The 144,179-nt window shown below is 42.3% G+C and overlaps 2 protein-coding genes across 4 annotated transcripts; one reads left to right on the top strand and one right to left on the bottom strand.

The window, feature by feature from the left end:
- Window positions 1-40,082: 40,082 nt before the first annotated feature.
- APIP (APAF1 interacting protein) lies at window positions 40,083-58,319 on the bottom strand. 3 transcript variants are annotated; one of them, XM_084776936.1, is made up of 7 exons: window positions 58,156-58,319; window positions 48,720-48,820; window positions 44,793-44,841; window positions 43,979-44,096; window positions 43,103-43,238; window positions 40,750-40,917; window positions 40,083-40,243 (listed from the first exon to the last, which is right to left on the bottom strand). In XM_084776936.1, exons 1-7 carry the CDS (start codon window positions 58,207-58,209, stop codon window positions 40,144-40,146), a joined length of 726 nt encoding a protein of 241 aa, XP_084633062.1. In that variant the 5' UTR covers window positions 58,210-58,319; the 3' UTR covers window positions 40,083-40,143. The 3 variants fall into 3 exon arrangements, with proteins under 3 accessions (XP_084633062.1, XP_084633063.1, XP_084633064.1); XM_084776937.1 differs by lacking the exons at window positions 44,793-44,841; window positions 48,720-48,820; XM_084776938.1 differs by lacking the exons at window positions 44,793-44,841; window positions 58,156-58,319.
- A 144-nt stretch (window positions 58,320-58,463) lies between these two features.
- On the top strand, window positions 58,464-115,163 carry PDHX (pyruvate dehydrogenase complex component X). Its single transcript, XM_084775613.1, has 11 exons — window positions 58,464-58,715; window positions 76,930-77,010; window positions 89,059-89,159; window positions 94,488-94,690; window positions 95,916-96,014; window positions 101,028-101,202; window positions 102,901-103,048; window positions 105,420-105,478; window positions 106,975-107,133; window positions 110,038-110,102; window positions 112,248-115,163. The coding sequence occupies exons 1-11, from the start codon at window positions 58,556-58,558 to the stop codon at window positions 112,504-112,506; spliced, it is 1,509 nt and encodes a 502-aa protein (XP_084631739.1). The 5' UTR covers window positions 58,464-58,555; the 3' UTR covers window positions 112,507-115,163.
- Window positions 115,164-144,179: the final 29,016 nt, after the last annotated feature.

Below are 144,179 nucleotides of genomic sequence, written 5' to 3' on the forward strand. Positions count from 1 at the left end.
TAACTCTTGAGGACATTATGTTAACTGAAACAAGCCAGCCATAAAAATACCACACGAATCTTACATGAGGTACTGAGGGTTATTGACATTCACATAGACAGAGGAGGGCAGAATGGTAGTTTGCTGAGAATCAGGGGGTGGGAAGTGGGAAGTTAGGGTTTAATGAGCGTGCAGTCTCCTTTGGAGAAGGGTTTGGAAGATGGACTGCGATGACGGTCGCAGAACAACGTAAATGTGCCTAATGCCTGAGTGGTACACTTAAAGAGGGTTAAGATGGCAGTTTGAATGCTCTGTGAATTTTGTTAAAATCACAGTTCAGAATAAAATAAAATGTAAGGGACACTAGAAAATCTTAGTCACCAAGATAGATATCTGAGTGATTACACATTTACATACATATGTAACTTCCTAGAGACCAAAACCATATCATTGCAGAAGCTAGGCAAGCACTCTACCACTCAGCTGTCTCTCCAGCCTAAGCACTACAGCTTAGAAATTCAAAACTAGCCAGGCAGTGGTGGTGCACGCCTTTAGTCCCAGCACTCGGGAGGCAGAGGCAGGTGGATCACTGTGAGTTCGAGGCCAGCCTGGTCTACAAAGTGAGTCCAGGACAGCCAAGGCTACACAGAGAAACCCTGTCTCGAAAAACCAAAAAAAAAAAAAAAAGAAAGAAAGAAAGAAAGAAAGAAATTCAAAACTAATGCAAAAAAAAAAAAAGCAAAAATGTAAAATTAAGACTATCTGGGTCAATGTCTCACCAAACAGTAATATAGCCTGAGGCAAAGGAAAATGCAGGGATTTAGAACCAGCAAATCCCCCCACCCACACACACACGGAATCTGTGTGGCTGTTAGGAGCACGGACAGGGATATTTACGTTGAAGATGCTCACAAGGTGTTGTAACATCAGCCTCCCACTCCCGTTACTAAAGCAGAGCTATGTCAGCATGCACGTACCGGGTAGCAGAGGAAGCTTAGCTTTGGGAACCTCTGTTGTTATCCAATGACACAGTAGAGGGATAGCTGAGAACATCCTGGCAAGGAAGGAGCTGATTGGAAGCTGGGGGGGCCAGGGTCCCCTCCCAGGGCAGCTCTACCTCCAAGGCTCTGTAGCCCCTTCACCCATTTGGAGATGCTCATCAGCACACCAAGCCTACATCTCCGCTGCCAGGCCTTTTTTTTTTTTTTTTTTTTTTTTTTTTTTTGGTTGCTTTTAAAATGAGCTTCAGACCTAATCACCCAGCAACCTGCTTCCCTTTGCCAACTGGCTTGGGCAGTTCCAGAAGGGGAGGCAGCTGCAGGACAAGTCTCTGCAGCAACACTGGAGGGCTAGGTACTGCCATTAACAATGCAAATAGTGGGAGTGTCTGCTGATTTATGAACCGAAGCCCACAGAGGTTCAAATGTCATCCCCTCATCCATCCTGGGAACTAGGCCTGACGGATGGGCTACGTGTAACCACCCAGGTCCATGGATGCTGTCCCAGGGCTCAGGACTTATGGTAGCTTGTTTCATTTTCTAGATCCCAATGAGTCTAGCCAGGAGATCCTGCCATCGGCCTGTGGGTTCCCACCCTCAGCCTGTATGCTCTGTTTTCTTTTCCAGGAAGGAGACAGTTTACTTCCTTCCTTCTCAGTCTGTGGGGTCTGGCCCTTTCTGCTTCCGAAAGGCATGGCTAGCCTTACCCAGGCCTTCTGGAAGCTCTAGGAACAGAACTCGCTTACCCACGCCCTCTGTTAACACAGACTCTGCACACTGTCCCTTCCCGTCCTCCTCTGCTCTGCCACCTTTCCTCTTCCCCAGCTCCGTTGAGTCTCAGCTGGATTTTGCCCCACAGGGGACATTTGGCAATGTCTGTACACATTTTGGTTGTCACAACCAGAGCTCAGGTGGTGAAACTACTGACATCTAGTGGGCGGAAGGTCAAGGCGGAGTCCCCAGATGCTACAGTGTATGCGATTATTGCTCCCTGCCCTGAACGGTCTCCCAGCCACTAATAATGGCTTAATAAGTTTAAAATGTGTTCCACCTGCCCAAGCTCAAACATCTTCTGAGGCATTGGGCTCTGATGTGCTTTCCTGCTGTCCTCACCTCTACCACCCGAATTCAACACAAACAAGCCACATTCTCAGCACATCTGTTCTTTCCTTCAAGGTACTTACTTTACTCTGCCATTCTCTCTGTTCCTACTTGAGAATCTGCTCTCAAGTGTGAGTTTCACAAAGTCAGAGACAGTTTATTCTCAAATATCTGTATGTGTGATGAACTCATCGATCTTTCTCCATACATACATATATATGTATGTATATATGTATGTGTATATATATATATGTATGTATGTATGTATGTATGTATGTATGTATATGGATGGGCTACATGTAACCACTCAGGTCTGTTGACATGGTTTCAGAGATGTTTCATTTTCTGGAATACACACACACACACACACACACACACACACACACACACACATTATATGTATTAGGAAAGAAGGAAGTAAACTGTTTCCTTCTTGGAAAGAAAACAGAGCATACAGGATAAGGGTGGGAACCCACAGGCTGATGGCAGGATCTCCTGGTTAGACTCATTGGGATCCAGAAAATAAAACAAGCTTCCATAAGTCCTGAGCTCTGGGACAACATCTGTGGACCTGGGTGGTTACATGAAGCCCATCCACCAAGCCTGGTTCCCAGGATGGATGAGGGGATGACATTTGAACCTCTGTGGGCTTCATTCTGTAAATCAGCAGACACTCCCACTATTTGCACTGTTAATGACGGTACCAAGCCCTCCAGTGTTGCTGTAGAGATGCCATAACACACACACACACACACACACACACACACACACACACACACACAGAGAGAGAGAGAGAGAGAGAGAGAGAGAGAGAGAGAGAGAGAGAGAGAGATTTTTTAGATGTCACACACATCTATGCATAAAGTGAACACAGAAATTGATTTCATCAATCTTTAGCCTTTTGAAAAAAAAGCAAACAATAAAACATGTTATTATAGGTGTGATAAGGTTCCAAAAGGAAAGTAATGGGACTGTGGGTTCTGAGACTCAAAATCAGTTCTGTATGCCTGAGCAGTAAAGTACTTTACCAGCTGAATTATAACTCAGGCCTTGGTTTGAATTGTTATTTGGAGATATGTGTGACAATATACACTCTGGAAGCTGACTCTGGTATGTGATACCACAGGCAGATTTATTGAGACAGGGTTCCAGTCTCAATTGCTGTACCTGCATGATGATAAGGAAGGAAGGAAAACCAGAGGTAGATGAGGAAGGTGGCCAAGGTGCACATCGTCACCTAGGATTGCACTGTGGATTGGTCCTGAATTGAGGTCAAAGAGTCCAGCCTTCACACCCCCACTAGCTTGTCACAGACTCAGGGAAAACTGCTGGGAGACTATGGCCTCTCCTGAGAAGTCTCCAGTCAGGAGGACAGGTGTAAGGAGAGAGGGTATCTACTCTGAAGAGGGCATCTAGGCAGAGCACTCCACTGTGCCTTCACGCCTCCAGCAGAACACGTGAATCTCTCAGATGCAACATACACACTCACACATTCAGAGACTCAATGCCCCTAAATGTTATATTTAGTCTAGTGACGATCAGCCTAGAATGTGGTACCCACTTTTAGTAACAAAGATCCCTTCTTATTTGTTCACTCTAGACTTCAATTCCATCATGGATTGCGTGCATGTGCACACAGGCATGTACACAAAATGGTCCTTTAGTCTGCTATAGAAAATAACAAACTCCTTTATCTTGCAATTAGTAAAAGAAAAAATAATTCTGGATGAGAGCAGAGAAGAGCAGGAACCAGAACTCATCGGCTCTGCTCTCCTGACACCACTGTCTTTCAGGCATATGTGGCAGGGAGGGCTTGGAGCCTGGTGATGTGGGGTCAGCTAGACTTCCTCTATCTGCTCATGAGAACTTAAGCAAGCTTGTCTGCCTGCCTCATGCTTCTTTCTTCCCCAGCACTTGCTTCATGGGATTGTTGTGAGGATTACATGAACCAAGGCATGTAAGATGCCTCAGACAGACCTGAGACACAGCAAACACTTAAAAGGCATTACTCAACACCACTAGGCCCCGTGAACTTCTTTCCCAGGGAACTGAAAAACCTTAGGCTTTTGAATCTGCCCCAGAGCAGCTTGTCCCATGTTACTAGCCGTTACAGCACTGCCACAGTCTTCAAAGCCCAAGAATCCTCCTAGATTTTTGTTCTGTTATCTACCACATCAAGATCCCACCTCATGGGTCAGTACAACTGTTCCAGTCCCAGGCCGAATATCTGAATTGCAAATCACTGTATAGAACAGAAGAAGCAATCATTCTACCTTTAACATTTTATACAATATATATCCACCTTATATACTAGGATTTAGTCTATGACTAAGTTTAACTGAAAGGAACCTTGGGAAATGTAGTCACTATGCAGGGCAGCCAAATATTGAGCTAAAATATGGAGGGGTTTTATTGCTGAAGAAGGAGATGGGAAATAGTGGAGACCATGTAGTAGTCTACCAAATGTCCTGAGTTTGCTGTTGAGGTAGGGAAGGCAGGAAGGTATAGTCCACCACCTGCACTGTGTCATCAGTGACTGCCTTGCCATCAATCCGGAAGTGCTACTGGGACTATTCTTTCTCTGGTCTGCAGCTTGACTTCCAGAGCTCACCGCATGGAGTCTGGAATAGGTCCTACTCTCCCAAGTCCTTCTACGCCCTCTTCCTTGACAACCTTTTCACTCTCATTAGACTAGCTTAACCCAACCTCTCTTTAGCGCGGCTGGAGGGGGAGAGGCCTCAAAGGGGCTGTGTCTCAGGGGGCGGGGCCTAGGTGAGCTAATCACTAGCATATTCAGATGCCAATGATTCCTATCAGACAGACAGACAGACAGATGCAGAGTTCTCTCTGTAAAAGCTGCTTTCTACAACCACTCTTATTTTTACAAGGAGACTTCCGTACTTCGAAGTTTTTTTTTTTCTCTCCCAAAAATTCCTCTTGTTAACCTGGCTTGGTGTGTGTGATTGCTCCAGAAGAGGAGGTGTCTCCCTTTATCTTCAGGAAGGTTACCTCACTTCCACCTTCAGGGACCATGAGGAATCTTGCTAGGAGTTAACCCTTGGGCACTAAGAAGGTCCAAGTTACCCATGCAAATTTAGAGAACACTAGCCTGTACGCTTTTACCCAATCTAGTGGGCCCTTCCAAACCCTGCCTCTGTAATTGATTACTAAAGGAAGATAATTACTAGACAACCATTGTGTGCCGGAACCTGTACCAGGGACTTAAATTGAGTCATTAAATTCCTGCAACAGTCCTGTGAGATAGAGGATTTTAGCTCCACGTTACACATGAGGAAACTAAGGCTCAGAGATGCTGAGTGACTCCCCAAGGCTAGAGATTTAGAATGGTAAAGCAGGAGCAAAACCGAGAACTAATTCTTAGAGTGTGGCTTTTAACCCATAAGCATTGCCTCCTGTGAAGAGCATTCAGTCCTCAGTGGTATAGGTAGTGAGGAAATGGAGACACGGTGTCATGGGTGCTAAAGTAACAACAACAACAACAACAACAATAATAAATTCGGCCCCTCCAGGGACATCAGATTAGCTAGGAAGACTCAGAGACACAAACCATTTTATTTGTGACAAAGATACACAGCATGGGACATTAAGGAATCACAGTAGCATAACCCATATCTAGGTAGGAACTGAAGGGGAGTAGAGACAATCACAGGTGGTCAAGGTGTCCTTGGCTACATAGTGAGTTCAAGGTTAGCCTGGGCTATGCTAGACTCTGTCCCAACAAAACCGAGGTGCTATAGCCAACACAAACTGAATTGAGAGCTCTCATGCACTCGACATGACCATCAGCTATCTGCCCTGGTTATCCTGTAGGCTCCGCTCTCTTGTGCTCTCCTTGACTTCACAAGTGGTGAATTGACATGGAGTGTCAGGTGAGAGCATGGACACAAACAAAACCAAAATGACCATGAGATGCATTCCGGAGATCACTTTACAATAAGAAATGATGTGAATAGTCAAGTTGATGACTAAGCTACTCAGAGGCAATCCCCTGAAGTGTGGAAGGAAAAACACTCTAGTGAAAGGCTACCCCACCAGCATCTCTTCCTGTCTAGAACCTTCCTTCTTCCAGGTACTTCCAAGGGGTTTTCTTTCATTTAGGTTTGATTTATGAAAAGCATCTAAAATAAGTTCAGTGGCAGAAAAGACATTATTCTTGAATTTTTTCAAATCTCAAAAAAAAAAATGGTTCAAGGAATGTAATCCAACAATGTACCCAATGTGAATAAGGGCACACAGTGTCTGACTATAAAACAGTCAACACTCATGCTAAATGATTTTTCTATTTTTGTAATCATTAAACCAGAGGTACATGTTGTGGAAAGGTTGGCAACATGAAAGACAAGCAAGACAAGTATATAGAATTGTTTACACTAGTAATGAGTGTTTTGCTACCATATCCTTGATGCCTGCTCTTCTTGAGCTCTTCCAGGTGGTCCACATGACCAGAAATAATTTCATAACATCAGCCCTTTGTCTGCTGGCTCTTAGGTCATCGTAATTTTACAAAGAAGTCTTCCAAAAGCTACGTGACATGATGGCATCAAAACTCCAACAGACTGGGTGCCTGTGCTACCAACTCTTCTACATTTTCTAATTTTAATTGTGAGGACTATTGGTTTAGAATGCAACATATTTTTTTTATGTCCGTGTCCAATCTTAAAGCATTGCCATGCATTGCATGTATGCTTTCTGCTGCACTTTGTACCTGGACTGCATCCTGAAGGCTTACTCCTTGTCTTGGTGACACTGGAGATGGTGGAACATTTCTGAGGTGGAGTATTGCGGGAGGCTTGCTTTTGTCAGGGGTCTGTTTTTAAGTGAAACTTCTAACTCTTCTCTCTCACATCATGGCCTGAGGTGAGGGGACTTTCCTTGCTCTGTGTCATGATGTCCTGCTTTGTCACAAGCCAAGTGACCATAAACTGTCAAAACTCTTGAGCCAAAAGTGACCTCTAGTCTTATAAGTTGATTATCTCAAATATTTGTGAGAGTAAGGGAAATCTAACAAATACTTCATATTCTGTTTTTTCACTTAGTTAATATATTAGATTATAATCCTATAAATATGTGTGCTTGTCTCTATGCTATATAAAGTAGTTTATAAGCCACATGGGAAAATAGTAAAATCACTGTACAGGATTTTTATCATTTTTAAAATATGATTTTTGTTTTTGATAATAAAATCAATATTTCTCATTAAGCTTATTTGCCACATTGGATAAATCTTGTTTTGGCTGATACTGTGCACTCAGGGTACTTATTACAAAGTTATCCATAACATATGCCTCAGTGTCCTGCCTAGGATCTGGCTAACATGGATGATATCCATTCCTCAATGTTATAAATAAGGTTGCCCATGACAGTCAGTCTCTCTCTCTGATAAACAAGAGTGGTATCACCCATAGGACAGCATCCTCATACATTCTAAAAATAGCCAGTAGCCAATGACTGAGATGGAAACTCAAGAGACTGACAGCTTTCCCAAAGGATGCCTCGCCATTTGGTGTGACTTGTGCTGCAGAGCTTTCTGTAGGACTAGACTTCTGCTGTTTTTCAACCACGACTTAGCTTTACTTAGGTCCTCCCACCTTTTTTTCTATTCGGCTTCCCTCACTTTCCTACTTCTGAGAATAAAGTTAAAGTAGTCTGCTTTCAAAAGGCCAACAGCTCAGCCTCTGTTCCTGGAAAACCTCCATCTAAGATAGCATCAATATTGGTCATAGAATATGAATTGTGAATATGGGATCCTGGGGGCAGTTTCCTCATTGGTGGATGAGAATAAGGACTCCTCCTAGCATGGGTTGAAGCATTCACTGTATTTGACATGATGTAGCAGTATGAGGTCCACCTGTGGTGGACCAGACCGCCTGCATGTAGGTGATACATTGGCTAATATTGTGTCTGACATTTGAGAGGTGGAGAAATCATCCCAGGAAGATAATATGCGGAGACTGCTGTTAAGTGTCATTGATTCATGGAAGAGAGAAAATGCAAGGGTCAAACTAATCAGCAATTTAAAGCAGAGAACCTTTTTGATGTCACTTAGAGCTTGCATCTCCTGCAGTCAGGAAACAGATGGAGGCAAAAAACCTAGAACCTAGTTGTTAGTAACAAAGAATTCCAAAGCAGACAACCCACCATTTAAGCAAATGTCCTTTATCAAAGGCAGAGCCCTAATGAGAAAACAAGCAAAGCTCTCAGACTGGAGAGGCACTTAAGAACCACAAATTCCAGATTTCAAATTTCCCTGAACTCCCCTTAGTCTACATAAATGGCCCCCTATTTGTTGGAGGACAATCTTTTTTTCATTTCTCGAAAATAGTAGAGAGAGAAAAATCTTTTGATATAATGCTTGTTGTTTTTAGATCAGCCAGCCACATTCTTTCTTAGCCACCAGCCCTATAATTAGGGCCAAATATGAGCTTGCTGGGGAAGTGTCAGGCCTGTAAAGGGATAGGAGGTACTATAGGCCAAAAGAAATATAATAACTGGTCAGTACATCAGGACATTCCAGGAGGAAGACAGACAGTGAATACGAGGATGCTCGGCAATAGGTGGGGTGGGGGAGTCAGGGAACATTTGTCAAAATGGAGCTGGTTAAGGGGAGCCTATCACTAGAGGATAATCAGTTGTATTCAATGTGATAGGGACGCCAATCTACTTGGGAGCTTGTAGAGCTGTTGCAGAGGAAAGGATTAAGAGTCAGAAAAATGAATGTGCTAGAATGTGTCAGTTGCCTAAGACTGGAAAACCCATCAGGATGACTGTTCCTCCACTTAGCAAGGTGAAAAGGAATGTTCCGGGAAGGGCTGGGGTGGGTACTGGAACTACCAAGAAGCTTTGCAGAGGCTGTTGTCTTTAGACTGGGGCTGACAATAGAGGATGTGGTTCCAGAAACTAGTTCCCAGTATCAGCGGGACTAACAGGGCACTGGATGGTAGAGGCCAGGAGATAACTCAACCATCAGAATCCATGGGGATGTGATTACTGTCAGCAGCACTGGTACCCAGACAAATCTGACCCTAACAAATCAATGAAAATGCCTAATGAGACATGCCGTTTCTAAGGACAAGAAAGTCTGTGGCCAATAAAACTATTTGCCTAGGGACTGGGAGATGGCTCAGTCAGCAAAATGCTTGGCATACAAGCATGAGGATCTGAATTTTGATTCCTAGCACCCCTGTAAAAATGTAGGTATGGTGGAACATGCCAGTAACTCCTATTACAGTAGTGGAAGACATGAAGATGTCTGAGGGATTTGTTGGCTGGCTGGTCTAGCCAAATTGATCCACTGAGTCTCTGTTTCAAATATACATATTATATATATATACATATATTTATACATATAATATGTATATGATTATATATAAAATATAATGAAGTAGAGAGCAATTGAGGGAAACACTTGTACTGGCTGGTTTTATGTCAACTTGACACAAGCTAGAGTCATCAGAGAATAAGACGCCTTAATCAAGAAAATGCCTCCTTAAGATCCATCGGTAAATCATTTCTTAATTAGTGACTGATGAATGAAGAGCCAGCCTACTGTGGGTGGTGCTCTCCCTGGGATGGCGATGCCGGGTTCTATAAGAAAGCAGGCTGAGGAAGTCATGTGAAGCAAATCAGTAAGCAGCACCCATCCATGGCCTCTGTAGCAGCTCCTGCCTCCAGGTTTTTACCCAGTTTGAGTTCCTGTCCTGACTTCCTTTAGTGATGAACATCAATGTGGAAGTGTGAGCCAAATAAACCCTTTCCTCCCCAACTTCCTCTTTGGTTGTGATGTTTTGCTGTAGCAATAGAAACCCTAAGGCAACATTTAAAATGAACTTCTGGTCTTCACATTACACACACACACACACACACACACACACACACACACACACACACACTCTGTACTCACCTATACACCACACATGCATGAACACACATAATACATATACACACAGAACATTTGTTTGTTGTATAACATTAAATTAGATTGTGAATGGGTGAACAGCTACGGCAAAGAAAATTAGGATCTCTTGCTGTTTCCAGATCTGAATTAATCCCAGGGTTCAGAATTTACTGAGTACAAAAGGGGTTGGCTTATCCCATTTTATGTGTTGTGATCATGGCAAGTGTCTTGTCATGATTCACCCAGTTCTTCGCCAATGGAAGCCGTAAGTATTTGCAAAGATAACTATATCCTGAGGAAAGAGGAATCTTCATTCTTCCAAGTGCTATTGGATCCAAGATCAAAGATTACCCTGTTCTGCGAGAGTGTCACGAGGCAGGAAGTGGAGCTCTGAGAATGTCCCAGCATTGCACTGAGTCCATGGATGCACGCAAGTATAATTAAAAGGGTTGAGGAAAATCTTCTTGCACCTATTGTTCAACACAGACTAGGAAAAGACTCTGTATCCCCAGGCAATGGCAGATTGCTGTAGACATACATTATGAAGGAAATGCTGCGCTCGTAACACTCCCGTAGAGTTTATCAGAGTGGCTCATTGAAAGCCACTAAACGTTTAGTTTAGGGGATCAGTATACTGCTGTAAATTTAGCCAGCTATACCCCAGCTGTATATTCCCCAAATATATATATATATTGGTTTTTTTGAGACAGGATTTCTCTGTGTAGCCTTGGCTGTCCTGGACTCCCTTTATTTATTATATATATTATCATTTATATATCTTAGTATATCTTTGCTAAAGAACCACTATACTTGACTAGTACAGAGTCAGTCTCAGTACCATAAAAAGCAAACAAAAACAAATAAAAACCAACCAAACAACAAACAAACTAAAATGAAAACAAAACAGAAACCTCTGAAGGAGTTGGAGTTGTTGGCATGCAGACGTGATGAAGCACAGCTTAAACACCTGCAGTTTTGTCTCAGGGATGCATTTGTTTCCTCCCTTTCTGTGTAATCTTTAAATATCTAATCTACACAGCGATGGTAGTAGACCATTGCACTCATCCATGGCATGTTAATGAGGCCACATGAGAAAGTGATATATGTGTGTGTATTTAAACACACACACACAAGAGTATATAATTCTTTGACAAGTTATATGTGCTTCAAGGACTAAGAGATAATGCCTACCCCACGGTTAAGTTCTCAGGAGTCTAGTCAATCAAGCCATATGGAATCATTTTAAGAGTTCTCTGTACTTGCACATTACACAAATAAGAAAGAAGCAGAATAGGCTGTGGAGAGCTAATCCCTAAGTGGGACGTCTGCATTGACTTCCTTGCAAAGGCTCAGGGTTCATTGTAGAAGAAGAAGTGCAAAGAACGTAAGAGCTGGAGGATGGGGAGGAGTGCTGTGAAATGGCGCCTTCTGGACATGACATGGTAGTCGCGCTCATGAGCGCGCTGCAATTAGCGTTAGGTGCCCAACCTCAAGCCAACAAGATCTGTTAGCATTCTGGTGGGCAACACTGATTGGACTCAGTAGGTTACATAAAAACAAGGAAGAGACAGGAAGGTGGAAGTGGATGTGAGGAGAGGGAAGTGCCAGGGGAAGACTGGGAAGGAGGATCTGATCAAGATGCATTGGATACCGATATGAGATTGTCAAATAATAAAAGACATGCCCAAATCATCCAATGAAAGTAAACTTTAGAAAGAAAAGAGATACAACATTTGATAGACTTTTCTAGGTTTAAGAAACAGATTGACCTACGCTGGATCATTAACCTGTTTTAAGGACTGACCTAGAAGAATCCTGGGTGGAGAGGAATCTAAAATCACTCCCTTAAATCTGAGCTATCATTTTCTTCTTAGGCTTGCTTCTGAGGAAGCTGATCCCACACAGGTGCCTCAGAAGAGGTCGGGATATTCTGAGCTGGGGGACAGAACAGCTGGATCTTAGCTCTGAGTTTCTTCCACCCAAGAGATCCTAGCATGTTCTGTTACCTCCCTGGGCCCCCGTGTTCTCAAGTGTAAAACACGGGCTTGTGTTGGTTCAGTACTTCTTAACCTTCTCCCATCAGATAACAAACATGACAGATAAGATTTACACACAGGACATACTCCCAAGGGTGTGCACCTTGGCACCCATAAGAGAGGCTACAAGTTACCTACAATTCCCAGCAGGCAAGCAATGACCCCACCTCTCCCTCTCAGTCATGAAGAACTGACGTGCAGAGCAGGAAAATGGGATGATGTAGTAGGGGGGTCCCCCTAATGCTCTTCGGATTTGTTAAAATGTTTTTTTTCAAGTTCTGCCGCAGTTGAATGTGCTTTTTGAGATTTACTGCGAACAAGCCTCACAATGGGCGTGTCTCAACATGACACCTCAGAACCTGGAGTTTAAACTTCCTTTGGAAGTATGAGCTTTTGCTTCTAATGTTTGAAGTTCCTTGGAAAGAAATTCTGGAATCTTCGTATACTGTCGCTGTCTCTGTGGTACTCCATACAGGAACACTTTTCATAGCTATTTGGGTGCCAGCTAGCTGCAGAACTAACAGGAGCTATGTCTGGTCATTCACTGTCTATGTACTGAGCACCTATTCCCCCATGCTGTTTTGAAGATTCTAGAGTTTTTAGATGTGGTGAGTTGGCTCAGGTTTTTTTTTTTCTTTTGTTTTTGTTTTTTCTTCCTTTCTTGTAGCATTTTGAAAAGTTCAGGTTAACAAATGTCAAAGAAGAGAAAGGTTCTGCAGTCAAAAACATTTGGAGAGATTAAGCCTCCTTAGATTTCTGGGTTGCAGAATTTCTCAGGCTTTTAAAAATCTAACCAGTTGGTTACTAAGATTGCAAATCTCTACCTGAGAAATTAAGTCCACAATGTTTCCCCATGATTTTGAACATGGAAGCAATGTGCAAAACCAATGCTCTAGAAAAAGTAGCCTTGCATCTGGGAGGGGGCGATGGGGCGTGAGTGGATTGATACTGTCCATGCTTGCCTACCAGCAACGGGAGAATTACACTGCTGGCTGATGCAAGGCGGCATCTGCTAAAGCTCCTGCCCTCCATCCTCATTGTTTCCTTTCAGTATTTTTCCAGAAAACACAGTGAACTACACTGTAAAGAGTGTACTGCTACCCCTCTGAGGTACCAACAGGTTATTTATGGACTTCATAGACCAACAATCAAAAGAACCATCTTCAGGCCTTCCTCTAAGTCATAAGAAGCAAGAAGAATTGTGATAATAAGATACAAATAATTAAAACAAAAATCAGTTATGTTTGTGGTCTGAGATGATGCTTTAAAATGTTGCTTTGTCATGGTGGGCATCATCAGGCAAAGGTGGTTGCAGCGTAGCCTGATGAATGGGGTTTGAGCCCCAGGACCCACGTGGTGGAAGGAAAGAACCAAAGAGTTGACTCCCATCAGCTGTCTTCTGACCTCCATTTGCATGCCATGACACTTGCCCATACCCACACCCATAATAAATAAATAATAAAGTTAAATAAGTATAAATTAAAAATTCTAAAATAAAACAGAGTGTTGCTTAGAGATACATTTGAAGAACAGCACCAAGCTCCTCCCATATTTCTAAGCTCATAACCCATGAGCATCTTGAAGTTGAGAACTTGGAAAGTAATATAGATGCCTCAGTTACTAAGCTATCAGGTCTTTGCTTATAGGCCTCCTCCTCAAACATGACTTTTATAATTATCCTATTATAATTATCCCATTGCATGCGAGCTCCCTGTTACTCTCTGTGCCCTATCCCCGCTTCATGCATTTTAGAATCTGTCACCACTCAACATCAGCATCACTCCATTCTTTTCCTGGTCATTGTCTGTCTTCCCCACTGGAATTTAAGTTCCGTGTAGTCAGAGTTCTGTATCTTTTCTTTTTTTTTTTAAGTTGTATCCCTACCATCTAGGACAGTGTATACAGCATATAGGTCCTTGGTATAGTATTTTATACAGGGGTGAAATAGGTGGATGATCTCAGGGAATTCTAAACGCCCTGTGAGTGTAAGTCCTGTTATTATCTCCATTTGGCAATTGAGGAGACCAGGCCCCAAAGAGGCTAAGTCACTTGCTCAAGGACATAATGCTCAATTAGAAAGACAGTGTTAATTAGGTTCCTTTTGAGTTAGCAAATCTGCCAGTAAAGAGAGACACAGCCTTGGCCCAGATTCTGGAATTGTCTGGGAGGGCAGAGAGAATCACAGGCATAGAACAGCAGCAGGCTGCTCTGCAAAACAACAGGGTTGTTAGCAAAGGCCTATGGGGCATCATCTCAGCATTCCCAGAATGCCTTGCAGGGTAGGTGGAATTTGCCAGGCTTGAACGCCCATGTTAAAGTAAGTCTGGTGCTAGCTGCTGAGATTTGAATTGTTAATATTACAGTATTTTTAACCATTCTTTTTCTTCCCGTTGCCAGATTCCTGTTTTCTTTTGTCTCATCCGGGTCTGTGTGGTTTTGCTCCCTGGGGCCATGATGAATTACTGAGCTTTCACATCAAGGTGAACCGGAAGACAAGACCCAAGACCCGAGTGCTACATTCATCCTCTCTTAATTTCTGAGGCTCTGTGTGTGTGTGTGTGTGTGTGTGTGTGTGTGTGTGTGTGTGTGTGTGTGAGAGAGAGAGAGAGAGAGAGAGAGAGAGAGACAGACAGACAGACAGACAGACAGACAGACAGACAGACAGAGACAGAGACACAGAGAGAGACACAGAGAGAGACACAGAGAGAGAGAGACAGACAGAGAAAGAGAGAGAGAGAGAGAGAGAGAGAGAGAGAGAGAGAGAGAGAGAGAGAGAGAGTGAGTGAGTTTGGTTTTTGTTTTGGGTAAGGAGGAGGGCTAGATTCAGAATTAGCTATGAAGTCCCACTTTCTGATATCCCATCTCTCTGGGCATGTGTGACCACCAGAAAGAGAAAAGGGTTCCTTGTCTTTCTCTTGATCCAACCAAGCACTTTGTTGTGTTCCACACAGTATCTCAGGACATGGGGCGGGGGGGGGGGGGGGGAGGGGGAACACACTTTCTTGAGAGGCCCCTCTGGTCTCACCCAGCCACTCCTTTATTTACATATTGGTTAGGTGAAGTACACCCACTCTGATTGTGAAATACCATCCATTGTTTTTAGTGAGTTGCTGTTTAGGTGTGGGCAAGAAGTCTTAGCTCTGAGGGCTTTGAAAGTGTTTCACAGAATAATTAAAGAAGGGACTATGTTTCATTATACAAATAGCACGACATTTACTGTGAGCTAAACTACAGTTAGCCCTCATCCAGTCCTCACAGCTAATGGCTTAATCACTAAGAGTAGGTTCCAGGACTACAAATCAGGGCACACCTGCCCTTTACACGCCACTGAGAAAGAGACTAGGCGATTGCATTGGGAAAAGGCAGCTCCCCCCCACCCCATCTCTAGTCATTGGAAGCTTGGCTTGGTTTCAAAGCTGGAGTTCTGGTTTCCCCCCCAAATCTCCCTAGCACCGGGTTATGCAAATCTTAGGTGTAGCAAGAACTGGGCATGAACTCAATTGCAAGTTTTAGACTGTTTGTGGCTTACCTGGGACTCGGTAGAACATAGTAATGCTTTCTTTTCACCTGGGTTGTTTTCCTCACTTCTCTGGAAACAAGGAGAAGACAAGCATGGCTTCAGGTTCCCAGATACTCAGAAGTCTGAGGAACATCCTACAAATATATGTTCAATGTCTTCCCTAGAAGTGGGCAAAACATCTGCCTGATTCCCTCATCATAGGGCCATAGATACACATGCATACATACAGATATGTTCCTGCCAAAACTGACGGTAATGTCAGCTATTCCATTCAGACACTCTTTTCCCAGCACCTGGGAAATGAAGTTTCAGCCTTGGTGCCAAGGATGATAATAACAAGTGATGTCTCACCCAGTGATGACAGAGGGGAAAAGAGAAAGGCTTCTAAGTGACTTTAAGATGCTAGAACATTTATCTTGTAGAAGATTGTGAAGTAGCTTTATGAATATATATATATATGTGTGTGTGTGTGTGTGTGTGTGTATTTAATATCTTTGTGTTTATTGTTGTTATTTGAAACTGAGTCTTGCTATGTATCCCAGGCAGACCTTGAGTTAAAAATCTTTCTTCTCAGCCTCTCCATTGCTGGGATGACAGGCATTCACACCTGTACCTAGCTATTAAATAATATTTTAGACCCCAGCCTTGGTGCCTGGAGCTGAGATGAAATGAGGGCATGGTGTTCCTGGCAAGCGAGGAGAATGGGTAGTGTTGTCCCCTGCACTCCCCAGCCTAAATAGGTTTGTCTGTTCTTGTAGCAGGCTTTTACTTATGAAGACAGCTGGCTCCCTTAAGAAGTATGTGTCCAACAAATCCTCCACATAGATTCTTGGCTTCAGCAAAGACAATGACTTTGCCATATTCAGTGTAAAACTTGAATGCACTTGCCTCCAGGCCTCTGAGCAGGGCTACCTTACCTGTGAGCATGGTTCTGACTAAGTGAAGGCCCAAGAGTGTTTCAAGGCCCAGGGGGAAAGGACAAAAAGAAACGCTTGGTTTTCATTGAACGCTGTGATATATGGCTTAAAATTGTGTAGGGACATAGCTACAGTAGTAGTTACAATGTAGTTATGAACATGAGCTCTGTTAGTTATTAAATTTAATATTGACAAACATCTCATTATAGTTAAAAACAATTTGTGGGTGATTTTTTTTAACTTAAAATTTCTCATGGGTGCCTAGTGATTGCTGAAAGAAATCATTAGCCAATTATAAAATAATTAAAATAATTTCATCATTTAGAAATATAATTACATAAAAATTGTAACCAATTATGAATCAAAGGAGTTACCAACATAAGAATCACTTCAAAAGCCAAGTTAGGAAATATTTTGCCCCAGAGTTATGTTGGATGTGGGTATATTTCAGTATGTTTGGTAAGCTTATGGGTGAAGCTACCTAAGATTCAGGGATCTCCAAGGGGCCCCTGGTGGGAGTTATTTTCCCTTTCTGGAGTACTCTGTCATGAATTTCTGCCATCTATGTTCTTTCTCTACCTTCCTTCTGTAATAGAAATCCTCCCAGGGACTTCTCTTCAATTCTACTCTACGTATCTTCCTCGGTATTGCTTTAGCAATCAAACGTGGGCTTTGTATTTGTTTATGCTATTGACAACATACATTCCTTTTTAATTTTGGAGACCTTTCTTTAATCTCTTTTACATATTTATTTTATATTTCAACTAAAATGAGAGCCTTAGAAAGAGAAGTCTTATTTATTTATTTATTTATTTATTGAACAAACTGCCATGTGTTGGGTGCTGTGATTTGGCCCATCTTCCAAACCATCCAAGGGCCAGAGGCACAGCTAAGCAAGGTCTGAGTGCCTCCTGGCACTGAGCCTGGCACTGGGCTCAACATGTTTATGTTTAGTTGGAAGGACATTCTGTGTGTCTGGCTCTATTTTAGCACAGTCACTATTTAATGCTTTAATAAGTATTAGCTTATTTAATTCTCAAAGCCATCCTCCTGAATGTTCCCATTAACTCTGCCTTACAGCTGAGGACACTGAAGTCCAAGGTCAGTCACAAAGCAAATACTCTGTGTGGCTTTGGAGCCCTCGCACCTGCCTTGTACAGTATGACCTGAGCCACTGAGACTGGTAAGAAATGCTGCTGAGCTGGGAGGGCTAGGGAGGGTGACAAGCAGGGATGCCTCCCAAGGAGGGCCTACCCCAATAGCTTTGCATAAAATATAAGCTTGCCCAATAGACATGGTTCAGGTTCAAGACTGAAAAAGTCTCCAGGCAGAAAGAAGGGCCCACATTATAGTCTGTGTAGGTAAAGTGGGTTCTGTGATTTGGTGTAGGAAATGCAAAGCGCTTACACTATTGGAATTTGATTCACATAGAGAGGATTGATAGAGAAAAGCACTTGAAAGGGGACCAAGGAAAACAGAATGCTGTTGATCATCATGAGGTGTTTGGCTTTTGATCAGTTTTGACTTTGGCAGGCTGACTGTTGATTCTCTCTCTGTCCCCTCTGTCTCTGTCTGTCTGTCTGTCTGTCTGTCTGTCTGTCTGTCTGTCTGTCTCTCCCCCTCTTTGTTTCTCTCTCTGGCTCTGGCTCTCTCCCTCTGGCTCTGGCTCCCTTCCTCTCTATCTGGCTGACTGTTGATTCTGTCTGTCTGTCTCTCTCACTCTACTCCTTGAGAATTATGAAGAAACATCTTGATAAATGGAACTACATGAATAAACAAACAAATAAATAATGAATCAAAAATCTAAAAAGAAAAAAGAAAAGGAAAATGAAAATGAGTCAAAAAACCTCAGTGTACGGGGAGTGTTATATACCCATCTGGGAGAAACACGGATGAAAACAGTGAGAGATCATTGTCACCCTAGGTCTGGCAAAGCTTAAAGACTGGTCAGTGTTTGGGGAATTAGCCCCTCTCCAACCTTGCTATATTGAGAGTAAGTTACCGTAGCTCCTATAAAAGCATTTGCTATCAAAAGCATGGTTGTTTCTAACAGAGCAGTCCCACTCCCAGGTGTATTCAAACATAGATGAGTCTTTGTGCATGCAAAGATCTCCACATCACAGCACTACCGTGAAAGGTTGAACGGAGAATATAATAGTGGCTGCTGTAAGGCATTATTTTTTAATATTTATTCTATCTTTGATTATGTGTCTGTGTGTGGGCATCTTTACTTGAGTGAAGATACTCACTGAGTCCTGAGTTGTTGGATCCACGAGAAGCTAGAGTCACAGGCAGTTGTGAACTGCCTGACATGGGTACCAGGCACTGGCCTCGCATCCTCGAAAGAGAAGCGTGCATACTCTTAGCCACAGAGCCATCTCTCTGGCCCCTGAAAAGTCCCTATTGGGGGAACTGGTTTCAGGTTGCCTGCTGTGTATCTGTAACCTGAAATTCTTTTCTGTCTTATAAAAAGTAAGTCTTCCCTATGTACTTCAGACTAGCATACTCTCCAACAAATGATACAAACGAACCGTGGGCTGGGCTGGTCACTGTATGCATATATGTGTGTGCATTTAAGGAAGCATATAAGCACAGGCTAAAGCTGTTCTCAACCTGTGGGTGACAGCCCCTTTCGGGGTTGCATATTAGATATCCTCATATCGGATATTTACATTATGATTCATAAATAGTAGCAAAATTACAGTTATGAAGTAGCAATACAATAATGTTATGGTTGGGATCTCCATCACATGAGGAACTGTATTAAAGGGTCACAGCATTGGGAAGGTTGAGAACCACTGGGATAAACACTGTATTAAAGAGACTAGGGAGGCAGAAAGAATGTAAAAGGCAGAAGGGATGGAGGACACCAAGAAAACAAAGTCTGTAAAGCAACATGAGCAAAGCTCATAGGAGACCGAGGCAACGTGCACAGGGCCTGCATGGGGGCGGCACCAGGTCCTGCTTATGTTAGAGCTTATGGCTTCCAGGTTACTGCTTTTATGGGATTCCTGAGTGTGCAAACAAGCACGTCTCTGATTTTTGTGCCTTCTCTTGGGACCTTTTTCTTCTGTTGGTTTGTCTTGTCCAACTCTGATATAATAGTATTTGTTTTATCTTATTATATTTTATTTTGTTATGTTTTATTATCATTTATTAGAAGCCTGTTCTTTTCTAATGAGAGACAGAAAGGGAGCGAATCCAGATGGGAGAAGAGTTAGGGGAGGAACTGGAAGCAGTAGAGGAAGGTTATCGGGTTATGTTATGTAAGAAAATAATCTATTTTCAATAAAAGGGAAAACATAGGTAGGAAGTAGCTCAGTGGTGGTGTTCTTGCCCAGTATGTAGGAAGCACCAAAAAATAAAAATAAAAATAAATCATTAAACACATCTGGGGCTGGACAGATGGCTCAGAGGTTAAGAGCACTGACTGCTCTTCCAGAGGACCCGAGTTCAATTCCCAGCAACCACATGGTGTTTCACAACCATCTATAATGAAATCTGGTGCCCTTTTCTAGTTGTACATGCAGAAATGACATTGTATACATAAGAAATAAATCTTTAAAAAAAAAACACATCTGGAAGACCCATTAAACAAAAATCCCCAAACCAATGGTCTCAAGGGATAGAAACCCCTTCCCTGAACAGAGAAGGAAAGAGAGCGTCTACTTGAGGTTTTCTGCTTTATTTGTTTTATTTCATCATCTCACATTGTCTATCTTTAGTTCTTTCTTTCTTTTGTCATATATGCTCAAGACTGAGATCTCTAAGTTTGAAAACGTTGGCTCACCCTCATTTCGTTGCTTTTCATTTGGTAGGCAAGCTAGTCAATCTGTGTCTCACGGACCTAAGTTTCCGTGGACCGCCTAGCAAAGTTAGCTTCCCAGGAGAGAAAGAGGCCAAGGACCTTGAGTACAGTCTGTGGGAGTTACAGGCAGGTGGCTTTGGGGAACAACTGCTGTTGTCTACTGCCTGGTGCCTTCCCATGTCCCTGGCCTTCCTATGGCATAGGCAGGTGACAGGCACAGTGTGTTGCAGGCAAGGCACTCAGCAGAGGCCCTGGGAAGATGTTTGTTTACATAGCCTTTCAAACTCTGGCTGCCTTAGCACTCAGAGATGAAGGCTGTGAAACTTCTGCCTGGCGCCTCTCTTTGCATGACGTCCCTGTATGTGTGTTCCCTGATGCATTCCAGCACAGAATGTTTTTTTTTCTTTTCTTTTCTTCATTTGACCTTCATCAGTGTGAAGTTCAGGCTTGCTGAAAGGGATGAAATTTTGACAAGTACCTGTATCAGACTCCTTTGGTTTTAAGATGCATGTGCAATCTAACTCAAGGAGTGTAGGGATGAGAACAGTACAACCCAGAGCCCCTTAGAATGCACTGTGCTTGGACCTCTCAGGCACAGCGAGCATAGGAAACCAAGGACCGGATCAAAGACCATTTCAACAGACAAGACCAGGCCCTTCTCATCGGTGAAAACTGCCCAGTTGCTGCCATGCAGTGTTTTCTCTGCCAGAAGACAACTCCTTTCTGAAATGTCAAAGCGACTTCTTGCTGAGCTGGTTCTGAGATTAAGCTGTGTAATTTCATCTCTCTCAGGTGTGAGACACTTGTGTGTACAGTAATACGATTCTGTACCGTCAGGGAAACAGGGTGCCTTTGTCAGCACTGCTGACTGCGGAACCCTTGAATCATGACCTCACTTGCAGGCAAACCCTCTCCGGGCCTAAGCCCCTTGTGGTTACTGCCTGCCCTTCAGCTGGGAGGTGCAACACTTTGGCTCCCTGCACACAATCCTGTCAGTCAGCAGGGTGAAGGTGCTGTGTGTCAAAAGCCAAGCTGGACCTCATAATTTTTTGGAACCAGCTCCTAGGTGCTAAGTATCTGGTAAAAAACAAAACAAAACATTATTGTTAAGAAAGGAGGAAGATGAAAATATTCAACAATTAATTTGCATTTGTTTTAGCTGGTAGAATGTCAGTTACTTTTCTGATGCTTTGGTTTCCTACTGAACGCTTGCATCTCTAGAGCTAGATTTGGCAATCCTAACAACTACTGTTCACTGACTTCTGAACAAGAGACACGCGCTGTTCCACACACTTACATACGCACCGTATCACTACCATTATTGTTAAAGATCTTAGCTATATGAGGCAAGCGCCCTTCAACTAAGCTGTAATTCTTAACCCTTTCCTTGCACTTTATACAAGATATGCTCATGCTCGTTTTAGAGATTGGAAAATTAAATACGGGTGAAGCTAAACAACTTAGCCAAGACATCCAGTCAAACAAGCAAGCAAACAACAACAACAACAACAACAAGAACAAGAACTTCTTTTTGTTCTTTATTTTACAGCTTGAGGTCATCTGTTCTTAAGTATGGGGACTTTACTTCCTTTATCTGAAAGCCATACAGATAACTTTTGCTGCTTTTCTCATAGCCAAAATTTAACATCAATTTCTTAGCATTCTGCCAGTAGTGTGTGTTTATGTATGTGTGTGTGTGTGTTCACATGTTTGTGAGGGTGTGAGAATCTGTGCTCCTGAGTGTGTGTGGTGAGGGAACAAGCTTGTGTGTCTTGGGTGTTGTCCTTTGCTCATACGTCCCCTGGACCACTTAGTAGTGTTTATCTCAACAAACAAGGTAAACAAATGGATGAACACCTGACTCAGAACAAAGTGCAATATGCTTATGGATTCCTGGATACCTGATTCACTGAAGCTAATCTCAGAATGTTTTCCTTACATTTAAACTCAAGTAGAGATATGTAGGAGAAGCCTCTTTTTAGGGCAGCCAGCCAATAGACTATACCAGGTAGTAATGTTTCCAAGAGTGCCAAGAGTTCTGGTCATTTCTTTGTATGGCTGCAAAGCTAGTATGTAGACTAACTTTGGGGAAGCTTTAAAACCCATCAGCAGCAAAGCATTGTAAACATGCAAACACTGAGATTTCTGACTGCTGGCACAAGCACTCTGACAACTGTTAGCCTCTCTGGCCAGCACAAAAAGCAAGGAAAATCACTGTGGTAGATGTGGTCATATGTACACTCATTAATGGGGCATTTTTTAAAAAACCAATTGGTACAGGAGTTAGAGGTAGACTTCCATAAGTGACTCAGTTCATGGGACTATAAGGTATTTATGTAGGTTGGATGAGACCTGGGACCAGTTGAGCATAGTAAAGGGCATGCTGGGACAGATTGAGGATCAGAATTTTTGAGTCACACTAGAGACTGTATCTATACTGTCATTGACCAGCTTCTAATTGAGAAACAATTAGTTGACCTAAAGTTAACCCAAAGGCTAGCTCTACAATGATTAGGCAAGAAGCCTCCTTACCTGCATCCCAGGTAGGTCCTGACATCATATCTCATGTCTTTGCAGAGACTGTGACTGCTGTAATTGCATAAGCTAATGCACAGTGTTTCTTCTACACCTGGCACCAGAACAGGGTGACCCGACACTTTAACTGCTCTCTACTGCCTAACAAAGATCATAATCTGAAGGTGGAGTTTGCTGCAAAAAGGCGTCTGTCCCACTGACACTGGAGCAGAGATTGGGGTATTCTGTTTACAATATGTGAGAAAACCAGGCCCTGGGAAATAGCTGAGGTGCATTGCTTGCCTGGTAAACCAACTCATCAAACAAGACAGAGTTTAGATAAATGGTTTAAGCTAAGCTTGAGCGGGCAGTGGCATAGCCAGAAAGCCTTGGCTCCATCCTCGTGACACACTTCTTCAAGGAGTGGCCTAGCCATATCCTTCAGGGCAATGTCATTAGTCCTCTGACATCAGACCCTGGGCCGGCTGTCGCTGGTACTTTCTACAGTTGTCCCCACTGTTTCCCAAGTGGCCCACTGCTACTGTCCTCATGGCCAAGGTCCAAACAAAGGAAGAATGAAGTGAGTTTGGATCCTTTGGATGAGAAGCTAAGCACTGTTCTTCCACTACAGGGACTGTGAAAGAGTCCCACCCATTGTCAAGTTCAGAGCTGTGAGAGCGGAGGTTCCCTGTTTAAATTAAACTCTGTTTAAATGTCCATCTCTGTGGCTGTCCACATTGCTCAGCTAGGGGGTTTTAGCATCTGAGCAACAACAACAACAACAACAAAATAAGGCCCTAAATTCTTATCAAGAATCCTCCTTTCACTGCCCCTCCCCCACTTCTTATCAGAGGGTGCAGGGTGGAGGACTGTTGGGTTGAGGTTGTTCAGAAACTGGAAGATTTTGTAAGAAAGAACATGTTCATTTTAAAGTGTCTGGAATTTAAACAAGTGTTCTTTCACAATTATTGGGCTTTTTTTCTACTTCATATCTTTGATTATTTAGCAAGTTATGATGTTTGAGCTTCTACCCCTTTTGAAATTCTCCCACATTAAAGATTTATTCCTAATTTTTAATTTATGTGCCCCAATGTTAGTCTGTGTATGTGTATGCCTACTGTATGCAGTGCCCACTTAGCCCAGAAGCCAAAGTTAGGCCCTCTGGAGTTACAGGTAGTTGTGAATTGCCAGATGTGGGTTTTGGAGGCAGAACTCTGGTCTTCTGCAAGAAAGTGCTTTTAAGTAATGAGCCATCTCTTCAGTCGCAAAGATTCTCATCTCTTAAACTAAACACCATACTCTTCTGGCTTCCCATATGTCCTCTTTCTCTATTGTATAACTGATTCCTTTACTCTCTCAGGTGCTTCTCCACTAATTTATGGTTTCTCTATATCCTTGAAAAAATCATCCCCTTTCAGTAATTGTTTCATCATCCCACCAGATTCCAAATTCTAGAACAACAGACACCCAATCTCTCTTGCTTTCTGCCAAAAACTCTTGAAGAATATCTGACACCAGTAGGTGTTCAATAAATATTATTCAGTGAACAAATTCACCAATAGTCAAGTGAGTCACTGGTGTGTTGCAAATCCCTACTCTTTCCCCCAAATCCAGATCCATACTTCTAGAAGCTGTATTTCCGACTTAGCAGCCTACCATTGTAGTGAAGTGGTACTAAGTGTTTAGTAGAATATTGAAGTTTCAGTGGTTTTCTGGGATTCAACACTAGTTGGACTCTCTTGTGTGTTGGAGTACCAAGGCAAGGTGTGAACTTCTTTGCTGGAGAATAGCAGCTTGATTCTTCCAATGATATAGAGCTGAGATCTTTTATTGGGGAGGAAGGTCCCAAAGAAGCAATCTGTGTGACATTCTTGCTAAATAGACACGGGAGGAGGATAATAGCCACATCTGAAACAACTGGTCACTCTCTTGATGTGACAGTATCATCACATTCATTTGGGCAAATGTATCCTTGTATTGATTTCACGGGGTAAATAACAATTCCAGGTCAAGTTTAGACATGAGAGACTAAAGAGCTCACAGTCACGCAGTCTCCTTCTATCAGGGCTTCCAGATCTGTCTCTTGGTTGCCTCCTCTTGCTGCTTCTGCAAATTCTTTATATGCCCATAAACTTGGCTGTCAATGTCAAAGTTGAAGGCTGTCCTTGGTTCCTAGGGGTGTGGTACATTAAGGATTTTTTTCTGGTATGAAATAATTAATCAAAGGAAGGATTATCAGAGAGAGAGAAATTTGGAGACTCAATGGCATCGCCTGGCTGATTCATCTTGTTCACCTAATTGCTTAACACCTGTTCTGTAGTTTGTGCCCTGTGGTGGGTGTTACCACAATTTGAAGATCTTCATCATTTCGCTTCCATGAATATACGTGTTCTTCATGCTTCTATAGAAGGCTGATTTGATCCCAATTTGCTCAAGGCCCTCCCCAAGGGAGAAGATAGTACAGCTGCTGTCCACTTTTGGTTTGCATCCCTACATCAAATTGCCCACCCCCCCTCCATAAACAAAGGCCAGGTTTGCACTTCCTCTATCAGCCAGTGCTAAGAATTTCCTCAAGTAGTCATAAGAAGCTAAGAGAAAAGGGCATTGGTGTAACTGTAATGAATGATGTGAAAGCCTGGGCTACCTGCTTTTGCAACTTGCTTGTGACCTCTGGACTAGCTCACGGCTGATACCACATATCCACTTCTGGTTGGGTACCTGGATGAACCACCACGTGGTGGGTCTGATAAAACTCAGCTCTTAGCCATGAGCATTTTAGATACATGGTCACTTGGTATATTAAGAAACACCAAAGAAACAGATAACAATAGGTTATATAATTATCTTAATGTATACAGGTGGTCCTTATGATGGTTCTACTTACTGGCTTTAAAAAAACTTTGTCAGTATGAAAGTGATATGCATTTAGTAGCAACCATATTTCCAGCTTTGATCTTTTCCTAGATTGTCATCTGATGCCCTTTTGTGATGCAAGGCAATGGACTGAACCACAGTAACCTACACAATCATGAGGATAAATAACCAATACTAAATTCTATGATATACTAAATTTGATAAGCTGTATGAGATATTCAGTACTTGATTAAAAGAATTTTGCTAGTTGATTTTGCCCAACTAGAGGGCAATGAAAGTGTTTTCGACTCACTTAAATTAGGCTGGGCTAATCTATGATGCTTGGCAAGTTGCATTTCAAGCTGAACTATATTTGTTTGTTTATGATGGGTTCATTAGGCAAATCTCATCACAGCTGATGACTGATCACTGAACATATACACACACAAAGAAAGAGAGTAGAGGGAGGAAAAAGAAAAATAGAGGTAGAGGAAGGGAGGAAGTGGTAGAAGGAGAGAGGAGGAGAGAGAGTTTTAGCCAATTGGTCCACTCTACTGCAGAGTTTACCACACCCAGTTTGTAGGCTTCAGGACAGGCTGGAGATTGGGAAAGCTGATGCTCCAATCTGTGGTCCAAAGGGAGTGTAGAGGCAAAGGTTCTTCCTCTTCAAGGGATGCTGGTCTTTTTCTTTAATTCTCATTGTCCTGTGTCATGGAGGAGACTTTGCTTTACTTAAAGTCTTATGATTAACTATTGATCAGATTTCTACCTTTAGAGCAACATCTAGACTAATGCTTGACCAAACATGTAACCACCATAGGTCTCTTGGTGTCTCTTAGGCAGGCTCTTTCTGCCAGGGTCCAACAGTACACTAGAGTTTTCAAAAGAGAATTCTTCATTGTAGACAGTGTGGCCTTGATTAGAAGCTTAGAGTCCTGCACAGCGACTCTCACTGGGATTAGTTATAAACTATACATTATATCTTCCCCATTACAAACTCTCAAAAGTTACGGGGCATCCCAGGCATTCATCTCTTGCGTCAAGGAGCTATTACAGAAATTTTTCTTGCTCTGGGTCCTACTCAAAGCCAATCCACTCTTAAGACAGCCAATATGTGGACAAGATCAGGGTCTCCATGTGTGAAATATACTCAATTTGAGGAAAACAATGAAATCATAATATTATAGAAAATAGGTGGACCTAGAAATCATTAAGTGAAATATTTCAGACAAATGCCACATATTTCCCTCATATAAGTAATCTAGATTTAAGGGGAAGAGAGGGAGAGATCTTAAGGGGGTAAGGGGGAAGAGAAGTCATGTGATATAAAAGCAGAAGGATGGATCATTTGGGGTAGGAGAAGAGAACAAACAAGAGGTGGGATGATGTCCTGAGTGAGTTAACCCAGACCCAGAAAGACTCACATGGTATAACTCACTTATAATTGGACACTAGCCCAAAAGGGATGTCCCATGAAAGTCTTCACTTACTAGGAGATTGGGATAGATGCAGGGACTTCCTATTGGAACTCTAGGTGAGAGAAGTATGGGAGAATGGGGAAATAGAAGGATCCAGAGGGTCCTAGAAACCTACAAGAAGATCATTATAACGGGCAGATCTGGACCCATGTGGGGTCCGCTCAAATTACTGCACCAACCAAGGACAGTACATGCAGTAAACATTGAACTCCTATTCAGAACTAGCCAATGGACAAGACATTCTCCATATTTGTGTGGAGAGCGGGGACTGACTCTGACATGAACTCTGATGCCCCATATTTGACCACTTCCCCTTGGTGGGGAAGCCTGGTGGCACTCAGAGAAAGGATGATGATCAGGCTACCAGGATGAGACTTGATAGGCTGTGACCATATGGTGGGGAAGGAAGTCCCCTTCTGTCACAGACCTAGGGGAAGGGAATAGGGTGAACAAGGGACAGGGGAGGAATGGGAGGATATGAGTGAGGGAATAACAATGGAGATGTAATCTGAATAAATTAATTAAAATTTAAAAAAGAAATGGGATGATGGAGAGCAAGAGAGATGGAGGAAGAATGAGGAAGAGCAAAGTCAAACATCATATACATGAATATTCCACACAGAAACCCATCTTTTGTATATTAACTTAAAAGACTCAAAACCACAGAAATAACCACCCCTCAGAACCACAAAACACCTCAAATTAGATTAATGTAGGGAGAATTTCTAAAACATTATGTCCCTCAAAAGTAAAGTCAAGTCAATATATCACTGGAAGCGTAAACAGAAAAAAGGGGGGACACTCAAAAGGCAAAGGAGACTGGCCACTGGGAAAGAAATGCATATACAGTATTAAATAAACAGAGCGAAGTATAGTAAACACGTGACTAGATGTATAGGGAAAATGGAAAGGCTCTACCAGGTAGGGGTTGGGGAGGCTGTTTCTCTAGTTTAGAGTGCCAGGATGTGCTGGAGGCCAGAGTGCGACCTGAACTGGTGCCTCTGTCTTTTCTGTGCTGCTGAGCCAGCACTGGAAAGGTTTCTGAGGTCAGCAGGGCTGTCTTCACTGCCATGGCTTCCCCTCTTGCAAACCAGCAAGTTCTGCTAGACACATTTTGCTCTTCAGTAGGAGCTGGGCATTGCCACCATATTTCAAAGAAGGTCCAAATGGGTATATTTACCAACACGAGCTTTCTGGCACTCATTATATGTTTCTCTTAATCTTGCCTTTCGACTTCATTGTTTGTAGTTCTCTTTCCTCATGTTGACATGTCTGTTGACATGTCTGTTTTTTCTTAAATGGCTTTCAGTCCTTATGGAGATTAATGCATGTACATATTATTATGATATAAATACTTTGATGGAAATATCCGTGTAGTGAAAACAAGAGCAGGGCTAGCTCTCCTCAGTTTTCACCATTGTCAGTCACTTTCTCCACTACAGTTCCTTGAGGAAGCACTTCCTCCTTTAAGATGTAGGTGTAGGAGGGATTTTGCTTCTAAAAAGTCTCTACTTTCATCGGATTTTAAAATGAAACCAAGTCTGCAGCCTTCTTGGCATCTTCACTCCGGGCCAGATGTCTTCTATATACCAGGGGTAGTTAATAGGATTCTAAAGCTATGGAATACAGATTTTTTTCCTGAAAGTTTTTCATAATTCTTTCTTCTTAAGTGCAAAAAAAAAAATCATGTCCCAATTTCTTCCAAGCAATGTGCCAAACACACAAGTTCCACGTCACCAATTTATCCACATCGTGCTGTGTACCAGTTCTGTATGTAACGCACACAGCACACCATGCTCTACAACAGGAAGGTGAGGAAGGCTTTTATTTCATACAGTTGCGTGGCATTTGGTTTGCCACTTGACCTAGCTCCGCATTAGTTAAAGTTACATAATAGTTAATTAGGCATTGACTAATATTGTCACAGTAGTTATGAAAATGTGTGTAACCATGAAGAGTGAGGTCATCTTATGAAAGAAGCCATCTCAAAGCCAAGAAAGAAGCGAACTTGAACACCACTGCTGACTTAAAAGACAGTGAAGGCAAAAATCCCAAGGCTTTCTGAATCCAAGTACTGAAATGATGTAGTTAAAACTGTTTGCAGAGCAGAGGAGATGATTCAGTCAGTAAGATGCTTCCCATGCAAGTAGGAGGACCTGAATCCAACCCCCAGAACTCATTTAAAAAAGCCAGGCCAATGTGGTATGCATGCATTCCAGAACTGGGGAGTGGAGACAGGCAGACCCTCAGAGCTTGCTGGCCAGTCAATCCAGAATATTCAGTAAGTCCCAGGCCCAGACTCAAAATAAGGAGCTTGAGTAAACAGTAAACATAGGGGACTGTCCTGTGGCCTCCATAATACTCTTTTTAAAATGCCCTTTAAATCCTCCCTTTTTCCCCTAGCAATTACCTCAGTTAATTATATGGCAGCGCTCACTAGTGATCTTATCACACAATAGAATCAATTAGCTCATTTCAATAAGCATCAATCAGTGCCACACACCAGCATTCACGATGTCTCCTAGAAACGCTCCAAAGAGACTCTTTCCCTCTTCCTAAATTCCACCATCCAGTTTGATATTCTGCTTTGCCTCCCATTTTCCAGAAATCAGAATTAAACTCTTATTTTGAGTTGTTGGTTGCCTTGCTGCGCTTGAGCTGGTATTCAGGAGCATATCACTTTGCTTCGGGGAGGTGGAGGAAACTTGCCGTTTGGCATATGTAGTGACTCTGGCTGGTCACACAGCGAGTGTGATTTGGTATAAAGGCTTCAGCTGTTGCTGTTGAGCCTTAAAGATTCCATGCCACTCACATATCAAGAATTCTTCTGACTTAAGCAGATCACTGCCTGTAGTTCTGAGATGACTAAGCCGATTTATCTTAAAACAAACCTACAATACATCGCATCATAGTTCCTACCACTTTTCCTTGTTCCTAATTTCTTCCTCCTATTTACCCTTAGTAGGGAAATTGTGTTCATCGCCATATTGCTGGTTTTTCTTTTTTCTCTTCTTTTTTTTCCAATTCTTTATACATATACCTTTAAAATTTTCTTTTATTGTCTGTATAAACTTGTATTTCTTGGTATCTTGCTTCTCAGTAAGTGTTATCACTTTAACTATTTTAACAAGGACCTTGATCAGAATCACTTCACTTTCTTCCACTTTTCAGCTGGCATTAAGAGTCTTTTCCTGCTCATTTCAGCAAGTCTTCTATAATACCTAACACTTCTTCAGTACTTGGGGGTTTATCCATGCTAGGGGTAAGCCATTGCTAGCGGCTGACCAGTCTCCCTCTACTCTGTCCCCTATCTCTTGAGTGTCCTGCCTAAGGCCTGGCTATGGGTATAAACAATGAGACCCAGAGCTGCACATTGTAAAACAGTTTTCTCTAGCCGTGGCCATTGTTCCAGTTAGGTTTCTGACTCAGAAGTAGCCCCTTCTTCCCCCCGCCCTCAGGGATAGACAACTTGACTATGGCTAAGGAGAACTGAGCCAGCATGCAAAGAGAATCACAGAAACACGGTCCGTGATTGGAAATAGATGCCTTGTGGTGTGTGTGTGTGCATGAGAGAGAGAGAGAGAGAGAGAGAGAGAGAGAGAGAGAGAGAGAGAGAGAGAGAGAAGAAGAAGAAGAAGAAGAAGAAGAAGAAGAAGAAGAAGAAGAAGAAGAAGAAGAAAAGAAGAAGGAGGAGAAGAAGAAGAAGAAGAAGAAGAAGAAGAAGAAGAAGAAGAAGAAGAAGAAGAAGAAGAAATAGAGAGAAGAAGAAGAGGAGGAGGAGGAAGGGGAGGAGGAGGAGGAAGAGAGAGAGAGAGAGAGAGAGAGAGAGAGAGAGAGAGAGAGAGAGGTGTAGGTGGGGTACATGTGTATGCATATATACAAGAAACTGTAGAGAGAAAGCCAGGTAGGGCGGCATATACCTTTAACCTAAGCATCTGGGAGGCAAAAGCCAGCAGATCTCTGTGAGCTTGAGGCCAGCCTGATTGACATAGTGAGGTCCTGTCTCAAAATGCAAGCAAATGAAAATTGTAGAGGGAGATAGGAAAACAGTTGCTTATTTCATAGCTTCATAGAGTTCTAACATTGTGCTATTCGTCTTTATGAATATTGTTAAAATATGTATGCGCTTTTACTGAAATGTCAGGGAGAATATACCTGACCTTTACACAAGGAGTGAGAACAGGTAGGTCAACATGAGTGTGTCTCTACATGTGTGCTATCTTGAATAATTTTAAAAATCACTATCAAAGTACATGTCCATTTGCTGAGAGAGATTTATTTACTTAGGCTGAGCAAATGTTAGGGAATTTAGAAGCTTAAAACAAATCCCCAGTTCTATGGCTCCCAAGTTTAAAAACAAATTAACCCTTTCAATCCTTGTAACATGAGGGTTTTTGAAAAACAAAATCTTTTAAAATAGTCAACAGTGAATGTAGGCTCAATTTTCTTAACCAATATATTTTATTACAAACTTATTAACTGAGTGTACATCACTTATAACCCAACTAGCCAAAACAATAGGAAAAGAGGATAAAAGAATAAAATAACAAAACCATAAGGTTATCAGTTCCAAGGAATGATTCTCCTGGCATTATCACAAAGTGAGTAGACTTGGGGTTACGGAAACAGGTTGGACCCAGCCTCATATCCTGGAAGTTTGTGTTCTTTAGATGATAGTGCTAGTGCCTAAGCCACATGATTCTTAAAAAGATGACTGGAGAGTAGAAATGCTTGCTAACCTGTAAGATTTTATGCAATCGTGATTGAGTTATTAATGTATTGAGTGATTTATGGTTGCTAATGGGAAGACTCATAAAAGTTAAAGACATCTAACAAAGATAGCAGATAAGCTTTACTGGGTCAGTCAGATTTTATAACCCATTCCTCCAAATTTCTCCCTTTGACTTGTAATATTTTACTGATTTAGTTATAATCCCCCTCCCAAGTCTGTCTCAACCAAGGATTAAAGACGTTTACAGTCTATTCCATTAACCAAAATGGCCAATTATGTCTTCATACATAATGACAATATGTCATTTTGACTACATAAAAGTTAACCTGACATGCATTCCCCCCCTAAGCTCAATTCTCTCACAGTAAAATTGAGAGCAGGTGAGGTTGACATTTAATTTGATTCTTCCTTCTTTAATATTGCTGGAGGCCTAAGAGTCATCTATTCAGTATTTATTGGCATCTGATTTCAGATATGATTCTTGGGGAAGGTGATGCAGGCTTACCAAGTTCACCCAATATCATTTCCACCCTGTCTTGGGCAGGAACATTCATTGCTGAGAATGTCAACTCCCATTCTCTTGCCTGCTGTGCACTTTTCAGGGTATTTTTAGATCAGTTATATTAGACAGATGAGTTTACAGATGGTCATTAGGGCTTTGATCTGGATACTTTCATTTGACATTAATTTACATATTACATTTTCTTGGTCTAGAGTATTTTTTATTGATATTGTTTTTAGAAGATAACGCAATGATTTAAAAACACACTAAATAGGCAAATGACGCTGATGGTTTGATAAACATCTTCAAGGGAGTATACAAGACATGTGTAAATAGCTCATGTCTATAACCATGATACTTTAAAAAATAACTTTTATTTGCCTGATGCAATTGTCATCTCTGATGCTTACTGCCTCCATCTGCTAACCTAGACTTAGTCCTGGAAGCTTCCAGCCTGTATGCAATCTAATCTAGGCCCAGAATGTTTTCAGCCTCTGAGACTCACTGCTGAATAAGCTCACCCTTTCTAGCTCCTTCTGAACTCTAGCTGGTTGGTTCAACTCAGCTATTCTGGCTCAAACTCCTCTCTAAGATGACTGACTCAATCAGTCTTTTCTCTAGGCCTCTGACTGAACTGCTCTGCTTGACCTCAAAATAACTCTAGCAGTCTTGTTTTAATCTTTTGGCTCCTTCTCATCCTCTGGCTCAGTCTGTCTTTGCCTGTGTCTAGCTTGTTCTCTCTTTGAAACCTGTCTCTGTAAAACTGCCTCTGAATTCCATGAACTGAAATGCTATGAATTCAGTGTCACTGCACTGCCTCTCAACTCATGGACTCAACCAAAACTAATGAACAGCACTGACTAGAACTCAGAGATCTGCATGCCTCTGTCTTCTAAGTATTGGGATTAAAGGCATGCACCACCACACCTTAGACCTAAGCTTTTCTTTCTTTTTCCTTTTTCTTTTTGGTTTTTTGAGACAGGGTTTCTCTGTGTAGCCTTGGTTGTCCTGGACTCACTTTGTAGACCAGGCTAGCCTCAAACCACAGAGATCCAACTGCCTCTGCCTCCCAAGTGCTGGGATTAAAGGTGTGCACCACCACCACCACCTGGCTTTTCTTTCTTTACCTGAAACTTGCTGATACGCAGCTTGTACTCAGAAACCTGCTTGCCTCTGTCTCCTGGGATTAAAGGCATGTCTGTATCCCAGTAGGATCACACAGACTCAGAAGATTTTTGGATGTGATCTCTTGCCAGAGCAGCCATGTTCTGAATTAAAATTACTCTATGACTTGTGCAGCTGAAGAAGAAAAAATATGACTTGTGAGACTAGCCTAGGATACATAGCAGGATCCAAGAAAGAAAGAAAGGAAGGAAGGAAGGAAGGAAGGAAGAAGAGAAAAAAGAAAAGCCAGGGAAGAGATGGCTCAGTCATCTCAGTCATGTTAAACAAACATGAGGGCTTGGATTTGATCCTGCAAACCCAGGTAAAGCTAGAATGGAAGTATATGCTTTTAATCCCAGCACTGGGGAGAAAAACGTGGCAGATCTTGCTGGCCAACTCAGGGTATTCCAGGCCAATGAGACACTTTGTCTAAAAAAATTAAGGTGGATGGTTCCTAGGGATGTCTAAGGCTGACCTCTGGCCGTTATGCTTATATACACCTGCTCGCTCATGTGTACCCATACAAACAGCCACACATTCAGAAACATAGCAAAAAAAGAAATTAAAAAGAATAAAGAAGAGGTGGGAATAGTTGGAGAAAAAGAATTTCACTTGAAATGATAGGACCTTTATTGCAAAAATAAATATGAAGTAGGATGAATATGAATAAATATGGAAGTAGGTACTTATAAAAAGTATAATTTAAAAAAGAGAGGTAAGATAGCACTATACTTACAGTAAGCAAGTTAAAAATCAGTCATGCAGTTAAGTAAAAATGAAAACTCAATGCACTTTCAATAAGCAATTCCTGAAATAGTTAGTTTTGGGAACTGTTGGGTCCATAGGGCCAACATGTTTCTTTGTGAAAACATTCTCTTGAGTTATAAGTCCCTAATGCCTATGATTGGAAGCTATTTCAGTTAGGGTTTTATTGCTGTCAAGAGACCATGACCACAGAAACCCTTATAAAGGAAAACATCTAATTGGGGCTGTATTGTCAGTTTCAGGGGTTAAGTCCGTTGTCCTCAGGGTTGAAGCATGGCAGCATGCAGGCAGACATGGTGCTGGAGAAGGAGCTGAGAGTTCTACATTGGGATCAGCAGGCAGCAGGAGGAGAGAGTGACACTGGGCCTAGTGGCTTGAGCTTATGAACCTCACAGCCCTCTCCCCAGTGATGCACTTTGTCCCACAAGGCCACACCTCCTAATAGGGTCATTCCCTATGGGCCTATGAGGGCCATTTTCATTTAAACCACCACAGAAATCAAATAAGCTTTCAGAGCATATCTGTGTTTATAGCTTCTAATTACAAAGGATTATTTACCACAGTGGCCATCACCAACACCTGACACCTTACAGATGACAGATAGTGAAATCGTGCTAAGTCTGACTTCTGTTGCTCTGTCAAATACCCGTGAGAGAGATGGGCATGGTGGCACACACCTTTAATCCCAAGATATATTAAGGAGGCAGAGGTGACTGTCCATGAGTTCTAGGTTAGACTGGTCTACATGATGAGTTCCAGGCCAGCCAGGGCTATGTATTGAAACTCTATGTCAAACAGACAAACAAACAAACAAACACTTGAAAGAGATTGACTTGGAAGAAGGAAAAGTTTATTTCAGCTCAAGGTTTCTGCAGTTTCTCTCCTGCACTTGGTTCTTTTCATCACTGTGGGTCTGGGAAAAGGGTGAACACCAGGGACAGGAGTGAGTGGCAGAGCAAAGCTACTCACTCCTTGTTGGACAGGAAGGACCAGGACAAGATACCTTTCAAGGACATGCTCCATGTGGGCCTCCAACCAAGACTTACCTTGCATGATTTCACCATCTACCAGCAGCTCATCAGATCTTGAGTCCACCAATTTATTCCACCGATGAAGTCTGGGTCTCTTGATCCAATCACTTCCCTGAAGCTTCACATCCGAACACTAGCTGCTCCTTTTATTTAGCCATGTTAACTCCTCATATTGAACCATAACAAAGGAGAAATGCAGTTTCTTTCTCTTATTGTGTCGTTTTTAAGAACTGTGATGAGACACTAGGCAATGCCTCGAAGTGTTAGCAGCACCCTCCCAGGCCACGTTGACAAGAGCTGCTGATGAGACCTGGCAGTTTTCTTTCTTGAAAGGGAAATATTTGATTACATTGGAATAAGGCAAATCATTTCTTAAGATTTAAACAGTTCAGAAGGATTAAAGGGCTCTGAAATAATTTGAGAAGCAAATGGCAACCTATTGACTGAGATGTCTGTCTTATTTAATTGGAAGGTGAATGCCTACACTAGTTAATTTAATAAAACTCGGCTTGATGTAGGGCTCTCATCAGCTTGGTCTTTCACTCATGACCAACCTTTGTCATCTTATTTGAAGAAGCAGTAGGGAGAACAAGAGCTCAAGGGCGTGGGGAAGAACGCCTCGTTACCTCCTCAACTCACTGAATGCTGCCACACCAAGCACTGGGAATCAGTCCTCCTGGGCTGTAACTTCATTCAGTTCAAGAACAGGTCATATCAGCTAAGAGAAAGGAAAAAATGAGGAACATCCACCTGTTCTCCAGTCCCTAAACCAGCTTTACTGGAGGTGTGCTGTTGCAGCGTTGTTTCCATGATTCATCTGTCTGTCAATGGCCTTGAGGAGAGCTAGACCAGGGCTTCCCGGGAAGGAAGCTAATATTTGAAGAACACACCAAATATCTGCTAGGTATTGTCCTAAGAGCGTTACATATATTCCTTGGTTTAAATTCTTTGTATTTATTTATTGAGCTTCAATTTCATCTTTAAACAGAGCAGAGAAAATACCTATCTTGAAAGATTATGATAATCCCAAAGTCTTAATAAACTAGTCTAAAGAAATACTTTTCTTGTATGAGTGGGATTTACAGAAAGGAAGGTAACTAATATTAATTGAACACCTACCATGAATTAAGCACTATGGTTTTTTTTTTCATGGACATTATATCGCCCTTTGTCCCATTTTAAAAATAAAACCAGTGAAAATAAGCAGAAGTGACCCAAACTATGTTTCCCCAGTGGAGAATTCAGTAACTATTCACTGAGTACTCATAATATGGCAGGCAGTTTTCTTGTTATAGTGACTAGAATAAAATAGATGCCACCTCAAAAAATAACTCGGGCATGCATCTCTCTCACTTCTGGAGATGAAGCGAGGCAATGGGGTATAGAGAAGGAAAGTCAGTGTCACTGTAGCGTCATAGTGGGTGGAGTTAAGATGGTAGCATCAGCTAGCCAAAGGCTGCTGGCGAGTAGGTGTGAGAGGACAATGGTCTGGGGTGTAAAGGAGGGGATGAAGCTGGTGATAAAACATCTTCAACACAGAGGCACTATTCAAAGCTCTTCACTGAAGGAGGTTGTCTAGGAGAAAAGGTTGGGGGGGGGCATGATTAAGAACAGAAGTCTGGCAGGGGAGAAATACCCAAGAAGTCACCCAAGAGGCCCAAGAGGTGGGCGGGGTATGGCAGGCATCTGGAGTTATGTTAAGCTAGAGAAATATCTCCAGGAAGAAGCCCCCACTAGGAATTCTGTGGGGAAGCAAAAGACACAACACCAACCTCAAGTTTTGGTGGAAAGATTGTTTCATTCAACGAATATTTATTATCAGCCACTTACTAATTATTGCATGAGAGAGTAGGGGTACTCTGAGGGACAAAAGTGAAGATTCCTACCTCTGTGGGATTTACAGTATAGAGGAAGGAAAAATGCCAAAGACTTCAGCTATAGCATATTAGCTGGGTATACGCACTTTATAAAGAACCAAAGCAGAGAAGGATAGCCAGGTGAAGCTCACATGTATCATGCCAGCACTGGGGAGGTTGAGGTAGGACTGAGAGTTTGAGGTTGGCCTGGGATAGCACATTCTAGACCAGCACAGACTACAGAGTGTGATGGTATCATAAAAATTAAAAACAAACCAAACAAAAGCACAAATAAAACAGGAAGTAGAGCTCTATGTGAGGAGGGAGATGACACAGTTCTAAATATGAGGGCCAGGTGGCATTTAAAGACATGAATGCAGAGGGGTCAGATGCTTGTGTGGAAGAAAAGTACAAAAAGGAGGGAAGAAAAAACATATAAGTGCCTTGAAAATGCAAAGGCTCAAGGTTTTCAGTGGTTAGAACAGAATATACGAGGAGGACCAAATCATCGTGTAGGGCAGTGGTTCTAACCCTGTGGGTTGTCACTACCCTTTTGTAAGGGTTGCACATGAAAATGTTCTTCTGCATATCCAATATTTACATTTAGATTCATAAAAGTAGCAAAGATAGTTATAAAGCAGCAATGCAATGATTTTATAGTTGGAAGTCACCAAAACATGAAGAACAGCATCAAAGCATCACAGCATTAGGATGGTTGAGAACCAGTGCTCTAGAGGAATGGGCAGAGTGTGTGGAACTGTTGTCTGAAGACACGGTAAGGAGCAGAGAGTCTGGCTGACTGACCTCCATGATAATGGAGTGCTGGGAGCTAGTGTTGATTAGTGATAGACTTTTGGGGTGAGTGGTGGAGGCAAAGGCTGATGCACAGGAATCTGTTAAAACATATCTATGGTATATAACCTAAAACCAAACAACAAACAACAAACAAACTAGCGCGTGCTGACCCCGGAAGGAACAGTAAAAGGGTTGGCCTGCGAATATTTCCTAAGTGTGAAGCTGGCGAGATGGGCTAATTGATTAACTATTGTTACAGTGACCATTCCACCAAGGGTGTCAACGTGAGCAACTGGAAGGAATGTCAGAGAATTGCTTTGAATATATGAAGATGCAGACAGATACCCCATGGCAACCTCAGACGCCAGGTAAGAGTTTGGAGTTCAGGAAAACTATATGGCTTAAGATACACATGTGTGATCCGCTGGGTGCAACTGGTGTTTAAATCCATGAAAATAGATGAGATGGGTGAGTTTTGAGAAAAGTTGTCCGAGGGATGATGTAATGATGTAGCTGAAGAGGGAGTAGCAATGTGTGGAGCCCAGCAACCTGAGGCGCTGAGAAGGCCAATGCTGACGGGGGAAGCTGGCAGGGGACCTATCTCTCTGAGTTTAGTCGTGTAGCCACCATGGGAGCTTATAATGGCACTTCCAGCTGAGTGATATGGACAAAAGCCCAGTCGAACTCTCAAGCCGGGGAAAGAAAGGGAACTGGGCCACGAGAGCACAACTTTTGTTTTTTAAAATTATGAAGCAAAAAGCAGAGGAAAGGGCAGTATATCACGAGCTCATCGTGAGACATTAAGAGTTCCAACAGCTGTCTTCTCATGTACTGAAGGCGAAGACTTAGTAGGGAAGAGCAAAACTGATGATGCAGGAGATGGGGGAATTGTTCAACGATGTCCTTGAACATGCCTGTAAGAGACTCGGTCTCAGTGTGCAGCAGGGCCAGCTTACCTTTACCGTGTGGAGCAAGCAGAGGCGGGAAGCCCATGGGAGAGCTCTTGTGATGGTGTCTATCCTTTTCAGTGAACCATCAGTCAAGGTCCTTAGCACAGTGAACATGAAGGGAAATGGTTGGAGTTTGAGTGGAAACAGCTGTCTGGAAGGGGTGGGTGGTGAATGAATGAGGATAACAGAATCCCCGGCCACACCCCAGGCCTGTATGGCAGTGACACAGCAGTGTTTCTTTTGCCTTGCTAGGATATGTACACACAGAGGATGGCTGGAACTCTTAGTCAAAGTTTGCTGGAGCAAGAAAAAGAAACAGATTTGATGTTCAAGGAACTCATTCATGTTATGCAGGTATTTAAAGAATCCTGGCAAAAGCAAAGGCCTTGGGAAGGTCAGAGGACATCAGGTCCAAGGCACAGTAGGAAGACAGACTTAGATGTCCCAGTTGAAGGAAGTGATAAAGATGGCTCCAGCCACGGAGGCTGGCTGGCCTGTAGTGGGTCCATTGAGTAGTTCTCTCCGGGATGAATCTATTTGCTCTTTCCAGGAGTGAGGGGAGAGTTGGTAAGGTGGGCTGGTGGAAATTCCACACAGTGCTTTTAATGCACCTTATGACCTGCCACATCAAGTGAGATGTGGGTTCTGCCTGTGAGTCCATGTCTGCACTGGGTTTTAGCTTCTGGTGGTTTAGTTTTACTTAGCCTGTATAGGGAAGTACTACAGCACATATGCAAAATCTATACGATTACTTTTACATCAAGTGAGGGTGCACTGGTCCTAATAGTTTATATACATTTATGCATTAAATTAGAATAAGAAAGCATCTACGCCATAATTAAGTGGAAAATTCTCAGTGAATTCTACTGTTACCAATGTTTTCAAGATGAAGAGGAATTCTCTGAGAATGCATAAAAAAGGAATTAACTTAAAGGTAAATGGTTTTCTGTTACACTCTTTAAAATAAGCAAATACCAAGTAAAAAAGGTTTTATTCCATCTCCCTGTCACCTAAAAGTGTAAGAATATAAGCAAATGTTTAATGTCAGAAGAGATTATCCGTAGACTTCAGTTTGTGTAGAATTCAGTAGAATTTAGTAGTATCAGTAGAATTCAGTGACAAGTTAGGAATCTCAAGAAAATTTCCAACTCATTTAAAAGTAGTCAAGTTTTATTTAAGGCATAACTAAGTCTGCTTTATTGTTGGAGATCCTTGGCCATCCACTTGGCTTATACAATTCCATTTTCTCCAACTGGGAACTGCGTTGGATCCAGTCCCATTCTCTTCATGGAGACAGCGATGTCAAACAGGTAGTCATAGCATTCGCACCTGCAGAAGAAAAGGCGAAAGAGCTGCAAGTGTGTCAGGGCCGACTTCGGTCCTGACCACCACATCTCCCCATGTCAGCTTGGCTTTGTCCCTACATTTTCTACTTAGGTTATAACAACCATTTCCAACCATGCAAAGGAATCACACTGAGCTGGGCAACTACACCACGTGCTTCTCAGGAAACAGCCCACTTAGAAATATATAAATATAAATATATATATATATTTTAAATTATGTGCTGTATTTTTTAAATAAAATTCCTATCATTTAGGGTCTGTGTCTCCTTTTCCTTTCCTAAACCAGAGCTGACCTAATCAATATATCTAACGATTCAGCAGAGTGAAGGTCAGGTCTCTACAAATAACAATGATAGATTACTGACGTTGCAATCAGTTGACCAACAGGCACACGAAAGACTCGTATTCCATTTTAAATCCTAAATGTGTTGGGTTCATTTTCACATTCTGAGTGAGATTTGTATTAGATATTCTTGGATTCGGCCTTACATGGTTTTTGCTTTCTCCCACGTTTCTCCCCACACGTACACCCCATGACGCCTGACGAGAACCGCACAGGAGTCTGGGTACTCATTCATGGCACGAGCCATCCGCTCTTTGAGGTCCTTCTCTTCAGGAGTGTTCTCAATAATGGGTACCACTAACACATCATCATATCTATAAGACAAAACAAGACATTTCCCGCCACGAAAACATCAATATTCTATTTGTAATTTCTCCTGTTAGTAACCAGTCAGATACTCTTTATCTCTCTGAACAGCACTCCAACTTCAAAACAGGATGTTGCAAGTTATTCTGCATATCCTGTATAAACATCTATACCAAAAGATACCACTGGAATCTGGCAGGCAGCCCGATGCTTAAATGGCAGACACGTATACAATATACCAGAACCTAACAAAGAAATCAGGACCATTCAAGTATTTCCTCGAAGCAAAGATAATAGGGAACATTTTAAACATGATATAGGAGATGATACACTTCACAGAGAGAAGTGTAGAAAAGATGAGATACTGAACTACATAACTATTTAACAATATAAAAAAATTTAACGATATAAAAAAATCATTAAATTTCAAACCGGCAAAATACGAGAATGTCTTAACAGGCAAACCAGTCAATGCAGGTGTGGTTTGTGGCACCAGGGTAGAAAGAACCATCTAGCAACAATCCCCAAGGTTATGCTAACCCTTTTAGAATAATCTCAAATCTGCTGCAAGAGAACTTTTGTTTCTATGTTTTTCTCAGTAAACACATGAAAATAAAGTTAGAACACAATAATGTTCAAGGAAGCAACTTCACTACAAGTAAAACTAAGTCCACTCTTGAGGTCACTTGTAAGCACTGACCACTCAGCCAAGTGCTCATTTACACATGGGTGACTCTCCTGCTGCCTTTTCACCAATGCAGGGAGTGAACCTAACAACAGCAACACTCTACGTATCATTAGAGTTGGCCACACAGAGCTGGCAGGCACAGGCTAAGCAGCTGTCACGTGATTAAGAGTTTGGGCGACCTTTATTGTGGTAGTGTATACTTGCCCATGATTCTACTGTAGTTGAGACAGACGTAATTATACAATAGCCCGTGTGGAAGGAGCAAATTGCTGGTCTCATCTCTTTCCTGAAACCAGCCAGAAAGGCGGCAGACTTATACTTTCCCATAGCATACCCCACACAGTCAGAATTATTTCTAGGTGCAAGATAATTTCAAAGCACAGTGAGACTGGAACACAAATTCAAGCCAATCCCTCATTTCACCAACAGGATACTGAGCCTCACAACTTACGTACAGAACTGAGCTGTGCAAGTCCTTTGACTGACTGTCGGAACCCTTTTGCATTCTGGCAGAGGCATGTTGCTTCCAAAAGAGCTGGAGGCTACAGTGATGTGTGCTCACCTCACCTCACCTGGAGGAGGTGCTCACTGCTGACTTTGTTGTGCTTGGCTGTGCTGCTGAGGCCTAAACCCAAGGCCTGGGGAGTGCCACGCACACGCTCCAATGCTTTAACTTTTATCTTTTCTACATGATTTTCGGCGCAGAGGAAGGCTTTAGGCACAATAAATAGTCAAGGACATCAAATCAAATGGGTTTCACAGCATACTGGTTTAAACACGTCCAACCTGGTCCCTGGCGTCACAGAGCCACACTGCTCTGGTGTCTGTAGTAACAGGAGCACTCTCCCCTCATGAGGAAGGAGAGCCTGTAGGAAATTAAGGTTCAGAAGAATGCTACCAACTAAAAGCAGGGCTCAGACATGGGGACCTGTGTCTTCAAGTGGATTTATTAATTAGAGAGTTATTGTTTTACAATTTTATGTCCTTCATATCACAAGTTCTGAAATAGTCTATCTAATTAAAATGAATAGAAAGGTTTTTTTGTTTTCTGCTGTTTTTTGTTTGTTTGTTTTTGTTTCTTTCTTTCTTTCTTTCTTTCTTTTTTATAAACAGGAATATATCCTAGAAAGATATGAAGTCAGCATGAACTCTAACGGGGGTCCCAATTCAAGCTTCCTGACAACAAAGCGGAAATGAAGTGATCTTGCTTTCTCCATGCTGAAAACAGGGGCTGACTCCCATTTGACAGACATTCCAGCCACAACCTCCAGTCACTTAATGGAGCAAAAACATTCTGTGGTCTGGGTGGCTAATGACTATCTGGGGAAGGGAGGAGGAGGAGGAGTCTGTGCCACTGAGAAGGCTTCTGAAAGTATGATGTGAAGTGGGGTACCTCCAAACACAGAGCCACTGCATCCCACAAGCACAGAAAGATCATGGTCTGACTTACCAAAGAGAAGGAAAAATGCACGCCAAATGATTTAATAGAAAAAAAAAAGGTATACCTGTAATACCCTCCCGAGGTACATTTCCTTATTCCTTTGATCATCTCTTGATGTGTAATTTTAAACTCCTGTCCTGGAAACAGAAGAGTGGCCATCACAGCAGCTTTAGAGTGGGTATGGATCACTGCGCCTGCTCCTGCAGGATGAAGGGTTGGATGCTCAGAGAAGAGGACTTAGGTCTTTAAGACAGAATCAAGACATCGACACATATCCCCATGTAATGTGATGTACATACGTGTTTGGTTATGGACTTAAGTTTTCCTCTCATGGGAAAAACTCCCGGTGGGTAGGAGGGCGTCCTAGTCAGCTTCTGTTGCTGAGATAAAATGCTGACCAAGGCGGCCAATGTAGGACGGGAAAGGGTTTATGTGGCTTATATGTCCCGGGTCACTGAGGGAAATCAGAGCAGGAACTCAAGGCAGGAACCTGGAGGTTAGAACGGAAGCAAAGGCCCTAGAGGAGTGCTGCTGACGCCTGGCTCTCTCTCATGGCTGGCTAAGCCTGCTTCCTTATACAATCCAGGAGTGCCTACCCAGGATGGCACCACCCACAATGGGCTGGGCCCTCCCACATCAGTCCCTGATCAAGAAAATGCCCCCGTGACCTGCCTACAGGCAGGTGGATAGAGGCAATTCCTTATGCAAGTTTCCTCTTTCCAGATGATTCTAGCTTGTGTCAAGTTGACAAGACTAACTAGCAGGGAAGTGGAATAACAACGGGCCCTCTCCACAGGCGGATGAGAGGCTGGAGTGAGTCGAAACATTTAAGGTTCCTGTACATATCAGGTACTTGAGCGGTGATATCTAAAGTCATGATTACTATAATTTAGGGAGGCTGCCTCTGCAAACGTTCCTGCATCAGCGACTTTCTGCGTACCTCTCATGGTATAAGCATTCATGAAAAGAGGAGTACACTGGCTCTTTTTCAGCTTCTTAGACGCTGGAGGCCCACTTATGTCCTGTTCATTGATGTCACAAACAAACATGTCTTCTGGCTATTTATAGAGAGAGAAAAAGAAAAGAAGGTTTTTAAAAACCAACAATTACATTGTCTCTACTGTGGATATGTATATGCAAATGTTTAACATTCAAATTCCTGTTTCTTTCCCCAAATTTTTGTAGGGAGAAAAAAAAAATTCAAAGTTTTATACTGTGGCTGGAGTGGTGGCTCAGTGGTTAAGAACACTGACAGCTCTTGCAGAGGACCTGGATTTGGTCCCTAGGACCCACAAGGTGCCTCTCAACCATCTAACTTCAGTCCCAGGAGACATGGTGCCCTCTTCTGGCCTCCATGGGAATTGCATGCACATGGTGCACAGATAAACAATTATGTAATTAATAATGTTGCTGTCAGTCCGTAGATTTGGGCCTGCTGCTCCACAACTATTTTTCAGAAAAACCATACGAAGAAATCAGCTTTCCCAGATGGGTGTTATAATTTCCTTATCCCTTGAGAAACTCAGTAGTAACGCTATTCTTCAGTTATTTAAGAGTATGTCGTCCCAGTATGATGTTGCATATTTCTGATCTGCAACTTCCAAAATCCAGGGAAAGTGTTTCTTGATTAGCTATTTATATTGTCATAACAGAACCACCCTTCAAAACTAACACAACCTTCTAGAAGCAATTCCACTGGGTCGAACAGCAGTTAAGGAGGGGGCAGGGGGCTTACAAAGAATCCTTTAGCATACCTGAATGCGTTCCTTTTGCACGCCTGAGGGAGCAATGTAGATTTCATTGCTGGTAACAAAAATATAGAAATTGCATTTTGTTTAGCTACGTTTTGGGTTTTGCACAAATAAAGTGTATCCCTGCAGCCCAAGCACCAGTGTTCTTTATACATCAAGCCACAAACAGCTGCTTGGTTGAGGGAAGTAAGAGTTAGGGTGTAATGAGTGAGTTCAAAGCTACTTTGCGGCACTGGTGGCTTAGGCTTTTGTCTTTCCTGCTTTTGTGTCATGAGGAAGAAAAGAATCGATAGTAACTAGACTATTATCTGGAGAAAAGATCAATCCGTATATGTATTTAGCATTTTTTTGGCATGAATGAAAAGACTTTGGTATCGTATGTAAAATATAGTAACTCTAAAATCCAATCAAGCAAAATGTATTGAGAACATTTCACATGGCAGAAGAGTGAAGTTCGAACTTATTACATGAAGTCATGAAGTGCAGAGCCCTCTGCTGGACAGTTTGCTAAATTACAGCGCTAGCCCTGAGTAACTTTGTAGCCGTTTCCTCTATGACAAGCACACCAATCTTGGAAATTATTTGTCAATAAAGCGATCACAAATGTGGTTGCGTATGCTTATAATCACAGCACTTAGGAGGCTGAGCAGGGAAGATCATGGATTCAAAAGCAGCCTGGGATATGCAGTGAGCAAACCTAAAAGAAACAAAAAGCACACATGTGTACACACAACCCAGAGAGAGAGAGAGAGAGAGAGAGAGAGAGAGAGAGAGAGAGAGAGAGAGAGAGAGGACAGAGACAGAGAGATAGAGACAGAGACAGAGAGAGAGACAGAGAGAGACAGAGAGAGGAAGGTAGAGAGGGAGAGAGAGAGAGAAGTAAAAATGCCTTTTGTTCTGGGCGTTTGATCAATAACCTGTACCATTTTGCACAAGGTCCTCTACAGTACTGCCAAATTTGACTTGCAATGTAATCTCCAGCTTTTCCATTCTCTCCACTCACGGAACAGTTTTTTGGTTCACTTGTCAGCTTCAGGTACCAGAGCATATAAATGAGGTGCCACAAAGGTGGAAACCAAGGGAACACAAAAGCACCCGGGACTCCAGCTTCCGCATGGAGGCAGAAACATGCAATGGACAAACATCACAGGTTTCATAGTGAAAACGAGGATGGCCTACATGGAGCTGTTTAAGTGGTCACTACAAAATATGCAGACCTGGACCTGACAGGCGCATCAGTGAACTGAGTTTCTTCGTGAATTAAGGTCTAGACAATAAAAGTCTGATAGGTGAGCAGAACCAGGGATGCATTGAGGGATGCGTGTGTGTCAGGTTTCCTGGAGCAGGTGCAGCCTCCCTCTTTAGCCCGCAGTGGCGGTGGACCACGGTCCCAGAGGACTACTCTCCAGCCTTATGAACACAAAGAAATTCTAGCTGTGCTGTTTGTTTGTACTGTTGTCTTTGTAAATGGGAATTAACTTAGACTCTGATCAACTTTGAGTAACTCAAAGACAAGCTAAGTAAATTTTTGACACAGTAATACCAATACAAAAGGAGAAATATGGAAAAAAATACAAAATTATTTTGCTTTAGAAGACAGTATACAAAAGACTGAGGGAAAATATTTGCTTGGTTTTTTAAGCCACAAATAAAAAGAAAATTGAAGTTCCAGAGAATGAATTCTGGAGTTTATTTCTCTATACTCCCTGCTCTTTCATTCTATGGTAAACAAAAGGAAAACAACAAACAGAAAACAAACAAAACCAAGATCCATCTTACACTTACTTACACATACATGCTGTGTTCAGGTGTGTCTATTTTTATTTACCCCCTGGCCTTCTGGTCATTAAAGATCACTGAAATATTGTATCTCAATAGCTCACCTACAGTATATGTTGATCAAATGTGATTCTAACAGCACTCAGCAGGCTTAGCGTGGCTGGCACATATCAACAAAAATAGCAAATGCTAACTCTAAACACTACAGACCAAGCCTACAGGCAATGGCTGCTGAGTGTCGTGGAATTACTTGATGGTTCCTATGTGTGTCCTTACTTTCAATTCCTATGTGCATCTTTGCTGTCTCTCTCTCTCTCTCTCTCTCTCTCTCTCTCTCTCTCTCTCTCACACACACACACACACACACACACACACACACACACACACACGTACGTCCTGGTACCATACACTAATCATAGAAGCTGGAGTGTGGTATAAGCCAAACCTTGAAATCTGTCAGTATTTCTATATTCTCCAAGACTTTATTGTCTGTGTGATTCTAGGACATTACCTACTGTATTTACATGTGTTGTCACACTTATTTGCACCAACAGTCAGCCACAGAAGACAAATCTATCACCAGAAACATGAAGATGAGTGACAGGGCAAATGAAGTCATTTAAATATTAGGAATAACATTTAGCACTTTATTAAGAATACCCATTTTAGTCTGTAAAGCACAAGCTTTAAGCCAATGGCTTAAAACTGGCTTTTCCCACTTGCGGCCTGTAGAGGGAGCACCTTGCCCAGTAAAAAATAAGGAGAAACCAACTATGATGCAACTTTCCTATAAATTGATTGCAGTGCTGTAAAAGCCATTACCTATTAAGACACGTGCCAATAAACGGTTTATGTTGGCCACACACAATCAGAGTGGCGAACAGTAAAGTTCTAGAAAGAGAAGTCCTTCACACTTCCCTGCTTTAAAACACTCTCTGGAGTTTGCATACTACTTTTTATTTTTAATTTTGCTGTATGCTTTTTTTTTTTTTAAAGTCAGAAATGACTATTTCAGCTCAGTTTGGTAGGAGCTTTTTTTATATACAAACCCATTTTCTGCATATTCAAATAAACAGTACTTAACTAAAGGCAAAGCTTAGAACATGACTTATTGTAAATCGTACATCAGGGAAATTAAATTACAGCCACTTGACTTCTCAATAGATGAGTGAAACAGGAAGAAATTATTAAGTTTCAGGTATATTGTGAACAAGAAAACTTGAAAGTTTAGGCAAAACAGTCTGAACATTTGCACAAAGCTGCACTGACACTTCAGCACCGAGGGTGACTGATGGAGACAGACGGACATGAATGGACACACAGGCCATCAGGGGACACACCTTATCTGTACAGACAATCCTTACATCCACAGCTGCACGAGCTGCTGACTAAGGCATCTTTTGCTACTTCCTACTATTAAATCAGTATTTCAGGAACGATGCTGTAATTTGAAGTGGATGAAACTACAAAGTCATCATCTTGTGGGGGTGAAATATGATTCCTTTTGTTTAAGTTGGTCTGATTTTATTTTACAATCTGTTTCCTATCATGAAATGCAGACTCCTTGGGGAATACATACATATGTATACATACACACATATATATCATGTACATAGATGCTCAACATATAAATGTTTCAATATAACCCAATTTCACTAAAGAAAAAAAGCAAATTAGAATACAGAATAAAATTCAGCCTCAGTAACAATATTCCTACATTTCAGGAGGAAAACATGAATTCTGTTTCAGAAAGCCTTGGGAAGAGTCACTGCCCCTGCTGCCCTGACTCCTCATCCGCTTGAAGACAAGCCAGTCACTGAATCCAGTGAGCAGTAGATGATGATTCCCACTTTCTGTTTAAAATCCAGTGCCTCAAAGAAGAAGACACCAGCAAGGGCTGGGCCTATTGAACATCATAACTCTGCTTAGAATAAATAGCACATGGTAGTTTCTGAACTCAGAAAACACGGGTTTTTTGAGGTTTTAGCGATTAATAATCAATCGTGTAGAACGTCTACCGCGTCGGTGTCACATTGCTCTGCCTGCCAGCTGGGTTTGGACAGCCCACCTGTGGCCTGCTGCAAGCTGAAGTCAGCCAGAGGCTTAGCCCACCTGTGGCCTGCTGCAAGCTGAAGTCAGCCAGAGGCTTACCCGTGCTTCAGGCTAATGCCTCCGCCAGTGCCGGTGACCCAGCCTAGATGGTAAAACTGCTTGCAAAGCTCTGGGATCAGGAATCTGGGGTGTTCCTTGTCCTAAAACAGAAGACAGTGGCTTTTTAATTTGTGTATCCAGCTGGCATTTCTAACAAGAAATCAGCTTAAGAAAGCAAATACATTCTGTCCCTCATATTTAGAGAATAGGTTTACTTAATTATTTGGCAACCTGGGATTGGACAGTCTAGGGGTCACACTCTATGGAACAGATTGTAAGAACGAGACAGGAAACTGCCAGAGGTCCATGCATACAGAGAGCAGAACACACTTTGGGCCACACAGGTAAGGTCTTCACATATAATACCCCACTAGAGCACCACACACAAGACAGCATGACCGTTACAAGGTCAATGCAGGCTCTGTTGGTTCGGTTTCATTTTTATCTTAAAATTGTCTTGTTTTCTAAAGTGATATTAATATCTCCTCTTATTGAAATGATACTATGAAAACTAAAATCAAGCAAGTAACAATAAACAAATCACACACACACACACACACACACACACACACACACACACGGTTGTAGGCAAATATTATGAGTGACAGTTGATAAATTAGCCTTCAAAATATAGAATGCAGAGCATGGAAGGGAACCAGACGTCTTGTAAAGTTCAGATCAACACAGGCTTAGGAGTTGGGAGACTTAAAAGTCCAAACTACATTGTATCTAACTCTCTGTTCACATGATGCTAAGTGTGCTGGCTACTTTTTCCCTCAAAACTTGACCCAGGCTAGAGTCATCTTGGAGGATGAACCTTGCTTGAGAAACTGTCCCCACCAGATTGGCCTGTGGTGCACTTTCCTGATGATTGATGTGGGCTCAGCTGCCTTTGGGCGGAGCTGGCCCCGAGCTGGTGGGTCTGGGTTGTAGAAGCCACGAGGAACAAACCAATGAGCAGCACCACTGCACAGGCTCGCTGTTTCAGCTCCCGCCTCCAGGCTCCTGCCTTGTAGTCCTGCCCTGATTTCTCTGGATGATGGACTGCAAGTTGTAAGCTTTGCTCGTCCTGGTGCTTTTGCTCAGCGCTTTATCACAGCAATAGAATCCTTAAACTAAGAGAAACCGAGCCTCACCTATTCAACCATTGAATGAGAACACTTTGAGGAATAACATGAGAAAAAAATAAAGATAGAACACATACCACAAAGCTGAAAAGGTGGCTCAGTAGGTAAGAGCTCTTGGAGAGGAATAGAGTTCTGTTTCCAGCACTCACATCAAGCAGTTCAATGCTGCCTACTGAAGCCTCTGGCCTTCTTAGGCACCTGCTTGTACACCCACCCACCCACCTACCTACCTACCTACACACACACACACACACACAAACACTATAAAATATCAAAGCTTGGGGCTGGAGGGATGGTTCTTGCACAGGTCTGGAGTTCAGTTCCTAGCACCCATGTGAGGCAGCTAACAATCACTTGTTCCTCCAGTTCCAGAGGACCCGATGCCCTCTGCTGGTGTCCTTGGGCACCTGCACTCATGTACACTTAACACATAGAGCTGCACACATATACACATATTTAAAAATGAAACTTAAAAGTCTCTATAGTACAAACCGCACAAAACCATGTGGCACAGTACTAACTTCCTTCCACTTTAAAGAGTTAAAGCTCTTGAACACAAATTAATTATGTAAAGTTAATAATAAAATGGATTTAACTTTTCTCAAGGAATCTAGCCAAAAATTTCTATGCTCCATATAATTTGCTATTTCCTCTTTTGGGGGAACATAAATGATATTTTAATTACATATTAAATACAGCTAATGGAAAGACTCCTGCAGCGTTCCAATCATTAAGACCAAATTTGCGCAACAAATTGCAAACATTACAGAAAATGGTCTATTATTATAGGTCCCCCCCCTTCCCTTTTGTCTTTTCCCAGTTTTGAGGTATTAGAGCAATTAGCCAGCTTCCTGCTACAATGTAACAATGGCAGGGCAGTGCTGTTACATACGGTTCCCTCAGTCAGTCAGATCAGCAAGACGCAATTACAGGGAAGTAGTGGAGCCCTGGCAAAGACCCACTTGCTGAAGGTTCAGCCACTTAATCCGTGCAGCCCCACAGTGTGAACGTGGAAATGTTAGCTTCAGAACTGGCCAGGTGGGAAGGCTCAGCTTGGGCCACTGTTGTTACAGATGGCTTTAGTGAGCATGACAACGCTATGACATGAGGCCGAAGACTCATCACAGTGAAGAGAAGGGAAACTACAGTGTGGCAGAAATAGACTCAGTGACACTTGGAATATATTTCAGACATTACAATCTAAAACTCTTTCATTCCACTTTGAAGAAATTTCAGTTTCGACTGCCTGAGAAAGGCCTACTTACGCCTGACAGAGGCTCCACTTATTTCCCTTCCTTTCTTTTCTTCTACCTTAAAACATCAGCAAGTACTTGGACCCAGGCTTTCCTCTGGGAGGACTCAGACACAAACATAAAATAAACTTTCAGGAGAGGGGTGACGTTCAATGGTAAAGCATATATTCATTTGCATAAGCAAAGGTCCAAATCTGGTCCTCAACACCACCCCCAAAGGAGAAAGTGTCAAAGGTATTTAACTTAGCAGTTGATAAGGAAAGCAATAAGATGTGCTAAAATTGGTTCAAAACAGAATTCAACACACTTGGGTATAAATAATTAGGAACTCTGAATTTTCAAATAAAGCCAAATTGGTCCAAATCCAGAGGCTAAGATGAAATAGCAATGCACACAACTTCACTGTCGTGGACAGGAAGCTCCAGGGCTGTGACTACTCCACAATTTCTGTAACAGTGAACAGGCCTATAGACAACCCTAAGACAGCCCATCGAGGTTTTTGCTTGCTTCAGTCTTTGACAAGATCCTGAGACTGGGTCCAGGAAGGGAGAAGGTGGAGCCGAGTTTCCAGGACAACACGTGCGGCATCGCTTCTTCCTGCTCTTCCATCCTATTCTGTGCATTCCTGTTTTTCTGTAACAGCGCCTTCACTCAAAAGCCCCTTCCACGCTTTCCCCACACCGGGAAACTTCTCCCCTTCACACAAACACTGACAGGAGTTCAAAACAGAGCTTTGCCCAAACTGACAGGTCAGGGAGACTTTCTGGATGTCGAGTTCCCTATATGGATCAGTGATTCTTAGACTTGTGAATTTCAACACCAGTTTTCTTCCTTTTATTTATTACTGGGGGTGAGGGCACAAACATAGCAGTTAAAAAAAAAAACCACTTTGTGGAGTCAGTTCTCTCCTTATACCTCTATGTGGGCTCCAGAAAACGAGCTCAGGGCAACTAGCTTATGTTGCAATTGCTTGCCCACTGACTCAGCTCACAGGCCCATGGGTAGCTTTATCGATTTTAGGGAATACCATGTGTTTGCCAATTAATGACATTAATTCTATTTTAACTATCCACTATCACTGTCTTCAGAAAAGAGTAGATTTCAGACATAAAAACGGTGAAGAGAAAAATGTTCATATAAAATGCACTTTAACGTCAATGCAACGAATTTGGGGAAATTCATATTTTCATTGTTCTCACTTTGTAATCCCACTACGCACTCTCCGCAGGACTGACTTTTGGAGGTAGAAGGCACGTGTTTCCTGTATGATCTCATTGCTTGCATTTCCTTCTCCTCCAGTTCACCCTCCCTTCTCGCATGAGTACTAAACTAACACAGTACTTAGATCGCTGAGCTTGGTCCCTTGAATCAACAAATGCTCAACTATTCCTTCTTGATCTCTTATGTCCCTTTATGGCCTAATTTACTTTCCAAGTATCTTTTTCACTATTGGTTTACATGTGCCCCTCAGTTCTAGGTAAACTCCGTTTAGAGCCAATTGTGGCTCCTGGGGATCCCTGCATCCTGATGTACTTCTCAGATGAGGCCAGAAGATGCACAGTTCCAATATTGGATCTCAGGATTCTCCCTGAGATCTCTTGTTGTTTGCTGATCCAACCCACGCAGAAGGCCACTGTGGTCTGAGAAGTCACGTGGGTGAACAGATCCTCCTTGCGCAGTCAGCCCATGCTTGATGTGTCTACTGCTCTGGCAATAGCCTGAATGCTGCCTCATGAGACCCTGAAGGAGAGCTCAGGTCAGCTGCTCCTACACTCCTAATCCTGAGCATCTATGGGACACAATCGGTGCTGTTGTCAGCTGCTAAACTCTGGGGTGGTTTCCCCCCTGGCAGGAATACGGTTTGGTTACAGTGTTGCTGCTCTTGCTGGGTCTGCAGTTGTTGCAATCCTCTCAAACCCTGCTGGTCAGCTTTGACTCAGCAAGATGTAGCCACCCTCCCTCCAATCATGTGTGACAGCATTTGCTCTTGGCCTTTGTCTCCCGGCATTTATCATATACTTCACTCATTCACTTCGACAAACCCTGAGTGCTACATGCACGCTAGGCCCTGAAGCGAGAAGTCTCCACTCTGAGGAGCTTGACCCTAGTGACGAACTTCACAGTCACGGGCTGATAGTGTATGACAGAAAATGGTTGGGGTAGGAGGGAAAGGAGCTGGGGCGCCTGCTGGAGTTCACGATAGGTGGTGAAAATGTGTTGCTCAGGTGGATAGGGAACTCAGGAAAGGGAACTTGTTACAAATTACGTTCTCAGGACAAAAGACACTTTTCTTTTTTCTTTTTTGCCCCAGAGGGACAGAGGGCAGGGGATAAGAGCAAAAGCAGGAGACAGGGGTGAGGGAGAAGGGGAAGGGAACAAAGATTGCCTCTGGACAGAGAGGAGACAGACATGGCCCATAGGCAAATGGCAGTTTATAAAGGTAAAAGGGGATGAGGTATTTAATTTTAATTGGGCATGCCAATTAGGTAAGCCAAAGGGGGCTTTTGATTGCTGAACTTCTATACTTTAATAGCTGGACCTCCGGCAGTCAGCCTTGGGAAGAGGAAATGACCAAATAAGGAAACAGACCTTGGTGACAGCTTTAGGGGTGTAGTCTAAAGGGTTTTTTTTTTTTTTTTTTAGCCATGCAGAGGGCGGGGATGGGGGAGAAGGGCAAACAGCCATGGCCACCATGCTTGCGCTGGCCAGAGTCCCTTCAGTTCTCTAGCTTTTGCGAGTCTCAGAGACCGAACTCAGGTGATAAAGCTTGGAGGCTACTGAGCCATTGTGTAATCCATGCATTTTTTTGTCTTCAGAAACAGCGTGGTGTGGTGGTGCACGTCTTTAATCTCAGCGCTCGGGAGGCAGAGGCAGGCAGAGCACTGTGAGTTCTCAGCCAGCCTGGTCTACAAAGCGAGTCTAGGACAGCCAGAGCTACACAGAGAAACCCTGTCTTGAAAAAACTAAAACCAACCAACCAAACAAAGAAACAAATTAGGTTCTGTGGATGACAGTGGGGAAGCAGGATATATTTTTAACTTTGAAAATTTTCTTCTGTATATAGGTACTTTGCCTGCATGTATGTGTGTACTCTGCTTGCATGCCTGGTGCCCACAGAGGCCAGAAGATTGGATCCCTTGAAGCTACAGTTACAGATGGTTGTAAGCCACCATATGAGTGCTAGGAATGGAACCGAGGTCCTCTGGACGAGTAGCCAGTGCTTTTAACCCCTGAGTCATCTCCCCAACTATTTTTGAGATACTATCTCTTTCAGCCAGACCATGGCCAGCAGGTCCCCAGGGATCCTCTTGTCTTCCTCCCTTCCGGGGCTGGGGTAACGGGAATGTGCCACTGCATCCAACTTCCACATGGATGCCGAGGATCCAAATTAGGTCAGCATCCTTCACAGTGTCCACTGAGCCCTCACACTCAGACATCTGACTATGGCAGTGGAGAAAAGACACTGAAAGGCAGTGACCAAGAAAGCAAAGACTAGTCCGGTAAAAAAGGCCAGTCAAGTATTTTGGAAGTGAAACTGTAAAGCGACACTGTAAATGGATCTGGAAGATTTAAAAACTTAAGAGAAAGCTAAAGGGCATGTACAGTAGAAAAATGATATCATCTAATTTATCAATCATATGAATCATCCTCATTAGGCCCCTCAGTAACTGCTCGCCCCTTGAACTCCAGAAAAGGAAGTCTCAAATAATAACCGAGGCCCTCAAGCATCTTCATGCATGTGAACATCACATGTATTCTGACCTTTTCTGTTGCCTTAACATTTCTTCACTGCTTTTGGAAACCAGTGTGGATTTTTTTTTTTTTTTTGCAATTCATTGAATAAAAAGTCAAGAACCTGGAAATATCTGATACTGATCTCAAGTACCAGGAACAGGATGAAGTGCACAGAAAAGTAAGATGTACTCACTGTGGGGAGTGGACACTAGAGCCTGGGGACTACTAGGGAAAACAGCAGTGCAGTTGGCAGCGGTAAGGTCCCTTCTGAGGGCAGAACAACCAGGATGAGATGGGCTAACGAGCACAGCAGTAGAATAGTCCCTAACAACATTCAATTCTTTGGCAGAAGCACTAGCAAGGCAGACTGCAGGGTTCTGACTGAGGGTCGCATTAGGTCAAGGGTGTCTGTAAATTAAGCCAGGCTTAATTACCTTAAAGAACATTATTAAGATTGTTATTTATTTTTAGGGGTGTGTGTGTGTGTGTGTGTGTGTGTGTGTGTATGTGTATGTGTGTGTGTGTATGTGTGTGTGTATGGGCATGACACTTGTGTGGTCAGAGGATAACTTGCAGGAGTTGGTTCGGTCTTCCCATGTGGGTCTTGGGGACAGAACTCAGGTTGGCAGGCTCGGCAACAAGCACTTTTCCTCACTGAGCCACCTCATTGGCCCCTCAGTATCAAATGCTTTGAGGAAGCCAGACCAAAGTGGGTTTCACTTGCTTCATTTAGAAGTAAACGAAATTTGCAGGCATGAAATTCTAAAGATTCCTTCAATAATGTCGCTATGGCAGGGGATCCTAGATAAGGAAATAGAGAGAAAAATCAGCCAATAAAAACAATTTCCTATTATATGTAGTAGGAGGAGGAGGAGTCATTTTTCAGACACTGTAACAAATACCTGAGATAACAACATGAGAAAAGGTTTATTTCGGCTCACAGTTTTGTGGGTTCCAGTCCATGATCAGCTGGGTCTATTATTTTTAGGCCTTTGGTGGGGTGGTGCAGGACGTCAATACCAAAGGGTACATGGTGGCACCAATGGCTCACCTAATGGCCAGGAAAACAAAAGAGAATGAAGGTACACAGGGCGTTTCATGACTTTTGGGGTCACATTGGCATAAGGCTCTCTCGATAGTCCCTGTCTTGTACGGGTGCTTCTACTTCCAAATGGTGAAAACCTGGAGGATTAGCCTTCATCATTCAGGCCTGAGGGGACAGTCAACGTCGAAATGACAGCATTCACTAGGAGGAAGAGCTAGAGGACAGGAAGAGACTGAAGGCATGGGAGGGCTATAGGCTAATAAACAGGTTCTCTTTTGCTAGGAAAGAGAAACTGAGATTGGGAGAAAAGGGAGGTAACTGCCTTACACAAGAGGAAGAACAAAGATGTAAGTGTGTGATCCGCTCAACAATAGGAATTGCCAACACTCATTGGGTGCTTGTTCTGGGTCAGGCTCTACTGTCAGAGCTGTATGGACCACTTTCTCCTTACACCAACCCCAAGAGATTAACTTGTCGAAGACTCCCTGATAACTAACAGCAGGGCCAGGACCTGAATCCAGGCAACATGGCTGGGCATCCCTACTCCTTTAAGTTTTAAATGATACCGGAGACGGAAAGAGGAAGAAATCGAAGTTGAAACGTTTATATCTAACAGTTCTCCCAGTCATTGCATTTCAGAGGCCACAGGCCTGAGGCACAAGGTGAAGAGAGCCTAAAGGTTCTAGAAGAGCCTCTTAAAAACGACATAAAAGGACAGCACACAGAGCAGGACACTGAAATGTGTATAGCGTCACCGATTCATACAGCTGACTCTTGGGAGTTCTCAGCGGCTTGGGGGAGAGAAAGGCAAGAAAAGGCACTAGCTGCCACATAGCGCAGAGGATACCAATAGACGGAGGTGCATAGCGGCAACAATAGGTATGAGAAGGAAAAGTGCATGTGATGAGCAGATATGGATTGGTCAGGGCAGATATGGCTGGGGGGATGGGGTCTCAAACGGTTCAAACTGGTATCTGGTGGACGATGCTAGCCTGTTGTATGCATTACTGGTGAAGCCTTGTGAGCAGGTAACACATAGCTAAGTCATAAAGGATACAGGTGAGTTAACCAAGAGAAAAAGTAGTAAGGTGTCTGTGCTGGCTAGTTTTTAGGTCAACTTGACACAAGCTACGGTTATCTGCGAGGAGTGGACTTTGACTGAGAAGATGCCTCCATAAGACTGGGCTGTAGCTTCGTGATTGATGGGGGGAGGGCTCCGCCTACTGTGAGTGATGCTGCCTCCCCTAGGCTGGTGATCCTGGGTTCTATAAGAAAGCAGGAACGCAGCACTCCTCCATGGCACCTGTGGCAGCTCCTGCCTCCAGGTTCCTGCCCTGCTTGAGTTCCTGTCCTGCCTTCCTTCTGTGAGGAGCAGTGGTGTGGACACCTAAGCCAAACAAACACTTTCCTCTCCAGGTTGCTTTGGTCACGCTTGTTCCCTCACGGCAGCAGTGACTCTCTAGGACACAGTCTGAAGCCGACCCACAGCAGGCTGTCTATTTGATCTGTACGATACTTAGAACTCAAGCTAGTATTTTAAAATGCAGGCATTTCACACAGAACATGACTTTCTAAGTTTCCCTTAAAAGCAGAGAAACAAAGAAAACAGGATTTGACAATGAACCTATACAGCTAAGGTACATGGTAGAGTTTTCTGTGGGGTTTCCTCAACATCTGGGCCAATCCGAAATGTTAAGCATTCATAATGTCTTTCACAAATCAGTATCTGAAACTACTTTCCTCTTCTGCATTTGAAAATACCTTCAGCTTCTTGTACGTGTGTGTGTGTGTGTGTGTGTGTGTGTGTGTGTGTGTGTGTGCGCCTATTTCCTGTCTTGGTAAATTAAACCACAACTCTTGGACCACAGCTTATCCTGCTGACCTGGCACGATACTTACTATGGAAAAAAAATCTGTATTTCTATGATGACCGTCACATAATATTGGAACTGTTTACAGTCTTCTCGTTCTTCTCTTCATCAGTTTCTTAGCACATAGAAGGTATTCCCTAAGACTGCAATCTGTTTGACTGAAAGAAAACTCCATGCATCCCATGCGCCCATTTTCCTTAAAGAATGATTTCCATGTTCTCCCACCTCGTAATGTCACATAAGGCAGTCAAAGGGGTGTTGTCTTCACCATGCAGGGACAGTTCCGGTTGAGCAGCCCTACTACGGTATGGAGGGCCATGGGATTGGCGCAGACTGGGCTAGGGATCCGGAGCCTAGAGCGCCTGGCCGAAGCCCCACCCTGCGTGCCCTAGACCGCTGTCCTTACCTGCGCGCCACATGGTCTCGAGCAACAGTCTCCTTGAGCTTGACAGCCAGACATAGTTCTAACTCCGCTCGGTTATCCGCCAGCACTCTTTCCAAGCCTAAACTGCCGGAGGGAAAGCTATTAGGTTAGAGAGCAGGCAACCTAGGGGCGGAGCAAAAGCAAAAGGCGGGGTCTGAGAGGGCCACGCTCATTGGGAGAACCTGCGGCGGCGCAGACCGGCCGGTGGGCGTGTCAATCAGGTTGGAGGCGGTGCTACCAAGGGCAAATCCGGGAGTCCCTAGGTGCGGTGCGGAGCGCGCATTGTGGGCGGGGCCAGCCCATGTGAGGCGGGGCCCGGGCGGGCCTTGAGGCCGCCGGCGCTCTAGGCCCGCTGCGATCTTTCCCGGGGAAGGCTGGGAAGATGGCGGCCTCCTGGAGGCTTCGCTGTGACCTGCGGCTGCTACGTTACCTCCTGGGCTTCGGCAGCCGTCGAAGCCCGGGGCTGGCTCAGGGTGCTGCTGCGTGGCCTGTCGGCCGTGGAGCGAGCTGGAGGTGGTTTCACGGCACTCAGCTGCTGCAGGGTGAGTGCCTTGCGCTCGCTCAACTTCTCTCTTTAGCTGAGCAATGGGCCTGGGTTAGGGGAGCTTTTGACTGGCGACCCGCATTTGTGAGTGCAGATGCCGAGTCTCCCTGTTCACTTCAGCCTCCACCTAGCCTATGGTTTGTGGCGAAGGACGGTCTTCAGATTTGGGACAGCTTAAGTCCGTCCCTGGCCTCCAGTGCTTTATGGCTTCCTTTGTGACCTTGCTTTGGAATTTGAGTTATTTCGATGTCACCTAGAGAGCATCTATTTTAAATCCTCCGCTTTAAGACCCTTATCAATCGCATGTCGAATTCCTTTAATGTTACCATTCATCTCTAATGTAATAAAGCTGCCCAGACATTCAAAGCCACTGTTACCGGTACTTATTCATTCAAAGGGCCTGTCCTTATTGGGAAACCTTGAATCTTACTCCACTTAATGGTTCCTATGCAATATGCAAGACTAAAATCTATAAATACAGACTAACAGATATGGCCAGAATGTCTCAAGTAAAACGTGTAGCATGAGATTCATACAGCCTATTACATAAAATTGCTCTTAAGTCATGATATTGGCCTCAGAGATCTACCCACTGTCCTTCCATTATTTAATATACAGTATATAAAATGGCAGGCCTGGCATTGTTCTTCCTTACATGTGTGACTATGGGCTGGGGTTTGGATGGGGACAGAGAAGACATTGTTAGAAATCATTAGACATTTAATTAATTGTTCTTACCTCCCTCTGGTGCGATTAACATTGTCCACACTTTCTGTGCTCTCCGAGGCCCAGAAAACAAAGCAAAACAGAACAAAAAAACAGGCTTAGACAGTAAAATGGGTATGTTGAGGTTCCTAAAGAGCCAGTAATAAGCACAGTTTATCTAAGTTATTTTTGGTGTAAAGTTTAATAAATACCCCCTGAATATTGTCATTAACAATATAGTGTATGATATTTTCTCTGCTCTGTTCTCACCCGCATTTGTTAAACTTGCTAAACCTTCCTACGCTTGGCAGAAACTCTGGCTCAGGCGGCACTAAGGAATATGCATCTGACATTCTTGTGAGTGTAATGGACCACACTTTGAGACTCCCTGCCTCAAAACACCATGCAATGCTAAAAGTTAGGATTGGGAAAAATACCTGTGACGGGGCTATCATTGCTTGTGCAATCTTTTTGAGAGTGAATGCCCTAAACTCAGTATAAAGAGAAAAGGGTGTATGTGCTTACAAACAAAAATGGGTATTTTCCTAGATTTCCTTAGCATTGATTGCTTCTGCCTTTAGAAATCCACATAGGCAGTTTTCATCTGTTAAACCTTGGCATTTTGTCTATTACTCTGCCTCTGCCTTCAGACGTATACCTGGAATGCCTTGTCTAAACATCATCTGGATTCAGATGTATTGGGATTCAGATGGTCCTTAATCCCCAGGCAAAATGAATGAGTGGTTTATCATCGATACCTCTATCCACTTAAAGCACAGATTCATTGTCTTATAGTTCTTGGGGTCTAAAATGGATCTCACTAGGCCAGAGTCAATGTGCTTATGAGGCCTGCAATCTTGGAAGCTTCTAGTAGACAATCTGTTTCCGTGTTTTTGTTGTTGTTGTTGTTATTTGTTTGTGCTTGTTTTGTTTTCATTTTTGTTTTTTTCAGCTAAAGGCTTCTCAGATTCATAGGCTCCTAGTTCCTGTCTGCCGCCCAGCTCAGTAATGTTAGTCTCGTATCAGTCACTTTTGTATCTCTCTTATCACGTCCTTTTGCCTTCCTTTCATCCATCAGGAAGATGAATTCTTGTGGCCATGTTGGGCCCACCTGGATAATGGGTTTCTCCCTATCTCAGGTTCCGTTGATAACCTTAATCCACACTCATCTTAATTCTTTCTTGTTCCATAATGTAACATATTTGTAGGTTTTGAACCTTATGACACAGACCTCTGGTAGGGATATTATGCTACATATGGAGCCCAAATGTATCTGCCAGCTGCCACCAGTAGGCTTTCGCTAAGCTACTTGAATACACATGAGCTATTTTAGAAAACATGAATTTACCGGGTTGGTGCTTCATCTTCATATATAAGGAATTTCTCCATGTGGTGTAGAAATTATACTTTAATAAAACTAGGCTGCTTTTTGGATAATCAGAGACTGTGAATGAGGTACATTTAGTGAGCTCACATCTCTTTCACCTACTTACATAGAATTTTTAAATCTATACTTTGTAAGTGCTCTTGTTTTCCCTAAAAGATATTTGTTGACTGCCTTTGTGAGTTATGGCATGGGCTGTGTGCTTAGCACTTCTTTACTGTATTATTTATTTATTTATTGGTTTTTCAAAACAGGATTTCTCTGTGTAGCCTTGGCTGTCCTAGACTCACTTTGTAGATCAGGCTGGCCTTGAACTCACAGTGATCTGCCTGCCTCTGCCTCCCAAGTGCTGGGATTAGAGGCATGCGCCACCACGCCCGACGGTGTGCTTAGCACTTAGAATTTTTATTAACTTCTAATGATCTAAAACTTTGGCATTATTTCTGTTTATTTTGGTAAGTCTACAAAAGCTCAGAAAACTGAAGCCAAGCAGCTGTATTGTAAGTGAGCTAATCAGTGCGCTGTGTATTTTTGTTTAACAAACCCCTCTTTCATTCTTTCAGCTGAAGTGCATATTGAGAAAGCAGAGTTGCTTGTCACTTGCTTGATTGCATAAGGGGACAAATGCCTATCAGGTTGTGGGCACGTGGCAGCCTACTTACACAGATGATGTCCTGAGTTGGACACATTCTCGAAATTCTGCCACATGGCCCATTCAGTCTTATTCAGTTCTGGTCATGCAATCCTGAATTTATTTTACATTCTTATTTTCACAGTACTTACAGACTACTTGGGAGAGATAAACAACAAAGACAGTGGTATATGTAGTGAGCCCTTGGAAGAAAGTTTATGATGATGAAGCAAGGTGTTCCTGGAGGAAGAAGTGGCAGTCCTTGCAGGCTGAAGGCACAGCAGAAACCCCTAGAAAACACACGCTGTGGTTACAGAATGATACAGCACTTGGAATTTCTCTGTTGCTATGCTTTTAGAAAAGATAGGATTTGGTTTACATTTTAAAAAATTATATTTATTCATTTATTTGGGTAGGGATAGGATGTATTTGGAGGTCAGAGGACAGTTTGTGGGAAGGAGTCTCTTCTCTCTCCTTCCATCATGTGGATTCCAGGGACTGGACTCAGGTCATCGTCCTTGGCTGAAAGCTCCTTTACCTGTTGAGCCATCTTGTCAGCCGGAGACTTGGATTTTCTAAGGTATTAAGCATTAGCCCAGACAACAAGGCGGAACATTGCTTGTGTTTTGTAACCACCTCTACTCATTCCTTTCATGTGGTAGAATTTGGATGTGTCCTCCAAAAACTGATATTTTAGAAATTAAACACCCAAATCCACTTGCTAATGATATTTCAGGGTAGAGTCTCTGGGAGGGTTAGAATTAGGTGACACCAGAAGAGTAGTGCCTCCATGATGGCACTAATGTCTTCTTAAAAAGAGGAAGTCACAGGTGTGGTGGCACACGCCTGTCATCCCAGCACTCAGGCAGAGGCAGGCAGATCTCTGTGAGTTCGAGGTCAGCCTGGTCTGTTAAAAGCAAGTCCAGGCCAGGCAAAGCCAGGGCAACACGGGAAACCCTGTCTCGAAAAAATGAAAAACAAAAAAGAAAAAGAAAAAAGTGGAAGTGAACCTCAAACCTGCCGCTCCCCAAGACCAGCTCCGGGAGCAGCGAAGAGCAGCGAAGAGCTGGATCCGCGGTAGGGAGACTTGAGCAGGCGGTGATGGCTGGTTAAGGGAAAACAAGCATTGGGTGAACAACTAGCTAGAGGAACTAGGTGTTGAGGGGAGGTTGAGGAACGGAGGAAAAGGAAATACTCGGAGACTCAGGCATATGCGGTACAAGCTGAAGGTCTCAAAGCCCCGAGAAGATTTCTGTCTGTCTCTGTCTTGCTGTCTGTCTATTCCACTATCTCCTTGCTTGCTCTTGCCCATCTTTCTAATTTTCTTCTTGCTGTTCCCCATCTCACTGTAGCTTACTCTCTCATGTCTCTTACTTGCTTGCCCCTTTTCCTCCTTGGGCCAAGCCCAGTATTTTATTGAAATGAAGTTCAATTTTTTTTCATTACAGATGACATCATGATTTTTTTTCATCGTTACAATCACTAGGGCAATGAAAAATCAACAGAGTAACAAGGAAATACACAAAGTTCTGTAACCTACAACAAAGCATACAATAAAAATCAATTAATTTTCAAGCAATAGTCAGCATGACCTGATCGTAATTTTTTAAGCAATACACAGGAACGTTTAATCATAAATTTTCCCAGGCTAAAGCCAGTTTCTTTACAAGATGGTCATAGCAACATAGCTTGAGCTAAATATTTTCTAAAGAAAAAACTGATTTACTTCCAGTCCCAAACCAACAGGTATGCTATCCAAGCCTAGCCTAACTGCCAAGGGGTCCTCTATTGTAAAATATCTGTAAAGCATGATGTTCCAAGCCCACCTTCTATTGTTCTCAAAGGAGATTCTAAGGAAACGTTTCTACAGGTAGCAGCATCTAGCCAGGCACTGTTCTGTCAAGGTCTTAACTTACATACATGCAGTTTCTGCTTGGGTGCTCACAGTCATAGCAAAAAAATTGTATCATTGTCTCAAGCCTTTGGCCAGATGCCCTCTTTCAACATTCTCTGTGGGAAAAAGTTTCAATTATAAATACATGGGTAGGTAAAGTGTGTGTGTGTGTGTGTGTGTGTGTGTGTGTGTGTGTGTGTGTGTGTGTGAGAGAGAGAGACCATAGTAAAGCCAGTGAGTCTAAGTCTTGACTCAGGTGAAGATATGGGTTAAGGTCGCTCATGCATTTAAGATCATGAGACCACCTGTCCCAACACATAAACACTGCCTCTGCTTTCCTTTGTTTAGACTCCTGAAGTGAAAGTACTTCCCTTGTCATTTAAATACCTCTCTCCCAAGTCTTTCCATATAATTGAGAGAATCCAAATGGGAAATAGTGCATCCTACAAGGTAATTGGAGGAGGATTTAATAGGTGACTTTTTTGTATGTGTAAATTTAGGGTACTGCTCCTGCTGCCTAGAGCAATGGTTCTGAACCTCGAGGGCCTTTTGGGGTTGAAGGACCCTTTCACGGGCGGTCACCAAAGATCATCGGGAAACACAGATGTTTACATTATGATTCATAACAGTAGTAGCAAGATTACCGTTATGAAGTAGCAACGAAAATAATGTTATGGTTGGAGTCAGCGCAGCATGAGGAACTGTGTTAAAGCATTGCAGCATTAGGAAGGTTGAGGACCACTGGCCTAAGGGAGCCAGCTGCGAACACCTCTGAGATGCTGTGTCCTACAGTAAAGAATGCAGCCACCCCCTGGTAACCCCACAGGAAGCAGGGAGCTGGAGAAGGGCTACCCAGATTTCACTTTTCTCTCCTTTCAGTTTCCTGACTATACTGCTTATTGGCTGAACTCAGCTAGAGGCCAAGTGCAAGGAAGCTAGCTGATGTAACCCACTCAGTATAGTGTGGAGAAGGACAAATAAAGGACAGCCCCCACATCACTGAGTTCTTCCCCTCAGCATTACACTTTGTTTCTTCTATCATTTTAATATTTAAACAGTAACCACTGTATATATATATATATATATATATATATATATATATATATATATATATATATATATATAAGTTCCCATGCTAAAGTGTGGAGTAATCCACATACAAGGTCTATACTTGGAGAAGTCAAGTGTAGCGCCTATGGGTTGTACCTGTAGAGCAGTAACCACAGGGCTTCACTCTGCAGCCCGGGCTGGCCTTGAACTGAAGATGTCTGTCAGATACATAGAGACTTACTCTTTACGTAGAAATAAACAAGCATGCTCATCTTCTATAAAAGTTGCCTTAGTCTTTACTAAATGATATTACACTTATTTAAACTAGATATCTTTATAATTGTGTGTATTGTGAGCACATGTACATGTGGAGGTCAGAGGATAACCTCAGACTCATTCCCCAGAACCCTTCTATCTTTATGTTTGAGACAGGGTCTCCCTGGCCCAGAGCTTCTCTGGGAAGGCTAGACCAGCTGGGGTGGCCTTTCAGGGATCTGGCTCCGTCTCCCAACCCTCTGTTGCTGGGGTCACAAGCATGTGCCATGGCACCTGACTCTTGCTTTTGTTTTAAATTATTATTTATTTTATTTTTAATAAACTATTATTTATTTTATTTTTAGATCATGATACAATTACATCATTTCCCCCTTCTGTTTCCTCCCTTCAAATCATCCCATATGCCCCTCCTTTCTATCTTTCAAATTCATGGACTCTGTTCTGTTTTCATTAATGGTTGTTCTCTCTTGTCTCTGTCTCTCTGTCTCTGTCTCTGTCTCTGTCTGTCTGTCTCTCTCTCTCTCTCTCTCTCTCTCTCTCTCTCTCTCTCTCTCTCTCTCTCTCTCTCAGCAGTTGGTGTGCCCTGTCCTGGGGGAAGTCTGTTCCCCTGTGTCAGCATTCCGTAGTTGTCTATAGTTGTTGGTGTGTGGTTGAGGCCTCATGGTTTCCCACATCCACTTTGGCATGACTGTTGTCCCTGTTCAGTTCTGTTCAGGCAGTCATATTGGTGAGACCTTATGGGCGTAAGTTCTGTCATTACTAGGAGATGTAATTTCCCAGGAAAACTCCTGACTCTTACGGTCTTTCTGCCCCTCTTCTGAAATGTTCTCTGAGCCTTAGGTAGGGGAGTTGTTTTGTAGATGTTTCCACTGGATCTGGGCTCCAAATCTCTGCATTTTGATTGGTTGTGCATTTGTGTAATGGTTTCCATCCGTAGCAAAGAGGAGTTTCCTCCTTGAAGGGTAAGAACTATACTTACCTGACAAATACATTTAGTAACGTGGCAGTTGTAGGTTCTCTTCCAAGATCTAAGTCACCAGCCCTGGGTTTCCAGTACCAGACATGACTTTCCTCTTGTTGAGTAGATCTTAAGTCTAGTTAGAGAGCTGTTGGTTACCCTAGTATACATGCCATGAGGTGTGCATGCACTGCTGCACCCTCCGGCTTATTGTGCTGTGCTAGTCCTTCCTGTGGTTTATAGGTGTCATAGCTGGGTAGGACTAGTGGTCGCTTCCCTCCTTTGGAAGCTTGCATGGCACCTTTTTGGTGTTGTGAAAGCTAGTTCTCATGGAGGAGGCTTTCAGGGGCTATGTCTGAAGTCCATGGTGTCTTCAGCGATAGGGACTTACCTTCCACCTCAGGGAAAGGAGGTTTGCAGGGGATGGGGGTGGGGTTCCAAAGACAGTAACAATAGTCTGTAATGTTTTGGCAGTCTCCTGGACAGCCCTGACCAAAAACTCAAGACGGCTTCTCATAACTGGTGTTAGGTTTTGTTAGGTTGTCTTTGGCTCTTGGAGGGAGTTTTGTCAGCTCAGATGAGGAAACTTTATTCAAGCTAGATATGTATTTTTACACAGACGACAGACTTCTGTATTATAGGGTGGTTTTAGTCTTTTGGTTTTGGGCAGGGTAGGTTAGTTAATAGCATGATTTTTTCCCACCATGTTATTAGCATGATTTTTTTCCCACCATGATGGTCTTGTACTGACCCTCTGAGTTGTAATCAAGCCTTTAACTAAATGCTTTCTATTATGAGTTGCTTTGGCCATAGCATCTCTCCTAGCTATAGGAAAGGAACTAAGACACCTAGCTATTGTTACTAGAGCAGCAGTGACAGGGGTGAGCAATATCTGTGGGGTAGGATGCTATATGACAAATTTATTTTAGCTTTTTGAGACATTTCCACACTGATTTCCGTAGTGGCTGTACCATTTTGCAGTCCCACCAACAGTGAGTGAGGGCTCCCTTCTCACCCTCTCCAGCATTGGTTATTGGTTGTTTTGTTGATCTTTGCCATTTGACTGGTAAGATGAAATCTCAAAGTTGTTTTAATTTTCATTTCCTAATTGCTAGGGGCAATGAGCATTTTTTGAGATATTTCTTAGCTTTTTTCTTTTCCTTTTGACAGCACTCAATTCAGATCCCAGGGCCATTTTTTAATTTAATTCTTTGTTTATTTTTAGTTCATTATTTATTCTGGATTTAATCCTCTGTTAGGTGTATAGCTGGCAAAGACTCTCTCCCATTCTCTAGGCTTCCTCTTTACTTGGTGATTGTGTCTTCAGCTTTTTAGTTTTATGGAAAGCCATTTGTCAGTTGTTGGCCTTAATTCTCGGGCAAATGGAATTTGGGAAGTCCTTTCCTACACTTGTATCACATAGGGTACTGGCTATATTTTCTTCTAGCAGTTTTAGGTTTCACAGTTAGGTCTTTGATCTGTTTGGAGTTAGTTTTGTCCCAGGTGTTAGATGTGGGTCTAATTTCATTCTTCTGCTAATGGGCATCTGGTTTTCACAGCACCAATGTTTGAACATGCTCTCTTTTCTTCAGTTTATGTTTTTAGCATCTTTGTCAGACATTTAGTGGTTGGAGTTACATGTCCTTGTGTGGAGGTCTACAACTTTGGTCTACATGTCTACATGTCTGTTTGTGCTGGTATATTGTTTTAATTACTGTGGCTCTCTCCAGCATTGTTCTTTTTGTTCAGAGTATTTTTGGGGGGGGCATCTATCCAAGGTCTTTTGTGGTTCCATATAAACTCAAGATAGGTTTTTTTTTCTGTGAAAAATGAGATGGAGATTTTGATTGGGATTATACTGAACCCCAAGTAAATAGCTTGTAAAATGGTCATTTTCACAATATTAACCCATGAGTGTGAGGTGTCTTTCAGTTTTTAGTGTCTTTTCTCCATCTCTTTCTCTAGAGGCTTAAAGTTTTCATGTAGAGGTGCTTCATTTCCTTGGTTAGGCTTATTCCTATTTTATTTTCTTTGATACTGTTGTGAGTGAGAGTGTGTCCATGATCTTTTCTCTCTTTGTTTGTGGTTGGTGTGTAAAAATGCCGTTAATTTGTGCAAGCTGATTCTGTATCGTGCCACATTGCTGAATTTATTGTTTGTAGAAGTTTTCTGGTAGGCACTTTAGGATCTCTAGTGTAAGTGTTATCTAGTGTAAGGATAGTTTGGCTTTTCCTTCCCTATTTCTATTCCTTTCATTTTCTTTTCTTGCCTTATTGCTCCAGCGACTAGTTCCAGCATAATACTGAGGTGGAGTTGGGAGAGTGACATCCCTGTCCAGTCCTCACGCAGGTGGAATTGCTTCGAGCTTTCTTCCAATTAGGATGATGTTGGCTATGGTTTCTCATATATAGCTTTTATTATGTTGGGATATATTAGATTCCCTTTAGTCCTAAGTTCTATTAATAATTTTATCATGAAGGCATACTGGATTTTGTTAAAGGCTTTTTCTGTGTCCGTTGAGATGATCAAGTGATTTTTGTCTCTAAGTCCATTTATGTGGTTTATTACATTCATTGACTTGTATATATTGAGTCATCCAGCATTTCACTTGGCTATGATAAGTGGCCATTTTTGTGTATGTCTGTATTCTGTTCATAAGTATTTCATCAAGCATGTTGTAAGCTCTTTCTATCAGGGAGATTGGCCTATAGTTTTCTTTTTGTTGTTGTGTCTTTACCTGGTCAGAGTCATTAGACTCTGATTTTAGAGGAATTTGAGAGTACTCCTTCTGTTGCTATATTTTGAATAGTTTAAGGACTGACTGTAGATTTTTTTTTCCTTTAAACTGGAGGGATTTTATTACTATTTGAATCTCCCCATTTGAACTTGTTATGTGTCTGTTTAGGTTGTTGACTTCTTTGGTAGTTTGGCCATTCCAGAAATTTATCCATTTCTTTAAGGTTTCCCAGCTTATTGGGAGTGCAGGTTTTTAAAGTATTCCCTTGCAATATTCTGAAAAATGTTTTGGTGTCTGTTGCAATGTTTTCCTGCTCATTTCTGATTCGGTTAATTTAAGTCTTTTATTTCTTTCTTTTGCTTAGTTGGGCCAAGGGTCTGTCAGTGTTGATTATCTTCTCAAAGGATCAACTCTTAGATTCATTGATTCCTTGTATTGTTTTCTTGGTTCTCTGTCACTGATTTCTGCAAAGCATGTGATGACCTGGCTGGCCCTGGGTTCTGGAGGTCTGAGCTCAGGTCCGCATGCTTTAGTGCTCCCCCAACCACACCGCCTCCTCTGCCCTTCTTTTTGATTTATTATCAATAAATGTTTGACTTACATACTTCTTTTTGAGATATAGCCTCTTGACCCCCAACTCTCAGTGCACCCTGGAGCCATGGATAATCTTGAACTCCTGGGACATAGGCATGCACCACCATGCCCAGTGCTAATACACTTATTTTATCAACCTTGTAAAATGTACCTGGGGCTTCATAAAAATTTCTCAGATGCAAGGGGGCTGTGAATGGGGAAAAATTAAGAAGCCCTGCCGAGGAAGTCTATAAGGCCACCCTAAGGTACTGTTGTAGCTTAAAGGCCCCGCTCATGTTGTATTACTCTGCAGTCCAGTCCTTAGCTAAACTAGCGGTGCCTGCCATGTTCCTTTGCATAAGGGTTTCCTTTATCTGGGCCTCTGCTCTTCCCCTTGCCGGGCTTTGTCTGCCTAACACAGATTTATTTATTTATTTTTATTTTTATTTTTTATTTTTTTTTTCACAGTTTTTTTTTTTGTTTGTTTGTCATGCCACAAGAAAGCATGTAACAAAATTTATCATTTTAACTACTGAAGTCCTGTTTTGGTGCATTGACATTGTCATGTCATTACCGCCTGTCCCTAGAACATGTTTGTCATCGCATTCTGAAGTTGCCCATTAAACAGTAGTTCCCTACCCCTGCTTTCTCCAACTCCGGTAATGGCTCAGCTACTTTCTCTGAAACACTCTGTCAGTGCCGTTTACCCTTTCTTGTCTGACCTCTCACATTATGTAATGTTTTCAGGCCTCGTCTCTGTTGTTACAGGTATTTGAGTCACCATGTTAAGACAGTCGTTTGAGACATTTTGGTCTGTTCTTTTGCTGGTTTTTCCTGAGGGCTGCCTTGAGTTAGGAGTGTGGGTGGACACGTATCTGCTCACATCCCTGCATTCAGTCTTAGACTATTTGCTGACAAGTGGAGTCACTGCATCCTATGGTAATTCTTTGAGTACTTTTGTAAGTGATCACTTAGTTTTTCTCCATACTGATAGCACTATTTTACATTTTCTCAGCACACCACAGAGTGCTGATTTTTCCACATTGTCTTTTGCTTCTTATTTTTTTACAGTTCCCATCTTGATGGATATTAAATGGTAATGATTTTGTAGTTGTTTTGCTTTTTGACGAGTCCCAGCTGTCACAGAGCTATGGTTTCATAGCATGTTTTACTATAACCAACTACTGGGATTTTTATATTTCCATCTGAAATATATAAAATCCGTTTGAAGTCCAAATTCTGGTTTTGCCTCAGTCTAGGTTGGCAAAACAAACCACTCCATGGACATTTGTCAAACTCCTAATTTGGCCTCTAGCTCTGGTAGCCAGTAGTACGATCGTATTGAAGGTGAAACACTTGCCAGTGGTTTTAATGAGAGATACAGCTGGCACAGAGATGAAATGGAGCAGGCGCGGGGGTTAATGTAGCTTAGCTGAGAGAATATGACTGGATGAGGGGAGAGTTTAGGCTGGGAAGGTGAAAGGCACACGTGACTCCACCTCTCATGACTCCAGGGAAGAATTGTGAAGTTCTTGAATACTGCAGGGTATTTCAGTGAACCAGCCAACTGCCTGGACACCTCAGAATGCATCTTCCAAGTGCCTGTCAAATGGCTGCCTGTCAATCCTAAGTAGTTGTGACTTAGTCCTCTCCAGAGCAGTGCCATATTTTGATGAAAGTCTGCATTGTGGTTGTAGAGAAGAAGAAATGGGAGTACAGAGTAATAAAGCAGCATACAGCTGATGGGACTGTAATTGGGTGGGTCCTACTCGCTAGTCTTGCTGCTTTTAAACATTAAATATTTTATTAATGTGTATATACTTTTAAAAAAGAAAACAGTTCATTTAGCACAGCAATGCATACATATAATTTATGCCAAATACCCATAATGGCTTTAACCCCATAGTAGACCCTTTTGAGGTCCATAACCCCATAGTAGATCTCTGCCCTGTGCCTAGCGCTTCTCCAGTCATCTTCCTTACAAGCCAAGGTTACTACTCGGTGTAGCTGTTTTGTATTTTCAAGTTTATTTCATAAACACTGCTTGTACTAAGCACACACTGTGTGCCCCAGTGGATCCATATGGATCCTCATATATGATCCATCCCATATTTTGAAGCTTGTCACCTTTGTTTTATATTTCCTGCATGAATTGCTGTCCTGAAGTATTTTTTGATTCCACAAACGTCACACCAGCAAATGTTTCAGAATCCCTTCCAGAGAAGAGAGTCCCTGGCATGCTGTTCAATGGGATGGGGTTGTTTCCTAGCACTGGGCTGAGATTTCTAGTCACTCAGTGTCCTCCTGGTTCACGCAGCTCATCCCTGACTTAGGTTGCAGCTTTGTAGGGTCTTTTTAGTCAGTTCTTAGGCAACTCTTTACTTTTCTACTTCCAAAATTGTATGCTTTGTTCTCCACTTTCTTAATGGTTTCCATTTTCAAAATGACAAAAACGAGGACATTTCCCCCTCTGTTAGATGGTTTGGGCAAGGGAATGAGCTTCCATAAATTTAATACAAAACTTACTTTTGAAGGAATAATTAAAAATACCTGTAATAACACTACTGACTAGAACTGAATAGTTTCATTTGGGGTGCATTGTTTTAGTCTTTGCTTAAGTGCAAACAGTAGGTCATAACTGGAAGCTAGCATGCCAGGCAAGACCTATAGCAGCTGTTTTCATAATACTTTTGTATATTTGCTTCCGTCACAGCCTGTAGATGTCTCAGTCTATTCTACCAGCACCACAGAAAATGTGTGGTACAAGAAAAGCCAGCAAGCAGTCATTTACTTTAAAATCATATTGAAATTTCCTTTATTCACTGCTGCCCTTCCTTCTGCTATACTCCATTCAGCCTGCAGGTGGCAGGATTGCCTTATTTGTACAGCAGTTTTAAAGATGCCTTTGACCGTGGCTTCCTGCATCGGAGCTAAGAAAGTGCTGGGCAATTTACTTTTGTCTTCGCCTATTCATTTTTTTGTGTTTGTGCTTAGGTTACAGTTTAGTAAGTGGGCTGGAGCGTGCCACTTGGCTGTACCATATGCAAACCGCTCAGTGTTCTTAATTACGTTCATTATTGTAATGGAGCTTAGGTCGGCTTCACCTTAATACCATGAAGCAATTTGCTCTGCATTTGTATTTTAAGAGTTTCTTTATATTAATTCTCTGTTAATCCAGTGGCCTTTTAGAATGCCAGTATATTATGAATTTAAAATCTTCACTATAATTGATTTTGTTGAAATATGAGTCTCATTGCTAAGGTAAAAATATACATTAGAAAGAATAAATTAGAGTCAGATTATTGTGCCACATTTAAAAGTCAGACTTTTGATGCAGGAAAATTAACAGAACAGATTTGAAGAACTAAGGAATGTACTTCGGTTTGGTGATAGGTTGTTCATGCGGCTCACTGTACATCAGGCAACAGCATTTCAAGCAGCTGCCATTTCTTGTGTTGTTCTTATAAGACAGAAAGACAGTAAAATAGTTTAATAGTTTGTGAGACGTTTATATTAGAAGTTAGTGTTTCAGCCGGGTGTGGTCGCTCGCCTTTAATCTCAGCACTCTGGAGGAAGAGGCAGGCGGATCTCTGTGAGTTGAAGGCCAGCCTGGTCTACAAAGCAAGTCCAGGATAGCCAGGACTACAAGAGAAACCCTGTCTGGGGGGAAGAGGGGACAAAAAAACAAGAAGTTAGTGTTTCAAAATAAGATACAAGAAACATACAACACCATAGTCATCTTAAATTTGTTTTAAGTATTATTTTAAATAAACTCGTACAACCAGTTGAGCAAAATCCTGGCTTGCTTTATTCTCGTATTTCCTCTATTCTCACTGGTAGGCAAGTCGGAATTAGAAGGAAATAGTTGGCGCACACTTCACAGCCTCCCCAGTGTCGCAGGAGCGGTGTGATGGACTGCACACTGGAATGAAGAGGGAGGGCCGTAAGTCATGCCTCATGCAAATTAGATAGTATAGGTGCAGCTTAACCCCATTCCGGGGAACTAAGAAGACACGGACCGTTCTCATAGTGTTGATAGCAGCCACAAGGCAAACAGTTATGTGTAGGCCTGGTACCTAAAGCCTAGTTTATGATTGTGGAGTTACTTTCCTCAGTAGGAAAAAAAATTACACACACACACACACACACACACACACAAATTACACACACGTACACGCATGTGTGTTTGGGAAATAAGTATATAATGTTCTAATTAAAAAGGACCTATTAGGATGAAGCATATGCTCTTGTTAATTGATTAATACTCATGGTTTGAAATGGTATTTCTAGCAGGCAAGTCTGTGGAGTAATCAGAATATATGACGACACGTTTTACTCCCTGTAATAAGCCAGCACAATCCGTCAGGAGACAGCACTGAATAATGGCAACATCCAGAATATCTTTGTGTGGTTTTTGTCACCTTCACGGAGAGTGAGGAGAGTGATCTACTGCAGGATTTTTACATTTCATTGTCATTATTCAGGGACGTACCTCCAGTTCACCCATAAAGGGTGACTGTGTGAAGAATGGTTATGAATTTTTATTTTTACATTTAAAATAAAAATCTTGGAGGTCTTCGTGTTTGTACCTTGAGAAATAATGCTTAATAAATGCAAACATTTCATAATATAGTCTTTATTGTCAGGAGTCATGGAAATGTGAAGGTCTCTTGGGTGAGAGATTATCATAGGAGATAAATAAGATAGCATCTGAACCAAGTGTAAAAACACTGAAGAGTCTCTGTTTTGAGAGAAGTGATTTAATATTTGTCATAAATTAGGATATGATTGCGGAATACTATGTTCTTTTATTTCACCTCTCTGAAGTGGAATTCTGTTTGGCAGATTAATATATGTATGATCACGACATATTCTTTCCCATAATGCCAGGCTTGAGCTTTTCAAAAAGAGCAATGTAGTAGGACTCTTTTTAAAGCTATGCCTTTTTTTAGAGCGAGGCTCGCTTCTTACATTATGCTATTTGGAAGTAAGGGTGCTTTTTTTTCTTTTTCTTTTTGAAAGCATATATGCCCCTATGAGTTTAAAAAATTAATGTTGAAAGTTGAGCTTAATAAACATTCTTTCATTTGTTTAGTATGCTGTGAAAAAAGGTAATTAGCATCTAGCATAATCAGATTTTAGAACTCATTTTACATGCTGGAGAGATGGCTCAGAAGTTAAGAGCATTATTGTCTGTTCTTCCAACAGTCCTGAGTTCAGTTCCCAGAAACCACATGAGATCTGGCGCCCTCTTCTGGAGTGCAGGTGTACACACAGGCAGAATACTGTAAAAACAGTAAATAAGTAAATCTTTTAAAAAAAATCATTTTACTTCAAAACGTGTTTCATGTATTAAGTTTTGAACACTTTCTAAAATGTTTCATAACTACAAGTGTACAATCATTACCATTTGGAATTATACTTGTATTACTTCAATAGGTTTTCATTCACACACGTGTGTCCTTTCTTAAAAGACTGAGGTACATTGTGTGTGTGTGTGTGTGTGTGTGTGTGTGTGTGTGTGTGTGTGTGTTCTCTATAAGTAGACTCCTATTTTCAGGTGACTTAAGACTTTGATGGTCTCCAAATTGATAACAGTATATTGAGATGGAACATAAACCTTTGTATTATTTCTGCCTATCTGGAATCCTAATGTGCTGCTTTTAGTGCATAAAGATTTGTTTTATTAAGAAAAAACCTTTTAAGAGCTGTTTTGTAGTTGTGATTTGTATCTCAGCTAGAGTTTGCTTTGGAATTAAATGAAATTATTGGTGATAGTCAATAAAAGCTAGGGTGGAAAAGAACTGGACGGCATGTATTCTGAATTATTTTTTCAAATAACTGTTCTTTAATAATAAATTAGGAGACCCATTCGATCTATTTTTCCCTTCATTTTCTTAAATTTTATTTTGCATATGGGAATTCTAACTGCCTGTATGTCTGTGTACCATATGTATGCCTGGAGCCACCAAGGCCAGAGGAGATCATCAATACCCTGAAACTATAGTTATTACATATGAGTATAAGATTTCGTGTAGCTTCTGGGACTCAAACCAAGGTCCTCTGGAAGAATGACAGTGCTCTTACCCACTGAGCCAGCGCTCCAGCCATATCTATACCCATTCTCTGTTTCTAACACACTGAAATTAGCTGCTTTCTCCTGCATTTGAGACACTCATCCTCACTTGTAAAAGTGCTTTTCTTCGTACTACAGTTCTGTATGCCCAAGGTAAAGGTATGTTAGGTATTTTGTTAGACTTATGAAGAATGCTGGAGTTGATACGTCTGGTTTGCTGTAGTTGATTACTTGGTCCTTGAGCATTTAAGGGGCATTAAGGGACACAGAGACATATACCATAACACAGTAGGCACACTAGCCTTGAGTTAGGCAGGAAGACTGAAGTCTCTTACTATGATCTGTAAATTGAAAATGGGAACAGCTCTAAAAATGCCTTTAATGCCAGCATTTGGCAGGCAGAGGTAGGTGGATCTCTGTGAGTTTGAGGCCAGCTGGTCTACCAGCAAGTCCAGGACAGCCAGGGCTACACAGAGAAACCCTGTCTTTAAAACAAAAATAAATAAGTAAAGGAAGGTAAGAAAAGAAGAAAAGAAGGAAAGAGAAGAAGGAGGAGGAGAAAGGAGAGGAAGAAGAAGAAGAAGAAGAAGAAGAAGGAGAAGAAGGGGATGTTGATAGAAGTGTGGTTTAGACTCATCATTGGGCTATTAGGAGTGGTCATTCTACTTTTCCAGCTTTTTAAAACTGATACCAGTTGAAAGTAAGGTGAATTGTGGAGATCAGATGAGTAGGTAGAGTCAGAACGCTAATGACTTGTTTGGAGTAGGGAAAGGCTTAAGATCTGAGGTTATCTGTGGCTGGACTTGGTTGGACTTCTTAGTTCAGCCCTGTATTTATTATTAGACTTTGGGCTTTTTGGTTGTAGGCAGGAAGTTGTGTGAATTGCTGCCTCAAGCCTACACAGCTCCAATGATTGGAACAGAAAGATATGACTGTGGACCTGCCTCTGAAGGGGGATTGAGTAACATCCAGCCCATGGAAGGCCTGAGAGGAAAACACAATTCCATAGACAGAAATTTATTTAAAAAAAAAAAAAAAAAGGACATAGCTCCTTATGCTTTCCCCAGTCTTTGAGCAGACAGAGGATTTCTTGACATTTGTTCATTTGTAAGGATTTAAAATGCTTTACAATGAAGCCATAGATATTCTCCATTTCAAACTATATAGAAGCAGTTTGGTTTCCAAAAGGAAATATTTAACCCCCTTAAACCTTTGTGTAAAATCCTCTTGCTTTCACCCATTAACAGAGAAAAGGAAACTAGTCTGTTCTCTTCACATTAGGAATGTGTGGCCTGCGCTGCAGTCTGTTGAGCGTTCATCGGGAGAGAAGACACTCTGTGGAAGACTTCTGGGACAGGCATTTGTTGCTCTGGTATTCTGCCAGAATAACTTTAAAGTCACATGCTCTTCCAATGAGGTTCTAAACAGTGAAGGCTCTTGGGAAGGTGCTGCATGGCTGTGTAGTGTCTCCTTTAGTCAAGGGTTGTCTCTTAACTGTGCTTCGCCGAGAGGTCGCGTGGGTCAAGGGGGTCGTAGGTTTCCCCTCTCAGTCACTCTTGGTGAGGCCAATGCTCCTGCTCACCCCTACTGGCCAGAACAGTTACAGATTGAATAGCATAGGATTAGGAGAAATTGTCTGATCTTGATTATCTTGCTGTAGGTCATTTGAACTCTGTCTTGATTTTGTTTCATGTATTTTGGTCATAAAAAAGGAGCTAAAAAATTCTGAATATTTAAGTATTAAACAAAGTTTTGTTTTTCATAGTCACTTCTTTTCCAATTTGGAATGCACTTTGGTGTATCCTTTCTCAACAGACTGAGGTACATTTTGTGTGTGTGTGTGTGTGTGTGTGTGTGTGTGTGTGTGTGTGTGTGTGTGTTTAGTATTTTTATGTGTGTTTGATTAATCTCTTCTGTTTCAATTGCAGCGGATCCTATTAAGATCCTAATGCCATCGCTGTCCCCTACAATGGAACAAGGGAATATTGTGAAATGGCTGAAAAAGGAAGGTGAGCAATTGTTCCTGATCTCTTCCTGGCTTACTTATTTGATTGTTTTGTTTCCAATGCATCTTGTATTTTATATAATTCATAATATAAAGGAAGCAGATGTCTTGCTTTGCTGGTTGGTGTAAATTTGTATAAATAAAAACTCCTCATATTGGTCTATTAGAGTTTTCTGGGTTTAACCATGTCTTTTTACTATCACATAATGGATAACTTTTTAAGGCTTTCCGTTCCAAGATTTAGTTCTTTTAGTGGCTTTTGGTTCCAAAATCGTTGTCCTGCTGCTTAACTTAGAACTTTGTTGGCCTTGTGTGTGTCTGCTTGTTTTCCTGGAACTAGCACGGCTGGGAAGTGCTTTCATTAGAAAGGACAAATAAGGATATAGGGACAACTCTTAAAAAGAAGCAACAGCCGCAGTGGAGGCCTGTTCACTACTTACCTGCCCGTAAGCCTCTGCAATCAAAACTGCGACAGGTGCTTCAAACTGGACTGCTGGCACTGAGTAGAAGGTAAACGTGGAGGTTTTGAGTTTGAAAAACACACAATGTTGTATTATGCCCAGACTAAATTATAAATAGGTCAGATAACATATAAAAATAAGAATATTTGTCACAAGTACTAGGAAAATGCTTGAGAGAATCCTCTGCAGCTGACAATGTGGCAAATCCCCAGCCTCTCAGAATCTATAGGCAAAAAGAGAACAAGTGTTAAATTGCATGAAAAAAACAATAATTTTGTAGGGCTTGAGAAAATGCTTGGTAGTTATGAGCACTGGCTGTTCTTCAGGGCACCCAGGTTTGAGTTCCAGCACCCACATGGTCCCTTACCACTGGCTGTCACTCCAGTTCCAGGGGATCAAACACTTTCTTCTGGCTTCCGTGGGCACCAGGCACACAAGTGGCACACATGCATATGTGCAGGCAAAACACTCATACATGTAAAGCAAAGAAATAATAACAATGTTGATAATAATAATAGAAATATTAACAATAATAATGTGTTTGTATAACAGAAAACATGGCAAACCAAATAAAAAGAGTGTAGTGACAAATTGAAAAAAGAATACTTATAGCTTATATCACAACATATGAGTATTTATTAAAAAATTAAATATATGAACAGGTGGGTTACCAAAAAAGGGCTCCAAATGACTCTTAAATACCGGGAGGGAAAAGATGCGTAGTCTGTGTACTGCTTTAAAAAAAATAAGCAAACAATTGCTTCTGAAATACCACGTTTCACTATACTTTAGAGAAATGTAGAAGTTTGACAAGCTGATCAACAGATGGGATGATGGAAGTGGGTGCTCTCAGATACACAGAGTGCAAAATATCTAAAGGCCAGGATCTCAGACTCTAGAAAAATTACATTTATATTTACTCTTTGGCCCAGCAGCTCTTTTTCCAGGGACATGTGTGTGTGTTATACTGGTAAAATAAGACAACGTGAGGCTATTTATTACAGCACTTTTAACAGAGGCAAAAAATGGAGGCAGTCCAGATGATGGCCAGGGTGAGATCTGTTTTGATTAACTTTTGCAACATCTTTAGCTATAAAGAAGTGAGCAGCATTCTTCTCAATGTTGTGCAGTGATGGTCAGTGAAAAACTGCAGGGTAGAGACAAGGATAGTGTTATTTATCAGAAAGAGTACACCCAGGCTTTGACAGCCAAGGACTGTGGGTACAGTTGGCAGTAGAGCACTTGCCTAGCAGGTGGGACGCCCTGGAATCAGCACCCAGAAAGGATAAGAGAGAAAAGCTTAAATATGAGTGCTGTAATGGAGAGGAGAGGGTAGGGGAGACAGAAAGGCCAAAAAGGTAGATGTCTCTGAATATAGGCTTGTTTTTCATAATATTTAATATGCCTTGGAAAAATACAGCAGGAAGGATGCCTGGGGCCCTAGAGTACCCTGTCAGCTCAGGAAGTGAGCACATGATCAAAACCTTAAGAGGACATCTTACAGACTTCAGGAGCCAAAGATGGCTTGTTTAAGGATCAATAAGGATGATTTGAAGCCTGAGTTTGCAGTAATATGAAAACTAATAGTAATTGGAAAACTTCAGAAGGTTCTGGGAAATCAACTCATTTTGAAACTAGTAATAAATGGAAAGACTCCAACAATTTTCCTCCATCTTCCCTCCAAACTGCAGCTGAGGATAACCAAATAATCAATGAGGGAAAAAAAAGTCTCCTTATTGGCGTACCTCACTGCTAAGGGAGGAAGAGTCACTCTCCTGCCACTGTATCACCGTTCCACAGTCTGTTATGAAATAGTGGTCATTGGTGGCTGCCAGCATCACGATAAGAGGGGCAGCCAGGAGGTCTGTGGATGCTAGTGTTAATTTACCTCACCTGTCATGAGGTGGTCCTGCCAGAACGTGAGCTGAGTGCTTGACTTAAGCCAGTGAGAAGTGGAACGTGTTTGCTGACACCATGAGTGGTTGTCGACCAGCCACAGACTGGGGAATGCTACAGGCCAGTTTCTTGAGCATATAACTTCAAGAGTGGTGCGCAGTTCATAAAAGACTTAAGAGACTAAGGCTGGTGTCTAGACCTTACTTTGATTATGATCCAAGCAAACAGAAGAGGCGTTTTAAACCCAGCTGGACTTTTCATGCTATGAAAGAACTGTTCTCTTCAGAAGTTTAGTGATGCCATAGTTGTCTCCAGGAGTAGTCGTACTTGAAACAGCTGTGTGTAAAGTGGTGCTGTGCCTGTGATTAGCTCTGAAATAACGCTGGTGGGAGCCTGAGGTTAGGGACAGGGATGGATGAAGCAAGGCTGGATGGATCTGGGTCTCTTGATGATGTGATTTCATTAACTTTCTTTACCACTTCCGTGTATGTCTGAAACTTAGTAGTAATATATTTAGAAGTTGTACTTAGAACCCTTGGAATATACTGTAAAGTGAGAAACCATTCCTGGCTCTTCAAACCACCAGATGAATTTGATTGCTGGTGTTCTTAAGTTACTAAGAATACTTGATACAAAACTGTCTTTAAACTTGTGCTTGTCTACTGTGTATAGCGGCCATTTCACCAGAACTCAAGTGTCTAGTATAAAGCTAGAAAAAAAAAGACTCATTATCCAGGTGAAAGAGGTGAGTGTGCTGTGGTTCTTATGACAGAGAAGGAAAAGAAGAAGCATTGCTGTGAAGGAAGTTGGGGAAGACCCTTTGTCTTCTGGGCTCTCTGCCTTTCCTTTTCCTTGGTAGTGAGACTGGCCCCTCCAGATGTTGTCCACAGGCCAGTGTCTCCTCACACACTTCCACCTTCACTTCCCTCCTCTTAATTCATGCTCCAACATGTTTAACTTTGAAGGAAAGAGAACAGATCTTGAGTCTATGTTCAGAATCACTAGATATACTGAGAAATTGTAGGCGACCAGGTGCATGCCCCCTGATGTTTGTGTTGGGGAATGGTCAAGCAAGTGTTTAAAAGGGACAGAGGAGGGAAGAGCAAGTGACTTAGCTCTGGCCAGGACTCTGAGGGTGCCCCCATGTGATCCAGTGAGCACAGATGTCTTCAAAGCAAACACTGCTGTTAACTGGTCCGATCTAGTGTTCATCAAATAGCATATGCAGCGTTTATGGCATGCACAAGGATTCCAAGTCTCACAGGGTTATGGTCTGACTCAGGAGGTCTAGCTGTTTGTGGTGTTACTTCTGCCAGTGATGACAAAGGGAGAGACCAGAAGAGAACTGGCAGGTCTTTAGTTGAGAACCCTGGCCAAATGAGCCTGGTGGGTTAGGAAAGGCAAGAAGATGCATGAAGAATGGGCCTCACAGCAGAAGTGTGGGCATTTGCATTGGGCTAGTATGAAGGTAAGGGGAACGGGACATTATGCCTCATGTGTCTCTGGGGAATGTGTTGGTGTGCTAGTGTGTTTTCTTCCCTGGTTATGAGCAGTTTGGACAGCCGCTGTGAGCAGTTCTAGCATTTGGGGAGAGCCAGAAATGTGAAATACGACAGAGATCCTGGAAGGCTTCACAGATGAGCTAGTCCCTACAGAATAAATGTACTGAAAAAAGGTGAGAACCCCTGAGAATCCACCCAGCGCAGGAAGTGGAAAGTGAGGCCATGTGCCCTACTGGGCTTGAGCTATAGATACGGAACTGCTGAGAAAGCGACAGAGATTTGAGCTGGTGAAGAGGCAGGGAAAAGGAAATCAATGGCTAAATTCCGGTTTGGATATGGTTGATTTTGAGATCCTCCTTAGACACTGAAGGTTTAATGTTCAGCTTGTTACAGGAATTGAAGTTTGAGCACAAGGTGTGGGCTGGCGATAGAAGTGCTAGCCATCAGGATGGGCAGTCACTGTCGTCTGGCTAACTGTGGAATAGGAGTGCCCATTCCCTTGCAACTTTGGACTTTGTGAGAACTTCCTGGCTGAGGCAAAGGGTCCTCAACTTTTAATGCCTTTGAAGCTATCCTGAGGGGACACAGCCTGTAATCCACGCACGATTCCAAAGTCAAGTCCCATTTGCTGAGAACTCAATCCCAAACTTAATAATGTGCTCCAGAAGCCATCATCTAGGAGTGAAACCCAGTAAGCATAGCCAAGGCTAGACCTCCAGGACCTGCCACGGTTAGAACTACTAAACTCAAAGAAAATATGTGAATTTGAACTTATTAAACCTACAAGAGAAGGAATTTAAAATGACAACACCAATGCTATACAAAAACACCAGGTGGAGAAAAGACCAAATGGAAGTTCTAGTCATGTCAAGTTGCCCATGAAAGTAGATAGCGCTGAAGGGTGGGTGAGCATGTGGTAAGACATACCTCAACAGAAGACTTATGAACTGCAGTACGAGGATACACAAGCAGGTGCAGCAGTGGGAGATTGGGAAGACAGAGTGGGACTGAGAAGGATAAGATAGACACATCCAATAGGGCTAAGGGGGAGGGTGGAAAACAAAACATCTTCACAGAAGCAGCTGGCATTGCTTTCTAGAGTCATCTAAACCGAAGCACATTAAGACTGTGGCTGCTGACGTCTTCTAAGATAATTACCAGTGGCTGAGAACGGTCCACGCTTATGAGTAATGTGATCCATGGGAGTCTGTTTTAGCTTTTTTCTCCTCATGACTTAGCGCCTTGGCTGTTTCCATAGTCATTACAGCAGGGTGCTGGCACCCCTAAATAATGATTCGAAAAGATTGCGTCCCTTCACACTTTGAAATTTTACAGGATGGTAGGTGTGAGTGCTGCAGCACCCAGGCCGTGTGGTGAGCTGCTCCCGGTGGCTCTGGGCAGTGTGATCAGGAAGCACACGTCTCAGCCATCTGCTCTGCTTTTCCAACACTACACTCGTTTCATCCATGACAGGCAACAATACATCTTAATCATCTGGAGCTTATTTCCCTGCAGTTTGCTCTTTAAGTTTTGTATTAAGCCAGCTTGGGGTACGGGGGTTTCTTGGTAATTCCTGAACCCTTTAAAGATTGTTGCCATTATGATCTAATATGCTGAGTGCAATACATCTGTAATAGCTTGGTTAACTCATCTCATTTTGTGTTGACAACAAATTTATATTCCGACAGGCGGTTTTTATTCACTGTTTTGTTTGATAATGAGATCTTTATTGATGTATAGTCGCTATGATTTAAAACAATTATTTTAGAATTTAAAACATGTAAGAAGGTTGAAATTGCAAAGTTAGATAACGATCTGATAGCCTGTAAGCAGAGGTGATCTTCATAAGCCTCAAGAGTTCCTAAAAGTCTGAGGCTTTGTAAATTACAGCTGTGGCTGACAGCACTTTTGTGAATATATACGTGTTAAAAGTTAGAGAGGGTCAGGGAGCAGCGAGGTGAATCCTGCCCCAAAATTATTATGTCTGTCCCCTGGGCTGTCTGCTCTGGGAGGGAGCTAACTGAATGAAATCGAAGCTACATCTTAGCTTTAGAATTCTAACATGACTCACCTTCATTTCATTTTCCAAGTTACAGAAAAGTAAGATAATAGCACATGTTCCCTCCCTCTTTTGATTGGATGAGTCAGAATAATACTTTTGTATTTGATATTATAATATTTAATTTCAGTTTAAGAGTTGATTTAAAATACCATAAATTAGAGAAGGTGCTTTGAAAACGCTAGGCTGTATCCACATTTCCAGTCCCTTGGAAGATGTTGAGCCGTAATTCTGCCCTTATTGAAAGTTTTCTATTTGGGAGCATGTTTCAGTATTTTCCACGTTTCAATATTTCTCATGTAAAGTGAGCATAGTTTATTTTTCCCTGATGGAAAAGTCAAGTGTATCTTAGAAGATACTTGTATCCCACTTCATATAAAAGTTTGTTTTCTGCTGTGTAAAACAAAACCAGACTGAGATAACGGTGCAGTGGCTGGGCAGTGCTTGGATGGCACGGGCAGAGTGAGCGGGGCTGTGCTTCCTCAGAGTCAGGCCCTCTGGCCCTCCTTACCTTATGTGACTGAGAACTGAGAATGTGGCACACCACTGCTGTGGAAGCTGTATGGTGATCTGTAAGCTGGGTAGTCTCACTGTGTAAAATTCAGAACTAGAGGTTCTGCAGCAAGCTTCGTCCTGTGTGCGTAGGTGCTGCTGGGGTGATCAGAGTGGATTCTGATGTAGCAGAGGCCTTGGCTTCTGTTGTTTGTGGCCATGTGTTGGTGATGCTAAAGTGGAAAATTTTGAAAAGTAAATTACACAAATAATCTTTGTTCAGTACAGCACTATTTTGACAGTTTATTAATGTAATAGCTTACCTACTATTACAATCATCAACTTACAGCACAATTCCATAAAGGTGTGGATGGTGTGACTGTCACCTCAGTTCAGTTGTAGACCATTCTCTTACCCCATAGTCACCTACTGTCAGATGCAGCCACGCCCTTCTCAGCCCCAGCTCTTGCCAACCTGATTGTCCTACCTTTAAACTTTTGGCATTTCTCCACATTTCTCCTAGAACACAGGAGACAATGGGCTTTTCTGATTAGCTTCCTTCATCCGCATGGTGGTCGCTGTGACTCACTGTAGCACTGCAAAGCACATTTCCTTACTCTGCCTACAGATCTGACTTACTTGCTCTTCATATAACAGCCGGCCATCCTCCATACGCAGCTTGAAACAGATGTCTAGTCTTCATTTTTAGTAGAACAAAATTGTTTTGTAGGAGGCAGGGGGCTGTGTTTGTTAATACAATAAATGTTGCTATTAACTGTGTTTGAGACATGTTTAAGAGAGGAGGAAGCCTCTGTGGACCTCATCCTCAGTTCTGTCAGCTGCTCATCTGGACAAAGGACCAGGACGATGCTGCTGGCTTCGGTGCTGGGGAGCGGCTCCCGGGCAGGCCTCTGCTCTGGCCCCTCCTGGGGCCCGCACTCTCGCTCCGGGCCCGCTCCACCTCCCAACAGTGACATGGACCAGGAGGAAATGGTGCAGGTAGCAGAGAAGCTGCCGTCTTCTGCAGCCAGCCACAAGATGCTGAGGACCCACCCGTGAGCCTCAGAATGGCACACTAGACCATAAACTGTGGGGCAGAACTGAACCTTGTATTGTAGCAGATGCTTTCTCAGTGCCTTCCAGTGTGGGTGCCTTGTGTTTGCTAAAGGATCTGTTTAAATGACAGATGGAGTAGGATGGTAAGCTGCTTATTAAAAACTTATTAGCTAGAAATATGTTTGCAACTTTGTTTTTAATAGGAAATGTTGCAAAATGTTATTTAAAGGTGTATATGAAATGTTAACATAAAACTTACAGGATATATATATACATTCAAAATCTTCCTGAAAATTGAGAATTAAGGAGCTTGATGGAGATCATGTGTGTCTGGGGTTGCTGATCTGTACTGGAGCCATGGGTCTGGGTTTTTGGGACTCCTTACACAGTCTCAGATGTCCTGTGTGCCCTCACAGTGATTATGATAAAGCACAGTCTCATGATCATTGAGAATTGTGCTTCCTTGAGTAGTAATTCTGTTTTAAACTCCTGTGGCTCAACAGTGCCTTGTTTTCTGTGTTCTGCTCTGTTAATCATGTGCTCTCTGGCTCCCTTAGCATGCTCATATTGCTGACATAGTGTGTTATATGAATAGAGAGAGATGTGGCTTTAAAAAGAAAAAGAATGTCTTTTTCAGATGTTTCAAATGTGCTGCAAATCAAATGCTACAACCAAGTAAATGTAAAGAGCAGTTTTTATGTTTTCCTTATGAGGACCCAAGGATTTCTGAAGTTACTGCAGTATTCGCCCCAAAGCCTTTTGATCTAAAGTTAAGTGGGGGAGCACTGGCCTGAGACTTGGGGACTGGGATAGGAGAGAAAACACAAAATAAATTCTGCTATTATGAAGGAGCTTGTGACTAGTAAATATAAGAAGGTAACGGTAGCAGCGGAACATTTTCTGATGCAGTTTGTGGTTCTTTTCAGTTAGCAGAGGAATTTGGAAACAGAGCAGGAGTGCGTCAGTCGAGTGACTCAGACGCTTACATTACATGGCCAAAGTAAATTTGTACATGGTTCTTAAAAAGCAGTTGAAAATTAAATGTTGGTGAAAAATAATACTGTGGTATTTTATTATTTTTCTTTATGGCTAGAGTTTATTGTCTGTGTATCTAAGAAGCATTTGAAAAGTTGCCTAGCCTGGTAGCTTCTCCCGTTGTTCCAACAAAACCACTGGGGTGGGGTTCCACTGGAAATGGAAGTTTTGCCTCTTCTAAAGCCCCTGTGGTAAAAGATGTACATGAAGGCTGAGCGGCAGCTCTCCCTGCTGACAGAGGTCTCCTTGGTCTGGGCCTGCCTTTCTGCAGCCTAATCTCCACATGCTGTCCTTTGCCCTCCACATGTGTCCCTTACTCTGTTGGCCACTTGCCTGCAGTGCCCTGATCTCTTCCAGGGCTCTGAGTGTGTGTGCCTTTTTACCTGGCTCACTGCCCTCTGCATTTCTCCACTCATCTTTTCAGGCTTGAGGAGCTGTCCGCCTAATCTAGGAAGCTTCTCTGCCCTTCTAGAAATGGAGTTAGATGACCCTCCTGAATATTCCCAGAGCGTTCTGACTTGTTACTTTGCTGTCATCTCCAGTTCACTTTTTACGAGGTATATAGGGAGCTTCTTGAGGTCAGAAGTTCAGACAAACACATATGCACCTGTTTCTCACTACTGCATTCTCACTGCAAATAGTTTTCAGTAAAATATTTGCTATCTAGAAACATCTTGTTGGGGATGAATGAGGTAGGTACCTTTTAGTGTTCAGCAAATCCCTTCTAACAGATAAATTTACTTCATTAAAATACTTAATATTGGTTGTTCATTCTGATATACAGCGAAGTTTCCATATGTTGAACTTTCATGGCGTATTTATTAATATTTTAGGGTTTTCTTTCATAGTCTCTTACTGTAGTGTCCGGTTAATACCTCTGCTGCATACAGCTGGAAACTGTGTGTGAGTAGGTATGTTTATGGATCTCATAGCGTTATGCTTCTGTATTTTTTCATTCAGCCTTGTTTTTGGTGTGTCTCTTATAAGCCACATCTGCAAAGATTTTAGTTTTGTGTTCATTTTGATAATCTGCTTATAATAAATTATTTAATCCATTTATTTTATTTTTTATTTAATCCATTTATACTTACTGTGATTACTCATACACCGGGCAGAGTTCTATAAATTTTTTGAACTTTTCTGTTTTTATTCTTTTTGTATACTCACTTTCTATTAGACAGCCATTTTATTGTTTTCTCTTTTTTCTGAGTTTTGAATGCCATAGATTTTATATGTATTTTTAAATCCCTAAATATTGCCTGTTGGATCCAGAGTTAATTCAGTATGTTTTTCTTCTAACTGTATCAAAGTTGTAAGCCCAGTTAGCATTCATTAAACCTTCTCATTTTTCCTGTTATCCTTTAGATTTTGTTTCACTTTTTAAAATTCTTAAATGTTATATTTTAAATGGGTAATGCATGTTAGCACTTCAGTGTTTAGCGTGTGTCTTATGTCCATCTGTCCTGTTTGTGTCCATCTGCCCTGTTTGTGTCAGCTTTTCTTAAACTACGTTTTGTAAGAGCTCTTTAAAGTAATCACTATTATTAAAATTTCCTACACTTGATGTACCTAAAAATACTTCACAGTTCATTCTTAATTGATGGTTTGGCTGCATCTAAGATTCCAGACAATTTTCCTTCCGTGTTGTGAATGTCATGTCATTGTCCTCTCTGCCTCTTGCAGCTGCTGAAGTGTGCTCTAAGTCTGTCATTCCACTGAGGTAATTGGTTTTCCTCTGATAGCTTCTTAGGTTGTGTTTTCTGTTGTCAATATTGTGCAGTCTCTCTGGTTATCAAATGTGGATTCCTGTTTATACAATCTGATACTCTTGTTCTCTGCTGAATTTCCCGTCAGAGTCAAGCTCCTTTAATGCTTACATATGTGCATCCCATTGTCACCAGCACGGAGGTAGAGTTCAGAGCCTCCCACCATGCCACAAGACTCCTCCCTGTACCCACTGTAGTTAGTACAACCATTCAGGATGCGTCACCCTGACTCGTGCCTCTATTACTGGGAACACCTTGGCGTTGGTGTCTTCACAACTGCTTCTCCACTGGTCCCTGTAGCCACTCCCCCTGAAACTCTGGAGAAGCCGAGGGCTATTACCTGCCTGCCTCTCCCTCCTTCAGCTTTTCTGTTTGCCCTCAGTAGTGCTCTTAGTGCCCCTTCATTGCCAAGCTTTGCTGTGTCTCCATGAAGCCTCAGTTCAGTGGCTTGAGTTTTTTTCTCTCCACGATTTTTTTCTTTTCATTTCTATAATTTTTAAAGATAACTTGTTTGTAGTGCCTATTTTACTTCAAAATATTTACTTGAAAATAGTTGCTATAGTAGCTTTTCCAGAATTTAGTTTCTGTTCCAGTTATTGATTGTGTATTTTGTTTTTATAAGATTAGATTTCTTCATGTGTTTGAGACTTTTGTTTTGTGGCTTGTTTTTGAGTGGACAGTTGTGCTGTTGTTTCCATGTCTTGCCCCCTGCCCCTTGCCCACACCCTGGGTTTGTTAAGTTTTGTCCTCCAGGGTAACTTGCCACAGCTCATGTTGTCGAAAGATATTTTGATCGTCTCATTTCCTATCCTTTGGCTCCTGAAGAAAGCCACAGTCTGTCAGCGAGCCCTGACTGCTCATTCTGCAGCCCCACAGCAGTCCTTCCCTTGCTTGTAGACCCAGAAGCCTGCTGGCTCCTCTCCACATTCTGAGTTTTGTATCTTCTGTTTTGCATAACATAGTCTTTGTTGGCTTCACTGGTGTGTTTTCTTTTCTACATTTGCTAATATATTCATTTGTGCTGTGTAGTGCTAACAGGGTTTCTGAATTTGCCCTAAAGTGTTAAACAGAAAGTGTTGTAAGTGATACGGTCTCTCTCTTAATGAGATAGTCAAATTGTGCTTTAAGAAAAACAACAGAAGGAGGGGACCTGAGAGGCCGAAGGATTAGGAATCAAAGGCTATCTTTGTCTACTCAAGCCTAGCATGGACTACATAAGATTGCATTTCAAAAATAAAATACAGATACATGGACTATTATTCCAGAAAATAGATTCATTTGTTGTTATTATCTGTATGAGTATGAATATTAGGTCAGTCTTTGTAATGATTTTTATTATAGCAAATACAGCCATGATATAGCTTTTGGAAGACATAGACAGCCATCTGCATTGTACTTGTATGAGAACAACTTGTGTTTCCACAGCACAATATACCTTGTTATTCATTCAGCTGTATGCATGTTCATATTAATTTTCATTTTTAAAAGAACAAAACAGAACTGGCGAGAATGCTTAGCAGGTTAAGGCACTTGCCTCCAAGCCTGATGGCCTGACTTCATTCAGTTCATGAGGCTGACAGATTGAAAGAGAGACCCAGCTCTCAGGAATTGTCTTCTGACAGACTTCTGTGCTTGAGTCATGGCTGGCATGCATCTACAAACACACACACACACACACACACACACACACACACACACACACACACCACTAAATACTAAGTAAAGTGCAATTTAAAATTTTTTCAAAAAATGGAACAACAAAGCAAGCCCTGTCTTGTTTTTTAGGTGAAGCTGTGAGTGCTGGAGATTCATTATGTGAAATTGAGACGGACAAGGCTGTGGTCACCTTAGATGCAAGCGACGATGGCATCTTAGCCAAAATAGTGGTAAGATGTGGATGTCTTTCTTCATGTAAATTCCTTGAATAAAGTCTCTGCTGAGTGTCTTGTTACCTACTGTTTAATACATTTTAATTTTAGTGCCAAAATTCAGTAATTGCCTTTTTCCCCTAGATTTTTTGTGTCTGTGGTGTTTTGGGGATAGAATCTTAGACATCTATACAAAACAAATGGTATACACAAGTGCTGTGTATACACAGTTTATAGCTGTGGAGGGGTAAAGCCTGGCTGTGGGGCTATGAGATCACTGTGGAGCCCACCAGCATGCTCTCCCTAGAGCAAGTAGTATGGTGTTGGAGGGGCAGCTGAGCCTGTGGCCCCCGCAGTCACTGCCAGGTTGATAGTAACTGAAAAGTGCTGCCAGCTCTACATGACGTATAATGAGTAGCAAACTCACTTTGTTGACGACTTTCCTTTAGAATGTGGAGATGGTTTTAGTCATGCAGTAGTGGAAAGATTAAGTGAGGAGTGCATAAATGTCCTCTCCAGGACTCTATCAGTGCTGCTGTGCCCATCGGTGCCACTGCGTACATGGCTCTTGGCGACCGTTAGCGCCATGTCATATTGGTTGATTGTGACTGGGCAGTAAGTATCCATTTTGCTCTCTACCACTTGAACTACACAAGCAAGCTGCCCTTCTGCTGGCTGTCCTTTGTGGATGGGTGTTTGGGTCTGAGCCACCAGCTTGTCTCTACTTGAAGTTTAGGTCCCACACATGGTACTTTAGGGTTTTATACTCCAGCAAGATATGGACTTTTCTCTCTTCTGTCCATGCACAGTATTTTAGGATTTTATATTGTAGTTCTATGTAGACCTTCTTTCTGTCATTTGTATTTCCTACTATAAAATGATCTTGTTTTTCTTTCCTAGATCTTGATGGTTTATTTCTAACACTCTAGTATTCCCAACATCCATCTCTTGCCATGCGTGTTAACAGCAGCCCCTTTAAAGCACAAGCACACCAATGAACCTGTAGTTAATGTACTGGAAGGAAATGTGAATTTAAGGGCAATTTTTTTCTGTCTTTATAGCTGGAAAAATCCATACCAAAAGTAGTTTGCCTAATAATTTGTACAGTGTTTTGCAAAAGAAAGATTGCTTGAATTACCATATGCCACAAACTCAGCTACATTTTCCTACGTGTGCTTTTGGCAGCCTGTTCTTGGCCACAGCTCTGGATTGCTTGGCTGTGCGAGTCTTCCACAATAATAGCATTTCCCACTTAGCTGCTCAGTAATGCATTTCAGATTGCTAGTCACTCCAGGGGGTCAGTAGTGTCTGTCCTTTTGGTCCTAATTCTCTGAAAAGAGGTAGGAAATGGATATAGTTGGTGGCTGCTTTAGTGACGTTTACTTCCCTACCCGAGGAAAGGGTGTGTATAGATTTTAGGCCTTTGTGACTTTAGTAGGATGCTAATGCTTTCTAGGTAATGGGAATAGTGAGCAGTGTACTCCTGCCAGTAGGTGTGTGTTTTACCAGGCAGAACAGGGACAGAAGCCACTAAGGTGTCATTTCAAGTCGTCTTTCTTTCATCCCCTCTCCGTCCAAGTAAGAGCTGTGCCTTTGCTTTTCCCTGTGGAATAAACCTCACGTTAGTAAACATAATAAAGTGATGTGGTAGGAAGATACACATAGATTTTATTCTCAGGGTCAGGGAGTTGGTGGCACTTACTGAAGATCAGGGTCATATAAAACTATGTCCTGCAGCTCTCATCACCTAAAAGTTAGTGTCTCATTGGAATTGACAGTTTTACAGAAGGTTACAAACTATAACTTGTCCACTCTTGTTAATGTCATTCCGTGGCCACTGAGAAGTAAGTGGCTGTGTTCCTTTGTCACACAATTTTCTCTTTGTAAGCTGCGTTGCCTACATAGCATGTTAGAAGCCAGACTAGGTGGGCTGTATAAAGGAAGCCCTGTCTTAAAACAAAGTTCTGTGAATAGTAAAGCAATTAAGAAAAGGTCGGTCACTGGGATATTAAAAAGAACTGAGTTAGATCGCCAGCACTGTTCATACTCCACAGTGCCAGCTGCTTGTCTGAAGCCACGCATTGCCACTTTCCTGAGACCGCGTGTCCTCAGTTCAGCTTTGGTAGATCGTCCCTCGCAGTTCTCATTCTGCTGCCCACAGTTAGCTCCATAGATGCGTATTAGACTTTGAGAGCTTGGGCTTAAAATTTGAACCTATATAACCTTGAGTTAGTCTCTGTAGACCATGATATTTTTAGTTAAGAATAAATTAATTAAAAATTAAAAAAGAAAAAGAAAAAAAGAAAGTAGCCTCTCACAACTCAGGGAAAATTCTGCCAGATGGAAGCTATTCTCAGTTCTCATCTTTTTCACATTGAGATGGGTAAATGGTGCATATTGAGGAAATACGGTTGTGTCCTGCAGGAGTTAAACACTAGGTCAGTATGTCCACTCTGTCAGTTACGTATAGGTACTAGCAGCGACTTGGGATGGCAGGCAGCAGGCTTGAGCGGACGCTTGTAGTGTGACTTACAGACATGGTGCTGATCTAAGTCCTTTAAACACTCGCTGTGGCATCCTGAGCAGGCTGTAACCGTGGGCCTCAGGCTCCTCATCTGTTATTACAACACTGATTTACCTCACAGTCAGCTTCTGCATTGACTGCTTCAGTAGAACCTTGTCTGGCACTGGGAAGGCAGACAGCGATTACTTGGACTTACTGTCTCCTCCTCCTCTACATTTTAGCTGTGGTTGATTTGCTTTCCTCTTCATACTTTTTACATCGCTTCCTTTTAGGCTGGGGCTCACTGCGCTAATAAACTAAGAAGGTAATAGTGAAGAGTAAGAGCCACTTGAAACTTAAAACTGTATAGAGACCTGAGCCAGTATGGCGGTTGTGTGGCTCAACCTCTCCGCACTTCCGCACTACCTGCTGTTTGAACTTCAACAGTCCATTCAGCTTTAAAAGAATACAAATACTTAAATAGTTACTTAGTGTGCTGGGTTTTTTGTAAGGCCAGAATAAAAGGGATAGCATGTGTCATTACCCTTTGCTGTATTTTAAATGACAGTGGGTCCCATGTAGCTCAGGTTGCCCTCTAACTCCCCGTGCAGTTGAGTATGGTCTTGATCTCCAGATGCTCCTCTTCCTCCTCTGGATGCTGGGGTTATGAGTGTGTGTCACCACACCTAGCTTTACTAGGGTCTTTAATGTAGTGAATGCCCTCAGACAACCTTTCAGTTGGAAGTTCTGCTATAGACACTATGTCCTAATCTCGCATCCTGTACCTGTACTACCTTTGATTCTGCTAATAAGCCTAGATAAGCTGGGCGTGGCATATTTGCCGATACTTATTGTCAGCTCACAGGAGCATCTCTGATAAAAATAAATAAATAAATAAATAAAATAAAATAAAAATTTTAAAAAAGGGCCTGTACTGGGGAGCTAGCGTAGGCTGAGGGATGCAGTCCAGCCTCTGTTCGAATATTACCAGGAGGCAGTTTGTCTCTTATTATATTCCTCATATTATATATATGTGCTGGCCTATTAGGCGTGAGTTTCTAATCCTTACCAAATATACTTGGTAGTCTAATATTGATCCTTAACTTGAAGGCAAGCACAGAAATTATAGTTATAATCTGTTTATGTGGAGTTCTAAGTCTAGAACTTATTTATCCCTCCGAACAAGTCTGTGGTAGCTACTGTTGCTATTTTCACTTGGCAGATGAAGAAACAGGCATGGTGGGATAATCATCACTGTGCTCACATAGCCAGTTGTCCCTAGCTGTAGATCAGCCAGGCTTCAAACCCAGGAAGCTGTGCATGTGGGAGGGAAGACAGTTGACTTAAACGACTCAAGGTTCAGTGCCTCATTTATCAACTGTGAGTAGAACAGAGACTGAAAATAATTCTTTTTTATTATTATTAAAACACGCTATTTTAGTAAATGAGCAGTAGAGGTTTTTGATTGGGTAAAACAGTATATGCTTATTGTCCCCAGACTCCAGGTATTTTGCTAGAGGGACAAGTCTGGAGAGGGGATGTAGCAAAGACCTGATAGGTTTCCTGAGTGTGATTTTGCAGAATATTGTTTATCCCTCTGTTCCTGTGTCTGCACCACCTTTGACTATTTGCTAACTGCAACACAAGTAAATATCTGCGGCAAGCTAGCATGCCTGGAAAAGACTTTTGATTACATAAGGAAATAGGGAATGTCTTAAAATCACTTCAGGATTTTATGACTTTAAATGGAACTGTGGTGCCCATTCCCTTCTTTAGCTTCTGCTGTCTAGTCGGGTTGTGTGTCATAGACTGTCTGTCCCTTTCCGCTGGATGCTTTGTTCCTATCTCCAATGGTAATTACTAAGCTTGGAAAGCTCCCTAACCCGTAGAACTTACACTTATCTTAAATTTAAGGATATAGTGTACATACTAGCAAACATCAAAATTAGTGTTATTTGAAACATCATAGCACCCCACAAGTCCTGCTTTGCATCTTTCAGCCTGTCATATTAGTAATTAATCCAATCTGTAATGAATGTTAGTAGTTGAGAGGGAATAAGAGGAAATGTCAAAAAAAAGCACATCTCCCACTACCAAAACTATACAATATTGTCATCTAAAGACTTGCTCAAAACCATTTTAATAAACAAATTACAATTATTCTTTTTAAAACAAATCTGTGTGGCTGACATGTTTAAAATATTTTTGTCTTTTAAAAAATCTTGCTTAGGTTTTTTAGTTGACTGATCTTAAAACAATCTCTCTTTAACTAGGACACCACTGTATTTCTGATGCACTTATTAAAAGCTCCTGAGATACTACCTGGGTTTTTAAGTTGATATTTCAGGAAAGACTTAAGTAATAGGGAAAAGCATAAACTATCCTTAAAATAAGCCAGAATCGTTAACTAGCTTTATATGCATTAGGGGACATTTTCCTTCCAGAGACTACATTTACTGAGAAAGTTTTACTTAAAATTAATTCCACTAGCTAGGACTAATTTGGATATCCCTTGTGAACTCTTAAAATTCTGACCATTGTAGAAACTAGTCAAGACAAGTGGTTGACATCTGTCACCACAGTCTCCGTGGGTACCAATTAATGACATCAAAGAAGTGAGGGAAACTCTGGTATTGAAGGCTGCCAGACAAGAGTCTCCTGGGTCTTACTTCTTTCCAGAGGCAGCACTTGTGCATGGAAGAGGAAGGGGATGAGGAAGGGCGGGGGAGAAGCCTCTGTCTTGAGTGTCCTTTAGCTCAAGCCTTCCTCACTTGTGTAGAATAAGTGACTGCGTGTGACCCCGGGTCTTTCCATCCCAACCACTGTATCTTTTTTAAATACAGGCTGAAGAAGGAGCTAAAAATATACAACTGGGTTCACTCATTGGTTTGATGGTTGAAGAAGGGGAAGATTGGAAACACGTGGAAATTCCCAAAGATGTTGGTGCTCCACCTCCAGCTCCAAAGCCGTCAGTGCCTACTCAGCCCTCTCCTCAACCGCAGACTTCCAGCCCTGCCAGGAAGGAGCACACAGTAGGGACACCAGGGTAAGAGTGCTCAAGTGAACATGTATGTAGATCACCTGGCTCTACTTTTCCAAAATTCCAGGGAGCATCACAGTTGTTCCCTCTGTTTGCTCCTTCTAAATCTTTGGACCCCACTTGTTTTACTTCCTTTGTCTGAGTGTGTAGACATTTACAGTGGCTACTTTGCTTAAAAGTCTTGATAGGAGAGTTTGCACAGAGCAGCTATAGGACCATGTGTGCCTCAGTGCTCTCCCTGTAAAATCCCTGGGATTTTCCATCATGTTTATACAAAAAACTTGAAAACATTCATGAAAGGTACCATTCAGCAATGATAGAGCGGTCGAAGCTCCACTTCCAGTGATCAGGTAGCAGGTGGACATGAAATGGTCTCTGCCACTATGTGCCACAACTGCATGCTCAGCAAGATGTCTGCTCTCAGAATCCCCACAGTGTTGCAAGTGCGTGTGGAGAAACTGGAGCCCCTGGACCCTGTGAGTGAGGATGCAAAGTCAAAAGGCTGCTGTAGAACACAGCATGGCAAGCCCTCGGAAAGTTATACGTAGAGTGTCTGTATTATCCAGCGACTTCTCATATTCTGGGATCTCTACACAGAGGAACCGAAAGCAGAGACTGAGTGTTCATACAGTCTCCCTGGAAGCCATTCAACACACCAGTCACAAAGGACAAATACTCTAATTTTTTTCATTTACATTCCTGAAGAGTTAATTGGGAGAGACAGTCAAACAGTAGTTGCAGGGGCCAGAGGATTGAAGAGTTCCTTGGCATGTGGGAAGATGAGGAAATGCTACAAGTGGATGGCGTGGGGGCTGCACAACAGTGTACTCACTCTCAAAGCTACTCCATTATATACTGAAAAGTGCTTAGAGTGGAAAGTCCGCTTACAGTTGTGTATGAAGGAGCAGTGTGGTCAGTTCCTTTTTGGTGTCTAATGCAGAGCCATATGCCATGTAATCAGTCCAATTGGATGTTCTTTCTTCTAGTGAACATTTACTTAATTAAAGATTATTTAAAATTGGTAACTATTTACTGCTTTGCAAAGTGTTCTGACAATAAAACAGATTGATACAGATTAATTTATGTGACTGTGACCATCTTTGAGAGTCATTTTAGCTTCAATGCTAAGATTTCACTTTCCTAATTATCAGCAAAACTGTTGACATTTAGATCTATTTGAATCAATATAAGTGTTAATTCGTTTCATTCATCTTCGTGTTTTTATTCTTAGGTTCCGCTTAAGTCCAGCTGCCCGCAACATTCTGGAAAAGCATTCACTGGATGCCAGCCAGGGCTCAGCCACAGGCCCTCGAGGGATCTTCACTAAAGAGTATGTGTGCACGCGTGTGCCTTTGTAATCATCACTCCCTTCGCCTGTCTTTTTCCAAAAAGGTTTTTAAGTAGCTTATCTTGTTTAGAGATTTAAAATGAAGCACACGTTCTTTTGTTAGTGTAAATTATATTCTACTCAAGAGTTGTTTTTTTTTAATAATTGTCCTATTACTAAGAAATAGGTCTAATTTGGTAACTAAGCCACATCTTTAGAAATGGTGATAATGCAGAAAATTAGAGCAGCACAGGAAACATACTTCAACTTGTATAAAATCATCACTAATCACATTTAAATTTCACAGATATACAAGTGTACTTTTAAAGTAAGTTAATTCTTAGCTCTTCAGACTTTGTTTACTTCTTTCAGAGCAGTCTCCATCTGCACTTAATACTCTTTAGGGAGTTCCTTTTCTCTTCCATTGATTTGTCTATGAGTTAACATCATTTCAATTATTAATGTTTTATAGTGTACTTTAAGATCTGATGGATACTTCAGATTTCCCTTGCTTAGATTTTCAACGAAGTAGCTTTATTGGTATATCCTTCTGGGTGTGAATCAGTTTTTAGGGTTCTGTTGGTGGGGGAGAACATGGTCACTTATGAGATGTAGTGAATTGGCTTAGTAAGAACTGACATCTTTATGTAGGTGAGTCTTTCTAGCCAAGAAATTGATGCATCTTTGCATTTGTATAAAATTGTCTCTCCGCAGTCTATTAAAGCAGATGAACCTTTCTCTTAGGGACATAGCCTGGCAGAGGTACAGCAAAGGCTGTCAGATGTAACCACATGTAAAGTCACCACAGCAATGCGTGTAGTTAATACGGACTGGAAATGATGACGTTGGCTAGAATTTTTATAAGTTTAGGTAGAACAAATAGAAATAAAGTGGTGGTTCTGGCCTGGGTTTCCCACTGGCTTATAGCTTTTTAATTACCTACCAGTTGTGTCTTAGTAGAACTCTGCAAAAATGGAACAAAACAATTGTCTTCATAGTAAGACTGTTTTCTGAAAGATAGGATAAAGGGTCTGTTTAATTCATTAACCACTGAAGATTTGAATAAATGCAAAGTAATTACAGCTATGGCTGAGAAGGATGAGTTTGGCAAGTTCATGCAGCATAAATTGCCACAGATAATGGCTGCTGAGCTAAGGGGGTCAGTTGAGGTGAGGCTCACAAAGTAATGCAGGGAGGAGATACCGTGCTTGAAAGTCATGCAGGAGGCATGGAGAGTGTGTGTCTGGCCCTGCGCTAGGTAAGTAATGAGAATGCTGACTGCAGAATAGAGTAGATGAGGCCTTGAGGAAGCGTTTGCCTTAGCTGAGTAGCTGATGTCTGAAACTTCCTGTCAGCACTGCAAAGCCTTCCAGGGATCAGGACCCGCGTGATGGAGATGAAAGAGATAGTTTGAGTAGATCATGAAGCAGGGATTGCCATCAAGATCAGCAGCTGCTACATCACTTGGGTGACTAAATTTCTGTGCTAGGATATTGTGAAATGGTCCACAAATCAAGGAATATAGGGTCTTGAACTTAGTGACTTGGGTGCCCTATTGGAGGACAGCAAAGACATGGGACAGTCTTCATCCCCCCCCCCCCCTTAGGGTTTCACCACGTAGACTAGGCTGGCTTTGAACATGTAGCAGCCTTTCTCCTGCATGCCACTATGTTTAATGCATGAACAAATATTTTAAGAACTTGTTTAAAATTATTGTATTATATTCATCTTCCTGATTCCTTAAGGAAACAGTGTAAAAGTCATGCTTATGATGCATTTGCCTTCTTTCTCTCACTGTTTCCTAGTTCTTTTCCTGGCCTTTATGCCTTCTCTGCCATAAAAAAGTCAAGCTTGTTCTTCTAAGTATGAACCAGCACATGAGAAAAAGTGGTCCTTAGTATATGTACTACTAAGGGTTTTTGCTTTTGTATGCTAAGTTTGACATTAAGGGGGAGTTTAGAGAGAGGAATTGCCCCAGTGGCTTCCACAGAAATGCCCTCTTCTGAAACAGATCCTGATGCTCTGGCTTAAGCCTCCCACAGCGTGCCTTAGCACAGGCTCTGGACATGCTGAGTGCCATCTTCCAGACAGGTGGTGTGGCAGCAGCTCCCACCACAGAGCAGCACCTCTGAGCTGGCTCTTAAATTTCCCGTAACAACAAATGCAGTGCTCCAGAGCCACACTGTGCAGAAGCACAGAGGCCTGACGAGCACCAGGCCACAGTCAGACGCCTGCTAGCACGGAAAGAGGCTTTGCCATCAGCCTGAATATCTTCACTGTGCCTACGATTAAATCAGAATTGTACTTAATGTTCTTGTTTACATCAACCGCAACATCAAAAGTTGGCATGTGAGCAGTTGCCTAGTTGAAGTAATAATCTCCAGAATTAGTTGGTGGTGCAGCAGAGGGAACTGCCCTCTGAGGCGTGGAAACGGTTCTACTTGAGCTAATTTCCCAAGCACCCTCTGCCATTTTGTCTGAATACATGGTTTATTTGTTTTCTTCCTACGTTAGAGTTTTTAATCAATGTATTCTAATTAATTATTTAATGGGCAGAAATCATTAAAATCATCCCTACATTATAAAAACTAAATTGTTGGCTGTTATTAAACAACACCTAACATTTACACCTCATGGGCAGTAATTGTAAAATCGATAATAAAAGGTTATTGTGAATCAGTGGTCAGAATTATTTTCTACTTGCTTATTTATTTATTTTTATGAACTTTGATTCCTCACCAAGTTCTGGTTTACCCAGTGTTTTTAATTACTTCAGGAGTAAAACCAACTTCTGTCTTCCTTGACAAAGGAGTTGTGCAGACAGGGAGGTGGGGCTGTGTCTGTTTAATGTCAGTCCCCTGGCTTGTAGATCAGTGAGTCCAGCTACTGCCATTTAGGTTTTTATTATCTCTTTGTGTGTGTTTTGATCTGATGACCGAGGATGCGAGACATCAGTGTAGAAGATGTGTTTGGTAATTGCTGATAATACACTTTGCTAGATAAGTATCTAATTACCTCACAGGAACTAGGAAGGGACTACAGTGTTAGGCTGTAACTTATAAGTGCGCTTAAAAAGGAAGTTTTTCCTTTCTTGGCGGCAATGTTCTGATTCAGTAGACCTTATTTTATATCAGTGCTAACATTTTCATCTAGCTAGCAGAAGGGATGTGTCAGCTGTCATTGACCTTAACACATAGTTGTAAAGTCATAATTTGCATTTGTATTATGAATTTTATAGGTAAAAATTGATTTCCAAGTAGAAGTAAGCTGGTTAAAAGTCTTAAAGGTCCACAGATCACTCCCTGGGGCACTTGTCTCCTTCCCTCCCTCAGCCATTCTGTCACCGTCTCCAGGCTGTGGCCCACTCTTTGAGAAGCAGTCCTGTCCCCAGCTTTTCTCCTGTGGCTTTTTGTATGGCGAGTAGAGGGCCCTTGTCAGAAGGTCCTGCTGGCCGCTGTAGATTAGGCACGGCCCAACTCCTCGCTCCAGCAGTCTACTCACCGTGGATTAGTTTTCAGCTTGTCTGTTCTTAGGAGGAAACACAGGCTTTGCAGCTGGCTCTGAACCTGGGCATAAGCAAGTGTTCTCAACCCAGGCTGGACTCAGCTGTCTGCCTCTCCACCCTGCTCACTACACTTCTGTTCTGGCCTGCCTTCTCGTAGAAACTGCATCTTCCTGGAAGCTGCCTGTTTTCTGCCTGGATACCCCTTTCTCCCAGCCCTTTGATTTGCCCCTCACACTATCTTACACAAGCATCCATCTGCTCGGGCCTCCCTCAGCTCTTCTGTTTTAAAATAACCAGTCTTCGCACTCATTGTTTCTGGATCATTCTCAGCTCATTTCTTATTAACGATACAATTCTGTTATTCGAGTTTGTGTGACTGACAGGTGACTCCTCTGGAGAACAAAGCTTGGTGGAAAGAGTCTTGTGTAGCGTTTCCTCCAGCACCTGGAGCAGAGTGGGTGCTCGAGACAGACTGACATGGACACTGAGTTTACCTGGTTTGCGTCCATGTGTGTCTAACTTAGGAGTAATAGCAGGACTCCCTCCTGGACAGTGTGAGTTACACAGCACATGCGCCACTCCGTGGGCTCTTCTCTTCCCTTCCTCACTCTGCAGTGTGAGGAATCCAGAGAGATGTAGCGTTCCTGCTTTGTTAGTTTGATCTCTCATCTAAAATACTCCAAGAACATGTGTTCAGAAACACCTGCACCTGGACTGGTGCCGCCTCCAGTGGGCTGGGCCCTCTTACAGCAGAAACAATCAAGGCACTCCCCGTAGACATCCCGTGGGCCAGTCAGCCTGGACAGTCCTTTAATTAAGACTGTGTGAAGTTGACAGCTAAGTGTAACCTACCAAACTGACCTGAGGACTTGACAGCCTTACAGTCCTCATTATATCCCTCTGTAAACAAGTGCACCTTTGCTTTGCAATAGCACAAAAGCCAGGTCTGTACGTAGTTTAACTGTTTGTCATTCTAAGCGATAATAACTTAGGAAATACCCTAATGAAAGCCATAGGTTTCATGAACTTGACACTTTCCGAATATCATGTGACAGTTATTTCATGAGTGTAAAGTAAAATAGTTTTAATTAATATATTGCTCATCTAAGTAGTGCACCTGTTTCCCAATACCAGCCAAGTTTACTTTTTAATAAAAATTGTTCTTTGCCCAACACTAAGGGGTTTGGGGGTTACATGCTAGGATCAGGTAGATCAGACCTGTCACAGAATTGTGCTTCTCGTGTTGCCATTTGTTTGGGAGAGAATTTTTATCTCCTATGCCCAATGCGTTCGTTCTGATTATTAGAAAATCTGATTATTAATTGGGTTTTGAAAATGTAAGACTAATCATTCAATACCTCATACGAACCAGATGGCTATCGTAGGGAAGGACTTGCTTAGATTTTGCAGTGTTTGCGTTTAGTGTCTATCTGCCTCTCACCTTGGCACCATTTTCTAAGACTGCCTGTTCCTTGCTGCTTCATGGTTACCCAACTTCCTCTCATTTCCAGAGATGCCCTCAAGTTAGTGGAGCTGAAGCAGATGGGCAAGATTCCTGAGTCCCGCCCATCCCCCGCCCCTCCGTCGCCTCTCTCAAGGCCTGTGCCTCCTCAGGCCACAGCCGGGCCTGCTTACCCTCGGCCCATGATCCCACCTGTGTCCATCCCTGGGCAACCTAACGCAGCGGTAAGACTGATGGTTTAGCTATGTGAGAAAGGAAAAAAGCTGGTGCTGTGTGCTTTATAAGTACTTCCTGTCAATCCATGTAATAATTGCTTTAAGTTATAAGTAGAGAGAGTCCCCCCAGATGGCTTTCCTGAGGATTTCATGGCACAAACAAAACCGTGTGGCATTCTCTTTCAAGTAGAGTTGGGATTCCATCTCATCCTACCACAAGTCCCAACCCTTAGTACAGCACACGTGTGCTGTGGTCATGGCACTCTGCCTTGGATGTAAGAATAATCCATGGCTGCTTTTCTGGGTATATTTGCTTTTTGTTGAAGGGATTAAAAGCAATTTAGAATTTACCATACTCCTCAGAGACGACAGTGTGGAGGCTATTTTGTTTTTCTTCTGTTTATTCCAGTTTTCTTCTCTGTGTCCCTTTAAAGTCAGAAATGAGCCAGGCACAATGGGCATACACTTTTTACCCCACCACTCAGAGAGGTAGAGGCAGGCGAATCTCCATGAGTTCGAGGCCAGCCTGGTCTACAAACGAGCCTAAGACAGCCAGGCTACACAGAGAAACCCTGTCTTGGAAAACAAAAAAACAAAAACAAACGAACAAATCAGGGATATGAACATACACTGTTTCCATTAATAGAGACGATCATTCATTATCGTGCATGTAAAGGAGTGGGGTCCAAGAGTTTCACAGGCAGCGTTTCATATATACGTTAATGGTGTACTGTCTACACAAAACTTTGATGTGTCAAATCTTCCTTAAAGTAGGAAGATAAATCTTTCAAATGCTCAGAGTATAGACAGTATGTCTATTTGATCAGAACATTTTGCTAACAGAAGGTATTCTTAAAATATCACTTATAAAGGGAGAAATAAATTGTCATTTTTAAAAATTATCCTTAGGTGACTATAATTCCGTCTTAAAATGGAATAAAGGATGAGGAAGGGACTAAATGTAATTGGATACCCTACCTTTACAAGAGAATTTATATTAAAATTATAGGAAGATTTGTATTACCCCATTTATAGTTTATGTTTTTGAATTCCTAGCAAAGAAGATACTCATGATTATTTTAAAATCACAAAATGCATGTTCTTTGTCTGATTATCCATTATGTAGTATGTTGCCTTTCTACACGCCACTTTTATAACACTTGCCTATAGTCAGCATTTGTAGCAAAACCTCTTACAGGCTGTCCAAATTGATAAGTAGATAATTCTTTTTGTGTTCTCATGCTCAGCATACCTGTGCACATGTGAACATACATGCATATCCATGTGTACATGGTATATATGTACACAGTGATGATGGGTTAGTTTCTTTTTTATTCTTTTTCTCAAACCAAATACTTAGATTTCTTATATTCTTCATTCGTATAAAGAATTTTAATAATACTTTTTTTGTTTGTTTGTTTTGTTTTTTGAGATAGGGTTTTTCTGTGTAGCCTTGGGCTGGCCTAGAATCACTTTGTAGGTCAGGCTGGGCTCAAACTCACAGTGATCTACCTGCCTCTGCCTCCCAAGTGCTAGGATTAAAGCTGTGTACCACCATGCTTAGCATTTTTCTTAAATTAGTCTTTTATATAATAACTTTGTAGGTCTCTAAGACTTGGTTTCAGAGAAGAAGTAGTTTTATTTTTTACTGTTTTTATTCTACTTATGTTTTAGTGGACAAATGGCCCCCCCCCCTTTTTTTTTCAGGGCACATTCACTGAAATTCCTGCAAGCAATATTCGAAGAGTTATTGCCAAGAGGTTAACTGAATCGAAAAGTACTGTGCCTCACGCCTATGCTACTGCAAACTGCGACCTTGGAGCAGTTTTAAAAGTTAGACGAGATCTGGTCAACGGTCAGTAAAGTTGAGCTTCCTTACTGCAGAATGCATGCTAATCTGAAGGTCACGAAGGTCTTTATAGAATGCACCTTGTGCAGCTTTTAATCTCATTTCATGAACTATCTGCACTCTGCCCTGGCTTGTTTTAGAATTGGGGAGAGAATGGTTCTTTCCTACATGAAATAGGTTGAGTGCACAATACTGAGTTAATCACAGTTTACTACTTCGCAAATAGTAGTGATTTCTGTTCTTCCATGCTGTCATTCAGAAATCTTTTTTGTGATGTTTCCGTCTTGTCCTTCGGTTCACATTCATCCCACACTCTGCCGCACAGAGCCTGGCCAGGTGTGGTTTGGTGTCACTGATGGGTTGCTGGCTGTTTTATCAGTAAAAATAGGCTTTATATTTTTGTCTCCCTTTATTTGGTATTGGGGCGGGGAGTGGTAATGACAGATTAATGACTGGCTCAGCCTAAATGCTTATCTTAATTTTGAATACCTGTTGATAGTGCTAGCTGGACAAGCAAAGCTGGGCAAAACTCTGAACTGACTAAAGAGTGTGTGGGTCATAAGTATATCTTAGACATTGAATACCACTCTTTATGGAATTTTTAGTTGTATTTTCAAAACACACTTTCAGATTATTAAATTGAGTTGTCTCTCCAAACACACCTTAAATAAAGTTTCAGGGAGGCATGGATTGTTAGCATGGGAGTTTTATCTCAACCTTCCCAATTCATTTGCTGTTTCTTGCCTTACTGCACTGGCTATATATGCCAGCCGCATAGAAAACATGTTCCATACGTGTTCCTGTATCTTAGATCGGGAGAAGGATTCAGTCTTTAACATTTATAGTAAGATTTTTGGTAGATTTTTTTCAGATTGAGGAAATTCCCATTCTCTATATTCTGAGAATTTTAAGCATGAGTGGATACTGAATTTTTGTCAAAAAAATTTTTTTTTCATCTTTTGAGATAGTCTTTCCCTTTTGGTTAAGATGTCAAATTACATTGGTTGAACTTCAGTTGTTAAGCTAACCCAATATCCCTTATGCAAAGCTTTTTCATATATCATTTGATTTTATTAACATTTTGTTAAGGTTCTTTACATTTGCTGGGTGTTAGTGAATTCAGGGGGCTGGGACAAAAGCAAGTTCCAGGCAGGTCTAGGCTGTAATTGCCTATATGCCTGTAAGAGTACTGCCCTTCTGCTTTCTTTTCTTTTCTTCTCTTCTCTTCTCTTCTCTTCTCTTCTCTTCTCTTCCCTCTCTCTCTCTCTCTCTCTCTCTCTCTCTCTCTCTCTCTCTCTCTCTCTCCTTTCCTCCCTCCCTCCCACCATTTGTCTAAGCTCTGTTTAAAATCTCAGGTGTATTTGAAGTGAGCTATTATTTGTGTAGAATTCCATGATGCCACAATAACAGCATACATGCTTCTTGACGCATTATTTACTAGATTTTAACCATGAAGTCTTTCTACAAGTCTTTTTCTTTCTTAAAAGAAAGACTGTACTTTACTCTCTCTGGTGCCATCATACTCATTGGCAACAGCAAAGGGAAAAGTCAAACATTTAGTTATGATTGGGGACCAAGCTTTGCTCTTAAATTATTATGTGTATTGCAAGGAATTGAGCCCCACAAACTCACCATAAATTCAGGGATCCCCAGCATTTTCACTGGGACCTGTGCCAGCTTCTCTGCATCTTTGGCGGCTGCTGTATCCCGTAGCATTGAGTTATAAAGCAGCTCCTATTTAATGACCCAGTTTAATGCTTAAAAGTGCTTGTCTTAAATTCTTTTTGTCTCACACTCCATTAGTTAAAGAAGAAATTTAAGCACCCTTTATAAATACAATCATCCATTTGATGTACTTACGTACACTACTCTTCTAATATTTTCAATGCATTATAAAATGTGCACAGAGTAAAGACATTTGAAAAGGAAGAAAAGTGACTGGTGCACGAGTGTGGAGGTTCTTTGCCTTCGGTGCTGTGGTTGGGCCTCTCATCTGACTGCGGCTGGGCTGTGCTCTAGTTCTCGCGCATGGTTTCTGAATACCTTCACAAAATGCTGAGCAGAGCTTAGAAGTGAACTTTTTAGTGGGAAGAACTGAAAATTGAATGCAAGGCCCTAAGCGTAGTAAGCTCAGGTTACCTCTAAGGTGTACCCCACCACCACCCCAGAAGTGGGCTTCTGTACCGTCACACCATGTATAGGACTTGGTGTAATCCACATTTTGCTAAGCAAGGAAACCTGTTTCAGAAAGCAATCACAGATCTGCTGTTTTTCGTTGCTGTGTGCCAGACTTTTCCACAGTCTACAAGTTTAAAAGCATGTGGCCAGTGTTAAAGTGTTACAAATGTGGGTTTTAATATGCTTACTCTTCTTTCAGATGACATTAAAGTCTCAGTAAATGACTTTATTATCAGAGCAGCAGCTGTCACACTGAAAGTAAGTGGCCAAACCAAGTAACCGTGGCTTTTAAATGTACTTTGGCTTAAGATGTGTATTTAATTTTATGCTAAAATATCCTATTATTTAATTTAGTTTGCTTTACAGGTAAGGAAACTGAGAATTAAAGGGGCTCCCAAAGTAATTAGTTAAATATACTTCCAAGATAGTCTTCCATGTTTTGCCTGTTTTTGATTTTTAAGTAAGATATTATTTGTGTATTTGGGGGGGGGGGCTATGTTTCTGTATATGGGCTTGTATACGTGTGTGTGTGTGCCCATGGACTCCAGAAGAGGGCTTCAGCTGCCTAGAGCTGGAGTTCAGGTGGCTGTGAGACAGTCGATGCAGGTTCTGGGAATCAAATAATGATCCTCTACAAGAGCAATGCTCTCCCTCAGCCTGGCCATCCCCCTAGCCTCTTGCTTTTTGTGTTTTCTATGATCTCAAGAATTTGGGATCTTTTGAGGAATTAAGACTTTGTTTTTACTATTTTAACATTGTTGCATTGTTGAGTGAATGAACAATGCAGAGAAATTGTGAGAATAACTGACTGAGTGCAACGTAAAAGAGTTAAACAATAATCTAAATAGAGTGAAAAGGCCATCTAGCAGAGTGGCAGAAGTGCAGTGAGAGCGGGGTCAGGCTGTACTCTGCCACTGGTAAATGCCATGCCTGCACACTTGATCTTACTCTGCACAAAGCAGGGGAATCTCTGAGAGGAGAAACTGGCCTTTTTTTTTTTTTTTTAAAGATTGATTGATTGATTGATTGATTGATTGATTTATTATGTATACAGTGTTCTGCCTACATGTACACCTTCAGGCCAGAAGAGGGCATCACATCACATTACATTATAGATGGCTGTGAGCCACTATGTGGTCGCTGGGGATTGAACTGAGGACCTTTGGAAGAGCAGGCGGTGCTCTTACCCACTGAGCCATCTCTCCAGCCCAAGAACCTGGCTTTTGATTGCCATATTCAGCACCGTTTTTGCCCTGTGATACTTGGCAACATCGGTACACAGCATCCAGGCACATAGTCATCGTGTAAATCCGTCCCATCCTTTAGGGCAGTTCTCTATGCTGAGTCTGTAGCTGTGTGTGTGCAGTGTCTGTCTCCTGTTTGTGATGCTCAGGAAATGGCCTTGGAAGAGAGAGCTCCTTTACTGAGGGCTCCATGATATGCAGTCTAGACTTGTGCTAAAGTAGGTGGATATCACTACTGTTTTCTGCTATGCTGTCCCCTTCAAGTTCATCTTGGTCATTTAGTTCAAAACATGTATATCATCAGAATTGTCTCAGTCATACGCACTGCCAAAGAGTGTTTGTTCTTCCCAGACATGAATAATGGTCAATGTTCATTTTTTCCAAACCAGAGTTTTATGTATTTCCTTTTGTCCAGCAGTATTCACATGTAAAATAGTGAAAGTCATATTTCTCTGACCCCTTTAATCTCAAGTTGCTTCCTTCATAGCATTATTTTTCTTCTGCTTACAGCAAATGCCTGGGGTTAATGTCAGCTGGGATGGAGAAGGCCCAAAGCAGCTTCCCTCTGTTGACATTTCAGTGGCTGTGGCAACAGATAAAGGTTTAATTACGCCAATCATAAAAGATGCAGCTTCTAAGGGCATACAGGAGATCGCTCACTCTGTAAAGGTATGTGTCCAGAACACTGTACTTTCAAACTGCTGACTGTTTTCATCTTAGCACCTGCTGAGAGAGAGAGGGAGAAAGAGAGAGAGAGAGAGAGAGAGAGAGAGAGAGAGAGAGAGTGTGTGTGTGTGTGTGTGTGTGTGTGTGTGTGTGTTAGGTGAGGGTGTCTTCATGCATGAGTCCATGTGCCCTCAGAGACCAAACGGTCTCCAGAAGCCCTGGAGCTGGACTTGCAAGTGGTTGAGCTTCCCCCTACATGGGTGCTTAGAAATGAGTCCCTGCCATCTGCAAGAGCGGTGCACACCCATAACCTTGGAGCCATCTCTTAACCCCCATTTGGAGTGTCTTGAATCCATCAGGTTGCACTGTGGTTTCTGTGGGGAGGTAGGCTGACCCCCAAGTGCTTCTTTTACAAAATTAGGCTTTCTGTTTTTCTCAAGGCATACTTATTTTAAGGATATTTAATATTCTAAGATTCTAAAAATAACATGTAGCTAAATTAGAGGTCAGCTTCATTCATGTTCTGTGCAAAACCTTAAAGTCCTTAAATTGTCTTAGTTAGTGTTTCTGTTGCTCACAAATGGAGCTCACAGTTTCATGTGCACAAAATAAACATGTGCAACTGTTTTAAAACATAAAGCTATAAACAGTGCTCTTACATAGAATTTTTTGAGTTATACATAATTAAAAGTGAATTTAGTGGATCTGACATTTTTATTTTTAATTCTTTCTTCGTTCTTTGAGAAGGTTTGCGACATATATCTATACAGATTGAAATGCAAGTGTTTTTCTTAATTGAAAGGTACTACTAATTAGATCAGTTAAAAGTCAAGGTTAATAGACTGGCTTTCTGGGATATAATATAAGTTGTTTTTTCTTGCCCACAAGGGATACATTTCAAGGCACCCTCATAGATGCCAAAAACCACTTGATCTGTACTTTTCCCTGTATATACAGGCCTGTGCAAAGCTTTATTTATGAATCAGGTGCAGTATGGGGTTAACAATAACACTAAAATAGAACAGGTACAACGGTATAGCAAAATAAGATTGCCAGCATCATCACTCTTGCCCATTGGAAACGTGTGTAAGTACAGTATGAGTGAGGCGAACATGAGCACTGTGGAGATGCCAGGAAACTTGGTCTGGTGGAGAGAGTTGCTCAGTGTCTCATGGGTGAGTAGTATGCACATTAGGAGAAAGCTGGACCAGAAAGGCAAGACATATTTTCCTCATGCTACAGAACAGCTTGTAATTTCAAAATTACTATTCATATCTAGAATTTTCCATTTAATATTATCAGCCTGGGGTTGACCACAGGCTAACTGAAATGCCACAAAGTGGAGTTACAGGCTCAGGGAAAACTGCTCATGAGTTTTATTTATCAAGAATTTTCAGCACCATTGAGAAGCATACACTTCAGTGTTGTGAAGGTGAAATGAAATTAAGTGTTGAAGTAACATTTATAAAATGTTAGGTTGAAGTTACTGATCTGTCGAGCTGGGGCTTTCCAGTCGTTTAAGTACATTAATTTCAGCTATTATAGGTTTCACTGGTTCTGAACAATTTGACGACTTTTACTACTCTAACACCACACCATTAAAGCTATTAGCGTTCTCTGGTCCTTGCATTTGGAAGAAACTCTGTTCAAGAGATGAGCAAGCAGTCCCCACAGCCTCCCAGCACCTTTCAGGGAGCAGGGTGCCACTCTTGATGTGATAGAGAGATGGGCATTAAGTTAGGTTCTGCTTTTAGCCTCATTAGTCACGGTGGCTCAGCTGCATCACCTCTTGGTTATAAGTGTACTTACTCACCTGGGCTTTCTTGTTGAGTTTGACTCCTTACCCTACCGGAAAGGTAAGCAATCCATGTTTCAGTTTTGGAAGAATGTCCCTTTACAATTGCCATTTTGTTGTCATTTCTACATATTGATTTTATACTGTGTCTTATTCAAAAATATAATGCTTTTATGTTTGAACAGAAAAAATTAGAATGATTTTAATTCTAGAAATAAAATCACTGGGCATGGTGGTGCATACCTTCCGTTCTAGAACTTGGGAGGCAGAGGCAGGTGGATGTTTCTGAGTTCTAGTACATCATGGTTTACAAAGTGAGTTCCAGGAGAGCCAGAGCTGTTACACCGAAGACAGTCTGCTCAGTAGACTAATAGATAGATAGATAGATAGATAGATAGATAGATAGATAGATGATAGATAGATAGATAGATAGATAAACGAACAAACAGGTGAAATTATTTTGTGACTATATAAACTAATATGGCTATCTCTTAGATGTAGAGAAATGTAAAGGTATTTGTATAATTACCAGTGACAACAATGACGGCAGTGAGCTCCTGCAGGCATTCTGTGTATCAGCTTTTTTTTTTTTTTAAGGTGTCTCTCTATGTAGCCCTGGCTGTCTTGGAACTTGCTTTGTAGATCAGGCTGGCCTCTAGCTCACTGAGACCCACCTGCCTGTCTCCCAAGTGCAGGGACTATAGGCGTGGACTACCAGTAGCCCTGCGTGTCAGCTTTTCCTGTAAGCCTTTCATATTTCAGTCCTCTTTAAAGACACCCTATCCAGGGACAAGCTAGTAATTTCATGAGCTTGATAAACTGATAGGGAAAACACGGAAATAACTTGTGTGAGCTTCTGTGCTGTGACGTGATAGCTCTCTGGTTCAGCCCATCAGTTGGGCTCTAGAGTAGAGCCTGTGCTACCAACAGCTAAGCTTCCCACTTCCCACTGAGGTGTTTGGTGTAGCAGTGAGTCCGTTATTCCTAAATCAGTGATGTTTTCTAAAATAAGCAGAAACACCTCATATTACAATGTGTGCCCTGTACAAGTACTTCTAGTGACGCAATCAGCTATAACATGGCTTGGCTGCTGTGTTCTGTCCTTTTCTCAGGTTCTGTCGAAGAAAGCAAGAGATGGAAAACTGCTTCCTGAGGAGTACCAAGGCGGGTCTTTTAGGTAAGATTTAAATTCTTAATTATAAATAGTACCAAGCAAATAGAAAAAGACTTACTCAGTCCATGTCAATCTTCTTTCATGTATTAGTTTGAGACATTTTTAAAATGTAGGCTCCATATAATGTACTTTAATTTAGATAGCAGGACATGTGACAGTATTGTTCAGAGTAGTTAGGCCTTCCATTCACAACTAGAGGAGCCTATTGGTCATGAGAAAAGTATTCTTTTTATTAGCTGTTAGCTGTCATAAAATGCATTCACATTCTTTTTTTAAGATTTATTTATTTTTTATTATGTATACAGTGCTCTGCCTGCATATACACCTGCAGGCCAGAAGAGGGCATCAGATCACATTATAGATGGTTGTGAGCCACCATGTGGTTGCTGGGAATTGAACTCAGGACCTCTGGAAGAGCAGTCAGTGCTCTTAACCACTGGGCCATCTCTCCAGTCCCTGCATTTACATTCTTAAACTTTTTTTTTTTACTTACTTTATAAACAAGGAAAGTTTATAAACCTCAGCCATTTCCTTCCTTGTAATTATTATTATTACTATCATTACTATGCTAAATAATCTGGGTTAATGTATCCATGCTGGTCTCATTCCCCATGGGTATTAAAGTTCTTTCCAGTTGGTATTCTTAGAATTACAGCACCATGCACATGCTCACCATTGTCTGATGGTGCCTATTCTTGATGTATGGTCCTGAAAGTAGATTCCTGCGTTCAGAGCTTTGAGAGAGTCTATCAAAGAGTTTCCCAACAATTTATACAGACTTACACTTCTGTCATGGCAGAAGTGGAGGTGGAGTCCCAGTGCTCTGTGGTCCTGACAGCATTCTAATATCAGGCTTCAGATCTTACCAGTGGGGTTTGTGGTGCTGTATTTTGCGGTCAAGAACATGCCAATGAATAGTGCTGGGCACCTTCTTACTTGTTAGTTATTTGGTTGCCCAGTAGTTTGCCAGTGGACGTCATTGTTAAAGTCTTACGTTTGCTCTTTAAGACCAGTTTGTAGGCCTTAGCATGTGCAAGAGCACAAACTCTGTAGGATGCCTGGCTGCAGACCCTTTGTCCTTGCCTCTGGCTCTCCTGGTGATGATTTAATGGACAGAGACTGCATTTTAATGAATTTCTGTTTGCCCGTGTTTTTTCTCAGTGTGATTTGTCCTGTCAGGAGATGTGGCCTTTCCAATGAAGCTTTTCTAGGTTGTCATGGGGATGCATTGCCATTCTTTTTCCGTGTGTAGTAGGTCAGGTCCATCAGAATTAGATCTCCATGTGGTGTAAAGTAGAAGCAAGGATCTTGGTTTCCCATAAAAACCGGACATCAGCCAGGACTGTCACTGACAGATTTCTCTCTCCCCTGTAGTAAGGGGAAGCTGACCTGACTGTCCTCTCAGCTTCCAGGTCATGCTCTTGCTCACTTAACACTGAGACAGAACTGTCAGATGTTTGGTAAGGAGACTTGCAGTTTTGTTTACACTCATGATCATCTTTTCTGGCTTTACACATTCCAGCAAACTTCAGAGTCCGTTGGTCATTTTTCAGATGCAAACACAGAGCAGATGCCTCACTGAGATTTTGATTGGAATTCTGCATTAAATTTGGCACCTCAGCTGTTACTGGGTGTTTCTGAGTGTTTTGATTTCTTTCATTTGTTCTATGCCTTTCTTTGTAGCAGTCATGGATATTCATTAAGTCTACTACCTGATACCTGTCTTTTGGCATAATGCTAAATGATACTATTTTCAAGTTTCATAGTTAAATGTTAGTAACTTATAGAATATAACTATATTGGCCTTTGCCTAGCAACATACATTGACTTATTAATCTTGAGTTTCTGTGTAGAACTTTAGCTTTCTTTTTTCATAACCATCACTTCATCTGTAACCCTGACAGCCACAGTCTTTGTCTTCACTAGCACACCTTACATTTCTTCTTCTTGCATGCAGTACGTCATGGCCTCTAGCTGAGTACTGACTGTTCCATAATGTTATGATAGTCAGATTTGCTGATGGACGCGTTCTCTGGGCTTTGAGCAACCTAGTCTACTACTGTTCAGTGGCATACTACAGTTTTTTAAAGGAAGTACAAGTATGTCTTTTGGGCCGTGCCACCTTCAGCAGTTTTTCCCCCTCTCTAGTATTTCCAACTTGGGGATGTTTGGCATCGATGAGTTCTCTGCAGTGATCAACCCACCTCAGGCCTGCATTTTGGCAGTTGGGAGATTCCGCCCAGTGCTGAAGCTCAGTGAGGATGAAGAGGGAAACCCCCAACTGCAGCAGCACCAGCTTATAACTGTCACAATGTCAAGTGACAGCCGAGTGGTTGATGATGAACTGGCTACGAGGTTTCTTGAAAGTTTCAAAGCAAACCTAGAGAACCCCATGCGACTTGCGTAGCCTTCAGAGACCAGACGCTCACAGAGTAGTTGGTAAGCAGAGACGCAATTGGATGTTAAGTATGCAGCAGACAAAATGCTTATTTATTTGAGGCAAAAGCCTTTGGCCTGAGCTGTCTTCCTTTTCCCAGTAAATGTGTAGTGTGATAAATTGTGAATAATAAACATTTGGTTGTCAGATGCATTTTAACCTCTGGTGCTGTACAAAAGGGTATTAAACTGATGTAAATCACATTCTATGTTTGGTTCATTTGAAATTTGGGAATAATTGTAAATGTATGATATTGTAAAATTAAAAAACAATTATAGAACTCTCCCTTAATCCTGTTGAACTTACAACTGGGCTTAAAAGAGATGTTTGTCTATATTGGGACTCTCTCTTTTTTTTTTTAATAAGCAGTGCTCTTGATATACTTGAACAATTTAATATGTACAGTTAGTTTATTATGGATTAGTACATAAGGATTACATTTTATTAGGGGTTGTGACAACATTATTAAACTTTTGTGTATATAAAGCTAGGTGTCTTAGGTATATGTGTTTCTAGTCTTTCATGTCTATACTGTGAACTTCTAAAGACTAAATAAAAATGAAGAAAGAGGGAGAACAAGAGTTGTTTGCTCAGAGACCCTACCTCATAAAAGTTGGGGCAGCGACTGGGTTTACGCCTGTAACCACAGCATTTAAGAGACTGAGAAAGGAGGATCACTCTAATTTCAAGGCTGCCTGGCTTACACAGTGAGCCCCCATTTCACAGAGGGGGCAGGGGGAGTGTTTTTCCAGTGAACCACTGCATTTGGTCTTCACCTGAGCAGTGAGCTCTTCACATTGCATGCTGAGTTGGAGCGGATTGAAATAAATTGTATTCTCTCTTACCATGCATTGTAAGTTTGTATCATTTTAAACACAATGTTGTTACAGCATTGTAATCAAGTTTGTATTGTACAATCAAATGTGAGGAAATAAAAAAGAATTCCAGTCTACTTTAATATGACATGCAAAATAGAAAAGTGGCTAGTAAGCCCAGTGTGGTGGTTCACACCTATAATCTTAGACCAAAGCAGGAGGATTCTCATGAGTTCAAGGCTAGCCTGAGCTAAAAAGTGAGACCCTGTCTCAAAAGAGAGTAGCAGACCTAGGAAGCAGAACAGATGGGAAATATCCTCTTAGTCCATCAGTTTAACCAAATTGTCCCTCATTATCATTAATGTTAGAACCACTTCTCTCTGTTGGCAACTCTGGCAAGATAACAATATTTAAATTGGATGGTAATGAATGGTAATTTAATTCACTAGTTACAGAAAGGCTCTCCTTAGTGTCAGTTGACATAAATCACCAGAAGAAAGACTATATAGTACAAGTTGCATTAAGTGTGACATGATGAGCTATGGCCCTAACAAAAGAGCCTTCGAAAATAATTAGTGCCTCCGTATATCATCTGTTTAAAAACATACTTAATTCCATTATTCAGTTTTAAGAAGCTATTTTAAAATGTAGTCTTCAAAACTTGTGTCAAATTAAAATTATTACCAAATACCATTTTCTTTTTTCTTTTTCTTTCTTTTTTCTTTTTTTTTTTTTGCTTTTGAGGCTTCTTTCTTTTTTTAAAATATATTTTATTAATTTATTCATATTACATGTCAGTTGTTATCCCATCCCTTGTATCCTCCCTCCCTCCTGTTTTCCCCTTATTCCCCTCCCCTATGACTGTGACTGAGGGGGACCTTCTCCCCCTGTATATGCTCAAAGGGTATCAGGTCTCTTCTTGGTAGCCTGCTATCCTTCCTATGAGTGTCACCAGGCCTCCCCCTCCAGGGGACATAGTCAAATATGGGGCACTGGAGTTTGTGTGAAAGTCAGTGCCCACTCTCCACTCAACTGTGACGAATGTCCTGTCCATTGGTTAGATCTGGGCAGGGGTTCGAAGTTTACTGCACGTATTCCAAATACCATTTTCAAAATAACTTTTATAAGTTGCATTATTTTCAAGGTCAGTTTGACTAAAACTTTTTTTTAACATTGTGTGGGTGTACATGTGTACTTGGTTGTGTGGATGTGGACACATGTTCCCTGGCGCACATGTAGAAGGCAGAGAACAATCTTGGGTGTGGGTCCTTGCTTTCTTCCTGCTTCCTGTGTGATCTCGTCACCCCTGTGCATCCCAGGCTAGCTGACATGCTAGCTCTTGTCTCCGTCTCACATTTCCCAGTAAGAACAGGTAGGGGTGTTGTGTCTGTCTTTCACATGGGCTCTGGGGATCCACATCAGGTTCTAGACATGCATGACAAGTGCTTTTTCCCACTGAGCCCTCTCTCTCCTCAGACCCCTTTTCTGATCTTGACACCCGAGGACTCCATAAATAACCTTGCACCCCATCTTCTGTGATGCCTCCATTTCCTGCAGATGCCAAGGAGGCTGATTCCTGTCCAGCTGCCCAGAGGCACTTGTTTCAGCCGAAGCCATTTCAGTTCATGGGCAACACAATCCCGAGTTGCCTGTCATGGCTTGACTTCTCTAATAATTGGTACAGATGCTTGCCCATCCTGATCAAAAATAATTTCTCTGGTATCTCTGTAGCAATTAGGTTCATGTAAGTAAATTGTCGTTTATGGAAATAGTCCTGTTGCAGCATGAAATAAAAAATGGCCTTGATTTTAAGCAGTGTGTGTACATGGTCTGAGCTTTGTGTGCATCAGCAAGCACTTCCCTTGCCACGCTGTTGTTTAGAACAGACAGATACACTGAGAGGACACACACACACACACACAAACACACACACACACACACACACACACCCCAAACAACAACAACAAACCCAAAAGATTTGTACCTTGTAATTTGGTATTTTTGTTTTTGTTCCTTTTTGAACAAGGAAAACAACCATAAATTCTGAGGAAAAAGCAACATCCACGTTAGTTAATGCTTAGTCATGAAAGTATCAAGGAATATTTACCTCTTCTAGTCAAAGCAGGCTGTCTTACTTAACTACAGTTTCTATTTAGTAGTCAAAGACAGTTTATCCATTATTTTGGGTTTCATTAATATCATCTTGGTTGCTGCCGGCCAGACTTGAGTGAAACACTGCTGAGCAATTTACAAATACTGTTGGGAGTGTTTACATGATATTCAGTGGACCTTCAATCTTTGTTTTGTTTTGCTTTTACATCTTTGCACTTTTACCAGTAATTGTTTAAGCAAAACACATGGGCTTATCTGGAAAATAAGCCTGTTTTCTCCCCTTTCTCTGAAAGGCAGGTGGCGCTGTGAGTTAATATATTGTCATGGACTGGGAGAGGAATCATGGGGCTTTTGATCTTCACTTTCAAAAAAATCCTGTTCTCATGACAAGTTGCATCATGACGGGTTTGGGCTTCCTTTGCAAAGTGAAGAAATGAACTGTTTGATCCAGATTAGAAAAGACGGACCCCTCTAAACACAGTGCTGTGAGTGGGAAACACTGGATCTGAAAAAGGGAGCAGCGGTACAGAAGGACTTTAAGATGGGTCTGGCCGTAATGCCAAGTAGGTTGCAACAGAGGATGCCAGGCAGCAGGAAGCAGCTGCAAGGCTGTGCTAGTTGGAGCATGACTGAATCTGGATCAGCGTTACCTTGGGGTGTTTTAAGAAGAGAGAGAAGAAAGTGTGTCCACCGTGTCGCTTGCTGTGTGTACTGTGAACACAAGGAAGGGGTGCTCTTTCCATGACAGTGCCCCAAGGGGGTGGAATTCCCCTTCCGAGGCAGTTCCTGGTGGCTCACCATTGTTGTAGAAAAAGGAGTGAGGTGCTCGTAAGTGATACAGCAAGTAGTATGTTTCAAGACACATTTAAACTTGTAAATGGAAAAAAGCAGTAGTCTAATAAAATTTTAAATAGTTCTGTGTTTTGTTTTTCTGATATCTGCATTGGTTTTGGAAGGAGGCAATTGGAACAGTGATTTATCTACTATGTTATAAAACTGTGAGAAAGCTACTTAACTGAAAATATTTTAAATTTATTTTTATCTTATGAGTATTTGCTTGCAGGCATATGTGCACATCACATGCATGCCTGGTGCCCTCGGCGATCAGAAAAGACATACATTCAGTCACCTGAAGCGGGAGTTACAGGCAGCTGTAAGCTGCAGTGTGAGTGCTGGGAGCTGAACCTGGCTTCTTTGCAAGAGCAGCTTACCATTGTGCCATCCCTTAAGCACCTTAAATTGAAATTTACTAAAGTCGAGCGCAGATGAACTTTGGAAAATTACTATTATTTTGTTTCTTTGACCATATAGTTTAGTTTCACATTTTTTAAAAAGTTACTTCTTTGGTTTTCCAAGAAGTCTGAGCCATCTTTTCTTCCTGAGAAAGTGATGTTGTCAGAGCTTCTTGATTTAAACTACACAATAGAGAACATAAACTTAAGGGTGACGTGGCCTTCTGTTAAAACTTGAGAAAACAGTAGCACAGTCAGGATTTTCACATCTGAATCTATTTAATTTTTTTCTTTTTCTTTACGAGATTCTTCTTTACTCCTGTCACAGACAGGTAGGTCTTTACAGATTTGGCTGTGGTGGCCAAATGATATGCATTAGTCAAGCCTTTACAAAGCAAAAACTATAGGACTACAAATTATTTGTATGTTACACTTCAACTTTTTACAGGGTCTCACTATGTAGCCCTGGCTGTTCTGGAACTCTCTGTAGTTCCAGGTTGGTCTCAAACTCAGATCTGCCTTGCCTCTGCCTTCCAAGAGCCAGGATTAAAGGCACACACCATCATCGCCTGGCCCACACGTAAACTTTCTATCCATGGCTCTTCAGTGTACTTGGCAGAGAATGCTGCCTACCAGGAAGCTATGGGGTGGCGCTTGGTAGATAACCACCCTTGCCAAAGTCATAGCTTCTGCTCTGCGGAAGCATCCTTATCTAAGTACGCAACTCTGATTGCATGCTTGTTCATCAGGACTATTTTACACCTAGGGGCAGCCTAGTTTAAAATTACCTGGCTATTGGCAGTAAGCTTATCCTGTGCCTTAATAATTCTTATCTGTGGAGGGTGGGAAAGCTCATGTGGGTGGCAGCTACTTATCTTATTACCTCATCTCTTCAGCTCTGAGGTGTGTCCTGATCTATTGCCGGCCTCCTTCATAGTCTCAGATTACACCCAGAGATTAGTGAACTGATCGAAGCTCCTAAGAAGCTGCACCAGGGATTGAGCCTTGGTGTGGTACAAAGTTTGAAAGGTGTTGCACACAACCTTCTGAGCCCTGACCCTGCCTGAGCTGGTTCGACTAAGGCTCTTCAGCGATGTCACTTTGTGTGCCTTCTACATCACCACTCTTAGCTCGTATTTTCTTTGTAGCTCTTTCTGGGTCCTGCTAAGATTGCACAGAAAGTACTAAATTAGGTATCATGACATACATAACTCCCAGTGAAACCTTAGAAAAACTGAAGCTTAAAAAAAAAAATCTAAGGCAGTGGTTCTCAACCTTCCTAATGCTGCAACAATATAATACAGGTCCTCATGCCGTGGTGACCCCCAACCATAAAATTTCCTTGCTACTTCATAACTTTAGTTTTCTACTGTTATGAATTATAATGTAAATATCTGATATGTGACCCTCCCAAAGGGGGTCACAATCCATAGGTTGAGAACCACTGATTTAAGGACGTAGTGCCTCTAGGAATAAACATATGATAGGTAAGCCTGCGCTACTCGTGTGTAGTCCCAGCTATAGAGGATGCAAATGCAAGATCACCAGAGCGGATGTATTAGAGACCAACCTGGAAATCAAGATGGGAGCAAGAACCCAGCCAGGCATACTAGCACAAGGCACTTGCAAAGAGGTAGCCAGACAATAATGACTTGAAGGCCAACCTGGGCTCCATAGTACCACCCTGTTTTGTCTCCAGAAGGAAAAAGAATTAAAGAATAAATTTAATAAAGAACAATTTAATTTTTCATCTGGTCGGTGTCCAGAACCCAAAGAGTTAGTTACCTTAGTTTCAATCCCAGTTGTCCCTGTCTTCCACATGAGGAACCGTGTGTCGGCCTCCAATCAGTTACGGGTTAATAGCTGATGACAAAGTTCATTGGCTTACCCAGGCCAGATTTGTGGTTAGCCACCAAGTAAGTAAGCAGTCCTCCAGGACACAAGTGTGAGCAGGAAGCCTGGAGCACATGGTGTATATATTGGGCAGACTATCTATCTAGACCTAAAAAAATCTTAACCCCTAAACAACTAAACTTAATTCTAAGACTAAACTATCTGGTCTTCAACCCCATTAGAGAATTGAGAAGGAATAAAACTTAATTACCTGAGTAAACAGGAAGTGCAGGTTCGCAGCTTCCAAAATGAAAAAAAAAAAAAAATGACAAAGGCAATGCTGCCTGAACAGTCACTCAAAACTCTTATATTTATGGTTGTGAGCCTAGCCTTTAACGGCTAAGCCATCTCTCCAGCCCTATAATGTTGGAGCCTTCTGGCACAATATATCTGGCAGACATTTTTGTGAGGCAGGAACTACTGAGGACTTGCTTACCCTGTGCTGGCAAAGTTTGGCCGTCACTCTGCCTGCATCCAAGCTTGCCCATTTTTAGGCAGAATTCTGTCTGTGGCAGAAACAAGGACATTTTGTCCAGTGGCTGGTTTGCCGCATTTGAAGCCATCTCCATAAGGAAGTTCATTGATGCTCATCATCTTTGAGGTAAGCTGGGTGTTGCGAGGAGTTAACCTGTCTTGTTGTCAAAGAGTCTTTATTGGTCTTATACAGAGAAAAAAATGAGGTTGAACTCGGCGATGTCTCTCTTTTCCTTTATCTTTCTTTTGTAGGCATGGAGATAGGGGTTTAAAAGAAAGAAGGAGGATATGGAAATATAGAGGGATGATAGAACAAAAAGTAGATTATTGAATCTACTCCTCAACTTAAGGCCTTAATTGTTACTCACAAATAAGGTTATTTTTAATTCATTGGTATAGAATTTTGTATATTGATGCAAAATAAGGTTAATTTTTAAACATTGTTATAGAATTCAAATTTAAGATCGTTCTTTATTATACACACACACACACACACACACACACACACACACATTAATATGAGTTATTGTACCCATACAACTCAATTATAATACAAGGTTTACTTCCGATACCTTGAAAGTGGTATTGCAGGATGTTTAGGATAATTAAGTTATACAAGCTAAATCTTAGTTGATGAAGTCATGGTCATGCCAATTACTATTCTATTTTTATCACAAGAATATATATCCTAGGTTTAACAAATAGATATGATTCTATAGATATATAAGGTAAAATAGTTAGATAAGGTCTTCAAAAGCATCAGAGACCTACAGAATGTGGCATTTAAAATGCTTTTTTATTGTTTTTAATAAATTAAAATGTTTACTTTCTTTGACCAGAGGATGACTTTTTAGAGATTTCTACCCTACTTCTCAGATAGTAGCACACTGTCCTGCAGCTGTGTGTGTGTGTGTGTGTGTGTGTGTGTGTGTGTGTGTGTGTGTGTGTGTGTGTGTGTATGTGCAGGCACTTAGATGAGCACATGCAAAAGCAAGGCGAGAGGCTGATATCTGGCAGCTTCCATGGGTCTCCACCACCCTTTTTAAGACAGGTCACCCACTGACCCTAGAGCTCTTCCTGTTTCAGATGGAGTGTCTGGCCAGCGAATGCCCAGGGAGCTGACTGTCTCTCCCCACAAGGCCCCCCTCCCAGTGCTGACCCAGACCTACACCACTGCACCAGGGTCTTTCTTGAGAACTGTGGCCTGAAGATAGGACCTCGTCCTCATGCTCACACAGTAAGCACTTTACCCACTGAGACATCTCCTCAGCTCCTGCCTTAAGAAAGAAAAGAAAACCTTGTGTTGGAGTTTTGATAAGAATTGTATTGACTCTATAGGTTGCTTTTGGTAAGATGGCCAGTTTTACTAGGTTAATCCTGCCTATCCATGATCATAGGAGATCTTTCCATCTTTGATATCTTCTTCAATTTCTTTCTTCAAAGACTTGAAGTTCTTGTCATACAGGTCTTTCACTTGCTTAGTTGGGTTACACAAAGATATTTTTTACAATGTGTGGCTATTGTGAAGGGTATAGTTTCCCGAATTTCTTTCTCATCCCATTTATCACTTGTATAAAGGAGGGCTACTGATTTCTTTCAGTTCATTTCGTATCCAGCCACTTTGCTGAAGGTGCTTATCTGCTATAGGACTTCTCTGGTATGCTCCACCATACAACAAGGACATTTGCTCAACTATGTTCATAGCAACTTTGTTCATAATAGGCAGAAACTGAAAACAACCCAGATGTCCCTTAACCAAAGAATGGATAGAGAAACTGTGGTTCAATTACACAATGAAGTACTAATTAGCTATTAGAAACATGGAAACCATTCAGTTTTCAGGCAAATAAATAGCAATAGAAAAGATCATCCTGAGCGAGAGTAGGAATTTCTAATGGTAGAATGCTAATGGTAGACCCAAGATGACACACATTTGGCATACAAATCCACTTACATAGCTATATAGTACAGGATAAACATGCTGTAATGCACAGACCCAAAAAAGATAAGTAACAAGGAAGACCCAAGGGAGGATACTTGAATCCCATGCAGAACGGGAAATAGAATGGATATAGATATTAGATAAAGAGAACTGTGTGGGGAGGGGCACAAGAATGGAGATCAGATGAGGAGAGAGCCAGGATGGGAAGCAAGAGGTCTGGGAAAGAGAAGGGAAACCAAGTGGGGAGGACATTTCTGAGACAATCTGGAGACATGCAACAAAGTAGGCTTTTGGAAGGATATGAAGGTGACTCTAACTGAGACTACTAGCTTTGGCCGACATGGAGACTGAAGTGGGCACCTCCTAGCCCTGTGGGACTTACAGTGAAGGGAGGGGTACACTGACCCACCCACAAAAACCTTCTACCCAAAATTTACCCTGCCTATAAGATGTGCAGGGATAAAGATTGAGGAAATGGCCAACCAATGACTGGCCCAACCTGAGATCAACCCCATAGGAAAAAGCCAACCCCTGACACTATTAATGATGTTCTGCTATGCTTGCAGACAGGGGCCTAGCATAACTCTCTTCTGAGAGGCTCCACCCAGCAGTGCATTGAAACAGATGCTAAGACCCACAGCAAACATTAGGCAGAGCTTGGAGAGTTCTGAGGAAAAGTGTGGGAGAAGGATAGAAGGTCCCAGTGAGGGCAAGAACTCCTCAAGAAGACCAACAGTGTCAACTAACCTGGACCCGCAGGGGCTTACAGAAACTGAAGCACCAACCCAAGAGCATGCATTGCCTGGACCTAGACACAACATAACTGATAGGTAGCTTGGTCTTCATGTGGGTCTCCTAGCACCAAATGGAGCAGACATCATATCTGACATGGACTCTGTTGCCTGCTTTTGGATCACTTTCTCCCAGCTGGCCTGACTTGTCTGGCCTCAGTAGAATTGGAGGTACTTAGTTCTGATACAACTTGATGTGTTGGGATGAGTTTGTAAGGGGGGGACACCCTTTTTCGGAGGAGAAGGGGAGGGGAGAAAGGAGGAAGAGGGTAGGAGGGACTACAGCAGAAGAGGAGGAAGAGGTCTGTGATCAGGATGTAAAATGAATTATTTTTTTTTTAAATAAGGGCAGATCACAAAGGACACACACACGCAATGGATAATGCTCATGAAAAATATTGAACTTTTTTTCTCTTCTGGTGGATATATTATAAACAATTGGGTAGGCACATACACAAGGACTAAGTAATGGGGACAGTCTGTAACTGATTAGAAGCAGCACTGGCTATTTCAATTTTGCTTGTATTCTTTTTCCTCCACTGCAGGAAGCTCTTCTGTAGTTATTGTTGGTTATTGGTGTTTGCCTGAAGTTATCAAACAAGACCATTAAATAACAGGATTTTTAAAGTTTCTATAATTCTTTGCCTGGTGATTGTATTTTATTTTACCTTTACAAAAATATTGTCAAATCACAAACAATGAAGATTTTAAAACAAATGAGGGGACTGGAGAGATGGCTCATTAATTAAGAATGCATATTGCTCTTTTAGAAGTCCAGAGTTCAGTTCCTACCACCCACATTGGGCATCTCACAACCACATTTGACTCCAGCTCCAGGGGATCTGATGCTCTGTTCTGGCCCCAAAGGTCACCTGCACTCATGTGAACATAACTGCACACAGGTACAAACACAAACATATAATTTAAAATATTTTTAAATAAAAACAATGTGTTGGAAACTGCGACCTTCCCTTGCACTCCATTCATTGGCAGGGTGCAAAGTTCACTTGTTCTGAACCCTAAACCAGTTGAGGATTTAACAGAAATAATTCAAGCTCCTTTGGTCTTTTTGTGGATTCCTCTACTCCACGGTCCTCAAGCAGCCAGCATCAATTTTCTGACAGAAAAAGCACCCTAGGAATGGAAGGGTTTGTTTTGGCTCGTGATTTTAAGGTTATGGCAGGGAAGTCATAACAAGAGAAGCATGAAGCAGTTGTTCACATCATATCTGTGGTCGGGAAGCCGAGTGCCGGATGCTCAGCTAGCTTTCTCTCTGTGTTAGCCCAGGAACCCAGGCCATGGAGTGGCTCCACTCACAAGTGGGGGTACATCTGGGGAGGATATTTCTAAGACTATGGAACCAAGGCTACCTTCTCTTAGGAAGGAACAAACTATCCATTTGTTCCACATGGCGGGTATGGTCAGATTGAGCCACAACCACCCTTGATTGACAGACAACAGCCTTAGTAAGAAGGGCTAGATTAGCAGATTAAGCTGTCTGTTTTGAGTCTCAAGGAAAGCTTTCCCTTTTGATATAATTGTTTTGTGTTTTTCTCGATGGAGAGTTGAGGTGAGGTTATGGGTCTAGAGGATAAGAGCAGCCCAGGCAGCCAGAATGTATTTCTCTTCTTGGCTTAGTGGCCTGGTGCCAAGCGTGTAGCAAGCAGCTCTCTAGGGAAGATGCTGACAATATAATTTAGAAGTAGCAGAGCAAAGCAGTTCTCTTTATTGGACATTTTGCATAGGTCATCCTCACAGAATGCTTATTTCACAGGACTCATGTTCAGAACTCAGCCCAACAAAAGGTGGTATTTGCTGAGTGACCATGGCACCTTCAGGTGAAGCAACAAAGACTGATAGGATTTTCATTCAATGAAGACTCTACCTGTCTCAATTAGACAGTGAGGAAAACTTCCTCAAAAGTTGTGCTGCTTACAATGTAATAGATATGGATGCCATTTTCAAGTTTGAGCTGCATTTAGTTTTCTCAAGTCTAGAGGCACTCAACATTTCAAGCCATGATGTGCTCCCTCCTTTGGCTCGTTTCCATGTTAGAGATGTTTGGTTTCAAGGATCCAACATGGTGTCCTTGTAGCTAGGGAAATAAATTAGTATTAGCACACAAATAGAGATCCAGTAGTTGTAAAACTGTTCAAGAACACAGGCAACATTAAATGATTATAATGTGATCATTGTATGATTCATATCACTTAACTTTTGTTTTTGGGTGGGGTGGGGGGTGTTTGTTTTGGTTTTGGTTTGGGGTTTTGGGTTTTCAAGACAGGGTTTCTCTGTATAGCCTTGGCTGTCCCGGACTCACTTTGTAGACCAGGCTGGCCTCAAATTCATAGCAATCCACCTGCCTCTGCCACCCGGGTGCTGGAATTACAGATGTGCGCCACCATGCATGGCTTGGTAATAACTTTTTAACAACCAGCTTCCCCGTGGGGCTAACCTTTACCCGTTTATCAATGGCTCCTAATAGAGCTTCTGTGCTGTTCTCTTCAACACAGGGGCCCAGGACCTCACCTCTTGAGGTAAGTCTGAGGTGACACATCGAACTACCTTTCAAAGCAAAAACCAGACTCTGCAGAGAGACATGTTGGGCAACCACCTTTAGGAAGAGAGTCCCTAGCCAAGTCCACTCACCCTAGTGCACTTAGAGGATTTGAGGGAGGGGCCCTGGTAATGAGCGGCTCTTTCTTCTGCTGCTCTTGGTGTTAGCACATACTGGGACCTTTGGGGCATCATGGGTTAGAGAGTGGAAAGGGACTGACATGGAAAGGGCTCTGTGTAGCAGACCCTGGGACTCAGCCACTTATGTCTTTTACTGTTGGCACATGGTGTATTTGCTAGCATCACTATTATCCCACAGAACTAAGGACAGAAATCGATCCAATTTTAGCTCCTAACGAAAAAAAGTTCGGTGCAGAAGCCACCGAGGAAGCAGACTGAATGTGAAGGACTGCAGGCTAGTTAGCTGGAACCCTGAGCCCTTTGGCTGAGGCTAGATAGTGACTCATGGGGAATTTTCTATGAGCAGCCACATTCTAAGTCATTGTTTAGTAATGCTCAAGGGCAAAACTCTTGTGTTGGTGCGGAACTGGCTCAACAAATGAAAAGGAATGGTAGCTTCCATAACTGTTTAAAATCAACACATGGCCACCTAAAGCCAGAAGATGTGAAATAAGGGTAATGTGTTTTCATTTTAGGTATTCTGAGAAAGATACGTAGAGATCATCCTTTAGATGGTTTTCGGTGTTTCTTTAAAAAAAAAAATCCTCTTGCATGGGCAGAGCAGGTGGATCTTTGTTAGTTTGAGACAAGTCTGCCCTATATAGAGAGTTCTGGCACAGCCAGGATTACATAGTGAGAACATGTCTCAAACAAACAAACCTTGGAAACTGTAATCTGAAACTCTCGCTTTCAGAAACGTACCTGCCATATTAGACAGCACACAGCATCCCAAACCTGTCTCCTAACTCTAAAATAGAAACTGGCTCCAAATGCATAGCTGGCCTATATGATAGTGTGAGAGTGTGGTCCTGGGCTGGGGAAATGACTCAGTCTATAAAGTGAGGACTTGATTTTAATTCCCCAGCACTCATATAAAAGAGCTTGGCATAGCTGTGCACACACCTGGGATCCAAGAGCTGGAGACCAAAGCTAGGACGGTTCTGGGGGCTCACTGGCCAGTCAGCGGAGCTGAACTGAGCTCCAAGTCCAATGAGAGACTCTATCTCAAAAAGTAAGGTGGAAAGCAGCATAGGAGGCCAGCCAAGAGTAACCTCTAGCCACAAGTGCACACCCATTCACCCAACATGCATGCAAACAAAAGAAAACAAAGGTATATGCCAAACAGTGGCAAGACCAGAGCAGCCGCCTAAAGCTGAGGGCTACCCAGGCAGTGTGACTGAACCAGTCATTTTGAAATGGCTTTTGTGGTCCCTGTAATACACCCTGGCTAGTGGAGTCATTAATGAAACTTGAAGGACCTTAGCTTGAGTAAAAGTTTTAAATTCCTTTTAAATCCTTGAAAAGTCCATTATGAAATATATATGTAAGGGGAAAGATTCCAGGGTCCTGGGGAGCAGGGAGGCCACCCTGCTGCGAAACCTGATGAAAGAACCACACAACCCTAAATTCTGTTACTGTTAATTGGTTTGATATTTAAATTTTATTTTATTTGTTTATATAAACATCAATTAATTAACATTTCTCAGGAAAAATAAGGGTACTAATGTTAGAGGATCTTATAAAAAAGAGCAATTGGGGGACCACTAGGAGTCCAGCTGCCTGCCTGAGTGGTTGCCATGGCTCTGAGCTCTTTGGCAGTTTCGAGTCACAATAGGATGTGATTAGAGCATGGGTTGAAGATAGTGTGTGTGTGTGTGTGTGTGTGTGTATGTGTGTGTGTGTGTGTTGTAATAAATTTCTATTGTAAGCATCCTTAACTCAGTGACTGCAGGATCTGAAAGGAAGAATGCCTAACTCACTATGGCCAGCAACTCTTGGGCATACAGAAGTGGGAAGAAGAAAGTAGTGATTGGTTTTATGAAGTTGCTGCTGTGTTCATGCTTAGACAGCTTAATCTACGGCTTTTCACTTCAGTATCTCCAGTTTAGAAATGCTGTAATATTCTGCGCAGTGATGCTGTCATGGAACAGAGAGCCCTTGGGTACGGTGATCCTTGTACCATATCTCATATATCTTCCCTAGTGTCCTATAGTTGATCTGTCCCACATGTACAACTGGATTGAGCTGACACATCTACAAGTGTCAGCCACAGTGTTCTCCATCATCTGGCTCACTTTGTACAAATGATCTTATCCCAGGAAACGTCTAGAGTGGACACTGCCCTTTGACCTCCTGTAGATGATAGGTCAGAAAAAGCACAGTTCTTGTTGTTTTTCCTTGTGACGTGGTCTCATAGAGCCCAGTCTGGCTTCGGACTTTCAAGATGGCTGAAATTGACCTTTATATTTTGATTCTCCTGCCTCTGCCTTCCAAGTTCTGGAATTACAGGCAAGTGCCACAGTGCCAAGTAAACATGAGAACTTCAAGGTCAATGCTCTGTCTCTTGAAGATGTCGTGTGACTCCATGAACTGGCATAAAATTTCAACCAATCTGCTCAGGCTCTCCCTATGCTGGGCTACTGTCATTGAGGCCAAGAAGAGATGTAACATGGTGCTAACAGGGAGTCACCATCTTCCTTTAGTGCCGGCATTTGTGCTTTTCAGCCACAATACATTTGTTCTAGTTTGCTGTGATAAACACCATGACCAAAAGCAACTTGGAAGAAGACAGGTCATTTCCACTCTACAGTTTACAAAGAAGTCAGGACAGAAGCTCAAGACAGGAACTGAAGCAGAAGCCATGGAGGAGGCTGCCCACCAGCCTGTTCCTCGTGTCTTGTGCAGCCTGCTTTCTCATATCACCCAGGATCACCTGTATAGGGCTGGCACTCTTCCCTGTAGCTAGATCTGCCCACATCAATCATTAATCAAGACAATGCCCTATATCTCTATGTCCATGGGAGAACGAAGGAGGTTCCCTCTACCCAGATGACTGTAGTTTCTAGCAAGTTGGCAAAAAAATTAACCAGCACACCACATTATGATAGAACTCCAGTGTTTCTCTCCTTTCTACTTTATGATAAACTTCACATTTCTGTGACCAAAGAGTAAAACCCATCATGACCTGGCGTCCACTTTTGCCTTAATTACACCTCTCCTCTCCACTCACACCTGCCCATCCACTGTTTGCACCTGTACCCAGCCCCAGGACCTTTAGGCTCTGGTCAATTATATCCCATTTTGGCTTTGAGGTGGGTTTTTGTTTGGTTTTGTTTTTCTGGCATCTTCTGGTGGGACTAGACCACCAGACTCCTTTGTACCTAACTCCACCCATGCTTACCTTTCTTTAGGGCACTTTTGCTATGTTTGTGCTATGTTGTGCATGCGTGTGAGTGTGTGTGTGTGTGTGTGTGTGTGTGTGTGTGTGTGTGTGTGTGTTATATATTATGTGTTGTGTACATATGCACACAGGTGCATATTTTATGGATATGGAGATTGGAGATCAATATATGCTGTCGTTCTCAATTGCTTATCACCATCTTTAGGTCACCATATATTTCACAGGGTCTCAGGGAACCTGGTACTTATTGATCTTCCTAGGCTGACCGGCCAGTGAACTCAGTGGTCCTCCTGTCTCTACCTCCCGTAGCACTGTGATTACAGATGTGTGTTGCCATGCCTGTCTTGTATATGGGTGTTGGGGTTCAGACCCAGGTCCTCATGTTTGCATGGCAAGCATTTCACCTACTAAGCCATTTTCCTACCCTCACCAGCTCTCTGATGGGACATGTCGTAAGCTTCCTGAGAGCGTGCTGTGGGTCTGCACTCAGCACCTGCAGCACCCAGCAAAGGGCTCCTGAACTGGCGGTTAACTGAAATCCCTAACATTACTCAGAATTAAAATGAGTGGCCAAGAACTGGAATGAGCATTGTCTTTAAACTCTACTCCTAAAGAAAGCAGAACGTTAAGTGTGCCCACTGGCCCATGACAGGCAGAGAAGACAGGCGAGAAACCGGGTCTCCTATCTGTGAAGGCTGAGTGCCAGGAACCTGACCAGGAGTGACTTAGCTATAGCCACAGCCATGAAGAACAAGCAGACAGGAAGATCTCAAAAGGAAAGCTACCATCAACCCCACACCAAGGGAGTGCAGTCTTCAGAAAGAAGCCACACCTTTCAAATGTATCCAATTCCAGCACAAATAAATCCAGATAAAGAAGAGAGTGCGGAAAAAAGAATCTTTTTTTTTTCTAAGCTCAGAAGTTAGGAGGGATGATTCATTCATAACATTTGGAGTATAAAATAAAGTGGAAAAAAAACCCAATGGCATAGCAGCAAAGAATGCACAGCTTATCGTGCAGTGATTTTAGCTCAAGAAGCATGGTGTTGCAGTCAGTATACTATATACAGTATACTAGATGGGTGGATAGGATCAAAGAAAACCTTAGTATCTGGAATTCCTTCTGAGTTGGCATCAGTCCATGTCAGTGCTTACCAGCAGCCTGTGCTGGATCAAGTGGTGCTGTGCTTCTAGCTTCCCCCTAATGGCGGTGTTGACTCATAAGTGTGTTAGGTGACATAAGGGTGACCACACCTGGAGTATAAGGTGTTGTGCCTAGCAAATCCACCTTGATGCCAAAGAACTAATGATAGAAAAGTCCAAGGGCACAAAACCAAATGACACTGAGTACTGTCTTTACAAACCTTCTCAATGGTAATGTGAGAGTGGCAAAGAAGTCCCCTTCAGGATGTCCCCATCACAATAGACTCAGAGTCCGGACTGCATCACATTACCCTTTCCAAGTGCCTGGCATGGTACTTCCCAAGTACAGGCGGGTTTGATTTACAGATTCTGTTTTGTTTTGTTTTGTTTTGTTTTGTTTTGTTTTGTGAGACAGGGTTTCTCTGTGTAGCTTTGGCCATCCTAGACTTTGTAGACCAGGGTAGCCTTGAAGTCAGAGATCCACCTGCCTCTTGCTCTCCAAGTGCTGGGATTACAGGTGTGCACCATCATGCCCGGTAATGGGTAATGGGCCTGGTTTTATAGTAAGCAAGAATGTTGTTTTTCCTCTGCCAAGATCCTGCTCTTTGGGGATTGGGGCTCAGTGAAAGGTCTTTGCTTCTAGGAGACTCAGGTTGGAGGTCAGGACAGTGGCTGTTTTGAGAACCCCCTGGAGACCAGTCTTTTCTCCTGGGTAGTCTTCTCTTCTGGGCCTGGCACATCGCCTCATCTAGTATTAAGTTTTTCCCACCTCAGAGCACCTCAGTACACAGACAGGCCAGTAGGTGGCAAAAACATGCCAAGTTGCTCATGTTATCTTTGAACCCAAGCCACCCCAGTCTGTACCATTTCTCCAAAGTGCTTACATGTCTCCATGGTTCTGTCATGCCCTAAATAAAGTGAGGGAATTTGCTAAGAGGAGAGAGGGTAACTGTGGCCCTGATCTTGGTTCACTGCAGATACTGGTCTCTGGTTGATTAGCTGGTTCTTTTTTTTTTTTTTTTTTTTTTTTTTTTTTTTTTGAGACAGGGTTTCTCTGTGTAGTCTTGGCTGTCCTGGACTCACTTTATAGACCAGGCCAGTCTAGAACTCACAGTGCTCCTCCTGCCTCTGCCTCCTGAGTGCAGGGATTAAAGATGTGTGCCACCACACCAGGTGATAAGCTGTTCTCTTACCTTCTAAGCATGTGATAGTCAAGAGCTTAATCTGGGATATGATAATTATCTTATGTACTTGGTGCATAAATGTCCATAGCCCAGCTCCAGCTACATGTGACAGGTCATCACCCAGTCTACCTTTTTCCTCATCTAAAATGTCATAACTATAATAGCTACATCATGGAGTTATCAAGGACATTCGATGAGTTGATGCCTATAAAGTGCTCGCATGGTAACTAGTGCCATTTTAAAGACCTTCTGGCATCCACATGCTCTGAGATTGTCAAACTTGCAGTTAGGTGCAGAGCCTGGAGATACACCAAGAAGAGGCATGGTGTGTCAGTTGACCAGCTGCTCATTTATAAAGACAAGAAAGCCAGGTACACGGAAGAGAGGTCTTTTATCAAAGTCATCTGGCTGGTGAGAACGGAAGGAAAATCTCTCCTGTAGGCAACTTACCACCAGAGGTAACTTCTTCAGAGGTGTGTGCTTGTTGGGCAATGAAGAGATCTTTTTTTTTATAGACTCTGTCTTGGTTATGCTTGCTTAGGATTTCACAATGGGTATAAATTGAAAGACTTTAAGACTATTACACCTGTCAGTCATGGTGGCTCATATCTAGAATATCAGCACTGGAGAGGCTGAGACAAGAGGATTACTGAGAGTTCAAGACCAGCATGGGCTACACAGGGAGTTCTAATACAGCTTGAATCCATAGTGAATTCTAGCCCAGCCTGGGCTACAGAATGAGGTCCTTTCTCAAATCAAAACAAAGACAAAAACAAAGACCATTACCAAATATGCGAGCGTTGGTTCAGGGGGCTGAAGCACAAGGTTCTTGAGTTCAAATCCAACGCAGGCAATGGAGGGAGACTCTGTCTCAAAAACAACAGAAACATTGTACTACCACATAGTAAGTTCATGAATATCGAAGTAAATAAGAATTTCAAAGGATAAAAATTTAGGTAACCAATGGCTAGGACTGCCATACTACACAGGTCATGGGCCTCTACTTGTGTGATGGCTGCTGCCTAGATACTGACCCAGGGAGGCTTCCTAGGAGGATCAGGATATAGTCACCATGTGGGATAAAACAATGATAATAGAAAGATCTAGAATTGAGGATGTTGGTCTATTTGTAGAAACTTAATCTATACTCAGTGCAAACCATCCTCATGATAGTTCATGCTTGTAATGCCAACATGGGGAGGGGGAGGAGCACTTAGAAGGATCAAATGTTCACTGTCATCCTGGACTATCTAGAAGGCCAGCTTGCCTGGGCGTGATACTCTGTCATTTAAAAACACCAATATTTTGGAGGCTTGGAGAGATGTTTAGGATTTAAGAGTACTTGCTGCTCTTGCAGAGGACTTCAGTTTGGTTCCTTGCACCCTCATGGCAGTTTACAACCACATGTAGCAGCAGATCTAGGGGATCTAATGCCCTCTTCTTCCCTCCTGGCTTCTAGGGGCGATCTCACATTCATGTGTATAGTGGCGCACAGGTGCACACATATGGGCACATATACATAAATAAATTAAAACTAAAATGACATCTTGTAAAGAATAAAGAACAAGGAAGGAGGGAAGAAAGGAAGAAAGAAGGAAGGAAGGAAGGGATGGAGAAAGAGAAAAGTGAATGTTCTACAGCAGGTGTGGTATTCAATAGGTCCGTACAACAATGATGCTGGCTTTACCAGCCAGGCAGTAAAGCTCATATGTTCACTTCCAGTTTTCAGTCTTGTCTCCATATCATCTGCAAAAAGTCCCCACCATCTGCCCTCAAGATCATGACCTTGTCAGATAGACAAAGCTAAGCCTGTGGTCTCTCTTTGCTTCCTCCCCTTCCTCAGCTCCTTCTGAACTGCCCTTGAGCTCCTCAAATGTAACTGCTGCTGCTGTTGTTGTTGTTGTTGGTGGTGGTGGTGGTGGTGGTGGTGGTGGTGTGTGTGTGTGTGTGTGTGTGTGTGTGTGTGTGAAGTGTCTCTGTGTGAACCATCAGGACAGGGATGAAAGAATTTAAAATCGCTCTTAGGATGGTTCCCAGGCCAGGGACAGCTCCCCATCGCCACCCCCATCCCCACCCCCTTCGTCACCCCCACCCCCTTCCTCACCCCCTTCCCCACCCCCTCCCTCATCTCCATCCCCACCCCCACCCCATCCCCATGCCCACCCTCATCCCCACCCCATCCCCATCCCCATGCCCCTGTGAACATCTGTAGCATATGGGTTTTTTTTTCTTTCCTTAGTTTGTTCCATCCAAAGTCTCTTCTGGATTGGTAAGGTGGCTCAGTGGAAAATGGTGCTTGCTACCAACCCTGATGACCTGAGTTTGATCCTGGAACCCACACAGCAGAAGGAGAAAAGTACAAGTGCATACACACACACACATACACACACACTTCCCACCTTTTTAAAATGTCTCTTCTGTCACTTGACAATGTCTTCTGCTTCTTGCCTGTCAGTGATTGGAAATTACAAGATTTTATTAAGTAGCTACCCTTTCTACATCACTGCCCCTAGAGTGTCTGGGAAATAAGTGGTGTTTTCTTCCAATTGATCTTCCGGCCCTTTTCCTTCAAATTAGGATGTGGCTTTAAGCATTCATCACCTAAGAAAGCATACAGGCATGTGGGTGAGTTAAAGAATTTGGGGTTTTCCCCTGATGTTTTAGACAGAGAGGAACTCACTGCTATAAAAAGGCATGTAAAAAGTACCCCCATGAAGAATGCAGGGTGTCTAATGTCAAGACCATTTTAGTGTTAGGTAAGTCCGTTGAGGGAATTCCCTCCCTTTAGAAATAAAATGAAACAAATTACTAGAAACCACCGTTCTTGTTGTTCCTTCCAGTCCTAGGTCTCCAGGGCTTTGTGAGGAGCGTACTTTTGAAGGTTGATCCAGGAGACCAGCACCCTCATCTCAGATGGGGGTGAGGGGGTGAGAATGTATCACTTAGTACTTGGTGCCTTTACAAAGAGAGAACTCAAAAGGCTGTGACTGACACAGGCCAAGACACTTGAATGCAGGATGACAAAATAAAGCTTGGGGAAGTACACTGCTATCTCAGACATGAAAGGTGATGGCCCAGATCTCTCAGAGGGGGGGAGGGACCCAGCGTTGAAACTGTCTGCCACAGTCATGAGACAAGCTAACTATCCAGGCTACCCTAGGGCACGACCTGTGACTCCAGCCTACGGGCCAAGGGCCAGAGTAATCTCTTGGTCATCCAAATTCAAGGTACCAGTTTGATGAAAAGAATTAGCCAGGCTTATGACCTGGGCTAGAACCTGGTTGTTAAATTAGTGGCCCTGAGATCCCTAGTGACTTGTCTGATTTCTTGGGGCCCGTTGAATGGGAAACTAGGCAAACAAAACAAAACAAAACAAAAAAACCCAAAACAACAACAATAACAAAAAGCCCAAGCTCCCCTCAGTCTCCCTAAGGGCAGCATTTGGTCAGGAGTTACATCACTACTTCACCAGAGTCAGAGTTCCACAGCATCATCCCCTCCAGGAACGCTGGTTCGGTTCACACCCACTACTGCCTGTTTGATCTGGGGATTCTTTTATTGTCTTTGCTGTTGAACATAGTTTCCTCTTATTTCCCTCTTGCCATGGAAACCATAATAAATAAAGAGAAGCGTGGTTTTAAAAAGTTCTCTAGCTGCACATCCCTGTGGCTTGTGAAATCAGTCTGTAAACATGTGTCTGCCCCGGTACCTGAAATAAGATATAACTCCTGGGGGGAGGGGAGACAAGGGTGGGGGGGTGGGGGGTGGGGAAGAATCGGAAGTGCTGGCTGAGCAAAACAGATGCTCTATGGCAGTGTCTTTAGGTGCCGGTTTCTAATATTTGGTGATGCTTGTTCATAAAACATCCTGGTGTCTGCACTATGTAATTTTTTTTTCTGGAAAATTGAATTAAATCCAATGAAAGTTTTTTTTGTTGTTGTTTTTTGATTAGTTGGGTTTTTTGGCTCTGCTTCATCTAGTTTCTTTAGGGAGATTGTTTACAATTATCTTGGCATGGTGTCGCACAAGACTCATTGCAGTGGAATCTAGCTAGGTGGTCTTAATGCTCCTGTCCCAGCTGTGGACATGGGTTTTGATTTATACAGCACTGGGCTGGACCCTGCTGGGCTTCATTCCTATGGAAGATGTAATTTTCAGCAGAAGACTTACACTAACATCCTGTCACCTACAAAGCGACTCCTTCTAAATAGAAGACGTCCCACTTCATCCCCAAATACAAATCTGAAGATCCCACTGCAAGCAGTTTATCCAGTGTGCTTCTCATCCCTAGGTTTATAAAGCTGCCTAAGGTAAAACATGAGCCACCCGCTTCTACCTCCATCCTGCCTATCCCATCATTCCCAGAGAGCGAGAATGTCTTGGATGAACGAGGTCATGTGGTGTGTGTGTGTGTGTGTGTGTGTGTGTGTGTGTGTGTGTGTCTACATCTATCAACACCACATATGATTTTTGAAGTTTAACTATTGTTGAGAGCTACTGAATTTAAAAAAAAGTATGATCTTAGAAAAAGCAATGTGCTTTAATGATGAATAATAAATGAGCCTAAGGCTAGGAAGGCGAGAAGATACAGAAATAAAGACAGTCATAATATGTCTGTGGTCCTGGAGGCTTTTCTTCATGATTATGGCCAGCCCTTCCCTTATGTCATGGACTCATTAGAATTTGCATAAACTTGAGTGCTTTAAAACCTTACAGTTCTGGGGCTGAGAGATGCCTCAGTTGATAAGTGCTTGCCTTGTAAACACCAAACCTTGATTTTGACCTGCCAGACCCTATATGAATAAGCTGGACCTGGTGACATGTGCTTGTATTCTCAGCACTGGGGAGACAGACAGGCTGATTACAGTCTAGCATAAGGAGTGAGAATTAGGCCAATAAGAGACTCTGTCTCAAAAATAGGGTGGACAGCTCCTCAGTAACAACTCTGGCCTCTACTAGTGAATATGCAATGTCTGAACATCTGCACACACACACACACACACACACACACACACACACACACACACACACCACACACCACCATCAATAACAGCAACAACACACTGTAAAATCCCATCCATTTTGTAAGTAAGAGGCATGGAGAAGAGTCATCTGCAAGTTTAAAGAAATAAAAATAATGACAATGATAATAACAACAACAACAACAACGACAAATTAAACAACACACTGCCATTTCACTAGGATAATGTATTAGTGAGTTTCCATGGAAGGGAACTGGTTCTTGGCTAGCATAGCTTCAGTTGGTCTGGATAGGACCTTATGAGAAATGTTCAACTCATACAACAGACACGCATGTTGATAATGACCACTCACCATATTATCCACACTGTCTAAGGCTTTGCTTACCTCATCCCTTAGCATCTGTGTAAATGAGAAAGTAGACATAGACACTTGTCTGCAGTTTCTCAACTAGGAAGCAGGGGCTGGAGTGTGGCTCTGTGTTGCGCAAAGCCATACTGAAACTATGTAACCCTTGGCTTTCAGGTCCTGCCCTTTGGAGTGGGTCATGCTGTGAAGACCATTAGCTGACCAATAAAGTAGCTATTTCAGGGAAATACATAACACACAACAAGAATATGTACAGAAGAGGAAATATTCTGGTAAATGCCAGAGGGGACAGAGAGCTTTATTAAAACTGTATTGAGCAACTATGAAAGAGGGCTAACCTTTGTTAAATCTGGGTGGTTTTGTTTACCTCTCTATCATTCTGTGGGTTTGAAATATTTCATCCCTAATTATTCCTGAGCAATGGGACATAGAAGAAAGATGATAAGCTTTTTGGTGTAATGAATTATTCAGGTGATTTAAAATAAACTAGAGGGCAGATAATAGCTGATACGAACTCAACAGAGAGATAAGGTGGAGAAAGGAGTGTTGCCTAATTAACTACAAAGGAGAGGGGAATATGAAAATAATTAAATCACTGGCACTCTGTGTTCTGTTGTATGTGTTGCCCCCAAAGCATTTGCCCCAGTGTGACTCTTCCTGCCTAATCACTAAAAGCAATTAGCCAGTAATGCACTCAAGAAGAAAAGAAATGTTTGTTTTATGTTTGATGCGGATTTTCTTCCCAGCAAAATGTTAGTGTTCATGAACCAGAGTCACTGCACTTCACAAGCTCAAAGTTATGAGTCAAGTACCACCAATATTGGCCTAGCTGATTTTGTTGCTATTGTTTAGTGCGTAATTGTGTGTGTGTGTGTGTGTGTGTGTGTGTGTGTGTGTGTGTGCATGTTTGCACTTGAGTGTAAAAGCCAGCCTCAATGTTGAATGTCTTCCTCCCCACGTTAATTTTTGAGCCACAGTCTCTCACCAAATCTGCTGATACAGGTAGACTGGCTATGCAGCAGGCCCCAGAAACTCCCCTACCTTCAACTCCCCAGCGCTGGGTTACAGGTACATGTTAAAGTTATTTTTTTAAAACTGTGTTTGTTTCTCTTTTAACCCAGCTATCACACAAATAATTGAGACTTTTTTATACTTGTTTAATAATAAGCTTGACAACACAGTGACTGAGCAGTTATTACTCTATTCTTAGCTAATCTGGTTTCCTCCCAGCATATGATGTCAGAGATACTTGCACTTTGTAGTTTTCCTTGATCTAGCTTCTTTCCTGATGTTCCTTGGACAACTACCCATGGCTGAATCCCCTACTTCCTCCTTCACTCCTCCTCCCTTGGCTGGCAGGCAGTCCAGCCTTATTCTCTCCCCTGCTCAGTGACTGGCTGGAAGCTGCTTTATTGACATATCAGGGGACGAATGGGGAGCAGTTTTTACACAACATTGAGAGAGGAGAGTCTCAGAACAAGGATTGCAAACAGATATGGGGAGTATAGAAACCAGCATTGGAATGACGGAATGACCTTATGCCTGCATGTGCACACAAGCACACATGCCTTTTCATATGGGTGCTGGAGATCTAGACTCCATTCCTCACGTGTACGCAGGAAGCACGTCACTGGCTTAGCCATCTCCCCAAGCCCCAGGTTGTCCAGTTTTTTAAAGAAGCTCACAGGCAGCCGTGACTATAAGAAAAATCTTTTTGTTCGATCAAAGGTGAATATTGTTACCTATTCCCAAGTGCAGTATGACCCAGAAGGCTGTCCTTTGGTTTTGACTCTTGGTTCATGAAATGAATAAATGACGTTTATTTCTCTAATCTGCACTTGAGCACAGGTGGCCTCTCAGCCAGCACGCCCTGTGTGTATTATAGAAGGGGGAGCCATTTATCTCATCATGTTCTTGCTGTGTGGCGGCAATGTACATGTCCTGTTAGCAGGAGCTGTTGATTGTGGCGAGCTTATTTCTATAAATAAGTCCTAACAGAAGAGGCTCAGCCAAATTTTAATGAGACATTACTCCCCCCTCTACTAAGTTATAGCAGCCATGGTGACACTTGAATCTCCAGGACAAGTGGCAATGGAAACAGTGGTTAACATGCTATTCATTTGTAAGAATTCAACACCATTCATACAAATGGAACCCCACTTTCTGGAGAGCTAACTAAATAAATGATGAGAGTGGGAAGGTATTCACAGTTGCTTTCTCTTAAAGGTAACAGTTTATGCTTTAATTCATCCCCCATCCCCTTTTCTCTATATCAAGGCTATGTAGCTTGTTTAGTGGGTGAAAACATAGAACATGTCTAAAGGGTAGAGGAAAAAAAGAAGAAAAGAAAGAGAGCATCTTTGAGTGTGCATGCACTTGGTATGCCAGGCCAGTTCTGGGGATGATACATTTCCAGTAATGTTTCCTCATTTGGCAAATGGGAAACCTCAGTGTTGGCCATGAGGTCAGTAACCATGGTAGTTGGTAGGTTTCTCCTGTCATTCTCTGGTGAAGCAGATCTGGATCCCTCCTCTCAAAGAAGAATAAGTGGAGGCTTCATTAGGAAAGGGAGATGGCGGTAGGTGAGAAGGGAAGCTGCCTCCTCTCCCTTACCACAAGCAACAGGCAGCAGGGTAGAGCAGAGCTTCTCTTGGCATCTTGCACAGAACAGCACTCAGTAAAGCTGAGTGACAGCATTATCTTCGGTTCTTAGGACAGTGGGGAGAGCCATATGTGACATCACAAAGGCATTCAAAGAAATGTTAGCAGCTACAATGGTTCAGCAGCCTCCCTGGATCCCAGCAGAATGTCCAAGAAAAATCCTGATAGGTTGTCCAGTTCCATGTGGTCATCCCTAAACACATACACATATGAACAGCACTAAATGGACTCTATAAGTTGTATCTATAGATGCGTATTTGCAGTGGTCATGTGGAATTTAGAGGATGACATTTTGTAACTGTTCATTCTGTCTTCTGGTTATATACTTGCAGTTTTTTTTAAATAAGAAATGTTCCCTCAGCTGGGCATAGCAGCACATACCTGTAATCCCAGCACTCAGGGAGGCAGAGGCAGGCAGATCTCTGTCTACAGCCTGATCTACAAAGTCAGTCCAGGGCAGCCAAGGTTACACAGAGAAACCCTGTGTCACAAAACAACAGCAGCAACAAAAAGAAATGTTCCCTCACCCTGTCTTCTGGCTCTTACATACTTCCGGTTCATCCTTCATAGAGGGGATGGTGTAAATGTCTTCTTAAGGGCTGAACTCACAGCTCTGTCTCATTCTCAGCATTTGGGACACCCATGAGTCTCTGCATTCACCACTGTTCACTATAAAGAGGGGGCTGCTGATTAAGGTAGGGAGCAGCTTTAGTCTATGGGTATAAGCATAGGTGTTTAGAAGGCAGTGTGACACTGTGCCAGCTTAACTAAGCAGCAGTAACAACTTCCACCTGTGCCTACAACCTCCCCAGACCTCGAGTTGTTGATCAGACTTTCAGTGCCTGGCAGTCTTCCCTCCCAGCATGGTGCAGGTCTCAAATTCAATCAGAGGGCAATTGGTGACACCAACAGCAGTCAAGCTGCTGTCCCAGAGGTGGGTGTTTATTGGCCTCCTGGTTTGTAGAGTTCACAGCTGGAGAAGACCAACAGTGCCCATGATAATGCCTTCTCTCCTCCAGCCAGCCACTCAGCACCCACCCCACCCCACCCCACTGCACCCCCGTAGTGTAAATGATAGTGAGCAAGGAGAGGGTAACTAACTTACTTGAAGCCTATGTTCTCTATGTCTGATGACCAAGGTGTATGGTGCCATTCGCTACAGGGTCTTATCCTATAGTTTCAGGGGACAACCAAGAGGACTGAAAAGGGCCTGCATTGTGGGCAGCTCCTAGCAACTCCTGTGAAGATGTCTCCCGAGAGTTGGAGCTGTAGTAAAGCCACTGCTTCTAGGAGCAATGCCATCCAGTCTTAGAAAGGAACCCCTTCCTGCCAGCGGACTTCTTAACCACCCGTTGTCCTGGTTACCCTGCTGTATCCTGCCAGGGCTTTCACTCTCCCTCAGTCCGTGCTTTAAGCCTTTCCACCCACAGCATTCCCCACCTTAAAATATCCTTTCTCCTCCTTTCTACTCTGCCCATATTCAGTATTTTCCTATGCCATGACCAAAAGCAACTTAAGGAAAAAAAAATGTTTATTTTGGCTAATATTTATTAGTCTTTTTAAACTGTCGCCAAGTTAAGGTGCTGAAAAAATGTTTTTATGACATTCCAATACCGAATATCAATCTATCTGATTAAAACTAGAAGTTTTATCCAAATGCCTCCCCTAGATGTTGGGATATGCCATGCTCAGTAATTGGTTATCAAATCGCATATCACATGAAGAAACAAGCATCCTGGCCTCTCGATTGTGACCACAAACACTTTCTCCTGTGCTGTTTGCAGGACCTTAAAGGGCGATCTAAATAAAAGCGTGGGTTTTTGGTTTTTTGAAACAGGGTTTCTCTGTGTAGCTGTGCCTGTCTTGGAACTCTCTTATAGATGAGGCTGACTTCAAACTCAGAGATCCATTTGTCTCTGCCTCCTGAGTGCTGGGATTAAAGTCATATGCCACTACTGCTTGGCTAAGCATATTTATTTTTTATACAGCAGACAAACTCTTGTAAAATGCCATTGAAATAATAGTCACAATTTAAACACTGCTAGACTTTCCTCTAAAAAACAGTATTACTGTCTCCATTATCCTCCTCTGTCACTGAACACTAGGTAGAACCACGTTTTGAAGAATGAACTAAGGACAGGGAGTGATGGTGCATGCTTTAAATCCCAACACTCAAGAGGAAGAAATAGAATCTCTATTGCGTTCAAGGCCAGCCTGGTCTACATAATGTGTTCCAGACTAGCCAATGCTATATAACGTTTTTATATAATTTTTTTTTTGAGTCAGAGTCTCAAAAACATAACAAGCAAAACATAGTGGACTTAGTTTTGAGATGTGCATATGAATTTAGAGGTAGCTCTGTACATCTTGGGAGCATGGGGTTTCTCACTACGCAAGCCTTGTTTTGTCATGGCTCTCAGCTTATGAGGAAAAGTCAAATTGCCTTTGTTTCTGGAATGCGACTCCTGAGTTTTCCTCTACAAGTAGTGTGACTCCTTTGCTGGGCTTGCTTAAGGCAGAGTGGTGTGAAATGAGCTACTGTACCTATCAAGGGAAAAGCATAGAGTACTTTGGGGGTTTCTAATGGTTTGCCTGAGGTAAGGTGTCTGCTGAGTTCCAACAGTGTTAGCACCTTGAAGGGTGTGTTCTGTGCCTGACAGAAAACCTGGAGTTAGTACTGTCTTCTGGGGAGGATATCCTACCTGGGATCCTGTGTCAAGGAGGAAGTTCATATGTACTAATTTGAATTTAAACCCTCATTTTAAAACATTAAAAAATTGTGTGTATGTGTCTGTGAATCCCAGAAGTCAAACTTAGGAGCAGTCCTCTTTCCTGAGTTTGACTCTCTCTCCCTATTCCCCCCTCCCTCTCCCCCTCCCTCCCTCCTTCCCTCCCTCCCTCTTCTCCACCCCCTGCCCCCCCCACTCAGACAGGGTATTTTACTGGGATCTGCAGCTTACTTGTTAATTTATTCTAGCAGGCCACTGAGCCACTGATCCCTCATCTCCATCTCCCCAGCTCTTGGATCACAAGCATGTGCCACCCTGTCTGGACTTCTGTGTGTCCTAAAATTAGAACTCAAGTCCTCATGCTTGTCAATCAAGCATGTCACTGATGGAGCCATCTTCCCAGCCCCTAAAAACAAGCAAATGCATAAAATCAAATCATAAATAAGGGGACTAAGGTTTAGACAATCTGGAAGACTTGGCCCTGAGATTTGAAAGCCCACTCCCTTCCTGAATCCACCAGACCTTGGATGCTGTAGAATAAAACTAAACCATTAGGCCACAGTTGGAAAGGCATGCACAAGCCCTGATTAGCAACCGTCTTCCCTTGAGAGAAATGACGGAGAAAGTGTTTGTGGTGAAGGGGAGTTTTCTTTTTCTGGGGAAGATTTTATCTTTCTGCTGGGACTTCTTGTGCCAGACAGAGATGTTTTTATGTTGAGCAGAGCAGATTCCCATAGGCCTTGTAAAAGGCTAGGTCCCAGCTCTCAGGACAATGCTCAGTGTATGTCAGGCAGGGGCTGGCTATAGGTGACAAGTGAGTGGCTGAGCTAGCATCCTTCATCTGACTCACTAGATTTCTCATAATAATAACTAGTTTTGGTTGTTCAGATCTATGTCAATGGCTTCCAGGGACATATTAAGTGAGTCCTGTATTCTATCTGTGAACCTTCAGTGTTCGGCCAACTTATGTCCCTGCTATGGAAATATGGAGGGGACTGACACAAAGTCAAGAATTTGAGTGGTGCCTCTAGGAGTTTTCACGACAGCTTAGCAGCCTCTGAGCAAGTAGCCTTGGGTCCTGCTTCTGGTTTCAGTCTTAGCAGCACAACTCCTACAAAGCTCTTTGACACCATGAGGATGTTCCTGCCCTGTGGCTGGGGCCTAGGGAAAGGAAGGTAGAGAAAGAGATTAGACCAACTGAACCCCTAGATCTCCAATAGCAGTGGGAAAAATAGGAAACTGAGGCAGAAAGGAATGATAGATATCCTATAACACGTGAAAACTAAAGATACCTCGGCGAGTACCTGTCTGGTACTGTCAGAGGGAAATGCAGTGTGGACAGGGTTCCTCAAACAAGAGTAAACTTGACCCAAAATGTTTGGACTGTGGGGCCTAAGAGGTCTTAAATTAACTAATATCCTTCACAGGCCAACCATGGGTCAGAGAGGCCAGACATTCAAGCATTATACTGACAGTAACACCTCACTTATTCTCAGTCCCCCAACCTGTCTTCTTCATTCATACCAAGAGTATCTGTTTCCCCTCTAAAATTAAAAGAACTTCTATGTTGCAAATTCAGTTGGCTGAAATGGAGGTGGGCTTGACTTTGACCTGTTTTAATAGTCACCTTCAGCATCATTAGGCATTGTGTTCCTAACAAGGTCTTCAGCATGTGAGGCCGCACCTAAAGCTCTGCTGCTACACTGTCCACACAGAAAATTTTGTTGATAGCTCACAGCTTGGGACTCTGAGATGAAATGCTACCAAGGCCTCATGATACCACTGCCTTCCCACTTTCCTCAGCTATTCCTTGACATGGAATCATAGAACTGGCCCATGATGGGAAAGGATGGATGAGGAGGAAACCAGGAGAAGGGAAATGGGAATCTGGGGCTAAATTTGAGCCCCTATCAGACTTACAAGAGGCCAAGATTATCTTCTAAGGATAGAGGACCAGAATCAAAGTTGAACAGCTCTCTAAAGCTGAGCAGAGACATAGTTCATGTAGAGCAGAGCAAGCAAAGGAAAGGAAAGTTCAGGGCATGGACAGCCAAGAGACGTTCTACTGCCTACACTGATCAACCGCTAGGAGCTCCCAGAGCAATGGATTAGTAGTAACTGAACTCCATTGGGGATGTTCCGTGATAGACCAGTAATCTATTCTCTGGAGGAGGGAACAGTAAATGTATATGTGCTGTATACCTGCAGCACGTGGCCATGTGACCATGGATAAATGTACGAGCTCAGCAGATGGTTGCTGTCCCCTATGGATGGTGACAGTGGAAGTCACTTCCTTTTCAGTGTCTCAGTTTATTCTATTTGTAATTCTGGTGCTATTCTTGATTTGGACACTTTCCAGAAATGCCTTGGGAGCATCTGTGTTATGTAAGGATGTGGGTCAGATTTACAGGTCATAGTAGTCAACTTTGGGTTAGTCGGACAACTTCTCTTTTACTGATAAAAACATGTAAGGTGTTTTTGAGTCTGTAATATTCAAGACAAAGATTAATAGTGTGTTTTAAAGCAAAGTGCTGGAGGTTCCAGAATGCTTTTGGGATAGTGTGTATTCCATAAAAACACACTTCACCTAGTCCTCACCAGCACTGAGCTTGGGATTCCCTTTAAATCACTCACATCACGTGTTAGCTGCCTCTGTGGCTATTTGGTCAACACACTTCTGAAAATCCTCCCTTCCCACTGGCAGTGGATGAGAAAAGGAGTGGAGGAGGCTTGCAGCAAGCAGGCTCAGACCTCGAGCTGTGTAGTGACTTTGCCGTGTGTCATGGAGAGTAGGAGAGCCTACTCCTCTGAACTCCACTGATCTCCCTAACAGGGGCTTGGTGGCTGGAGTCCAGCACCTCGTCCCTGGGGCTCTGAAATTGACAGTTTATTTGCTCACACTCCAGGGACTTCAGGACCAGGTAGTGGCCAAAGAAGCAGCCCCTGTGCCTCAGTTCTCACCCCCCTTTCTCACTCTCTGCCTAAAGTCCCCTCCCTGTTAGTCACATCTTAAGGACTTGAACCTCTATTTTCCCCTCTTGGCCAGAGACCATTGTCATTATCAATGACTCAATTTTCTAGTAGATGATCAGTCAAGTATAATTCAAGCTTTTCAGCTTGCTCCTTCAACACGAATAGTCTTTTTTTTTTTTTTTTACCATGCTGCTTCACTCCCCAACTCACCTGGCCATATTGTGGCTGCATCATCCTGAGGCAGTACCCCTGAGATGTAGGTGTGATTGAGGCTTTCTCTGATACCTTACTTTTCTTCTCAACTTCTCTATCACCCTCTTCTAAAACAAGACAAATCCCTTGATTCTCTGCCACCCTTCCCTGCCTAGCAGCCCTGTGTCCACATCTCACCTTAGAGTCCATGGTCCACTGTTGTAATTACTATTTTGC

The sequence above is a fragment of the Acomys minous genome, assembly GCF_964271855.1.
Source record: "Acomys minous genome assembly, chromosome: 3".
Lineage (NCBI taxonomy): Eukaryota > Metazoa > Chordata > Mammalia > Rodentia > Muridae > Acomys > Acomys minous.

Bases quoted from the DNA above. Each gene is read 5' to 3' on its own strand.
- APIP (XM_084776936.1), bottom strand. From the start codon at position 58,209: ATGTCTGGCTGTCAAGCTCAAGGAGACTGTTGCTCGAGACCATGTGGC. The intron at 40,918-43,102 runs GTATACCTTTTT...TTTGTCTTATAG, and splicing joins ACCTCGGGAGGGTATTACAG to ATATGATGATGTGTTAGTGG. The intron at 40,244-40,749 runs GTAAGGCCGAAT...TTTCTTCTGCAG, and splicing joins TGGGAGAAAGCAAAAACCAT to GTGCGAATGCTATGACTACC.
- PDHX (XM_084775613.1), top strand. From the start codon at position 58,556: ATGGCGGCCTCCTGGAGGCTTCGCTGTGACCTGCGGCTGCTACGTTAC. The intron at 58,716-76,929 runs GTGAGTGCCTTG...TTTCAATTGCAG, and splicing joins CGGCACTCAGCTGCTGCAGG to CGGATCCTATTAAGATCCTA. The intron at 103,049-105,419 runs GTCAGTAAAGTT...CTCTTCTTTCAG, and splicing joins TAGACGAGATCTGGTCAACG to ATGACATTAAAGTCTCAGTA.